This window comes from Ascaphus truei, chromosome 1 (genome assembly GCF_040206685.1).
Source record: "Ascaphus truei isolate aAscTru1 chromosome 1, aAscTru1.hap1, whole genome shotgun sequence".
NCBI lineage: Eukaryota > Metazoa > Chordata > Amphibia > Anura > Ascaphidae > Ascaphus > Ascaphus truei.
In genome coordinates, this window is record NC_134483.1 from 313928068 (window position 1) to 314072246 (window position 144179).

The following is a 144179-nucleotide window of genomic DNA, read 5'->3' on the forward strand; positions in this document are numbered from 1 at the left end:
TTGTACCGCACTGTGGAATATGTTGGCGCTTCACAAATAAACGATGATAATAAATAGGTACAGTTGGAGGGTATGGAACTCCCATTGGTGCTGCAGGTGCAAGCACCGGGACCCCGCAACCGTAAGGGCCCCAATGTTTGCTGCCGAGGAGGGGGGCAGTCACATTTATTTGTTTAGGTTCAGCACTGCCTTCAGGGACCCAGAATATGTAGTCAGTGGGGGAAGGGGGGTGAGGGGTAGGGAGGGAAGAATCCTGCTCAGCTCAAAATAGACTTTCTAGGGAGGTGCTATCAGGGTGAAACTTAGCGTATAGGAGAAGAGAGAAAGAACCCTATGTGATGCACTCAGCCCTACTAATAAAAATAATAAACTTTTATTTATTGAAAAATGCAAACATAACAAATATATTTAAAACCTAAAAAAGTGTACTGTGCAGTTCTAATGTGCATTCACTCTAAATGACCAGATAGTGTCATAACTCGTGTGATGCACAGTAGATGCAAGAGACTGTAGATTCTCACAACATTAGTGTATGAATATAGTGGATGCACACAGTATATGACCCTGTGGGGGAAACAACTGATGTGCACTCTACACAGGTGTTATAATACACAGGCACTGGGAGCATTAGTAATGCATTGGTGGTGCAACCCTGTGTAACAAGGCTGCAATGAGGTGCATAACACTGCTGCATACACAGGGAGCCAAATGCAGACCCAGATAGGGAAAAGACCCCCCTGATGACAAATCAATGGGAGCGCTACTAGGAGGAGGGTGCAGGTAAGTATACCCCGTTATTAGCCTCATGAGAGTACTCCAGACTGATAGCCAGGACTCACACTTTGTCAGCTCCTTCCAGAGGGGGGGGAAGATGTAGTCACAACCCTGCTGTGTATGTATACTATAGAGCTAGCCAGTGCCAGCAGAGACTCTCATATGCCTAATTTCTAGCTAGTGGGATCCACATCTGTGGCCCACATCAAAGTTTAAAGCTAATCTACAGGACGTGAACAAACTCCTATGAGTTTGACTCTGCAACAGTACAGCCGGCGTCGCTATGATACAGAGTCAAACTCAGAGAGTCTCTGCTGGCACTGGCTAGCTCTATAGTATACATACACAGCAGGGTTGTGACTACATCTTCCCCCCCCCTCTGGAAGGAGCTGACAAAGTGTGAGTCCTGGCTATCAGTCTGGAGTACTCTCATGAGGCTAATAACGGGGTATACTTACCTGCACCCTCCTCCTAGTAGCGCTCCCATTGATTTGTCATCAGGGGGGTCTTTTCCCTATCTGGGTCTGCATTTGGCTCCCTGTGTATGCAGCAGTGTTATGCACCTCATTGCAGCCTTGTTACACAGGGTTGCACCACCAATGCATTACTAATGCTCCCAGTGCCTGTGTATTATAACACCTGTGTAGAGTGCACATCAGTTGTTTCCCCCACAGGGTCATATACTGTGTGCATCCACTATATTCATACACTAATGTTGTGAGAATCTACAGTCTCTTGCATCTACTGTGCATCACACGAGTTATGACACTATCTGGTCATTTAGAGTGAATGCACATTAGAACTGCACAGTACACTTTTTTAGGTTTTAAATATATTTGTTATGTTTGCATTTTTCAATAAATAAAAGTTTATTATTTTTATTAGTAGGGCTGAGTGCATCACATAGGGTTCTTTCTCTCTTCTCCTATACACCCAGAATATGTATTGCACCAGGCCCCTCTTTTACTAGCTCCACCTCTGTGTGCAATTACATACATTTGATGTCATTTTTTGTTTTAAGACTAAAGGACCTCAATATGTACGCGTTGGAAGGGAGGGGGGCATATGACAGAAACGTTTAACGATATAAAGAGTTTCTACACGGTACGGGACTTATACAGAAAAGTTATGTTATAGAGAAACATGAATGAGAAAGTCAAACCTTGCTCATGCTTCCTAAAGGAGATCTTACTACTACTACTACTACTACTTGTTTATTACATATTTCTTAACCCTTGGTGCGCTTCTGTGTTTATTTCCTTATAGAGAAACATGTTATAGATAAAGAGGCGTGTTAGAACAAGAGGCCGTGCCCAGGAGGGCGACAGGCTAATAGGAATGGCTGATGATGATTTGTGGAATAGCTTCCCAACATAAAAGTATTTATTAAGCTCACCCTAGACGAAATACTGCTACAAAGTATATTATGCCCAACTTGTAAAGTTGTCTTAACTCTATGCCCAGGACATACTTGAAAATGAGAGGTAACTCTCAATGTATTACTTCCTGGTAAAACATTTTTATAAATAAGTACAAATGAATAAAGTACTTAATTTCTTTAACATGAGCCTGCAAGTAATTTTGTTATCCAGGTGCAGTTCATGATTCAATTTGTTGCATTCTACGACAGGCTCTATTGAGATACCTTTTATCTGTGGGGATAAGTGTTTACCACCATGGACATTTCATATGGCGGCTGAGGGTGGAACCTACTGTATGGCAAGACCCTAGAAAGTTTTTATAACTTTGGAGATAGGTGAAAAACACTGATATAAGAGCCTAGTTTTCAAAATGTATGCATTAATACAGGGGTGTGCAAAGTTTTCCCCTGCCTGCTCTCCTCCCCTTCTCTGCCATGGCAATGCACCATCACCTGACCCCGCTGCGTAAGGGCCGTTCTATAGTGTGTGCGGCCATGCACGCGTGCCAGTGCGAACGCGCGTGCACGTGCCGCACGCTTTTTGTGTGTATGCTGTGAGCGAGTGAGGTACTGTGTGTATGTATGTGTATGTATATGTGTGTGTGTATGTGTGTTATAAATACGTTTTAAATAAATACGTTAAATTATTTATTAATTGTACATACATGTACACACACACATATACACACACACACATACCTACATTTCAGCGGCAGTAGCGGAGCAAATTCATTATTTTCCTCATCTTCCACATACACACTGCCGTGCGCGCGCGGTCCTATTATAGAATGGCTGACTAACCTCAGCCAACTATAAATGCCGCGCGTGCGCATGGCGCAGCAAGCACACGCACTATAGAACAGCCCTAATTTGACGTCGGGTCACCATTGCGACGTGTTGCCAAAGACACCACCAAGTCGTCTGAATCAAGGTAGGTGAAGTTACAGAGGCCTTGCACGGCCCCCCCAGCATTTAATTTAAATGCCTTGGGGGAGAGTGCGGGACCTCTGTAACCACCGCGCCCCCCTCTGGAAAATCTTGTGCGCCCCCCAGTTAGCGCACCCCTGGATTAATACATTGAATGCTGAATTAAAGAAAACATATTTTTAATGTTTAATGTGTGTGTCCCTTTTTTCAGTGCTTCTTTACTGCTGTAGCTTTAAGGGTGGGGAACAGAATGATCTATAGATTATGCAAGTGTGGCATCGAATGCAGGATTTTTGCAGGTTCATACTGTATTCACTTGACTTTATTCTATTTTTTTATGTAAATGTATTTTTGTAGCATTTGGACTGAAATTTGTGTAACGTGAAAAAAAGAACACTAAACCATACAGTAGGTTATAATGATAAATGTACAGGTTATGCTGAAATGAAAGCATACATCATTTGTTTGCGTTTATATTAAGAATATTATTGTGGCTTGGACAACCCTAGCACCAAAAAGTATAAAATGTCTTCAAACCCCCCTTTAGCACTCAATGGGTTAATAGAAACCCCAAATAAGCTCCAGCACACACTGATTGATGGAGATAACGCAAAGAGTGTCGGTATAAGCCACACAAATGTAATGGCAATAAACTAAAACAGTAAGTATCATAAATGAGAATGCTTAATGACTCTGGTTACAGAATATATGGTTCTAACGAAGCACAAAAGTAGGGGGGAAAAAACATGGGAAGGGGAGGAAAAGGAAACAATAAACATATAAAGACAATGGGGGAGGGTAAGAGGGGCAACATTTTGAGGGTAACGACCCTTTCCTCAGGCCCGTTCCCTTGGGTTCAAAGGAACCTCAAGGTACTTCCCTTAACCCTTTGCCCCCCTATGAGACACAAAAATAGCCAACTCAGAATAATAATACAGTCTAATCGTAGATAGCCAACTGCAGTATAAGACAAACTCAAACCGTCCTTTTGCTTTAAGATTCCCAGACTGCTGGCATCTCTCTTTCCTCTCTTTCAATGTGGATATGGATATATGAATTTTTTCTCATTCTAGAGTGCTGTCTATTAGTGTATTTACTCAATGGGTTAATGTTATGTTATGATAGAGAGTCTTGGGAGAGTCAGGTAAACTATTTTTTTAGAAGTGAGGGGCTGGGTATTATATGAGAAGAGATCAGCTTATTTGTTAAAGGTGGAGTTCCACCTACTTTTTTTCCCACATAGGTGAAAAGCAAGGTGTCCTGGAGCTGAACCACGTTAATATCAACTCAAGGGACCCAATGGTTCCCAAGACACTTACCTCCGAAGGGGCCCCCGGTAGCATCCCAACAGAATGAAGGTTTAAATCTCCCACGGGAAGCGGGCCAATAGGATGTCTTGATACCACTTGTCACACATTCCTATTGGCCAGTGTGCTGTGGGTGATTTAGTAACCACCTACAGAGGTAAGTATCTCGAGGTCCAGGGGGCCCGAAGCTGAAATGAACGCGGTTCAGCTCCTGGGTTCCTGCTTCATAACCTTTTTACAGTGACTCTAGGACAAAATGCTCCTTTAAACCTGGAGAAATATTTTATATATACATATGTAGCCCGTTTCCCCTAGGGCTTCCCTAGCCCTTACCATCGGTGCGGGGGCGTGCGGCGGCAGCAGGGAAGGTTGCGGTGGTGCGTGACCGGCGAGCGCATCGCCGGAGGCTCCGGCGGCTCCCCTGGCAGGGCGCTGCCATCTTGCGCATAGTCGCACATGCGCGGTGACGGCTAGAGTTGCGGTGGCCATGTGAGAGCTTGCGCATGCGCAGGACCATAAGGCGCACGAGACGAGAAGAGTCTCCGCGGTAACTACAGCCCCCAGAAGGCATAGCATGGCTGCAGTCACATGTCACGCGAGAGCCAATAGGGCTGCAGTATCCCCTGGTGGAGATTAGATACATTTCGCGCGCTCAGCCCACGCTAGTCAGTCGGTGCTAGGACAAGATAGGGGTAAGAGGTATGTGCAGGGGTCTGTGGCTCCTGCACTAGGCCAGAATCACCCCCTTAGGCCCCAGCTAGGCCCCGACTCCCCTCAGCTTGTGGCTGCTGCAGGGACTGGTCCCTAGGATAGGGACACGGTCCTGTAGCATCTGTATAGTGAGGGACACAGACAGGACACGGCGGTCTCCTGCTCAACGGAGGTCTGGGACCAGACACCATACAAGGACACTACTAAGATGGTACCATCCACGCGTGACCCACCCAACTAGAGGTGGAGGCTTCGCAGGTTGCAGTACTGGATCCGGTGTAATATGTCATGTCATATGTCATGTGTTGTTGTTCATCTGAGGTTGTATTTACCTAATTTTAAGACCTGCTAAGGAACAGATGATTGTTATTATGTCCTGATATGTAAAACCATAGAATTCAATTTATTTATATATATATATATATTCACAAGAGAAAAGGGAAAACACCCTGGCGCATGAATAAGGAATTGATGATTATTCTGAAGCTCTAATGGTATACCAAGTCTCCTAAAGGAATTAGATATGCAGTTGTAAACATATACAATTTATTTAAAATATATACAATAAGTACAATTGAGCAACTCCTAACCAGGAGTTTTATACACAATTCTTCCCATGTCACTCAGAGGTATATAGATATTATCTTTGTGCTGATTGACGTGATCCTCTGTATCCAATCATGAGTAAATGAAAACATTCCCCTAGATTGCACTTTTCCAAAGAATTCCTTTGAAATGTGAACCCATTCGTGTTACGATCTATGCATATTACATATGAAAAATACATTTTGCAATGTGTACACCTGCAGAATAGCATACTATATCGTGCAACTTGCCTAAATTGCTAGTATCATGATTGTTTAACAGATGTACCGTAAATGGTCACATATACTTCTTATATTAAACTTTCATTTGTTTCGAACATGCATTTCAAATGTATCCTTTCTGCATGTGTGATTAAATACATTACATAGCTGGAAAATTATATTTGAGCTAACAATCAATACAATCCAGTGTTGAAATATGACTATTCTCAGGATATTATTTGTTACGCCGGTGCTGTCCGCAGACCAGACCCGTCCCTTCTACTGAGGTGAGGAACGTATATGGGCACGCACCCGCAGCAAAAGGAGCGTGTCCGGAGTGTGGTGTTTTAGGCATTGCCAGGCCAGGTGATGTTAGCTAGCAATACTCGCCAGTGCCGTCGTCGTTGCCGTTAGCCAAGGTCAGGGATTGGAGAATTCCGGAAGGTCGTTGTCCAAGCAGGGGTCGATAGCCAGAGATAGACGTCCGCCAAGCAAAGTCGTAACCTGAGAGAATAAGAGAGAGAATGCCAAAGTAGTAATCCTAGTGGAAACTATGTCGAGCAATGAATGAGTGGCCAGACAGGCAATATAAAGCGTGGCTGACCAGTAGGAAGAGGTGGAAGGCCTGGAGGAGTGCATGGAGCTGTCCTGGATAGGCTGTCAAAAGGAGGATATAGGTGAGCAGTCTTTGAGCCTAATTGAACCTTGTGTGTGTGTTGGGGGCGGAGCCTCACTGCAGGAGCAGTGAATAAATTAAAAGGATCTTGCGCGCGCTCTGTAACAGAGACGGGCGCGCGCCCGTGAACAGCAGCAGCCGTCACAGCTCGAGCCGCTTGTGGCTCGGCAACCGCCCGCTGGGGATGAGGAGGGATTCCCCCAATTACCGAGACCGGAGGGAGCCGACTTCGTGAGCGCCCCGCAGTAGCAGGCGGAACACGAGGTGAGGGGAGGCCACGCCGCGGCTGCCGCGACCCCCGGATCCTCACAGTACCCCCCCCCCCCCTCAGGATCGGCCTCAGGACGATCCTCCCAGGGTTTAGATGGAAATTTCTTTCGGAAACGTTTGAGAAGTCCAGGTGCATGGATATCTTTAAGAGGTACCCATGATCTCTCTTCGGGTCCAAAGCCCTTCCAATGGACCAAGAACTGAACCTTACCTCTTGAGAGGCGGGAATCCAGTATAGCCTGGACCTCGTACTCTTCGTTGCCCTGTATGATCACTGGGTCTGGTTTAACAGTGTGGTCCGGAAAGAGGGAACTGGAGATGAAGGGTTTGAGAAGCGAAGTGTGAAAAACATAAGGGATTATCATGTTTTGAGGTAATTGAAGTCGGAAGGACACCGGGTTTACCTGCTCCATGATAGGAAAAGGACCCAGGAACCTAGGTGCCAATTTGGGGGATGGGGTTTTGAGATGGATATTCTTGGAAGACAACCAAACCTTGTCCCCAGGCTTGTAGTTGGGTGCAGGTCGGCGACGACGGTCAGCCTGGGTTTTAGATGTCAGGGAGGCCTTTTGAAGTGCAGATTGAATTCTGGACCAAGAGTCCTGTAGGAGGGCGATGTGTCCGTCCACGGCTGGTACTCCAGAGGAGATTTTAGAAATAGGTAGGCGAGCCGGATGGAATCCGTAGTTGATAAAGAAGGGAGTCTCACGGGTAGACTTGTTCCTGGAGGAATTAAAGGCATACTCAGCCCAGATAAGTAATTCTGCCCAGTCATCCTGAGAGTTAGAGACGAAGCACCTTAAGTATTTCTCGAGGGATTGATTAACCCTCTCGGTCTGTCCGTGTCAGGGTTCTGCTCGCCACAAACCAGGGTCGGACCGCGAGGCTGAGGTGGGGTTGTAAAAGCACCGACCTGAGACCGCGCAGGCTGATCCGGATTGCGCAGTTCGTTGTCATATATCGCAGGATCAGGATAGGAGAAGACAGCGTCGTCGTTGTACAAGCCAGGGTCAGGACAGGAGACATCAGGATAAACATTGTTCAAGCAATAGTTCGACAACATGTAGTCAGGAGAGCCCCGCTTCAGCTTAGGAGCGCGGGGTTGGCCTCTGCGCGTGCGACGACCATGGCCCATGGTGCTGGTCACAGGAGATGGTAAGCAGACCAGCGTAGCACACCGCCTAGCTGCACGGGTAAACCAGTGCACAGCGCAAGAGTCCTGAGCGGACTGGGGAATCCTCTGTCTCAGCGCAGGAACCAGGACACGGCCTCTCTAGATTAGGGAAAGAGTAGGCCCCAGGAACCAGGAAGCTGAAGATACACAGGGAAACCTCCGCTTCAGTGCAGGAATCCAGGAGACTGAAGAACGCAGGGACGAAACATCCGCTTCAGTGCAGGAATCCAGGAGGCTGAAGGACGCAGGGACAAAACCTTTGCTTCAGCACAGGAGAACAGGAGGCTGAAGGACGCAGGACGGAACCTCCGCTTCAGCACAGAAGAACAAGCGGGAGCTTGAAGGAAGCTGAAGAACGCAGGGCGGAACCTCTGCTTCAGCACAGGAGAACAAGCGGGAGCTTGAAGGAAGCTGAAGGACGCAGGACGGAACCTCCGCTTCAGCACAGGAGAACAAGCAGGAGCTTGTGGCAGAACAGGTTGTGACATCCAGTAAGGACTATGCTCGGCAAGGAGCATTATGGGAAAGCAATACTTAAAGGCCAGCGGGCCAATCCCCGGCGGGGGTGTGAAGGTACTGCTCCAATGAGTGAATGCAAGTATAGGTTGCAGTGATATGCTGCACAGCTGCAGTAGATACCAGAGGGAGTGTGTATTGCTTTGGTGAGTGAATCCAGGCTGCAGCAAACATCAGGAGAGCTGTTCCAGAACTGCACCGGTCTGCAAGGTAAGGCAACCAGTAAACCGCGGAGCGGATTCCTTACAGTCCGTTCGATTGAGGGTGATATCCAGAAGAAAAGGAAGATGAGATGCCCAGTCTCTTGGTGAAATTCCTCCAGAATCTGGAGACGAATTGAGAGCCCCGATCAGATACGATGGATGTGGAAATCCCATGGATTCTGAAAATTTCTTTGGAGAAAATATCAGCTAGGGCGGGTGAGGAGGGTAGTCCTTTAAGAGGGATAAAATGTGCCATCTTGGAAAACCGGTCCACTACTACAAGAATGGTGTTCATGCCATTTGACCTAGGCAACTCCACAATAAAGTCCATCGATATGTGTGACCAGGGATGCTCCGGAATAGGTAAGGGTAAGAGAAGACCCTGAGGTTTCTGACAAGGAATTTTGTTACGTGCACATACCGGGCAGGACCGTGTAAATTCGAGAATGGTTTTGTATTGGGCCACCAGAAAATGCGACGGATGAGATCCAACGTTTTCTTGAATCCTGGATGCCCTGCCGAACGGGCAGCATGTCCCCACTCGAGTATCTCAGGAACGAATTTGGGATCTACGTACAAGGTGTCTTTCGGAACCTCAAGACCGGTTGGAAGATGTTTTTGTGATTTGATGATCTTCTCAAGATTCTTGAACGCCGCAGCTGCTATGATCCTTTGTTTAGGAAGGATAGACTCAGTGGTCTTTTCCGGTCTCTCTTCAGAAGAGTATTGTCTGGAGAGGGCATCCGCCTTGACGTTTTTTGTGCCGGGAATATATGACAGAATAAAATTAAATCTGGAGAAAAATAACGACCAGCGGGCTTGGCGAGGACCTAAACGGCAGGCATACTCGATGTACAACAGGTTTTTATTGTCCGTGAGAATCGTGAATGGCTCTTTTGACCCCTCCAGAAGGTGCCTCCATTCTTGAAGAGCCAGCTTGACAGCCAAAAGTTCCCTATTGCCCATGTCATAATTTCTCTCCGCTGGAGAATTTTTTTTAGAGAAAAACCCACAAGGGTGAAGTTTGTCCTGGGGAGAAAATTTCTGAGACAGAACCGCACCAGCCCTACAGTCAGAAGCATCAACCTCTAGGGTGAATGGAAAATTAGTGTTCAGATGTCGAAGGATGGGAGCAGAGACAAAGGCTTGTTTCAGCGTTTTGAAAGCCGTGGCTGCCTCGGCTGACCAAGTTGAAGGATCTGCAACTTTTTGGGTCAGTGCTGAATAGATTTGAGGGAGTTGGGTTGCGGCCAATCTACGACGGCTTTCAGTTTCTCTGGGTCCATGGCCAAACCTCTTTTGGAGATAATGTACCCAAGAAAGGAAGTGGTAGACTGGTGAAAAAGGTATTTCTCCATTTTAGAAAACAACCGGTTCTCTCGGAGGCACGAAAGCACAAACTTCGTGTGGATGATATGGTCCTGTAAGTTTTGGGAAAAAATAAGGATGTCATCCAGGTAGACAATCACAAAGCGATTAAGGACATCCCGAAAGATGTAATTGATAAAGTCCTGAAAAACTGCTGGTGCATTGCACAAACCGAAGGGCATCACTAGGTATTCGTAGTGCCCGCTACGGGTGTTGAAGGCAGTTTTCCATTCATCGCCTTCTCGGTTACGTATAGGTTGTATGCCCCACGGAGGTCAAGTTTGGTAAAGAGGTTGGCCCCCTGAAGCCTGTCGAAGAGTTCAGAGATGAGTGGGAGTGGATAACGATTTTTCACCGTAATTTGATTCAGACCCCGGTAATCAATACACGGTCTGAGAGTACCATCCTTCTTCTTGACGAAGAAGAATCCGGCCCCCGCGGGAGAGTTGGAACGACGTATAAAGCCCCGCTTTAGATTCTCACGAATATATTCATCCATGGCTTCCGTCTCGGGCAACGAGAGAGGATAAGATTTGGACTTTGGCAAGGTGTATCCAGGTACCAGGTCAATCGGACAGTCGTAGGAACGATGAGGGGGTAAGAGTTCAGATTGCGTCTTGCTAAAAACGTCCAAAAATTCTGCGTAAGGGGAAGGTAACTCCCTCTGAGGATTGGATGTGTTAGCTAGTACATGGGACGGACGTTCCGTAGACGAAGAAGATTCCTCTGACCTTGACCTCCAGTCAATGGGATTAGGGGATATCCAATCGATGCGCGGATTGTGCTTCTGCAACCAGGGTAGGCCAAGCGTGACCGGTGTACCCGGGGCATGAATCACGTCAAAGCCCAGGGTCTCTTTATGAGAGTGAGTAGAAAGGGTTATAGGTCCGGTCTCCAAGGAGATATATGCCGGAGTGAGTGGCCGATTATCAATCCCGACCAAGGCAATGGGGGACTTCTTCTTAGAAAGTGGGATCTGATTTTGTTCAGAAAAGGTCTGATCCATGAAGTTCCCTCCTGCGCCGGAATCGATAAATGCTGCTGTGGAGGTGCGGAAGGTAGGGCCAGAAAGGGAGACGGGAATGGTCAGTTTTTTAGGGAGCTCCCTTCTGGATAGGGGACAAGGAGATTTAGCACCCAAGGAGCGCCCCTTTGTACTCACTGGGTTTGGTCGTTTCCCGGAGATGGTGGACTGTCACGGGTACACTGCTCAGAAGATCCGCAATGATGGCACGACTCTCCGGTTGAGCGAAATTGTCGTAAGGGTGCCCGAGGTTGCTGGACTCCGAGTTGCATCGGCTCTGGGGCTTCCAGCGCAGGCTGCGGGGAGAAGACGGGTCTCGAGGTAGTAGAGAACTTGGAGAAAGGAGCACGGAAAGGCGTAGACCGGGGTTGCTGACGCTGAGCGCGGCGTACCTGAAGACGCTGGTCCATACGAATGGCCAGGGTGATGAGGTCCTCCAGAAGTCCTGGCCTGGGTTGAGAAGCAAGTTCATCCTTCAGGGAGTCCAATAGGCCTTTACAGAAGACGGAAACTAAGGCCTCCTGACCCCAACGAGTCTCAGCTGCTATGGTCCTGAATTCCAAGGCGTATTGGGCCACTGGCCGACGTCCCTGTGTAAGCTGCAGCAGGGAATCAGAAGCAGTCTCTTGTCGTGCGGGGGTGTCGAAAGTCTCGCCTGAAGGCTGCGTAATCTCGGGTAATATCAGGTCGCAGTTCCCAGATCGGGGAAGCCCATGCCAGTGCATTACCTGTGAGCAGACTGTACACATAAGCTACCTTTTTCCGACCAGTAGAATACAGCTGCAGAGCCATCTCGAACTGGATCTCACACTGCTTGAGAAAGCCACGACAAGCGTGTGGATCCCCTGCGTAGGGCTTCGGAGCCGGAATCTTCGGAGCTGAGGATGAAGTGGATGTAGAATCTGACTGCGCCGGCGATGCAGCCGCAGGTGGTGCCTGTAGAGAAAAGTCCTGTACCTGTTGGGAGAGGAGAGCCACTTGATCCGTTAAGGCCTGGATTTGTTGGTACATGGCATCTGTGACAAACGCCCCTCTTTTGTAGCGCTGACGTCTGTCTGGGTTCTTCCCGACACAGTCTTCTAGGGTTAATTATACAACAAACAGGAACATGCAAAGTATTACGTTGCTTAACTCAGGCTTCTGCCTGCTTTATTTTCATCCAAGTAAGGTACTGCAGCTTTAACATGTGTAGGTTAGAGGCACTCAGACATTTTCATTCAGCAGTTCACTTATATCAGTGTCATAGTATTTCCCACACTGCTATTTCAAGTAACAAGAAACCAAATTATATAAACAAAATCCTATCCCTTGCAGGGATCTAACTACACATCATAATCAGCCTCTAACTGCTGCTGGGCCAACTAACCTGGTTCCCCAGCTTAAAACAATGCCCTCTCATTTAGGGTCACTAGATACAGCATAGTCTTTTAGAAACAGCAAAACATATTTGTTTGTCTTATCTGTTCGTGGTGGGAACTCGGTCCCAAGTGTCCAGGCAAATCCTCTGGTACTGTGATACTTGGAGGGGCCGTCCACCCCGAAACTGGATGCAGGGGAGCAGCGACACCCCCAGCCCCCAGGCTCTAAGGAGAGAGACTGAAATGCAAACCTCTCTGCTCTAAATACCTGTGCATGTGATTAGGAGAGCAGGTGAGGGAGAACTAGACCCATTGTAATCTGTGGTCTGGATTTTCCATCCACCAGCCTGAGTTAATGTGAGGCTGTGGAATGGATCATTTTTAACTATTTCTGCACTTTCTGATCTAAAACGGCCTAACATCTTTGGACTATGTCACATATCAACCTCCCCAGCTCACACCTACTGGGGTGAGCGGCCATGGTCCTCACTGGGGTGAGCGTCCTACCTGAAATACTTGAGCTAACTCCTCAGTACAATATTAAACATTCACGACACGAATATTAACTTTTTTTTTTTCCCGCGGCAATTATGGACAATAGTTTTCATCATAAGAGACTATACTTGGCAAACATATTTTGTTGCTCTATATTAGGGAACTATTTTGAAAAATAAATGTCTAGCACATATTCTTATAACCCAGGATATGCTAAATATACTCACAAAACCAGACAGTTTCTATTACCTCCCTGGGTTTTTTTCCTTTTCTACTCTAGAATATGAACCTCATTATATATTTACCAACAAAAAGGGCCATCAACCCTGTATAGTAATTTGTAGTTTAGCTACATTTTCAACACAGAGAACCAATATAACATTGCAATAGTTACAAAATGCTTATTCTAGAGGCCTAATATAGCATAACTACACTAGCTTATTTGCAAAGTTAAGTGTCCGTGACATAGTCCACACGTGTAATAAGAAAAATATCGGTCAGTTCCCCAAACATTTTATTTTTCTCTTTGACTTCCAGTCCATTACATCCTCTGACTTTATTTCAACACCCGCTGTAGCCTGCAAATGACTGGACTATTTCTTCAGCCACTGACGAGACACTCGGACTGGATTCTCCTTGGCTCCACACTGTGGTCCAGAGTGGCGAGATCTGGAACTATTCAGGCGCAGCGTTGACCTTAGTCGCTTTTTCTTGTCAATCTTTCAACCTTCTAGGCTCTTCTTACTGAGATGTCTCCTCTCATCAGATATCTTTGATTTCCCTTTTCATGCCATTACCAGGCCTTTGGGTTTTGGAGACCTAATTGCCTCAATATAAGCGTAGTCCATATTAACAATGTCATCAGGATTTTTCATCAAGTTTGTGTTTTCAGGAACTCCAACTTCATCTTTATAGCAAATCGTAATATTGCAACAGCATTGAAGATACACGTATAGGAACGTACAGCTTGCTTGGTTAGGAGGTAGGATTGATAGCCCGACTGAACCACTTTAGCAGCTTCTCCCATGTCCTGGTAGCGTCTTTGTTGCTGTCCTTCTTTATTTCTTTTTCCACTCAGTGCGGCTGCTAATTCAACTTCTTTGGAGTTGAGTTGCGACTCCATGTCCGTCATCTGTTTCAGAGCAAGGTTTAACTCTGTTTCATTTTCTCTATTCTTGACCTGCAGCTGCAGGTGCTCCTTCCGGGTCTTGTCCAGCTCCAGCTGCAGCCGGGCCCCTTCATTTGCCATGTGGTCCAGCTGCTTGTAGATATCGGCCATCTCGCTTTCATAGCGCAATGTCAGGCAGACCACCTGACGGACGGACACCTCCTCCCTCTTGGTGCACTGTATCTCTCGCTCAGCCATCTGCTTCTGCAGCTCTTCAACCTGACCCTGCCAGACCTCCCTCAGGGTCTTCATCTCTTCCTGGTGCTTGCTCTGGGTTTGCATCAGCGCCTCCATTTTTTTGGAGCTCTGCAGTTTGTGTCGCCTGGATCGTCGCTGATTCTGTATTCTGCAGTGCTTCCTGCATTTCTAACTTTTCCTGGATCAATTGCTTCTCCACTTTTCCTGCTTGGTGAAGCTTCTTATCACCTTCACTGATCTGGTCAGTCAAGTCTGAATTTTTCTGTGTCAGACTTACATTCTCTCTCTTTACAGTCTCTAAATTACTCAGGGTATTCTCATAGGTTTCCTTCAATGTACACAGCTCTGTGCTGCGAGCGTAGACCTCATGGCGTGAGAGTTCCAGCTCTGCTTTAAGCGCGCTAGCCTCTTGCCGAGAAACCCCCAACTCTGTGATGAAGTTTTGCACATCTTTCTGGGACATCTCACAGCATAGTTTCCAGTCAGTTCTTGTTTTCTTTGATTCGCTTGGCTCTCTGCCTATGGTGGTAGCAGTAGCCTTTGTCATCTCTAGGCGTGTCGTCATTCCTGGGACGATTGCGCCAGGCACTATGGGCTGTTGCTCATCTTGGCGCCTTTCTGACGCATGTCCTGACAGCGCAGGTTCAAGTGGCTCGGTCACTTCCCCTGTGACTTGAGGAACAGTTTTCTTTTCCTTCTTCTTTCTTTTTGCTTTATTAGCTCCAGAGATATCAGTGGTACTGGGCACACACTCACTGGTATCAGCTTCCACATCTTGCTTGCACTCACAGGGCGTTGCTTGCTTTTGCTCACAGCAAATCTCACGGTGCTAGGAACTTCGTAGCAAAAGTTAGCAAAAAGCCGCCTGCTATGCTGCTACTACTGGGTTTTAAAACCATTTTTCCTTTCACACGCTTACACGAAAACACTGCCAGTTATACACATAATCTTAAAAATTACTTTACTCTGAATTCCATCTGGTTCTGTTGTTTGCGGGCATATACCAGGGGACCTGAATGTAATTCATTCCCCTGCCTGGTCTTACTATTCTGGTCTGTGCTGAAACAGGGAAATGTCCGCTTCTTAACACTCCTGGAATAATAAGACACACATATACAGTTTTATCACAAAACACAGTGTTTCTGCCATGATTGGGTTGCAGAGCTGACAATTTACAATTCCACAATATGGCGCAGGGGCACCCAGCCGGACCAAATTCCTTTATTAATGGCCTGGGTACCCCTTCACCGTAACATCTACTTATTAGAGTATTGTTATACACTTGTAGTTTAAAGAATAGCGCCTTAATATTATCTATACAGTTGTGTGAAAAAGAAAGTACACCCTCTTTGAATTCTATGGTTTTACATATCAGGACATAATAACAATCATCTGTTCCTTAGGAGGTCTTAAAATTAGTTAAATACAACCTCAGATGAACAACAACACATGACATATTACACCGTGTCATGATTTATTTAACAAAAATAAAGCCAAAATGGAGAAGCCATGTGTGAAAAACCAAGTACACCTTATAATTCAATAGCTTATAGAACAACCTGTAGCAGCAATAACTTGAAGTAATCGTTTTCTGTATGACTTTACCAGTCTCTCACATCGTTGTGGAGGAATTTTGGCCCACTCTTCTTTACAACGTTGCTTCAGTTCATTGAGGTTTGTGGGCATTTGTTTATGCACAGCTCTCTTAAGGTCCAGCCACAGCATTTCAATCGGGTTGAGGTATGGACTTTGACTGGGCCATTGCAACACCTTGATTCTTTTCTTTTTCAGCCATTCTGTTGTAGATTTGCTGGTGTGCTTGGGATCATTGTCCTGTTGCATGACCCAATTTCGGCCAAGCTTTAGCTGTCGGACAGTTGGCCTCACATTTGACTCTAGAATACTTAGGTAGGTATACAGAGGAGTTCATGGCTGACTCAATGACTGCAAGGTTCCCAGGTCCTGTGGCTGCAAAAACAAGCCCAAATCATCACCCCTCCACCACCGTGCTTGACAGTTGGTATGAGGTGTTTGTGCTGATATGCTGTGTTTGGTTTTCACCAAACGTGGCGCTGTGCATTATCACCAAACATCTCCACTTTAGTCTCGTCTGTCCAAAGGACATTGTTCCAGAAGTCTTGTGGTTTGTTCAGATGCAACTTTGCAAACCTAAGCCGTGCTGCCATGTTCTTTTTAGAGAGAAAAGGCTTTCTCCTGGCAACCCTTCCAAACAAACCATACTTTTTCAGTCTTTTTCTAATTGTACTGTCATGAACTTTAACATTTAACATGCTAACTGAGGCCTGTAGAGTCTGAGATGTAACTCTTGGGTATTTTGCAATTTCTCTGAGCATTGCATGGTCTGACCTTGGGGTGAATTTGCTGGGACGTCCACTCCTGGGAAGATTGGCAACTGTCTTGAATGTTTTCCACTTTTGAATAATCGTTCTGACTGTAGAATGGACTTTACATTGTTTGGAAATGGCCTTATAACCCTTCCCAGATTGATGGGCAGAAACAATTGCTTCTCTAAGGTCATTCGCGCCCCCCCCCCCCCGCTGCTCCCAGCATGCTTAGACCCATGATCGGGTGTCCTGCTTCCTGCGGCACATCTCACGGACTGGCAAATACCAGCGTTCCTCAAAGGGGCACGCGTGGACCGCACTCGGCACTAAGTGCCATTCCTACTGGCCCCGCCTCCAGGCTTTGCTCGAGCGGTGTTGTCGACAAGCGGCACCCACACAGTCTCCTCCGTTCCTCTGTCTAATGGGATACACCTGTGCTGCCTCTCTCAGCCAACCACAGCCAAGCATACTCCTGAGTATGTCCCCAGCTCATTGGACTATTTTGCCTTATATGCTCAGCCTGTCCTCTGGCACATTGACTGAGCATAACCCTGTTTATGTGTGCTGTGTTCACTGCAGTCCTGCCTCCTGTCTGAGCCTTGCCTGTCTTGTCCTGTGTTACCTGACCTTGCTTGTTTTTGGATTCCGCACTTCTCCGCTCCTGATCTGACTTACCAATAACGATCCGTACCTCTCCGCTCCTGACCCCGGCTTACCTACGATGATCCGCACCTCTCCAATCCAACTAAAAGTACCTGCAACAATCACTAACTCTCCAATCCAGACCTCGGCAAGTATCACTGACCATCCTGACCTCTCCTACCCCGACTCGGCTACCTCTACCTATCTACACTCCAGACGCGCCCACGCGGCTGTGGGTTGGCGTTTATCAAATCCCCACCTCGGTCTCGCGGTCACACCTAGTTTGTGGTGAGCGCATCGTAATAAGAATAAAGTCCTGGCATAATCATTTCATGAAAAATTATATATATATATATAAAATCACATAAAAAATGTCCACTCTCAGTGGGGAACAATCATAGGTATAGGAGAAGTCCTGGTGCTGCTTTCTTCAGAGATATGCGCAACCTTCTGTAAATCCACTTCAACAAAAATAGAAGAGCACACAGAGACAACTCTCATAGTGTATATGATTTATTCCACAAAAATAGAACAAAAATAAAAGTGATAAACAATTGCACTCACTGCAGTAGACACATAAAACCTGATCAGGTATAGCAAGAACCAACTTGTGGACCTATAGGATCCCACCGTGTGCTTGGACTGCGTGTCTGTGTCCCACTCTGGAGCCTGCGCTCTCTATGCTCCATGCTCCAATCTCCTGCACCTCGGTGCCTCCCCTTAGTGGTGATGCCCCCACCAAGATGGCTGCTGGTAAATTCCACAATCAACACTGATTCACTGGATCACCCTACGTGTTTCGTGAAGATCTCTCACTTCCTCAGGGGCTATGAGTCTGTGCTATGCTGTCACAGTTGATGCGATTGTGCGGAGTGTGGTAAGTTCTAAAACCTTTACCATGACTATATATATATATATATATATATATATATATATATATATATATATGTATATATATATATATATACAAACACAAAAGGAAAAAAGAAAAGTGGCGCCAACCTAAACCCACTATATGTAGAAAAGCAATTAATGATGAAAAAAACCTATACTATACAAAATGGATAAATAAAAACAAGCAATAAATGAATAAAAAATATATATAATAATAAATGATAAAAGTCCAGAAAATATATAAAAATACAAATCTGAAGAATACTCCAAATGCTATCCAAAAGAGTCTCTGCAGCCCGAATGAAGGGAACACCACTTTCTTGAAGATATCTACAAAAACAGAAAAAAACCAGGTGCACTCATAGCGTAAAAAAGTATAACAAATAGTTTATGGAGTAAAAGATATGAAGAACACACTCACAAACATAACGGAATAAAAAACAATTCTGAGTACAACTCAATCACCAGCCAGACGCAGGAACCAGGTATCGGGTGACTTCAGTGAAGTATCCGGTGTGGGTGAACTGCAGCAGCCTCAATAATAGCCTCCGAGTACCGGGGAACATGAGGGACACCGCCTTCCTCCAGATCCAGCGTCACAGCAGTGAGTTCTCAGCTCCAAGTCACGCGAGAACTCGATGTCACAGGATACAAACGGAGACAGTCCCCACAAGTACAGCAAATGACCGGCTGGGATCAGTGTATTCCAAATTAAAAGATATAGTCCCGTATATAGAATAGTGAGTGATATTGAATAAAACTGGACAATATCACGTCCACATGACACTCCCTACGCGTTTCGTCTCAAAAGACTATATATATATATATATGCTACATAAAAAAATGTTTGCCCACTAAGGCCTCGTTCAGGGTGCTGGCTTCGGAGGGAGGGCGTGCTGCCGTGAGAAACAAAGTATTCAATTTGAATACTGGTTTTCAGGGTAGCAACCGCCCTGTCTCCGAAGCCAGGAGTTGAAGCTGACTACAGTTTCAATAAACGAAAATTTAGTTTTTTGGAGCTGCAGCAGCGTCACAGGGACCAAGGCAGCCAATGAAATCATTCTTCAGAATGATTTCATGACTGCAACTTGGATACTTACCCTGCCGTGTGTAACCCCGCCCCCTCCCCAATGCTGAAAAGTCTGCTGGGGGAAAAACACAGATCGCCCAGCAAACTCCCGCACTGCCTGCCTCCCGCCCTCCCTCCGAGTCCTGCAGCTGACACCCTGAACGAGGCCTTACTTCTCAGCTTCACATTGCAAAGCCAGTATAACCAACCTCACACTGATGAGACCCAAAGGGTCGAAATAGCTGTCTGTGAGTTGGTTTACTGGCTATGCACTTTTTTTTAACCAAGACTGTGCTGAAAAGCTAATACGACAGGCAGAAGTTTATAGGGGTCCATATTAAAATGGACTTGGATTAAAGTGACACTGTGTGCTCATTTGCATGTCATTACCCAGAATTCCTGGCTGTAGTGGATGCATTGTAAGCTAAGAGATCAGAGGGAAAGGCAGGTTTGCAGACTTGTTTGTGATAAATGAATGTGCTCAGAAATTGTATTTTTATTAGCTTTACCCACTTATAAAGTATAATGTTAGCAACAACCTTGCTTAATAAACTGCAGAGGGGGAAGAAAAAAATATTTTAAAAATTGGGGACTGTTGGACAGCCCAACACATTGTTTAGTTCACTTACACATTGAGACACAAGTAATTCTTAATAATAGTGCAAAAGGTGCTGCCCTAGTTACCTTGCACAGAGTCTGAGGACTGAGGTGCAGAGGTCGCTGCTGCACTGCCATAAATTGGGAGGAGGGAGATATTCAGGAGGCTCAAGGGAAGGGGGAGTGGCCTGACAGAGGAGGAGGAAGGGAAGTCAATGCCTCTCTTGTGAAGTTTGTTGTTCTTGCTCTGTCAAGCCAAAGGCTCAGGGGAGAAGGGGGAGACCCAGATGAGAGGCTGGCAGGCTGCAGCGTGGTTTGGGTTATGGAGGACTTCAGGACAGTGGCTTATAACATCTTCTCAGTATGGGTCACCCTGATCTTGGTGCTGATCATGTTACCGTCAATGTTTGGGGTTTCTCTGGGGATCTCGGAGGTTTACATGAAGATTTTAGTGAAAATCTTAGAGGTAAGATGCATTTTGTGAGCGCTGTTAGTTAGACTGGGGTTTTTACACGGGGTGTTTTGATTAATTATTAGATCACTGCAATCTGATTTTGCATCTTGCACACCCGGAGAGTAAGTGATTGCTAGACCTTACAGTGCTATACCGCATTGGAAGTGTGCAGTTTTTCTACATTGCACACTCACAAGAAGTAGGTGTCTGGCTTATTTTTTTTAAGTCTGCTTTGATGTGTGGGAAAGGTAACAGGTGTGACAAGTAGTAATGACTTAAGAATGCACATTGCCCTTTGAACTGTAAGCGGGACCAGCCATACATTTTATTCACCTTTGCTGAAAAATAAGTGGCGACTTTTTTGCCCAGACCCCAAATCTTTGAGATGTCTTCCATTTCATTAAAAAAAAAAAACCTATAACCTAATAATTGGGAATAAATAGCTACCTAGTCCAATAACATAGACTTGTCAACGTCTAATTGCTCAACACCTCTTTTAGGTGAACTAAATCTGTTGCATGTTCTGCAACATTACCAACACTGAAGGTATTAGAGTCTGTCTCTGATATGTTTAAATGCATTGTAATAAGCCCATAAAATGCCATCGTACACAATGTGTGTTTGCTTTACAATTTGAAACTGAAATAAAATTAACCATGTGCCAAAATATATGGCTCAAAAGGTTATTTCTGAACTGTGTTGCCACAGTATAATTTTTAAAATACTTTTACAATAACTTATGTACTGGAGGAAATAATTAAACCTTGGATCTCCTCTTCACATTTAATTTTTTTAATGAATAGTGTTCGGTCCTTTTTAGTTTAATGTTAATATAGATATACTGTATTAAGATATGCATTTTTTTTTGTATAGATACCGTATAGACATTTAGCATTGAACTGCTTGTTTAAAAAAAAAAAAAAAAATGAACTTGCAAAAAGTATACATTGGTGTGCAAATCTGGAGCTTGCTGTGCTATACCAAAGTAAAGGCCTGTCCTTTAAAGCAGCAGTCCAAGCTGCCTTTTTTTTTTCCTTCTCTCTTCCCCCCCCCCCCCCTTCAGTATGTGCCTCAATACAATCCACACAATAAGTAATTGGCTAAATTGCCGATCGATGGGCAAAGATTTGGCTCAGGGGTTCACTTAATGGCTGTCGGTGCAGCAGAAGAGGCCCAAGATACAAAGTTCTGTGGGGAAGATCATGTGACCAGGCAGTCACTAGATACAATTAGTGCACTGCTAGAGAGAGGGCAGGGCTCAAAAAGGGGTGTGCCACTGCCTGTTAAAGAAGAGGAAGGGGATGTGACTTTGTAAATGGTTGCAAAAGAAACAAAATTGCTTGTAACATTATAATATATTAAAAATGTCAGTTTAAAAAAAAAAAAATTCTACAAGTATTTTCTCATAGTACAGAACGGATCTATTAAAGAAAACACACGTACAGCAAGGCCCCGCTTCTCGGCGAGATGCTTTTCGGCGGTACCGAGAAGGGGGCCGCCATGTCTGCGCATGCGCAGAACGGGCCAGTCCAGGGTTGCGCATGTGCAGAACGGGTTTTTTTGCCGTTCTGCGCATGCGCACATAACGAAAATCGCCGGTTCTGCTTTCCAGCGATTTTCGCTTTGCGGCGGGTCCTTTAGAACGGAAGCCGCCGCATGCATGACTGGGGCCCTCCTGTAGGATATTGCTTGGTCTGCAGCTTGAAGACCAGTTACATTTGTTGTGCTAATATCTACTTTTTGTCCTCTTGAATGTCTGGCCAATTTGGTGATTACCATAAACGGTAAAGAGGAAAAAAATCAATATGAATCACGCTCTTAAATGTTAAAGGGATATTTAATGAGCAAGGTGAGCAGATAACAGTTGAAACCTGCAGTGTTGTGGCACACACACATCAAAGGTCTCTACAATTTAATGTGCAGCTTGGAAAAGCAACAGCTAAAATGAGAAAATCCTGAACTCGTTCTTTGGTTTAACTTTACAGGGTTGAAATGACTACATTTACGAGCCGTAAAATCTAATGACCAAAATTAGATTCTTGAAAAGAGATACTATTACGGACTACACAAAATACTTAACATTTAACTTCTACATTGCTCAGCTCACATTAACATACAATATAGTGAAAAATGATGAAAGTATTTAAAAGTTAAAACGGAGACAAGTGTGGCATGTAAATGGAGTGGCTATAAAACCTGTATGAGATAAGATATAAATATTATCTCTGTGCTGTGGGAGAGAAGATCCGAGACACGGCGTGCTCTTCAATCAATGATCCTGAATTTTTGGATCTGCTATAACCAGTTATAGGTTATAAATGTTTATTGAACACAGTGTCACAGAGATATAACCTCCGTCTACATCTGATTGCTCTAGCTCATCGTGGTACGCAGCTCTAATATGCTGCTAAATCGCCAGTTGATCGCACGCAACTATGATGGTTTAATCGCATGTGAAACGAAGTGTAAATGTAATAATTTTCAATACTGTTATCACTATATTGTTTTGCTGTGAGCATTTTATTCTAATGTAGAAATTAAATGTTCAGTATTGGCATCCACAAGTGTGTATCTCGTTGAGAATCTATGACTTCAGTCATTAGATTTTCCTGCTCTAAATGTTTAGTGCACAGCGGTAATCAGGGCACTACCACATTACATTCAAAATTATTGATTATTTTTTATTATTGATTACCTTTTTCTAATTTTCACCTCTTGAGCGGTGTTTGTTACCCCTTAGTAAATTTTGAGCATAAATAAGTCTTCTGTGAAGATGCCTTCCAGTGCTCGAACATCTCCTGCAGCCTATTTTATTTATTTTTATTTATAAAATGTTTTACCAGGAAGTACTGTAATACATGGAGTTAACTCTCGTTTTCAAGTATGTCCTGGGCATAGAGTTAAGATGACAAATAATACATGGTTACATAAGTGAACAAGGTATACGTTATATACGACATAGCACGCACAGTTAGAGATAATATATATTATAGATGTATGTAGCAGTTACAGACCAGGTTAAAATGTGAGACCGCTTTAGTTATGAAAGAACTTAGTCTGGTGGTGGCTGTGAGAGTCTCTGGTAGATTGTTCCAGTTTTGGGGTGCACAGGAAGGAGGAGCGACTGGATAATTTGCTGAGCCTTGGACCATGAACAGTCTTTTGGAGTCAGATCTCAGATAAGTGCTGCATGTGGTAGGGGTGAGTAACTTGTTCAGATAGACGGGTAGCTTGCCAAGAAACTATTTGAAGACAAGACAGGAAAGATGAACTTTTGGTCATCACTTGAGTCTAGGCACAATCTAGTTCTTTAAGCATTTTGCAGTGTTGTGTGTTGTAGTTGCATTGGAGAACAACACAGCATATTGAATTGTAGAGAGTATCAAGTTTGCTAAGGTGGATTTGGGATGCTGAGCCGTATACTATGTCTCCATAGTCGATAATTGGCATTAGCATCTGCTGTGCGATACGCTTTCTGACTAGCAGACTTAGGTAGGATTTGTTCCTGTAAAGTATACCTAGTTTTGGCATAGGTTTTGGATGTCAGGGTATCAAAGTGCATCCCGAATGTTAAATGGGAGTCAAACCATATGGCCAAGTATTTGAAACTAGTAACAGGAGTTAGGGTGGTGTTAGCGTTGGTTCTAATCTGGAGCTCAGTCATTGGAAGCTTTAAAAATGTATCTTTGGTCCCAAATACCATTGTTACAGTCTTGTCAGTGTTTAAAAACAGTTTGTTTTGGGAAATCCAATTTTCAAGTCTCAAAGTCAGATTGAAGTATGTGTTCAAGGTCGGAGAGGCTAGGGCTGGGTGCATATAAGGCCGTGCGTATAGTGCCCGCGACGGGTGACGCCGCCCAAAAACAAATACATTGCTGCCGCCGCGTGCGCTTATAGTAAGCCCGATGGAGCGATTGTCGCGGACTTTGGAAGCCGGGAATATTTGATTTTTCAAGGGCTGTCGCCTCGTGACAGCCCCTGAACAAATCAAATGCCTGGTAGCCCACGCCGCCGCCACACAAAGCGAAATATAACGTTCGCTAGCGGTGATGTCGCGGGCACTATACGCGCGGCCTGAGATTGTGTCATCTGAATACATGTGTATTGAAGCTCCCTTACAAGCTGTGGGAAGATCATTGATGAACACTGAAAAGAGTAGGGGCCCTAGAACAGAGCCTTGTGGGACACCACAGGTGATATCCAAGGGGTTGGAGCTAGAGCCTGAGATGGACACATGTTGGGATCTACCTGATAGGTAGGAATGTTACATAGTTACATAGTAGATGAGGTTGAAAAAAGACTTCCGTCCATCAAGTTCAACCTATGCTAAATTTAGACAACAGATACTTTATCCTATATCTATACTTATTGATCCAGAGGAAGGCAAACAAAAAACAACATTAAGGGGAAAAATTAATTCCTTCCTGACTCCAAGAATTGGCAATCGGATTAATCCCTGGATCAACATCCTTCCCATGTATACTTATTTGGTATATCCCTGTATACCTTTCCCATCTAAAAAGATGTCCAACCTTTTTTTTGAACAAATCTATTGTATCTGCCATCACAGTCTCCATGGGTAATGAATTCCACATTTTAACTGCCCTTACTGTAAAGAACTTTTTCCTTTGTTGCTGGTGAAATTTCCTTTCCTCCAACCTTAAGGGATGGCCCGAGTCCTTTGTACTGCCCGTGGGATGAATAGTTCTTTTGAAAGCTCCTTGTATTGTCCCTGAATATATTTGTATATAGTTATCATATCGCCTCTTTTCTAATGTGAATAAATCTAATTTAGCTAGCCTCTCCTCATAAGTTAGAATGTCCATCCCCTTTATTAATTTGGTGGCTCTTCTCTGCACTCTCTCTAGTTCCATAATGTATTTTCTTAGGATTGGTGCCCAAAATTGTACTCCATATTCAAGGTGTGGTCTTACTAATGCTTTGTAAAGGGGTATAATTATGTTTACGTCCCTTCCATCCATTGCCCGTTTGATGCAAGATAAGATCTTGTTTTCCTTTGCAGCTACTGCATGACATTGGGCACTATTGCTAAGCCTGCTGTCTACAAGCACTCCTAAATCCTTCTCCATCAACGATTCCCCCAATATATCTCCATTTAATTTGTAAGTCGCCTTTTTATTCTTGTATCCCAAATGCATAACCTTACATTTATCTGTATTAAACCTCATCTGCCATTTACCTGCCCACGTTTCCAGTCTCTCCAAGTCCTTCTGAAGAAAAATTACATCCTGCTCTGATTCTATTACCTTACACAATTTAGTATCATCAGCAAAGATGGAGACTTTGCTCTCGATCCCAAGGTCATTAATAAACAAGTTAAAAAGCAGGGGTCCCAGTACCGATCCCTGAGGTACTCCACTCACGACTTTAGCCCAACCTGAAAAAGTTCCATTTATGACAACCCTTTGTTGTCTGTCATTTAACCAGTTTTCAATCCAGGTGCAACTTTCTTTATTTTGTACACCAACCTCTTGTGTGAAACCGTATCAAAAGCCTTTGCAAAATCTAAGTAGACCACATCAACAGCATTACCCTGGTCTAGATTCCTACTTACCTCCTCAAAGAAACAAATAAGGTTAGTTTGGCAAGATCTATCCTTCATAAATCCATGCTGACTATTACTAATAATTTTATTTTCCATTAGGGATTCCTGAATATTATCCCGTATTAAACCTTCAAGTAGTTTCCCTACTATTGAAGTCAGGCTTACAGGTCTGTAATTTCCCGGTTGTGATCTAGCTCCCTTTTTAAATATAGGCACCACATCCTGCTTTACGCCAATCTTGTGGTACTGAGCCTGTGGAAATGGAGTCCTTGAATATTAAATATAATGGTTTTGCTATTACTAAGCTTAACTCCTTGAACTCTTGGATGTATGCCATCGGGGCCAGGTGCCTTATTAACTTTAATTTTTTCAAGTCGCTTATGAACTTCTTCCTCAGTTAACCAATTGTTCATTAATATGGAGGTTGTGGCTTCCTCCTGCCGAACTACTATTGAACTTGATTCTTCCCTGGTAAACACAGAGGCAAAGAATTTGTTTAATACCTCAGCTTTTTCCTTTCTCCAATATCTGCCTACCCATCTCACACTGAAAGGGTCCTATATTTTCAGTTTAAAATATGTTTCCCTATTCCAGAGCACTTGAGTTTAAGCAAGATAACATGATTCACAGTATCAAAAGCCTTTGCAAAATCTAGGAATATTGCACCAGTGAGTTGTTCCATTCCACACTGGATTTCATTGCAAACTTTTAGCAGGGTAGTTACCGTGGAGTGTTTGGGGCGGAATCCAGATTGAAATTGGCTAGGGAAATTTGTCTTTGTATAGTAATTGCTTAATTGGGAGTGAACACATTTTTTCCATTACTTAGAATTGAGAGAAGAGATATTTGCCTGTAATTTGAGACTGTGGGGCTTATGCAGAGAGGATAGAGGAGGAAAATAGCGCCATCTTTTGGCGAAAATATGCACCAGAGAAGCTTGTCCTGCAGAGAACATGGAGAGATTCATAAAATTCGCCACAGCAGGTTTCTTTACTTTAAAAATTGCCAAACACGTGGCGAGATTGGTAAATTCGCCATGTTAAAATAGGGTGGTATGCAGGTAGCATAGATGCACTGCAACTCGCCATTCTGCCCTATATTATAGCGAGTTCAATGTAGCCAGAAAAACTTGGCAATTTTGAATCTCATCAGAAAAAAGAGGTAACGCAGCTTTCAGCATACGACCATAACTTACTTCAATTCTGTGGCTATTTTCCTGCCGTTTTCACATTAAATAACGTTCCTCTCTGCATAAGCCCCTGTGTTTTTGTCCCCACTTTTGAAGATTGGGACAATTCTGGCAGTTTTCCAGGTCTTGGGATATGGCCTGCAGACAGGATAGAGTTGACTATGGAAGCAATTGGTTTAGCAATGGCTCGGGCACCAAGTCTTAGGAACTTAGATTGCAGTAAGTCAGGCCCACATTGGCTTTTTAGTTTGAGGAGCGCTTGTGTCATCTCCTCTTCGTATACTGGGACAAATTTAAAATTGTGGCCAGTGTTGGGAGAGAGTGGGGCTATAGGGGTACTCTCAGAATGAGGTTCATGTTTGTGGGTTGGATTGCGTTTTGTTAATTTAGTAGCACTTCCCACAAAGTAATCATTGAATGCATTTGCAATGTCAGTGGGATTTGTCAGAGAAATGCCCTCCTTAGTGATATTACTTGTTGTTGTTTGCTGGAATATGGGAATATATTGTTGATAACTTTCCAGAAGTTAGCTGGGATTGATGTATTCTGGTGAAGATTGTCAGGGTAATATTGTGCTTTTGCATGTCTTCTTTGCCTTGTGCATATATTCCGCAGGCATCTGTCGTGATTAAGATCCTTGGTAGTGCCAGTTACTTTGTAGCTTTTCCACAAGGCATCCCTGAGCTGGTAGAGTGCTATAAGGTCAGTTGTAACCCACGGTAGGTGGGCCCCCCGTACCCCTATTCTGCGTAGTGGAGCATGGGTATCACAGAATTTTTTTTTTTTTTTTTAAACTCAGATTGGAAATAATGAAGCTCAGAATCTGGGTCGGGAATTAAGTCGATTCTGTACCAAGGGCAGTTGGTAAGGTCAGCCAGAAACTGTTGTGGGATAAAGTTTCTAAATGTTCTAGTGAGGAGAACTTTAGAACTTGATTCGGGTGGTTTAATTTTCCATACACAGTACACTATTGCATGTTCACTGAAAAATGTCAGGAAGGATGCCAGAGGATTGGATTCTGCTGGGATTTGAGGAGAGAATCCAGTCTAGCAAGGAATGGTTGTGAGATTTCAGGTTTGTCTGTGTGGGTTGGGAAATGAGTTGTTGGGTTAAGTGACGTGAGTTGTGTCTGGATTTTGTGGTTTTTAGGGTTGAGCCAATTGTAGTTTAAATCCCCAAGAACTAGCAGCTCACTCATCTCATTCAGAGAGGAAATGGAACCAAGAAACTGGGTGATATCAGTCAGGGATTGTAGGGTGTGGTAGATGCCAACAACCAAGATAGGCTTAGGCTGAGTCCATGCTCCCTGCTTGCTCGCTGAGGCTCAGGGAAAGCGGGTGCTTTCCCTGGCCTTGCGGTTGCTTACCGCACGCGCCGTCAGCGGGCCTGCTGGGGGCGGGCGCGTCACTGGCCGGGGGCGGGCCAGTGACGTCACGGAGCTGGTTCGCCCTCATTGGGTGAACCGCTCACGTGACCGGCCTGTCTCGCCGGCAAGCGGGGGAATTTTAAATTCCCCTAAGACCTGCGCTTCCGCAAGCGCGCGGAAGCGCAGATGAGCCCCTACTAAAGCCGCTCTAATTGCGGCTGTAGGGGCTCAGTGCTGAGCGGGAGCGCGCCTCAGCGCGCTTCTGCCAGCAAGCAACTAACATGGCCGAGGCCTTAGAAAAGTGGAGGCAGATTTTGCTAACTAGGATTTCAAAAAAAGGGGGGGGGCAATTTAAGGGGGTATATTGTAAGGTGCAATATAAAATAACAGCCCCCCTCCTCTCCCTCCCCCCCCCTCCTCTCCCTCCCCCCCCTCCTCTCCCTCCCCTTATCTTTCCTAGAAATGGAGTTGACTTGAATAAGGTGTATTCCAGACCTGATTAGTAAATAAATATGACTCCATAGTCTTTGTAAATGAGCCGCTGTCACCCTGCATAGGTGACGACAACTGAATGCTGACCTGCATTATGAGTAAGAAACCATGTTATTTGTGCTGCTGTTACATCCAGGTTAGACTGACCTCTTGTAGAGATGGCCCACATGACCTGTACGAGAGCCCAAGTGTAAACAAGAGACTAGCTAGACCAATTGACCATGAAATACATTTTAAAATGAATCTATAACGGTTTATGGTTAAATCTGCTTTTGGTATAATGCCAACATTAAGGATACAATTGGCAGTCACTTAAACACTCATCTATTTTTATCAGTCCGTTTCGAAACCTCATCCTCACCACCGTGCATTGCAGAACAGATGGGTAACTCGCTTGCTTGTGGCTTATGGTTTGCTTGTCACTTTATCTCATATGCTGTAGGACAGTGGTTTCCAACCCTTCTCTTTTTTTATTTATTTATTTTTGTTAAGGAACCCGAAGTGAAATTCTGAAGAACACCCAACAACCCTCTCTATTTGCATTTGAGATCAGATGCATTGTAAAATTCTTCTGTATTTGATACAATTTTCAAATGACCAGAAAAGTGCAGGGAACCCTTTAGGGACGCCCAAGGAACTCGATGGTTCCTTGGAACGCTGGTTACAAAAACGCTGCAGTAGGATATAATACCTTACTGCATGCTGACTCGGCAGAAGGGATACACACTTTGTGTGTGTGTGTGTGTGTGTGTGTGTGTGTATACACATAAAATATATATTTTTTTTCTTTAGGTTTTTGAATTTGTGTTTTTGAAACAGATTTTGCCTTTCTGAAAGCAGCAGTTCAAACAATATCCTACAGTACATGGTGTGTGTGTGTTTTTTTTTTTTAATCAGTTCTGTACTTGTAGCATTTAAAAAAAAAAAAAAAAAAGACGTTTCTAATGTAGGTAGCATTTTCAAAGCGACAGCCCCTTCCCCTTCTGATAGGCGCTGGCCCCACCCTCTCTCTAGCAGTGCACCAATTGTATCTAGTAACTGCCCAGTCACATAATATTGCTGGACTACATTGCCCAAAATGCTGTGCAAGAACTGAATTAAATAATCCGAGTGATCGATTACAGGAGAACGGTTCCATCTGCAACTTAGCTAATCAATTGTCAGTGTGCAGATTGTATTGATGCACATATTGAATGGGGGAATTTTGAATAAGCTTGAATAACTCCCAGAATGGTGCAGGCTCCTGCAGGTTTTTGGGGTGTACGGGCGTTATCCTGCAACAAAAGCAGCACCCTTGTATTTAATTACCTTGTTATAAGCCGCTCAGAATAAAACCCTTCAGGGTCCATGTAGGTTGCTGAGCTTGTTTGGAAAATTAGGTTACACCTGGGAGCGAGAATTTAAATTGATCTAAGGCGACGTCCATGGTGTGCGAAACCGCACGGAAGCGTCCGTGCGGGGCGCAATCAGATTGCCTTAAGGCATTGATCGCGCCCATAGACTGCATGGGCGGAGATAGGAGGGGGCGCGCGTTGCGCACGAAATCGGTTACAACTGATTTCTTGGTGCGGCATGCAGGTCACATGAGCGGTTCGCCCAATGAGGGCGAACCAGCTCTGTGACGCCCCCCACGGCTCGTCTACCATGGACAGGGAAAGCACTCGCTTCACGCGGGTGACCTCACAGCCTCCGCGCGGGCGAATGCTCCATGGCCCGGGCCTATGAAATAAACATGAGATTTGCTTGAACTGATTGTGTGTGTTTTTTTATTTTTTTTTATTTTTTATAATTTATTATTTTATAAGTTCTTTCTCAAATGTACAAAATTAGATTTTGTGTTGGCGGATTCTGTTTATTGCACTGCGATGCAGATTTGGCACTAATATGACTTTAATTTCTGTTGCTGCAACAAATTAAAACTACAAAAAAGGCTCCAGCACACACTGATTAATAGAGAAAACGAAAGTCATGGAATATGCCAAAAATGTAATAGCGGTAATAATAGAACAATAGGTATCACACAAATATGGAAATGCTACATGACTATAAATGCAGAATATATGGATCTTAAAAAGCACAAGAGTAGGGGGGAGAGTAACACAGGGAAGGGGAGTGGGGAAAAAAACACTAAAGCAAAAACTGCAAACAAATAAACATAGAAAAAGATAATGGGGGAGGGTAAGAGGGGCAACGTTTCGGGGTGATGGCCTGTTCCCTTGGGTCCAATGGAACCACAAGGTACTTCCCTTAACCCTAACCCCCCCTACAAGACACAAAGTAGCCAAATAAGAATTGGCTCAGAATCAAGTCCTGATCAAAAGTCCACAGTATATGCAAGTGTATTAAACTCAAACCGTCCTTTAAGTGGGATTATCAGGCTTCTGTCCTCTCTCTTTCAAATTCAAAGGTGGCTGTTCAAGCTGTCGTTTTTAGAAATACATTTTTTTCCCCCCATTCAATAAAGTATGTGCATCAATACAATCTGCACACTGACCAGTGATTTAGCTAAATTGCCGATCGATCCTTTCTCCTGTGATCGATCAGCAAAGATTAGTCTTGGGGGTTCATTAAATTGCAGTTCGTGCTGCAGAACAGTGCATCTTGGGTAAAGTTCTGTGGGGGAGATCATGTGACCAGGCAATCACTAGATGCAATTGGTGCACTGCTAGAGAGCGAGCAGGACTCAAGAGCCAGAGCCTGTATAAGAAAAGGAAGGGGATGTGACTTTGTAAATGGTTGCTATAGAAACAAAAATGCTTGTTACATTAGAATACATTACAAATGTTGTTTTTGAGAAAATACTTTTAGCTTTTTTTTTTTTTTTTTTTTTTTTTTTTAGTACAGAACTGATATGTTTAAAAAAAACACACGAAGGATATTGCTTGAACGGCTGCTTTAATATGTTGTACACATTAACACAGCAAAAGCATTAAAATATAGCCTAGTACAGGGGCGCACAAAATCTTTATGCTGCGCCCCCCCCACCCCCGCCTGCTCTGCCGGTCGCCGCCCCCCCTTCCTTACCTCGCGCGGCGTCAAATTACGTGACCCCCGCGTCATTTGACGCCACGTCACTGTGGCAACCGTGACGTCAGGTGACCCGGCGAAGTCAAATGAAGTTGCCATGGTCACGCGTCCAGAAGCCGGCTGAACCTCGGTAAGTAGAGGTTGCAGAGGCCTCGTCCGGTTCCCCGACATTTAATTGAAATGCCTTGGGGAAGAGTGTAGAGATGGAGGGGGGGTGGCCCGGTAATAAAGGGGTTACACCCCAGCTGGCCACCCCCACCATCGTATGGGAGGCGAGGGGTTAGCTGTTATGTATGTTTGGTGTTTTTATTCCCCTGCCTCAGTGCAAAACGTGTTTCCCCTGGTTACATGTATTTCTCCCCTTACAGTGTATGCACCAACCACATACACTGGGATCAGGTCGGCAGGGAAAGGGTGAACTGTATTTACATGTTTATGGCCCTTTGTTCCCCATCCCGCCTTTTTTAATCCCCGTTTGCAGCCCGTCCCATAGGCCGCCGTTGGAGCTCCATGCAAGTCTATGGAGATTTCAAGGGTTTTGGCCTGATATCAAAGAAGATGAGCAAATGGCGCCCGAGAGGATAAGCGGAATTTCTCAATTGAAGTGAATGGCGTAATGTCTTTCAATGGGGATTCCTCGAGTTCGCTCTCCAAGAACGAGTTGGCTGCCGCCAAACCGCAATCTCCGAAAGCGGATACAATTTCAATAAAGAGCTTTTGATCGCTAAATTGGCGTGGGAACTTGGTCACAGCCAAGAACATTCATATTAAAATTGTAACTCTGGTCCTAGGGCAGATAGCGGTCTAATTCTTTTTGCCCCTAGCTCAGGGGGACCCCCTTACTTGACCCCAACAGGGTCCGACGGGCAATGGCCACAGGAACGGGACGCGGCCGCCACGAGGGTCGCCCCATTGACCGCAATGGCAGAGAAAAGTTGTGTGGCTTTAAAACACCAAGTCCGAAAGTGCAAAAACGTAAAACCCATATCTTCGGTTCTGTAAGGACTAGAGGGCTGGGATTTGGCCACCGTGTAGTCACTGCTCTGGCGTGATTGCATGGCAATTTCCAGCCCTCTATGATCAACCAAACAGAATATGGGTAACTGGTTAAAGTGTGGTTCTGCCATTGACATCAATGGCGGAGAAATGCAATTTCTAAAACATGTCAATTTTAAAATGTAATATTGTATCTCCGGTTTGGCGGGTCGCAGCGAGCTGAAACTTGGCCACCATGTACAGACCCCTCCGGCATGAGGGTCTGGCAAGTTTTAACCCGCTCGGCCCAACTGAATGGAATATTTTGATATATATAAAATATTGTAAATGTACTGTATTTTATGCCTAGTAGCCCGCGAAAGCTGCTGACCCACACGGTATGTTAATGGGCAGGGGGAACAGTGTGTCTACACAAAGGCCACTGATCAAAGGCTCCTTTCCCCCTCCCTCCCCCCCTGGTTTGTATATACAGGGTGGAGAGAACGCAGGACATGGCCTCTCATATGAAGTGCCATAATTTACACCTTTAGTCAGGCTTCCCCGGCCCAGATCCCCTTCTGGCAGACTTGGAGACGCCAACTCTTTTGAGTGGGGTTAGGAAAAGGGGAGCCTGACTAAGGGATTGTGCGCATGTGCCAGCTACCTGGGGGCAGGTACCAAAGTACTTCCCACGTTAGCTGGCAAAAGGTAATTGGGTACAGATAATTGTGAACCAATATCTGAGACCCAATGTTAGGGATAGAGCCCAAATCCTATATAACCAATTGTCAGCTCTATGCCCAGAGTTAGTTCGTGTTCTTCGTTATTACATCTGAATGATACCTGATGCCTGATGAATTGCTAATCTGAATCCTGATTACTTCATTGCCCCATTCCCACGTAAGTGTATATATTCTGTGTTATTTGTTCAATATTGTGTGTTCACCTTCCCTGAAGGAATAAACTTTCTTTATCATATCACAGTCGCATTCAATTCAACCCAGTTATTTTGGTGTATATTATAACCCTGTAAGCTATCGTGACAAAGAGCGCGGGACCTCTGCAACTTCCCGTTCCCCCCTCCCCCCCCCCCCCCCCCCCCCAGTTTGCGCACCGCTGGCCTAGTACACCCCATATCAAACTTCTAGCCTTAGATGCGTTTTGTATCTGTAGGGCTTACCAATGTAAACCTTCTATTCTGTTGGAAATGTGTCATCCTGATCATGATTGCATCACTAATACAAATGAATTGCAGACTTCCCTGTACCATTACGGGAAGGGCACATGACAGTAGTTCAAGGGCCACTGCGCTCCCCTCTTTGTTGGGTTGGTTGGACATGTAAATATGATGGATTTAAGTATCATAGTTGCTAAACTGTGCAAAGCCATGTGACTTTTATGAGCGTAAAATTATTTCTAATCTAGCACCGCTTCGTAAAGGTGGCCCTTAGTGTGCTGGGGGCGATGGATTGTTCTGTGTAGAGCAGGGTGTTTGTGGGGTAATGGCTGGGGTTGGTCATTTAACACTACGTAGTGCTTCTTGCAGCATCACAAATTTCGACCATGGGTCCCAGCAACCCCAGAGTTGTTAAAATCAGTGCTGCTATGTTGATTTGGTGCCAAATTCCGTTTTATATCCCATACATTATTTACTTGGTTATTAAGCAAATAAAAATAATTCAGCAATACTTAAATGAACACCCTGTTCAATAATTGAGGAAACAGTGGAATACCCATCAATCTATTTCGTGTATACTTTTTACATTTTGTATGTACTGTATTATAGCTTAAGTGGAAAGCAGAGAAACAACAGTATTATAAAGGAAATTAAATAAGTTTACACCACTTGACTTGCTGCACATTAGACCTCCAAATTTGTTGCTCTAATATCTGTGTATTTATGTTTTTGTTTTTTTCTTTGTAAATAGTGGGCCACCTTACGGATACAGAGAGGATTTCAAGATCAGAAGAAGCTTCAACTAACCATATCCAATGGTAAGGAATATATTACACCAGCTGCAGTTTGGGGTGTGTGACTGAAAAATCAGCAACATCCACATAATCCAGTCAGACGGACATGGTCTTGGAGAAAGCTCGCATAAAGCGGTTTTCTGCATATTTTAGCTGATCAATTGAAATGTGCAGTACCGGCTAACCTGGACTTATAGCAGTGGCATATTTGAGGAATTAAGCAGTGCTATTTCATAACACACCTGGTTTATTCACGTAAGTGGGCTGTATGGTGTCTTCCAATAGCACTGTTTGCCAAATATGGACCTAAATCTATCAAATCTTCTTAATAGATTTCATAAATCTTCCATATGAAAAGACAGACCAATATTTCACATGGAATAAGTCGCAGCCATTTTTCTTCTGTCACTCACCACAAAAAAAAACATGTGAGCAGATCTTTCTGGAGCCGTGTAGTATACAAAGGATACGGGTCAGTGTTAAGTGTTATACAAAGGTGACCATACGTCCCAGTTTGGCGGGACAGTCCCGTTTTTTTTCAGTGCTGTTGCGGGTCCGTACCGGAAATGTCCCTGGTTTTCTCAATGGTCCCGTTTTTTAGCCTGTGCGGCGGCGAGGAGGAGGATGCGGCAGCCCGGCCGGTGAGTATTTTCTGCCGCCGGGCTGCAGGGGATTGGATGGAGGATGCGGGGGCGGGGCTTTGAATGCCAGGCCGCGGGGGATTGGCTGAAGGTAGGAAGATGCCGGGGGGCGTGGCTTTGTAAAAAAAAAAAAAAAAAAGGCGCAGGGGTGACCGCCTGGCTGCCCGCTCTCCCTCCCCCGGCACTCCAGCCCTTCCCCGGCTCTCCCTCCCCCGGCACTCCAGCCCTTCCCCGGCTCTCCCTCCCCCGGCATTCCAGCCCTTCCCCGGCAATCCGGCCCTCCTCCCGGTCCCCGGCTCTCCCTCCCTCCGGTCCCGGCACTCCGGCTCTCCCCTTGGTCCCCGGCTCTCCCCACCGTCCCCGGCTCTCCTCTGGACCGGCACCCCAGCCGCTCGCTAGGAGTGCTGCTAGTGAGCGCGTGCCACAGCTTGCCGTCTCCTATCTGAACCCGCCTCCGCAGTCACCTCCGCCGAACCCCAGACCCCTGAGGTAGGCATATGGGGGGAGACATGGGAGATGCAGTGGGGCCCGGGGGGAGACATGGGAGATGCAAGGGAGGTGCAGTGGGGGGAGAAATGGGAGATGTGGGGGGGGAGGGGAGAAATGGGAGATGGGGAGAAATGGGAGATGCGGGGGGGTGGGGGGGGAGGGGGAGAGATGAGGGGGAGAGATGCGGGGGGGGAGAGGGGGAGAGATGCGGGGGGGGAGAGGGGGAGAGATGCGGGGGGGGGAGAGGGGGAGAGATGCGGGGGGGGAGAGGGGGGGGGAGAGGGGGAGAGATGCGGGGGGGGAGGGGGAGAGATGCGGGGGGGGGAGGGGGAGAGATGCGGGGGGGAGAGGGGGAGAGATGCGGGGGGGGGGGAGAAATGGGAGATGCGGGGAGGGGGAGAAATGGGAGATGCGGGGAGGGGGAGAAATGGGAGATGCGGGGAGGGGGAGAAATGGGAGATGGGGGGAGGGGGAGAAATGGGAGATGGGGGGGAGGGGGAGAAATGGGTGGGGAGGGGGAGAAATGGGTGATGCGGGGGAGGGGGAGAAACGGGTGATGCGGGGGAGAAACGGGAGATGCGGGGGAGAAACGGGAGATGCGGGGGAGAAACGGGAGATGCGGGGGAGATGCGGGGGAGAAATGGGAGGTGCGGGGGAGAAATGGGAGGTGCGGGGGAGAAATGGGAGGTGCGGGGGAGGGGGAGAAACGGGAGATGCGGGGGAGAAACGGGAGATGCGGGGGAGATGCGGGGGAGAAACGGGAGATGCGGGGGAGAAACGGGAGATGCGGGGGAGATGCGGGGGAGATGCGGGGGAGAAACGGGAGATGCGGGGGAGAAACGGGAGATGCGGGGGAGAAACGAGAAACGGGAGATGCGGGGGAGAAACGGGAGATGCGGGGGAGATGCGGGGGAGAAACGGGAGGTGCGGGGGAGAAATGGGAGGTGCGGGGGAGGGGGAGAAACGGGAGATGCGGGGGAGAAACGGGAGATGCGGGGGAGATGCGGGGGAGAAACGGGAGATGCGGGGGAGAAACGGGAGATGCGGGGGAGATGCGGGGGAGAAACGGGAGATGCGGGGGAGAAACGGGAGATGCGGGGGAGAAACGGGAGATGCGGGGGAGAAACTGAGATGCGGGGGAGAAACGGAGATGCGGGGGAGAAACGGGAGATGCGGGAGATGCGGGGGAGAAGCGGGGGAGGTGCGGGGGAGAAACGGGAGGTGCGGGGGAGAAACGGGAGGTGCGGGGGAGAAACGGGAGGTGCGGGGGAGATGCGGGGGAGATGCGGGGGAGAAATGGGAGATGCGGGGGATGGGGAGAAACGGGAGATGTGGGGGGAGAGATGGAGATGCATATGGGTATATGATGATGATGATTTTACCTGTGCGGCCCAATTTTTTAAAATATGTATCGGGAAGGCGGGCGTCTTTATAATATGTATTGGCGGGGGCAGGTATTTTTATTATGTATTGCGAGGTGGGAGATGCAGGGGGGGGGGGGGAGAAACGGGAGATGCGGGGGGGGAGTGATGGGAGATGCAGGGGGGGAGTGATGGGAGATGCAGGGGGGGCGAGATGGGAGATGCAGGGGGGGAGAGATGGTAGATGGAGAGGGGAGAGATGGGAGATGCAGGGGGGGAGAGATGGGAGATGCAGGGGGGGGAGAGATGGGAGGCAGGGGGGAGACATGGGAGATGCAGGGGGTGGGTATATGATGATGATAATGATTTTACCTGTGCGGCCCAATTTTTTAAAATATGTATCGGGGAGGCGGGCGTCTTTATAATATGTATTGGTGGGGGCAGGTATTTTTATTATGTATTGCGGGGTGGGGTTTTTTGGTATGCATTTTTTGGGGGGAGTGAGTGGGGTAATAGACGGAAGGTAGGGGCGAGGTGAGAGGTGAGTGAGTGAGGAAAAGAGGGAGTAAGGCTGCGCTTATAGTGCGCGCAACAACGACGCGATGGATGACGTCACCCGCCACAGTCGCCACCCACGAAAGTTATATTTCGCTTTGCAGCGACATCGCAAGTGACCTGGCCATTGATTGGTTCAGAGGCTGTCACATGTGTATCCACCCCTGAAGAAGTCCGAATACCCGGATGAAACGCGTAGGGTTATTTGCAATTGCGCAGTGATTAGTGAGCTGTGTGGAGCCTCTTGCCGTTTTCTGTGAACCAGCTGTTCTCCCGCTGTAAAGACCTTAGCGCTGATGCTGACTCCGTAGCCTGCCACCTCCCTTACCATTGGAGGAGAGCTGAGGAAGTCCTGTGACGTCAGACGCTGTTCGGATGCGGATGAGACTGATCCTACCCAGAGAATTCGTGTGTAGCTGTATTTGCTGTATTATTGGCGTCGCTCCTAACCCTGAGTTGGTTACACTGCCTTTTATGATCGTGGAGCATGTGAGTGTACTGGAGCTCACTGCTCTAAGGATTTGTTTGTTTATTAAACTCTATTGTACCATGATTTTTTCTCTTTTAATACATGTTGATCTGATTCCTGTGAACTACCATTTACCCACGAGAGGAGTTCTTGCGCTCTGTGTACTTCTCCTGAAAATCTGGTCACCCTACATACAAATAAAGTATTTTTTTTTTAAATCCTGTGATTGCCTCTCGAATTCAGCATTAATGGTAGGGTGACCAGGTGTCCCGGTTTAGCTGGGACAGTCCCGTTTTTTTTAACCTCTGTCTCGGCTTTTTAGTCTCTGTCCCGATTTTTTAGTCTGCCCGGCTGCCCTGCATACTGTAAAATGTTCCGGTTTTTTTGTGGCTGTTCCGCTTTTGACCATCAGAGCAGGGGGGGGGGGGGGCAGCAGAGAGCAGGCAATGCATGGAGGAGAGCAGGGGCCGGGTCTGAACTGCGGAGCCCCAGCAGTGAGACCCGGAAGTGTCAGTGAGAACTTCCGGTGTCTGCTGCCAGGGCTCAAGATGGCTTCCCCCACCCATGCAGGTATGGTCCAGAATGGGACACACTCACTCACACAATGGGGGGGGGGGCAGAGAGGCACAGGCACAGCATGAGGAGAGGCAGAGAGAGAGACACACAGGCACAGCATGAGGAGAGGCAGAGAGAGAGACACACAGGCACAGCATGAGAATAGGCAGAGAGAGAGAGACGCACAGCATGAGGAGAGGCAGAGAGAGAGAGACACACAGGCACAGCATGAGGAGAGGCAGAGAGAGAGAGAGACACACAGGCACAGCATGAGGATAGCAGAAAGAGAGAGACACACACACAGGCACAGCATGAGGAGAGGCAGAGAGAGAGACACACACAGGCACAGCATGGGGAGAGACACAGAGAGACACGCACAGGCACAGCATGGGAGAGGCAGAGAGAGAGACACACACACAGGCACAGCATGAGGAGAGCAGAGAGAGAGAGACACACACACAGGCACAGCATGAGGAGAGGCACAGGCACAGGATGGGAGGAAGACAGTGTGGGGAGAGAGGCACAGCATGTGAGGGGCACAGCATGGGAAGAGGGGCACAGAGTGTGGGGGGGAGGGAGAGAGACACAAAGAATGGCGGGAGAGAGACAGAGAATGGAGGGGAAAGAGACAGAAAATGGAGGAGAGACAGAAAGGGGGGGGGGGAGAGAGACAGAATGGAGGGGAGAGAGAGACACAGAATGGGGGTGGGGGAGAGGACAAACAGAATGGAGGGGAGAGAGAGACGAGAATAGGGGGTGGTGGGAGAGAGGCAGAGAATGGGGGGGGAGGAGCATGGAGGGTAGAGAGAGAGAATGGGGGGGGGGGGGAGGTGTGAGAGAGAGAATGGGGGTTTCACAGAATTGGGGAAGACAGAGAATGGAGGGGAGAGACAGAATGGAGGGGAGAGACAGAGAATGAGGGAGGGGAGAGAGACAGAGAATGGGGGAGAGAGAGACAGAAAATGGAGGAGACACAGAATGGGGGAGAGGAGAGGGAGGGAGAGAATGGGGGGGAGAGGGAGAGAATGGGGGGAGAGGGAGAGAATGGGGGGAGAGGGAGAGAATGGGGGGAGAGGGAGAGAATGGGGGGAGAGGGAGAGAATGGGGGGAGAGGGAGAGAATGGGGGGAGAGAGCGAGAGAATGGGGGGAGAGAGCGAGAGAATGGGGGGGGGGGGAGAGAATGGGGGGGGGGAGACACAGAGAATGGGGGAAGACACACAGAGAATGGGGGGGGGGGGAGAGAGAATGGGGGAGAGAGGAGAATGGGGGGGGGAGACACAGAGAATGGGGAAGACACAGAGAATGGGGGGATTGAGACAGAGAATGGGGGGAGACACAGAGAATGGGGGAAGACACAGAGAATGGGGGGATTGACACAGAGAATGGAGGGGAGAGAGAATGGGGGGGAGACACAGAGAATGGGGATTGAGACAGAGAATGGGGGATTGAGACAGAGAATGGAGGGGAGATAGACAGAGAGAATAGGGGGGAGACAGAATGGGGGGGAGAGAGACAGAAAATTGAGGAGAGACACAGAATGAGAGGGGGGAGAGGAGAGGAGAGGGGGGGGAGAGGGGAGGGGGGGGGGAAGAGGGAGAGAATTGGGAGAGATTGGGAGAGGGAGGAGAATTGGGAGAGAGGGAGAGAATTGGGAGAGAGAGAGAGGGATAGAATGTGGGGAGAGGGGGGGGGAGAGAGGGGGGGGGGAAGAGAGAGGGGGGGGGAAGAGAGAGGGGGGGGAAGAGAGAGGGGGGGGGAAGAGAGAATGGGGGGGGGAATGGGGGGGGGAGAGAGAATGGGGGGAGGGGGGAGAGAGAATGGGGGGGAGGGGGGAGAGAGAATGGGGGGGAGAGAGACAGGGAAGGGTGGAATGAGAATGTAGGGGTGGGGAGAACGAGAATAGAGGGATATGGGGGGAGGGAGAGAGAAAGGGGTGTGTGTGAAAGAAGGGCGGGACAGAGCGGGGTAGAGAGACAAAGGAGAAGGGGCGCAGTTGGTGATATTATTTGTTTCTATAAACAATTTTTTTTATGGTGTCCCGGTTTTTACTTTTGTAAATCTGGTCACCCTAATTAATGGACATGTCTGTCTTGGAACTGTTATGTTTGGTAGTCGCTTCAAACAATGGAATCTGTAGGAAACAATCACTTTATTTTCTAATAATTTTACACTTGCAGCCAAAGGAAAGGAAAATAAGTCTGCAACGAGTGCTAAGGCTAATGGAAAATTCTGAGGAATGTCTTCATGTAGCCCATTTAAACTGTTCCCTGCTTACTACTTGCGTTGGCTTCAATTGAAAAATGTTTGCAATTACGCAGCACTCTCTTTCTTTCTTCATTAACTGCAGGAGTAATTTTTAGGAGATTAATAATAATAATAAATTATTATCATTAATATTCTTCATGATGCAATCACATTTAAATGTTTGGTTATATTGTTGACTGTTGTAGAAATTGCCTTTGCTATGGCAATTAGTGGCTATGTTCTTGACTACATTTCGGAATTGATGCTATGTATTCCTTACAGCCCGCCAAAAAAAAAAAAAAAGTTACATGTTTTAGTAATTGGTAAACAGAAATATTTCTTATGACATTAGTCACTCTGATTCAGAGACCTTCTGTGTAGCTCTTTGAACAGTGGGTAGTCTGCTGCTTTTGCAGCTGAAGGAGTTTGGGTATGTTGATGAAGCAAAATGCTGTAGGAGTAATCCTGCACTTTCTTAGAAAATGAGTTTTCACTGATGGCTCGTGTCACCTCCAGCTCTTTTCCTGGTCGCTTTCACAATACCTTCATGCACTGTGTGTTTACAGATGGTGACAGCTTCCTCTTTGCAAATCAGCAGTGTTTCAGTTGGATAAGTGACCCTTTGTCATGCTGCCTCTTGTGAAAGCTCTAGAATCCAGGCACCATTGTATAAACTAAGTACACTGAGGGCATTTGCTTGAATTCTTCTTGTCTATAAATAAAGCGTCAACATATACAGAATCAAGTTTGGTCCAGCCTCACAGCTGGTAGTGTTTGGGTGGAGGGAGTCATTGGTGGTTTCGGGATTCCTGAAAACTTTGCTTCTTTTTAAAAAAAAAATTTTTTTTTTTTTTTTTATAGGTCTGGGGGCGACTCTGGGAAACTAACTTAATTTTTGTTCAGTAGGCGAGAGTGAGAGGCGGTAACAAGGGAGGAGAGGTGAATGTCATGGGCAGACTAGAGTGCGGGTTTAGGGTAGTATTTGGAGAAGAGAGCTGAGATGGAAGGGTTGGGGGGCAGTGTCTTTGAGGGATTTGTATGTCGGAGCTAGAGTTTTAAATGTATTTTTGCAGGATATGAGAAGATGGTGCAGGTATCTGTATCATGGAACAGCAGACTAAGAATGGTGAGTGAGGTTGACGGGTGGACTTCGACTCCAATAACCCTGTACACATGGTTTTCTTTGGTAGTTTCACAAATTGTGTGTGTGTGGTGTGTGTGTGTGTGTGTGTGTGTGTGTGTGTGTGTGTGTGTGTGTGTGTGTAATCTATCCTTCATATTTAAGGGTTTTGTGACAAAGGCAAAGTGGAGATCAGTAACGTGCCATTTTGCAGCCTTTGGCGTGTTTTTTTTTTTTTTTTTAATTCAATGGTACTGAAGGTTGGATTGATGCTTTTGACATGTTGAGTCTAAATATTATCACGCTTTAGCTAAAGTAGTTAAAACATCTGTATTTGGGGTGGGGGGGAGGAGAATCTATCCCTCAAAGGTAGGTAGCATGAGGTCTCCGGAGCTGATCCATGTTAATTTCAAATCTTGGGACCCTTGCTCACCGAGCTACTTGCCTCTAAAGATGCTGCCGGTATCTGTTTAGTTAAAAGGTCCTACGTCTCATGGGCCAAGGGATGACATAGCTGCTTCCTATTGGCCTACAGGACCTTTTAAACCCCATATCTTGTGCCCAGCCAGGGCTGCTAACGGCAGCCACTTTAGAGGTATGGATCTTGGGAAGTAGTGGGTTCCCGGGTCTGAAATCGACACTGTTCAGCTCTGGAGACTCCCTGCTTCATATCTAGTACCACAAAATCCAAAGAGGCACTGGTGCTGTAATAAAGAAAATGTGGGAAGCTGGTCTGTTTCTCCTTCCCTGAGCAACAAATTACAGGTGTAGGAATAGATGCCTCTTGTGTCTTGAGCAGGGGGACACACACATTCAGCGCTCTTTGGGGGGAAAACAGCCCACATAATATACGGTCAGTAGTGTGAGAGGTTGTATGGACTGTTGAATATTTAGAAGTTTTTATATATAAAGTATGGGAAAAGAAATTTAAATATATTTATTGTTCATGCACATTAAAAATATTGGACCTGGATCTCAAGCGGTTTAATAATTACCCACGTTTATCACTGATTGGAAGCTATAGACAAGCTATAATGCTCAGCAGAGAGCTGTATAAAGGGGGCTGTTGGAAGACATTATTCTGGTTTGTAGACCGATTTTGAGAATTCTTGAACTGTAACAACCAAAAAGCTCTAGTTGGATAATAATCTAATCGTAATGGCTAGAAACATACTCTGACCTCTGATAGTTAGTTAAACATTGATTCCAGTATATGCAATTGTAGCGCACTTTCCCCCACCCCTTTGGGAGATATGGCGGCTACCGTGTATGTGGTGCGTTACCTGCGGCTCACAGGAGGCCTGGGCCTCCGTTGCTGGGAGCCTGGGGTGAGTCTGATCCGTCTGGTGACAGCGCCACCTGCACGGGATCCTACTATGTGGGATAACCCTGTGACAGAACCCAATACAGTACACACACACTAATGAGGATAACCGTTTACTGTGAGCATAATATAAGGAACAATACTACCATGTCCCCACCAACTAGGCCTCGCAGGGCCGTAACCCCGCAGTGTCCTCAACCAATGTCCACACCTGATACATATGTCCACACAGTACTGAGGTGCTCCTGGGCACCTAAGCTCCCTGGTGTCCACAGGAATGAGCCCACCCAAATGTGTGTGACCGCGCTGCCCACAAGAACAGATGATGTTATCGTTGGTGCACTTGTAGTACCTGCCCAGGTGCGCCTACACCCGAGTATGGCCGGAAGATAGATAGAAATAGATCCGTTGATCCAGCGATGATGTCAGCGAAGTCTCTACGTGGGATGGTTCCACCATGAAGAATCGCTCTCTTGCTTGCGCAATGAAGGGGTTAAACACCAGTACCATGTTTATTTTGGGTAGCGGGGGTTGGTGAAGCTGGTATTTTGTCCTTGATGGTTGTTTAGGCCTCGTGGGGGGTTTGCGGGTGTAGTTAACCCCTTCATAACCGTAGCGGTTAATACAGCTAAGGTAATGAAGGGGTTAACCCCTCCCGCTACCCACCCGGTAGGCATAAACACCCATCCTTGGGGCTACTACCCCCTTCACCCACCCCCGCTACTTACAATAAACACAAATACACACAGCTGCCCCACTACCCACCTCTTGGCCCCAATAAACATGACAATATCTAATAAACGCCAATACACAAGCCACCCCCCCCCTGTGCCCCCACATAAAACCATGATTTATTTTTTTACACACCGGATTAATACCACAGGACAGCGGTGGTCCCGAAGGGTGTCCGCATGCCCCACAGTGCACACTGGGGGGTACCCACGGGTGTCTGGGGGCCCTTGGGTAGCCCCTGCTAGGCCCCTGCCAGGCCTCCAGGTGGTTTCCATGGGGGTCTGGGGGCCCTCGGGTGGTTCCCATGGGGGTCTGTGGGTCCTCGGGTGGTCCCCGTTAGCGTCCTCGGGTGGTCCCAGTGGGTCCTCCCTGGCCTGTGGTACCATTCTTGTATTAAAAAAAAACATGGCCTACATTTCAATAAATAAACCTTCTCACTCCCCCCCCCCCCAACAAACACAGTAATGGGCAAAATAACTATTATCCAGATATGGATAATAGATTATTTGCCCATTATTAAACACATTAGCCATGCAGCATAAATAAAGTAATTAAAAAACGTTCTGCTTATCCCTGCCAATGTGAAGGGCGTCCTCGTTGGCTTACTGCAGGTTCATGTCCTCCATTGCTAGACAGACTACATTCTAATGGCCCCTAGCCCCTTAATCACCTTAGCGGTTAATAACCGCCATAGTAATTTAAGGGGTTAACCGACCCTGCCCCGCTACCCACCCGGGAGGTCTAACCACCCACCCCGGACCAACTATTCCTTTCCTGTATCCACGGAGTGGCATAGTGGTACATCATACCCATATAATATGGGCATGATAAACCACTATACCACTCAATGGGCACCTAATCAAATTACATGAAGGCCAAAAATAAACAATAATCAAACATACGCAAGCAGCTAATCAACCCCATTCAATAAATCAAAACACTAGCCAACAAATGAAATAAATACAAGCACTAGCCAACCAATTACATAAAAACACTAACCAACAAAACAATTAATTATAACCAGTAGCCAACAACGACCTCCCGTGGGTTCCACCCAAGGACCCCCAGACACCCGTGGGTACCCCCCGGGGTGCACTGGGGCCTGCGGACACCCATCAGGGCCACCAGGGGACCCCTGCTAGCCTGTGGTATTAATCCTGTGTGGTTTAAAACCACATTTTTTTTTTTTAATGTGGGAGCACGGGGTGGGTGGGTTGTGTATTGTTTTATTAAATATTGTAATGTTTATTGGGGGCTTAGGAGGTGGATAGTAGGGCTGTTGTGTGTATTTTATTGCGGGGGTGGGTGAAGGGGGTAGCAGCCCCAAGGATGGGTGTTTAGGAATAACGGGGGAGTAGCGGGAGGGGTTAACCCCTTCATTACCCTTAGCGGTTAATACCGCTTCGGTAAAGTCCACCCGCAAGCCCTAAACAACCACCAGGGGCCAAATACCACCTTCAACCACCTCCCGCTACCCACAAGCATGGCACTGGTGTTTAACCCCTTCATTGCCATGACGGTTAGCCGCTAAGGTAATGAAGTTGCTTGTAAAATGCATTTTTCATGCATCGGATTCATGCCGGGTGTCTCTGGTGCTAATATTAACGGTTATTAGCTCCGGAGACCCCCGGCATCAATCTGAGTCTAAGTCCCGTCTCGCCGCTCATCGCAGCTTCTCACCACCCTCACGCCAACTTTTCCTGGCGTTTGGATATGGGGAGAAAATTGCTATTCTAGAGCCGCGATAGGCTTCGATAACCTATTCGCGGCTACTAGAATTGCACGAGTTTATGAACATTGCGAAAAGCGGCGATAAGTGGCTTATAGTAGTGATCCCTACACATAGTAGTATCTAACGAGGGTTACTTGCTTAACCTCCATTTCTAAATAACCCTCTGCCCCATCTCCAGGCAACTATTGTAATGGCGCATAATTTCTGCAGCTTGTTCTGGGGTATATTTCCCTTCCTCCCACCAGTGTGCTACTCTGTCGTCCCGTGCAAACACAAATCGAGTTTTACCCAAGTGAGGCACGTACCCCTGAAACATGGGATCCCACCATTGGTACACATCATTAGCCTCGGAAGAAACAGACAGGTTTTTATATACATTTCCAACATTACACTTGGTGTGCCACAGGCATGGTAGGTGATCTGTAACCGAGGGGACAGGGGGCGATACTTGTTACTTAGGGCAGGAGTCTCTGGGCAGGTGGCGGGCAGTGGGGGATTGGGCTGGCACATTTTTGTCCAGGACTGGCTTAGTATCAGCCACCTCCATACCTGGAGAAAAAAGTGTCCTGAACCCCATCCTGGTCAGCAGAAAAATAGTATAATTCAAGTGGATCACACTCCGCTACATAGCGTGACCAGCTTGCATGAATAAAAGCGGCTTTGGACATTACAGTCCCCGGTCCGGTCTTTCAGGCCCCGAGGCTCGGGGTCCACAGCCTCGGTACTGGCCTTAACCAGCAATTGATCTCACTCCCGGCACGGCAACAGCACAGGTTGGACTGCGGAAGTACTCACCAGAGGAGGAGTGTCACTCGGAAGATTCCGTTGAACGATGCCGTCAGCGGGAATAACCCCCACCGGCAGCGCCGGATGAGTTGGAGAAGCAGCAACAGAAGTAGTACCGGCCGCTACTACTGCACCGACACACTTTATTCGAGCAAATACCCAGTATGTACCTGGCAGATACCTGGAATGCGCCGCTCCTCACCTCTGACAAGCCCCGTTGCGTTTGCCTTCCCAGCCTGGGTTCATGCCTGGCTGACGGGCGGCTGATCTGTTAAATGATAATGATTAGGATTTAATAGGCTGCAATGCTTCGCGTGTCTACCAGATGGCATAAATTCATGAATTGTAATGCAGTATATATATATATGCTGTGCAGTATTGCAGCCAGCAGGAATAAAATGCTTCAATCCCTGCTTGGAAAATACCTCAATGCACTCGGGCAGAAAACAGTCACAAACCTCAATACACCCGGGTATACCCGAATTCGTGGGACTAGCCGAGCTCGAATAAAGTGTGTCGCCAGTGTATGATCAGGGATGCCTCTGCATCGGTCTGTGGGACTGAAGCACGCTCACGGCCCGCTCAAGTCATAGATATTCCTCCACATGCTCTTCAGCGGTGGCCACGTAGGCTTCCGCGCGGACTTGGGCCTGGTGCCGCTGTAGGAAGCGGTAGGTTTCTCATGTCCAGCCACCCATGCCGGATCTATATCCTGGATCACCACTGCCGGGTAGTTATCTGGCGCCGGATCTGTGGAGACTATCGTTACATCGGGAGCGATGGAGGCACCGTCCGGTACCTTGATAATGGACGCACCCTCGCCGACCGTCCGCCTGGATGCTGGGATCACGTCGGGGTTACCTCACACTGGAAATCGGTCACGGGATGCAGAGGGGAGAGTGGCTCTTCCACGTGGGCACAGCTGGGCAACGACTCCAGGGTGAAAGAGAAGGACTCGGGACCTCTCATGCTGGCCAGCGTGGAAACAGGCAAGTCCTCCCTTGGTTTTCGTGGCTCCGCTGGGCTGAAAACACCGCTCTCTTGGAAGTGGTGCTAGTGAAAAAGGTGGGTATAAGCAGCACACCACTGCTAATAATAATAAAAATTGAAGAGTATTACCTTTTTGGTGCTCACCTTCTGCTGATCCCAGAAGTGGTGAGCACCCAGGAACTCTGCTCCTGAGGGCTGGGGTTGTAGTACTCCCGACAAAGTACAATGCTGGGAACGTTGTGGCCAGGGTGGAAGAGGTCAGACAAGATAGTTAGGTAGTTCCTATCTGCGTCTGCAGATGTATTCTCCGCTGGCAACTGGAGTTTACGAATCAGAGTGACCAGACTCCGCACCTCCGCTGGGGATAAGGCCGATATAGGTCGGTTATGGGCCCGCAGCCAAGGTTGCAGGTAGGCTACATCACACTATTGGCGACGGGCGTCATCTCCTATCTCGCCTCCCAGACAACTGCAAATAAGGCAGACGTAATGCAGGAACTTCTCTTCCCTGTCCCACATCATTAGTATGCCTTCGGGCAACGCACATCTTTGGTGGGGGAGCTTATCCATGATGGTAGAAGCGAGGACAGTTTGGATTTAAGTCTCTGTGCTGGTCAACACGTGCTTCTGAGCTTTGGCAGGCTTCACATGCAGCCACACCCCACACTGAGCCGTTGGTCCTTAGACTCCTTCCTCTGGTGAAATCAGGAGTTCCAATTGACATAGCAGGGGCACGGCTAGGGATTTTGGTGCCAATCCCAGATATTCTGCAAACTATGAACTTGCATTTTGCAACTCACCACGCCGTCCCTCTGGTGTTAGGCGGGAACCGCGATTAGACTCGAGTATCCTCCACAGGGACCCTGAACTCTGCTCCTCAGTGCCTGCAATGAGCTCCATCTTGGGGGTGCTATTTTTCAAGAGGCCACAGTGGCTGGCATACTCCACAGGCACTATATTCCTCCCCAACTGCAAGCAGTCCCCATGTGGGGATGCGGTCTTTCAAGTCATATCCTCGGTTGAGCATCCTATCCCACTTGCGGATCTAGCACAGATTTGAGCACACGCTGCAGTCCTATCGCGGGGTACTGTCTTTCAAGTCATATCCCTCTGGGGCATGTGCTGCAGCGTGCCCTCGGCTGATACCTTGATGGTCATTCACATCTCAGACCTGGAACGTGTAACAAATAAAGGTACCAGAGAGTCCAAAGTGGGGGTGCTGTCTTGCAAGTCATATCTCCGGTAGACATACTTATCTGTGACACCTGGCACGATATGGTGTTTCAAGCACCTCTCCGTCGTTCGAAAGTGAAGGGAGCTGGCACTGATACGGTGTGTTTCAAGCACCTCTCAGATCTTGCATTAAGTGTCCCAGACAAGGTAAACAGATGGCCTTGATACAATGTGGGTCAGACACCTCATGCGGAAGCAGTGGTGTTTGCATAGTGAACGGATACCATCCTGGGGTATCACGGTAGCAAACAGCTGCGAATAATGGCCTGGATACGTTGAATGGCCCCCATTCACTTCTCCTGCAACATATATTTCCATCCAAATTAAGCTGCCCCTGTTGCTCATCTCAGCAGCACCTCCAAATGTAGAACCTGTTCTCTTCCCCCCCCCCCACTCCCCATCCATTCCACGGGAGATCTGGGTGTTTCTCTGGTGTTGTGAGCTCACCTGTGTGGTACAGACGGCCTGAGGACCTCTGCTGGTGTCGTGTGGGAGAAGCAACAGGGCAGTCTTTTCCTCCTAGGTTGCAGCGCTTTCATCCAGGATGGTCCCCATAGGCAACTCTCCTCCAAAGACTACACATCATTGTTGGTATAACTGAGTCTTTATTCTGTGCACAGCATGGCATCCTCCACAATCCCTGGAGCAGATACCCAGGGCTTGAGGCCCCAAGCATCCTTCCTAAACTTCCTCACCCCCTGATGGGATGAGGGGAACACTCCCACTCTGAGGGAGGGAAGACACACCAACCACACTCAATTTGGTGGAGTGTGTGCTTTTATACCCGGGGGGAAGGGCTTGTAACGCTGCCCCATAACAGGGCAGGTCCAGGTACTGACGGGAATCACACCATATACATGTGACCCAGTCAGTACCCTCCTCAGGTATGACACTCCAACTGATGGTTTGGCAACATAGTACCCATCCAGGCTGCAATTGCAGGCTAGGCCCTCCACAGGAGTTTAACCCCAACACTGCCTGTTCATATCAGGACTTTGTGTTGAGCCAGTGGAAGGCTATAGCCAGGGCACTAGGCTACACTTGGTTTGCATAACAAAAATTCAGTATGGCTCCTGCTTTTATTTTGAACAAATTGAAGATCTAATGTTTTGCACCAAAGATCTTGTACAGTCTTTCGGGCAGGAACTTATTGTGTGTAAATTGCTGACAAGTGTCTTTTCATAACCAAATCATTATTTGAAAAATAGTCTATTTTTTAAATTATTTTTTAAAGCATAAATTGCAAAATGAGGTTAAAATTAATACCGGTACGCAAGGTCAAGATTCTGCCAGGAGTCACTTCTAGGTTAAGTATTGAGACATTTCATGCAATGTTTACATTTTAGGTAATGCACACACCACACCACTGCACTGTTCAAAAGTAAGTTCTATGACTTTCGTGATAAACCCTCACACGTACTGTAATACATGATTTCCTAGCAAGTGTAGAGAGACTCAATTGTAATGTTACATTTGAGAGATATATTGTCTTTATGTAAAAAAAAAAAAAAAAAATACTTCACATGGCTGCTAAACATTATTATAGCAAGTGTGTGGTTGGCCTGCACTGTCCCACACCGGGATCGTGTGTGTGTTGGGAGATTGTGGGAGACGGAGCAAATAAATACACAGGACCAAGCATATTTTTTTTTTTTTGCCCGAGGGTGGGAATGACAAATGACGACAAACTGTTTTGCACCGAAAAATGATGACATCAAAACAAAATTAAGGGGACTTATTGTGAGATGCATTTTATTCCCCACATATTTTCCTTTCCCTAATTTTGATTTTGATTTTTGACTTTAATCTGATTTGAGCCCTTTTTTGGATTTAATTATTTTGATCTGTCATTGGATGTTTGTTCTTCTGGTGGCTTCAGTGGCAAGTCCTGGTGACCATTGTAATAAATCTATGGAGGTTGAGTGAAGATATTTGGTGAGTGATTTCCTCTAGCTGCCAGGGGAATAGTCCCTCCAGCACACAGGGGACTCTGGATGCTTAGGGACTTGCGCAGGGTGTGGTTGTAGGGGACTTCATCATTAAGCGGGTAGAGAGGGCATTCGGTTGCGATGACTGCATGAACCAAACAGTCTTGTCTCTTGTGTGCTCGAGTTTGGCACATTGCGGTTTGGGTAGATTGTTGGGTGGGGCTGGAACTGATAAGGCGGTTTTGGCATACATCGGTACCAATAACAAAGTTTTTTTTTTTTTTTTTTTTTAAAGAAAAATGGAATGTCCAAAAAAATTATTTTGGGGATCTAGGATACACTCTTAAAGATGCAGACCAAGCAATATCCTAAGTGTGGTGTAGTGTGTTTTTTTTTGTTTGTTTGTTTGTTTGTTTTTGTTTCCAGATTGTACTATAAGAAAATACTTGTAGCATTTAAAAAAATAAATACATAAATAATAATTAAAAAAAAAAGAAATGTGTGTATATATATATGTGTGTGTGTGTGTGTTATATATATATATATATATATATATATATATATATATATATATATATATATATATATATATATATATATATATATATATATATATATATATATATATATATATATATATATATATATATAATTTGTAAAAAGCCTTTTTCTTTCTATAGCAACCATTTACAAAGTCATAGCCCCTTCCTCTTTAGAAACAAGCTCTGACACACCTCTTTTGAGCCCTGCCCACTCTCTAGCAGTGCACCAATTGTATCTAGTGACGCCTGATCACATGATCTTCCCCACAGAACTTTGCATCTTTGGTCCTCTTCTGCTGCACTGACAGCCATTTAGCGAAACCCAGAGCTGAATCTTTGTCGATCGATTGGCTAATTACTTATTGTGTGGATTATATTGATGCACATATAAAAAGGGAAAGAAAATTAAATAATAAAAAAAAAAAACCTGCTGCTTTAAGGCAAGGATCTCCATAGTGGTAGTTTCAGAAATCCTACCAGTGCCATGTGCTACCCCAGGGAGGCAGTTGGAGCCTAGTGAGGGTAATGCATGGCTAATTTAGTAGTGTACTGTAGGAAGGAGGTTGTGTGGTGGTGGTTTTTTTTTTTTTTTTAGCATTGGGATTCCTTCTCTGAGATGTGCTATTTTTAGTAGAGCTGGATGGCACCTCGACGGAGTGATCTTTTGTGCTAGGAGGGAGTACGTTTAAAAATTTCCATCTAACTTTTTAAGGGGGACAAACAAAAAAGGTAATGGACTAGACTGAATAGGTGGAAATGGATATGGGTCATGGGGGTGGAGAGGGGGGAAGGGGGAGTTTAGTAAGCATGGAGGCACCCATCTTAAATACTGAGAATATTGGTCTATTTCTAAAGACCATAAAAGAAATGGGAGTAGTGAGCAGGTAAGGTTGCTACCATGTGAAAAGAAAAAATGTGCACCAAGTGTATTTATTGCTAATCATTCCCTGATGAGGTAGGTTTACCCCTACGAAACGCGTTGGATGTTTGCTTTTGAGTATTATACCATTGTTACAATATTGCTCTTTTCTCCACAGTGGCATATTGGTAGCAGTGTGTTTTATATGCTTGCAGCGTTTAAAGGGCTTTCTTAAGATGCCTGCCGCCTCGCGCTTTCTGGCGCTTGAAGGGGGCATCACTTGATATTACCCTCTGCTTCACAGCTGAACTACGCTGCCAGCCACTAAGGGAGTGATATTTGCTCCATTCATGCGGAGGTAATTCCTTGATCGGGACTCTTTCAAGCCTAACCGGCATTTCCGATGAGCAATACCTTACAGCCCCGGTATGTTGAGCTGCTCCTTAGCCTCACGATTACCATTGTGTATCGGCACATTAGTAGCGTGCTCACCCGTGACTGCATTAGGTCCCTTGCCATACAAACGCTATTCACTCCATGGCTGGCCAGAGACTTTTTCTGTGATCTCCTCTTTCCTCCGGCTGGAGTCTAGACGCTACCGATTGATGTTTTGATTTGGAGAGAAGAACTTAATGTACACCAGGTTCAGTAGCTGACGACGGTCTTCATCACTGCAAGTTCCTGTCTTTGGTACCATGCTGGTTATTGTATGATTTATCTTAAGAGATTAAAAAAAGATATATATTTTTTTATCTTGTACGTGCAATACTTATCCTTACTGTGTGTGTGTGTGTGTCCCAAATAATTTAGGAAACAGAGAGGCATATTACTGGACTTGGTAGTGTCAAACGATGTAGACGTAATAATAAATATTCAAGTTGGGGAACATTTGGAAAATGTAATCATAACATGGTCTCATTTGAATAAATTATCAACCACACATTATATAAGTTATGGTGGGTTAAAAAAGTGACAAACCCATCACATACAGCAAATAAACCATTTTATATGGGCTCAACAAAGACTTTTTGTTTCCTTAATTTTAGACTGGAAGATTTTAGTAATCTACAGGAATAAATTGGAATCCTATTCTTGCCGACCAAAATACAGAAGTAAAATGGGTTGTCTCAAAAACATTTGTTGGATAAGTACACTTAGATGAGGTTGAAAAAAGACCTGTCCATGTGCAACCTGTGCTAAATGTTTAGATGACGGGTACAGTACTTATCCTATATTTGTAGTTACATTATTTTGATCCAGAGGAAGGCAAAAAAAAAAAACCACAAAAACATTGAAACGGCATCCACTGCGGTCTCCATAAACTCCAAAAAAAGTTTGCACACCCCTGTTTTAGATACTACTTTTCTAATGTAAACACGTCTAATTTAGCTAGCCTTTCCTCATAAATCAGATTATCAATCCCCTTTATTAATTTGTTGGCTCGTCTCTGCACTTTTTGTAGTTTCATAATGTTTTTTTTTTTTTTTAAATATGGTGTGATGCCCAAAATGCTTTATACAGTGGAATAATCATGCTTCCCTTCCATACCCTGTTTTTAATGCAAGGTAAGATCTTATTTGCCTTTGCAGCGACTGCCTGACATTGAACACTATTGCTAAACCTGCTGTCTGCAATCACTCCTGAATCCATTCTCCATTAATGATTCACCTAATTTTGCCCCATTTCATTTGTAAGAAGCCTGTTTGTTCCGGTTTCCCAAATGCATAACCGTACATTTATCTGTATTAAACCTCACCTGCCATTTACCTGCCTAAGTTTCCTGTCAATCCAAGTCCTTCTGGCGAGAAATTACAGCCTGAGCTGATTTTACTCCTTTACATAATTGTTGTCATCAGCAAAGATGGAGACTTGTTTTTCTATGCCAATCTCAAGGGCATTAATAATGAAGTTATAAACAACAGTGCTTCACCGTTTAGAACCTCAAGATTATGTGCTATGCCATATTTGTTTCAGCTTTTGGAAGCTATAGCCTAGTTTGTTTAAAAAAATAAAAATAAAAAAAGTATTTAAATATGTGGATAAGGACTGAAGAAGGGACCTTTCAATCGGGTGATCCCTGTGCCAGCTTTTTTTGTGGCCTTCTGCAAGTCCGTTGTACCTCCTGCCTCAGGCAACAACAATTTATATTGTAAGCTCTTTGGGGCAGAAAATATTACTATATTGCTCCATTAATAAAAATCTCTCTCCTCCCCTTTCTAAAGAAAGTGACGAGGGGGGAAGGCATAGTGTTAAAAAATAAAGACGCTGGCAGATTTTCTGCATCATTTACTCTATCGATTACGTGATTGGGAACCACTCTGCTAAGTCATAAACTGGCCATGTGATAACACCTCTGTGCTTCGTCTGAAGAACATGATCACATATGAGCTTATATCTCTGACGAGATCAGGTATACCCAGGGCCATCTTAACGTATGGGCACGCTTGGCAGTTGCCCGGGGCCCCACAGCATAGGGGGGGGCCCCACGCGCCCGGCCCATGCGTGCCCACCAATGCTCTGCCCCCGCTCGGCACCCCGGCACGCTCTTAGGGTTGCCAGGTGTCCAGTATTTGGTTCCCCTGTGAGAGATAATAACGGACATGGGATAGAGCAGGGCTGCTGCTAGGGGGCTGGGCAGCTTCTGATTGGCTGAATTACACAACAGCAACCAATCGGGAGGTGACAGGAGCCTGGGGGGTGGGGCCAAAGAGCGGAGGAAAAGCATGCAGCAGAGAGGTGTGTGTGTGTGTGTGTGTGTACACAGACAGTACATACAGTACTGGCAACTTTGAGCAATTAAACAATCACCCTTACTTTTCTTTTACTATACTAACAGTCTTCCCATTTTCAAGATGTATTAAAAATAACCGCCATTGTAAATTCTCAGAAAAGCTCCATAACTCAGCTCCCATCACAGCAGCATTGCAATCTCTGCAGCACTCTCTTACAGATCATCCCCAAGAAGGCAGAGCAGGTTACTTATTCAATGGCATGATTCAATATGCAATTTAAAGCTGGATTTTGAAGTCTAAATTTGAAAGCTATTGTACTGATAATGACAGGGGGGGGGGGGGGGTGAGAGGATGAAGGGATGGGGGGTAACAGAGGATGAAGGGATGGGGTGAGAGGACAAAGGGGGGTAGGAGGGTGAGAGGACAAGGGGCGGTGGGAGGGTGAGAGGACAAGGGGGGAGAGAGGATGAGGAGGGGGTGCAACAATCTTGGAATTTGTGGGAGGAGCAGTAAGATCAATATTGCTCGCCGTTGCTCGTATGACTGCAGGTCAGTTATTTATAAATTATCTAACCATTACGTAATTTGTTCTAAATTTTCACTCCAAGCGTGCACCAATTTGCACTATTTCATATTCTATTTCCTAAAACAATCCTCGGAAGGGTGCTCCCTCCCAAGACTCCTCCCCAGATTTTTTACGAAATAGGATATAAATTGGTGCAAATTGGTGAATACTTGGAGTGAGATTTAGAACAAATGATAAGTCAGGTCATTTATAAATAACATTCTTCCCCACCAACGATTCTCGAGGGCGTCGCACCTTTCACCATTGTGTCCAGTATTTTTGGACGAGCCACCTGGCAACCCTACTCGCTCTTCCCCCGCCCGGCACCCCGGCTCCGCTCGCTCTCCCCCCGCCCGGCACCCCGGCTCCGCTCGCTCTCCGCCCGCCCGGCACCCCGGCTCCACTCGCTCTCCCCCCGCCCGGCTCTCCGGCTCGCGTCACAACCGCTTGCAGCCTAGCAGTGCAGCACTTCCGGTGCCTGCGGCTGCTAGTGAGCGCGTGGGAGCGACAGTGTAGGCAGGGCCCCGTGCACTGCTTTGCCCGGGGGCCCCTAATGTTGTTAAGATGGCCCTGGGTAAACCCTAGTAGACTGTTGCATTAAGACTAATAATAACCTGGACAGAAGCCAGTGCAGCGCTCTCTCTCAGCAACATCATCTTGAGGGGGCATAGTACGCTATGACTTTTAATAAGGCTGTGTTGATTTTCTTACTTTGTTTAGGATGCTGTTTTTACTTTTAATTTATGCCATGCGTTCAGGAGATGGAAGTGTTTTGAAATATTACATGTCCGGGAGGTTAACCTGAAATCTCTTCACCCAGAACCCAGTGCATTCTAGTGGTTACCATGGTAATCTCAGATGTTCGAAATTAAGAAAATAAATGTTTATTCTAGCAGGACATACTTTGAGAACAAGATATGACCTTTTGTTAAACTCATTGGCTTCTAAGAGGATTGCAGCTGTAACACCTTTTATACCGGCGGGTACTGCCAGCTGTCATTTCTGGGATGTCGAAACCGAAGTGAATGATGTGGTGTGTGTGTTTTTTTTTTAATTTTTTTTTTTTTAATGTTTCTCTGGAAATCTGTGAAACACCTGTTGAGGGTGGGACATGAAACAAATCCCTTCCTTACTTTACAAGTAGGCACATTTGACAATTAACCCCATTTGTAATTAAAGGAGCAATCCAAACTTTTTTTTTTTTAATATAGATTTGAAGCAGGGGTTCTCTTCAGCTGAACCCCATTTATTTCTGCTCCAGGGATCCCCAGCTTCCAGAGATTCTTAAATGCTGAAGGGGGTGCCGGTATCTCCTGCAGTTTTCCACTTCCTCGTCATGTGGGCCAATAGGAAGCCGAAACTGAGGTCGCAGCTTCCTATTGGCCCGGGAGCTTTGAAAAGCAGCCGCTGGCTGGGGCCACGGTGCCTTCGCCCGTGCACAGGCTGGTCAGTGAGTGGACGCTTACCTGACCCGTGGGGGGCGTCACTGAGCTGGTTCTCCCTCATTGGGCAAACCGCTCACGTGACAGGCCTGTTGCGTCAAGGACTCAGTTTGAACTGATTTCTTGCGCAACGCGCGCCCCTCCCGCTTCTGTGCACACGTGCCCGCACGCCGCATGGACGCGAACACTGCCTTAAGGCAGTCTGTTCGCTCAGCAGGCGGACGCGTCCGCACGGTCTGCTTTTCCCATGGCCCCAGCCAAACCGTGAACCCTGGAGCGGATACCGGCACCAACAGCGGTAAGTATCTTCGGAAGCAGGGGGTCCCAAGAGCTGAAATTAATGGGGTTTAGCCCCAGAGACCCCCTGCTTCAATCCTGCATGGGGGGGGGGGGGGGGGGAAATGAATAGAATCCATCTTGGATTGCCTCTATAAAATCGGAGAAACCATTTCTGCCTTAGAAAATGATTTAGAAATGCTTATACTAATATGAATGTAGTTCTTAATTTTAAAACGTATTCCCAACATCCCTAACAATTACAATCATTAGTTCACATTGTTTTAACTTTGGAGTGCACCTTGATGCATGCACTGTAGCATTTCAAAACAAAATGCACTTGCTTTTGTGAGCTTGAAAGTGGATTTATGTTTTTTGCCTTTTTCATTTTGGTGACTAAGCTATATGTAGGTGTAACCAATTATTAGTTTTTCATTTTTTTTTTTCATAGTTTAATTTTCAGTACAGGAAGAACCAGTTTTAAAAACTTGCTTTGGCCCATGTCCTTGTTTGACATACATGCAAGAGCATGCGTTACTGTTTTTTTTTTTTAAGCTCCAATATTAAAGGTGTGGTCTCACTAATGCTTTATAAAGGGGCATAATAATGTTTACTTCCCTTCCATCCATTGCCTGTTTCATGTAAGATCTTATTTGCCTTTGCAGCTAGTGACTGATTTATTGAGTACTATTGCGTAGCCTGCTGTCTACAAGCACTCCTAAATCCTTCATCAAGAATTGACCTACTTTTGCCCCATTTAATTTCTAAGTCTCCCGTTTGTTTTTGTTTCCCAAATGCATTATCTTGCATGTGTCTATATTAAACCTCATCTGCTATTTACCTGCCCAAGTTCCAGTCTATCCAAGTCCTTATGGAGAGAAATTACATCCTGCTCTGATTTTACTACTTTTCACAATTTAGTGTCATCAGCAAAGATGGAGACTTTGCTCTCTATGCCAACCTCAAAGTCATTAATAAACAAGTTAAAAAGCAGGGATCCCAATACTGATCCCTGAGGTACTCCACTCATGACCTTAACCCAACCTGAAAAAGTTCCATTTATGACAACCCTCTGTCTGTCCTTCAACCAGTTTTCAATCCCAGGTGCATATATTTTTACTGAGTCCAATTTTCTTTATTGTATACACTAACCTCTTCTGGCACTGTATCAAAAGCCTTTGCAAAATCCTAAGTAGACAACATAAACTGCATTACCCTGGTCTAAATTTCTACTTCTCTTCTCAAAGAAACTAATGAGGTTAGTTTGGCAAACCTAACTGGATTTCCATAAGAACTATCTTGAGTTGACATTTAAGACGGCGGCTCTAGCTGTGAACTAAACCAGCTGCTAAAGATGCAGGAAAATAGCGATCAGTGTGGACTGCTGCTTTAAATATAACCGTTTTTAATTATCTATGGTAAAATGTGGCCAAATTAATTAACATAGTATATGTAGCATTGCTCCCTTCTCCTCCACCCCCCCCCCCCTCTGGGAGATGTTACGGCTGCTATATGTGCTGTGGCGTACCTTTAGGGTCCAGGAGAGTGGAGATGTCCGTGTTGGTATGGGCACCAGGACAGGCTTTTGTGGTTTGTGATGTTCAGCTCGGGGTGTCAGCGCCTCCAGCTTCAGGGAGCTCCAGGATGCCCAGAGATAGATTTCCCTGAACCCCAAAGCACAGTACTTCCATACCCCTGCCCAATACACTACAATCTCAGACAGGAGTATGTAAAACGGAAGGGATACTTTATTGATGCAGTCACTGCAGTAGTTCTTTACAGCAGTGCAGATGGATGTTAGAGGATCCCAGGCCTCTGGGTGGTGCATGGCCCTCTGGTAGTCTTGAGGCCTCTGTTGTAATTTAGGTGTTCCCCCAGCCCCCTAGAGGCTGGTGGGCACGTTCATCCCTGATGGGAGAGACTCACAGCCCTTCCTCCAGACCAGAATTGACTAACAGTTTGGCACTTCCTCTCTGAGATCGGGAAGGGGAGGGCCTAGTGTCTGCACCACTATTGGCTGTACACAAACACCAGGTCACCTCCTCTCCTGTAACTCAGAGTAGCACGAGGGTGGTCAATTGCCCCTAGGATAGCTTGTCACAGCCTGCAGCGCTATCAGGACTTGTGACAAGGGGCAGAGAGGCAATCTGGACCAGCCATGTTGCATATAATGTATAAAAGTTGACTAGATTAGAGGGCACATGGGACTGGTTATGTAAAATTGCTAATCATAAAATGAATAAACATTGACCTTTTTTGACAAAGCTACAGATTTGCAAGTATTGGAATTTACCCTCTACCAAATTCAGCTCTTTACCAGGTCAGAGTCCAAGAAAATCTGTATATTTTATGGTTGTATAATATTTGAAAGTAGAGATAATAGCATCATGCTTGGTTGTGGCCAGTCTAGTGATAAGTAGCATTCTTAAACCTGATGTTCTAGTTAATTGTTAACGTGTATGAATAAGGGCCAGTGCAATCTCTGCAGATATATAAATACATTTCTGACCAGATTAATTGAAAACTTTAATGGACTGTTGACAAACTAATGGTGTGCCTGAGCAATTGGATCATATAACGAAGAGTTACTTAGGAAGAAGGTAAGTGACTGACATCCAGTGACGGCTCTCTTCCCCCATATATCCTACACATGAAAATGTTGAGCATTATTTTGTATTTTCTGGTCACAATTTGAGGCTTTAGTTTCTCTCTCTAGTTTTTCAATGGCTATTTAAAAAAAAGTCTTATCAAAAGTAATTCAATTTTAGTGTATTAAAAAGAATGACAAATCAATTAGCCTCAATGATTTTTCTCCACACATCTCTTTAAAAAACAAAAGCATTATTGAATAAACTCGAGGCACATGTGATTAGAAAAAGTGTTACAGTGCTGTAAAGGAAGGAAATTTTAGCTACTAAATGTGGGTGGAATTTATAATTGTGGAGCATGGGTAGGAATAATGTAGATTGCTGGAGTTGATGCTGCAGGAATGTGTCTTGTCAACCATTACTTTTTTACTTTTGGCATCTGAAATTTCCATCACAGCCATTCCCTTTTCACTCAATGCATTATTATTATTATTATTATTATTATTATAATTTGAGACATAACCATGCAGAACTCACTGAATAACTTTTTTCTTGGCATGTGATTTTGTTGGATGTCGTCCTCTAGTCCAGCGGTGCGCAAAGTGGGGGGCGCGACCCCCAGGGGGGCGGGAGATTGTGCTGGGGGGGCGCGGGCAGTTGCAGAGGCCCCGCGCTCGTCCCCCAGGCATTTAAATTAAATGCCGGGGGATCGCGTGAGGCCCCTGCAACTGTTTACTTACCGTGATTCAGCAGTCTGTGTTGCGTCGCCATGGCAACGAGGCGTCAATTGACGCCGCGGCACCATGTGACCTGACATCACACGCCCCCGCAGCGTCATCTGACACGGATGAAGGTAGGCGGGGGGGGCGCGAGTGCTGGGGGGAGAGAGACAGGGGGCGCAGCACAAAAAGTTTGCGCTCCCCTGCTCTAGCCTATAGCACCTGTTGCAGCCCCTACAAATATTTCTCTTTGTGTCCTAACAAAAGCAACATTTACTATTTTGAAAACAGAATGGGGCAGCCAAGTTATCCTTCACGGTTCTAATTGACATCTGTATAGTTCTACCCTCTGGCGCCGCAGTCCTGTTTTCCAAAGACTGGCCTTTCACCTCTGCTTTGTGCATCAGTACACACCATTTAGAAGTTCTGATGTATTGTGCCAAAGCGAGTTATGGTTTGAAGTGGTACAATGAGCTGTGTTTATCAGGTGGCTGCAACCAGGATTGTTCAAGTTCAGCCAGTAGATTTTCACAGGCATACATTTGTAGGGTTCAGTGCAGCATAGAAGTACTGTATGTGTTTTCTTTGTGGGGGGAAAAAAAAAAACCAGACGGGAGCAGGTGGGTGGAGGGAGAACATTTTGAAAACTAGGGGAGCCTATAAACTTGTTGGATTTCGACCTTCCCTTGCTCCACACAAATCTTATCTGCCTCCCTGAGTCTGATTCAGTGTTTAATGGAGCAATGTCCTGCATAGCCCTCTAGCACTGAAGGCAGTCTGCCAGAGATATGTTGGACTGCGATCGAGTAGGCCGACTGCCTCTGCCATCACGTGAGATTCCTGAACTGTGTCCTTCAATTTGACATTTTTTTTTTTTTTCTTTTTCCAAGAGCAGCTTCACTACAGCTGAAACCTAAAGTGTCCTTACAGGGTCCCTTCAAATTCTATGTAGTGTTTAATTGAATCCCAATGTGAATTTTTAAACTTTGTGTGTGACACCAATTTATGTAGCATTTGGTAAGTAAAATAATATCCAGTTGGAAATTCTAAGCATAGCATTGCAAGAACATTGGGATTCCAACTAAATTTATTCTTTCAGACTACTGCCTGCAATATGGTCCACTTGGTAGTTCTTCTACTGGTGCATTATTTATTTATTTACATACAGGACCTAACCATTTTGGTTGCTGCCTAAAATCATGGCACTTTCAATTGTTTTAAATGCGAGTAGATCTGTTATGCTTTATGCTTCATCTTCTTAATTTCAAATTGAATTAAGCCAGAACATAATCTCCTGCTTTAGATTGGTATTACACTGCATTTGTGTGGTATGTTTAAAGGTTTCAGTTGTATTTCTATCTCCTCTCAGGAGCATTACCATTCTTTGTGGATTTTATTGCCTTTGCCACTGTTTGAAGGATGCATGATGCATCATTGTGGTTTCATCTCACTTCCTACTGGATTGTCACCTGTGTTCTTGTCCAATTTCATGTAGACGTCCTCATCTCTCTTTTTATGATATGTGCACCGTCTTTTTTTTAATTTTTATTTTATTCATCTTGCGCGCACACACAACCCCTGCAGGCTCAGAACTCAAACCCACCATACTGTATACTGTCTATTTGTGTTAAAAGGAGTTCTACATATTGTTGGCGATACAAGATTGATGTATTGCACCATAAAAATAACTCCCCCTTTTTTTTGGCGATTAACTCACATTTTTAGGTTATCGAAATCTGATGAATCCGGCCCATGGTGAGTTAGCTCTGCTCCACACGGTCTAGTGGACATTCTCATTATCCTTTATTTTGCACCATGCTATTTATCTCTGGATTGAGAGCAACCTAAGTCGTCTTTTCTCTAGTATATGTTTGTGCAGATTACACTCTTTTCTGCACCCTTCCTTCCCCCTCCCTTTCCATTAAATTAGGCTAAAGCAAGAGTTCTGTACTATGTAGTAGACATCAGAGTTCTGGTGTTATGGCTTCCTCTCCAAAAGATTGTAATAGTCCGCTCTCGTAGTGCACCGTGAAATGCCACAAAGTGGAAATGCTGTGTGTTAGTTCACATGAGATAAACCTAATGCATATAACAGCGCGTTAATCCTAACGGAAGATAATTAATCATATAGTGAAATAACTATATAAATAAACAGGAGTGGTACAGACCGATGGTGAGAAAAAAGGTTTACAGTAGACACGGGTTATTACTATAGCGAGCTTGCTCCGTTCTGACAGGCTCTATGACCTAGGTCAGTTTTTTCAAACACACAGAACCCCAGCAAGCTCTTTTTGGGAACCCCTGAGCCCCCCAAAAATATATATGTATATGTGTCAAAAAGGAGAGCTTTTGAGTGTGGCAAATATATACAACAAGCGACAGAGAAGCCCAATGCTACATCCAATATGACAAAAATACACAGTAAAATACTTATATATTCTCTTAAAAAAGGGTCATTTTAGTTTAACCCTTTGGCCAAAGCATTGTAAGCCTGTGAGCCACGACAAGGCAGACCCAGTTCGAAGGTCCTAACACTACCAGATAAAATACTAATATACCTCTATTAGGATTCAAATTTTTCAACCAGGGTTCCTAGAGACCCTTGGGTTCCCCGGGCCTCCCTAAAGGCTTCCATGCTATTTTCTCGCCATTTGAAAATTGTACTAATTACAATTGATCAGACGTGCTATTAGAGATGCTGTTAGCATTGTAAGCTTGCAGACCACGTCAAGGGACGAAGGAGTGGCTCAGTGAGTAAAGACACTGTCGGCTCCTGTGACCTTGGGCAAGTCACGTTATCTCCCTGTGCTTCAGGCACCAAAAAATAGATTGTAAGCTCCACGGGGCAGGGACCTGTGCCTGCAAAATATCTCTGTAAAGCGCTATGTAAAAACTAGCAGCGCTATACAGGAACATGCTTAAAAAAAAGGGGGGGGGGGATTTGTGCAATTCCTATACACTGTGAATGTTCTCGTTGCCTCTCTGGTAGCGGAAGAGGTCTTAATAGACTGTCCATTCACTTAGACATGGACACATCATTCTATTAAGACTTCTTCTATCAGAGAGGTAAAGGGAACGTTCACAGAGCTAGTGTTGAGTCTTTAAAAAAGAGGGGTTACATTTTTGGCGTGATTTGTAAGCTTAAAAATGCTTTGGCCAAAGTATTTAACCAAGTGACTCACTTATGAGAGAAACGGATAAGTATTTAACTATGATTTATCATGCTGGATGCAGCACTGGAGCTTTCTGTCTTTTGTTGCATACATTGTCACAAACCCAGTAGCACTCCTTTTTGACGTAAATATGTAGGGTGTGGTGGGTCTTGGTTTTGAATTTACGTGTGTGTGTGTGTGTGTGTGTGTGTGTGTGTGTGTGTGTGTTTTGCAGAGGCAATCTGCATCGAATCAATTGGTGATCAGTCGTGTCAACTGTTGAGGGATGTGCAGTCTTCGATCACATATTTTTTTTGTTAGCTAGGATGTAGTTTAATTCTTGATTCTACCAATCTAGTTTAAATTCTACCAATCTGTTTCCACATACATTGTTGTTGCCATAACCCTACTTACCAAGTGAAGCTTAGTCTTTTTGTTTGGAACTTTGTTTCATTGATCTCCCATAACGTTCTTGAGGTGACGGTTTCTTTTGTCAAACTGGTTTCTTTTCATGGTACAGTATTCCACTTCTGTGTGACTTTGTTGGGGCATACACTTGTATTATTTGAAGCCTGCACCTGTCAGCTGACAATTCTTCCTGCTCTTTCCGATGTGCTTTTGTACTCTTTCTCCATCTCTTGTTCACTTAAGCCTATGCCACCGATTCTTCCATCTTCTGTACATTCGTAATGTGTCTGCTTTTGAGCTCAATGAGGCCTTCATCATTTCTTCATTAAGGCCAACAATATCCCGTTTTACGCTTTTCAAGTTCATCTTGCAGTGCTGCTTCTTTGGAGAGAGTCTGACAGTTGTGGGTAGGCAGCTTTAAGTTTGAATTACTGCATTTGTTTAACCTTCAGGGATTTTTAGCACCCTCTGCATTCATGTCTTCCTGAACGCTGTCAAGCCCAGGGACAATCCAGCCTCTGGAGAAGGAGGGCCATTGCTTTTTGGTGTACTACATATTTTGGGGGTTGAGGCATTGGTTGTAATGCCGGTCCCATTTGCATGTTGACGAGTACCTTGCCAACTTTAACTGGGTATATTGTTCAAGCTTTCATAGTATGGTTGAACCATCCAGCACAAGGGCCACCATAGATCTTTTTGAGCCCCTGTTGCCGCCTCTCTACCACTTTTGATGCAGTGAGATGTGTTTTGGGATTAGGATGTATGTATGTATGTATGTATGTATGTATGTATGTATGTATGTATGTATGTGAATATAATGCTGTCTCTATTCCACCAAGGTATAATCCAGAGAGATGAGTCGCCGATGGAGACAGGGATTGTAGGATTGAGGCAAAGCAGAAGCCAGTGTTTGCAACGTGGAGATTTTGAGTTGTCCGATGCCTTCTATTTCTCCAAGAAGGGGTTTGAAGCCATTGTAGAAGACGAGGTCACTCAGCGGTTTTCCTCCGAAGAGCTCATATCATGGAATCTTCTCACCAGGACTAACTACAACTTCCAGTATGTCAGTCTGCGCGTCACACTCATCTGGGTGCTGGGCGTGTTTGTGCGATACTGCATTCTTCTCCCTTTGCGGTGAGTATGTTTATGTGGAATCATAAATGGGGTTTGTGGCGCCAAGTAGTCAGAATGTTTCATTCTGCTTTGCCCTAATGAGCTATAATAAGTGGCTGTGGGAAGTATAGAACTTTTCACACCTCAATATAGCCTGCTTTCATAGTGTTTTTTTATTTTTATTTACTGTAGCAAATTTTTTTATTTTTTTTGGTATGGGATCAAAACACTGGGCTGTTTAGAAATAAAAATGTGACTTTATTTTGAATGAATCTGGATAAAACCTTTGCTAAACCTCCCCAATTATGAATGATGTTTTTATTCCCTGTTGCTATGCTTCAGTTTCTCTAGTAAATAACCAGTGGTTGACAAATCACCAAAAAATCTACTCGCCACACAAAAAAATCTACTCGCCACCTAGTACCAAACTTGTGTGCTGCTTGGGCCAATATTTACTCGCCCGGGGGTTAAATCCACTCGCCCGGGGCGAGCAAATGTATAGGTTTGTCGAACACTGTAAATAACAATTTGTAGCAATGGTATGTTGCATTAATCCATTTGCTTGCTAAATGTCCAACTATATTTGTGCAAAATTCCTAAAACTGAAGTTTTAAGATCCGTAACATGTCTGTGAACAGTAAATAATTTCATTTTCTACTGACCACCCTGCATCTGGCTGATTTTTGTATTTCAGTGTCTCCTTGGCGACAATTGGGATCAGCTGGCTGGTTATAGGAGCCACACTTGTTGGGCAGCTGCCAAACAGCAGGTAAACAATTCTTCCCACGCAGCAATCCCAGTGAGCAGCAATATATTAAAAAAAACAAACAAGTGTAAGAGCAAAGAGTTAAGCCGCGCTTATAGTGACGGCGACGCGACGTCGCCCGAAAACAAATACATTGCCGCGGCCGCGTGCGCTTATAGTGCGTGCGACGTCGACAAAGCGACAGAGCGACGTCGCAAAAACCTGCAGCCAGCAAAATTTGATTTTTTCAAGGGCTGTCGTGTCACGTGAGGGGTGAGGGCCCTTGAACAAATCAAATAGCCGGAATCCCGCGACCCGGCCGCCCGGCGAAACATAACTTGCGACGGGTGACGTCACCCGCCGCGTCGCGGCACCATAGGCACGGCCTTCGTTGAAATGAATACGTATGATGAAAAATAAGGGTTCCCTGATCACTTTTATGACTGAAGCTCATTCATTCACTGAAATAACTGTTGCCTAGTACAGTATATCCTGACTCTATGGCATTGAATCCTTTCTGCACTGATGGTGGTTTAAGTAATTCCATTGAAGAGGTTCATTGTCACCACTAACAAAATATTCACACTTTTTACGGGTTTTTATTATTGGGCCAGTCCTGCTGAAAATATGCACCTAATTCTCACATCCGTGATATTCATTGTAAAATGGAAACCCTTTGTTGAAAGACCGATTTTTATTTGTGTGGCTGTATTCATTTAGTCTGACATCTACAGTACCTTCTTCTGCAAGATCATGTGTGTTTATGTAAATACAGCCACATCATGTACATTTTGAAGCCAATTTGTAGCTCCCCCTTATTCATTTTTAGAAAAAAAAAAAAAAGTACCTTTTATATTGGTATGCCACACATCCTTCCAGTTTGTTTAAAATCCATGTGTCTCTTCGGTGTGCTAAGGAAACCTTTCAGAAGAAAAGAAAAAAAGAAAACACCCGGTATGATTTTCATTAAAATTCACAGCCTATAGTAAACGTAATAAAACCTTAAAATAATATCTCTACTGCATTAGTTTCTCAGCAGTGAAGGGTAAAAATATGTTAGTGTTGTGTATTCACAGCTATACATTGAGCATAGGATTTTTCAGGCATAAGTGGGGTGACCAGATTTTGAAAATGAAAAACCGGGACACATAAAAAAAAATATTAATAAAACAAATGACATTACTAAAAAAATGAATATTATGATATTTATCCAATAGTGTCACCACTGATGCTGTATTCATTCTACCTCTTCCCATTCTCTCTGCCTTCTTCCCCATTCCCTCTATCCCTCCCATGCCCCATTTTCTCTCACCCCCCCCCATTTTCTCTCACCCCCACGTCTCTTCCTTCTTTCCCCCCAGTTTCTCTCCCTTCCCCCATTATCTCTCCCTTCCGGCCCCCATTCTCTCTCCTTCACTTCCATCCCCCATTCTCTCTCTCCCTTCCCACCCCCCATTCTTTCCTTTTCCTACCCCTTCCCACCCAATCTCTTCCTTCCCTCCCCCCATTCACTCCCTTCCCTCCCTCCCCCACCCCCCCATTTTCTTTCTCTCTCTCTCTCTCTCTCGTCCATTTTCTCTCTCTCTCTCTCTCTCTCTCTCTCTCTCTCTCTCTCTCTCTCTCTCGTCCATTCTCTCTCTCTCTCTCTCTCTCGTCCATTCTCTCTCTCTCTCTCTCTCTCTCTCTCTCTCTCTCGTCCATTCTCTCTCTCTCTCTCTCTCTCTCTCTCTCTCTCTCTCGTCCATTCTCTCTCTCGTCCATTTTCTCTCTCACTCTCTCTCTCTCTCTCTCTCTCTCTCTCTCTCTCTCTCTCTCTCTCTCTCTCCCTCTCCCTCGTCCATTTTCTCTCTCTCCCTCTCCCTCTCCCTCTCCCTCGTCCATTCTCTCTCTCCCTCTCCCTCTCCCTCGTCCATTCTCTCTCTCCCTCTCCCTCTCTCTCTCCCTCTCCCTCGTCCATTCTCTCTCTCTGCTCTCCTCCCTGCATTCTTGCTCTCTGCTGCCCCCGTTGCTCTGATGGTCAAAACCGGGACAGCCACAAAAAAACGGGACATTTTACAGAAAGTCGGGCAGCCGGGACAGACATTAAAAAAACTGGACTGTCCCGGCTAAACCAGGACATCTGGTCTCCCTAGGCATAAGTCTCTGCCCTGTAAAACTTGTGTTTTAAGAGTCTGCTTCATGCACCATTTCAGTTTCCTCTAGAAGATTTGATGCCTGATAGAAAGTGAGGTAAATACATCCCCCCCCGCCCCACAAAGGGAGGCTCATAGGATTCAAATAAAGTTCACCTGCTTCAAGGGCAGATCTGTGGTTTTCAAATTTCTCTCTTGAAAACCCCCAGCCAGGGCTTGTTTGCTCCGTAAACAAACAAGCAATACATTCTTGGTACGTAATCTCTGTGAATTCTCATATTTGTCAATGCATTGGTTATTCCTTAAATCTTGTGTGGCTGGGGTTCCCAGAGGAGAGGGTTGACAATCACTGCACTAGATCGCTTCTGCTATTACTGTTTGGAATCCCTACAGTACAGAGAGAAGCACAGCACCCATGTGCTACGGCTTTTCTGCAATTCAATTGGGTAGTGATCATGTGGTCATAAGTCACTGCAATGAATAGAATGGAAATGGGAGAGGGGCCCTTTCCTTTTTTTTCCTTTTCTCAGCATAAAATGCTTCCACTGCAGCTAGGGATTCTGGGTAATTGTCACGGTAACTTATGACAAGGTTATAATATACACACAAAATATCTCTGGGTTGAATTGAACACGACTTAGATATGATAAATTAAAGTTTATTCCTTAAAGAAGGTGAACACACAAGATATACAAATAACAGGCAAAATATACACTTACTTAGGGTTGGAATGGGGATGGTGAAATAATCAGGAAACAGGATTAGCAATTCACCAGGCATCAAATAGTTGGTAAACTTGAAGTCACGAAAACACGAACACGAACCACTGAGGATAGGCTGGACACTGGTTTATATGCAATCTCCAGTCTATACCTTATTATTGAGTGTAGGCCATTGGAGAACAATTACCTGCACCCAATCTCTCCTTGCCACCTCACCTGAGGGGTACCTTAACACCCGCCCACTGGGTGGATATTATTCTAATCAGGGCTTAATTTCTCAGTCCCCCTCCCACAAGCCTGGCGTCTTCAAGTCTAGTTTGGCCAGAATACCCTTTGTCCAAGGTGTGAATTACCACACTTAATCTCAAGTACCCATGTCCTGCCTTCTGTTGTGCTTGCATACACAAGCAGGGTGGGGGAGTCTTTGATCAGGAGTTTATGATTGACCATTTGTCGGCTATCCGGATCATTAACATAGCATATGGGCTCTGAGTTTTCATACCAGACCCAAAATACAATTCATAGTTTAATACCTTCACATATTAATTATAATCCGTTCTGCTGGGCCCAGCGGGCTGATACTTGCCAATCCCTCATGCCGGAGGGTACTCACCATAGTGGCCAAGTTTCAGCTCTCTGCGACCCCCAGAACTGGAGATAAACAAATGCAGTTTAAAACACTTTTTCATTTAATACAGGATTCCCCGCTTTAAAATGAATCTCCTGCCTTTCACTCTGTTCCCATTGAAATCAACGGGCTCCGCAGCCATAGGCTTTTAATGGAGCAACTCCACCATTGTAGGCTATGGTGAAAACCACCAATCTTTACAGTTGCCCACACTCCGTCTGGTTGGTCGGAGAGGGTTGGAAGTGGCCATGCATTCATGCCGGAACCGTGGCTACATGCGACCCAAATCCCAGCCCTCTGGTCCTCCCAGAACCGGAGATATGGACTTACACTTTTTACAGTTTCGGACTTAGCCGCTTTAACGCCACGCGGCTCTCTCCCATTGGAATCAATGGCCGGCGCCCCCACAGGAAATGCATGGGCGAGTGCCGCCATTAGATTCAATGGGACCTCTGCTCCGCCATTAGAGTCAATGGCGCGACCCTCTTGTTGCGCTCGACCCTTTACGGGATTCTCGGACCCGGTGGTGGTCGAGTGTGGGAGGGCTAGGAGCTAGGGGCAAAAAGAATTTTATTTGTAGGTGCCCTAGAACCTAAGGTTTCCACGCCAATTGTGGTTGAACTTGAACTCAGTGATAAAGCTCTTTTCAAAGACTTTGTATCCGCTGTTGCTGTCTACGGTTTGGATGGCTGCCAACCTGTTCCTGGAGGTCGGCGTCGAGGAATCCCCATTGAAGTCAATGGCCCCATTGACTTACAATGGGAAACCGCCGCTCCTCCTCTCGGACGCCACCTGCTGGTCTTCACTGGAAACAGGTCCAAAACCGCCAGATCTGCCATTGGAATGCATGGAGCTGCAATGGCGACCTATGGAAGGCTGCAAAATGGAGCCTGAAAAGGTGGGAAAAGGGAACAAAGGGCTATAACCACTGAATTAACATTAACCCCTTCCCTCACGCATCAACCCCAGTGTATGTGTTGGTGCAAACACTGGGATGAGAACAATACATTTTTACAGGGGAATATACATTTGGATTCTGAAGCAGGGTAAAAACACATTACTGGACCGCAGTCCAGTTAACCCCTTGCTTCCCAAGTGAGAGCAGGGGGTGTTCAAATGGGGTGTAACCCCTTTAATACCGGGCCAAACCCCCTCTCCCATGACAGTAATGACATGCAAATGAGCAGTGTCCCTTTTTTACTTCATGTTTATTTTAACATGGACCCCTATAAGCCTATGTCTGCCGCATTACTCAGGTTTTCAGCACAGCCTGGGCTAAAGACGTGCATAGCCAGTAACCCTACTCACAAACAGCTTTTTCAATATTTTGGGTCTCATCAATGTGAGCCGGGTTGTACTGTCTTTGCAATATGAAGCCGAGAGGTTTCAACCACACATTTTAAATACGTTTTGGTGGGTAAAAAAGTGATATGGTCTTTGTAATTTGCAGGTACTATTCTTCTGCATGGACTATCTGTAGTATTGTAATGGCTACAGTGTCTTAGAGAATTGCAGACACTTTGCAAACTATAACGCTGCTACATAGCTTACATTGTTTGTTTTTTCTCCCAGGATAAAAAGCTGGCTCAGTGAACTGGTGCACCTGGTATGCTGCCGGATCTGTGCAAGAGCGCTCTCCAGTGCAATTCAGTATCACAACAAGTGAGTGAACACAATAGATGGTTCACCTCCTGTAGCTCATGAGTTAATTCATCAGGGGCTTATTGACTAACTCAGCGGTGCACAAATTGGGGGGCGTGAGATTTGTTTTTTTTGGGGTGGGGGGGCGTGAGCGTTTGCAGAGGTCACGCACTCTTCCCCAAGGCATTTAAATTAAATGCCGGGGGACCGCGCAAGGCCTCTGCAACCTCAGCTTGCCGGCATCAGGACGCATGACCATGACAACCCGGCGTCATGTGACATAACGGTTGCCTTGGTAACGTGACGTCAAATGACACCGCGTGTCACATGACCCCGCCGGGCGAGGTAAGGAGGGGGTGCGCATAACAGAGGAGAGCAGCTGGAGGTCGGGGGGCACAGCAAAAAAAGTTTGCTCGTCCCTAGAGTAACTGACCTTTAAATTTTTTCATCGGACCAAAAACATATTGCATGCTAAATAGTTTTTCGTTTTTTTTATCTTCCGTATGTAGTGGCATCTTTCTGACTTATTTTTTTTCCCCTTGTCAAATATGCAATAGTTTCTTCTTTCTATTGCCCCCTGCCCTACAGACTATTAACTTCCACTAGTGTTGTCATAATGGTTTTAAGGCATTGCAACAACAGATATAAAGGACAAACTCCTATTCGTCACATGATTTTTCTAATACTTCTAAAACAACATACTGTAGGTCTGACAACCGATTACAAAACCGTTCTACTTCTGTGAAACATTTATTAGGTTTTTTTTTTTCCTCCCCTCTCTCCCCTCCACTGTTGGGCTGCGTCCCTACTGGCGCTGAACACGCGGTGCTTGCCGCTTTTAATGACATAAATGTATATGTGCAAGTCCCTGCTCACGCGGTGCGCGCGCCCGAGCACGTTCGCTCAAGTTTGGCGCTTGAGTAAACAAATTTTTGTTTTTACTTTCAGGCGCGCTCAACTTGCCCGCAACACCCCCCGCGCACGCTTGCGAAATAGCCTGGACACCTGGCTCTCATGGTTGGAGAGCTGGTGACGTCACCACTCTCAAGCATGAGCGCAGCCTAGCTAGATTGTACTTTATATTGCACACTGATTTTTCTTCACAGAGAAAACAGGCCTAAAAAAGGTGGAATTTGCGTTGCCAACCACACCTCTCCAATAGACATCATTATCCTGGCTAATGACGGTTGCTATGCCATGGTAAGAGCAGTGCTGCATGTCATCATTCTCTGTCTTGTGTCTTTAGCAGTGCTTTGCAACTTAAGCAAGACCGTCGCCCATTAAGAGGAAAGAAAACGATACCTTTCGTAGGGCACATTATAGGTTAAAAACTCTGCTTCCTCAAACATGCCAATAGAGTAACCTACTGTATGGGAGTCCTTTATAAATGTAATATTTTGCGAGGTGGATATTCCACTTCTTACGCTTGTAAGAATAATTTACTTTTATCAATTGTAAAAATAAAAAAATGTTTTTTTTTTTTTTTTTTTTTTTTTAACCCTAAAATGATTATGTAATGCTGAAGAGGTCTAATGCATTTCACTTTAATTAGCAGCAGGAAATGTATTATTTTTGCACTACACTTTAAAATAAATAAAACACTTTGGGGTTGGTGCCATGTGTACTGTATGATTGCCCATTTTTTTTCTATTTATTTGAATTGTAGTGCCAAACAGCACCACCTACAGGACAAATACAGAACTGCGGGTACATTTATTCAAATAAAGATATGCATACATCTGTACTTTTTTGACCTTTTTTTGATTTATAGTGCATATCAGTGGTGAGCAACTGCAACTAAATCAATATGAGCAGACAGCCAAAGTATCTTTTGGGGGTTAGATTTGTCCCATGGGCTGCAAGTTGAAAAGCATTGCTGTAATGCCTTGTACACAGACTTTCAAGCCGACATATCCCAACAAATGCTAATCTATTTAAGTGACGACTATTTGCAACCTTTTCCTTTATTTTGTGACACCCTGTTCTGCGTTGCATAGTAATGGGCGTCTCACCGCCACTCCTCCTGTGGTTTGCAGGTTGGTCAGATTCATGGGGGACTGATGGGAGTTATCCAGAGAGCTATGGGGAGAGCTTGTCCGCACGTGTGGTTTGAACGCTCTGAGATGAAAGATCGCCACCTTGTGACGAAAAGGTAGATTTACAGACTTCTTTTCCGTGGTTCTGTTTTATACTGTATGGGCCAATCCTGCAGCACATCCTACATTTCTTCAACAGCCATTTCATAAATGCACAACATATTGTAATAACAGTGTGAGATCGAGAGCCTTATTTGTGTGCAGCAATGCAAAGCAAGAAATGGGTTTGTGTTGGCATTACAAAAATAAATACATTAATACATATTTAGGGAGATATGCATCAGTCACCTTGCTACAAAACCAGGGCAAATGTGAAGCAAACAACCACACCAGATTTATTAAAGAAAAGCAATCCAATTGAAATCCAATGGGATGTTTTGCTTTGATAAATATAGTGCAGCTTTGTCTTCACACTTGCTCTGATTGTGCAGCGTGGTAACTTTTGAGACAAGAATGGCTATGTATCAAAGGGATATTGTTTCGAGTTTGATTGAAATTAACAGGAATGTTTGATTATTAAAAAGTACCTTAATGTCTAACTGCAGCCAGATGCTCAATAGCACAACATTGCAAACAGTCTGCTCCCCCCTCACAACATTTACTCCCCAAATAAACTGTTCTGTCGATGGATAAATTGCAGGCTTTGCTTACACACTCCCATTGGGAGGTTTGGAAGGGTCTGGCACATGCCCAAATAATTTCCCAACCACAAATGAAAGGGACTTTAATTTGAAATATGAAATGTATCAAAGTGGTGCTTGAATGGGGATGCTGAATAAACATGGATCATGCCTTCGCGTAGGAGTTTCTTTAATGGTTCCCCCCTCCCCCCTCCCCCCCTGTTTCCACTGCTGGTGATCACTTGTGTTACTATTATGCATGCACCTGAATTCTTGTTCCCCATCCCCCCACCCCCACTTTTTTTTCTTTCTGAATCCCTATAAAATTAAGTTAAAGAAAAAAGGTACCCGTGCTTCTCAAGTAGATGTTTTGATTTTGTTTCCCTTTTCTACTTGCTGTGTTTTTTTAAAAATTAATTCTAGCTTGAGCTAGGTGTGATTACTCTTTCTGTATGTTTTTCTTTTAAACTTGCACACCTGGCTCCTGGAGACCATCTAACATAGTGTAGTGCTACTCTATACTTTTGTAATGAATACAAGTATTGTGTTTTCTATTAACGCATCTTCTCTTTATTTTTAATACCAGGCTGACCGAGCACGTTTCAGATAAAACCAAACTGCCAATTTTGATTTTTCCTGAAGGTAAGTACAGTAGGAATACTTTGATGCTTTTGCAATTACAATTGTCCTTTTTTTTTTTTTAACTTGGAGCTGTACATGCAGATGTAGCAGGCGGAGCTGCACATGCAGATGTAGCAGGCGGAGCTGCACATGCAGATGTAGCAGGCGGAGCTGCACATGCAGATGTAGCAGGCGGAGCTGCACATGCAGATGAAGCAGGCGGAGCTGCACATGCAGATGTAGCCGGCGGAGCTGCACATGCAGATGCAGCCGGCGGAGCTGCACATGCAGATGTAGCAGGCGGAGCTGCACATGCAGATGTAGCAGGCGGAGCTGCACATGCAGATGTAGCAGGCGGAGCTGCACATGCAGATGTAGCAGGCGGAGCTGCACATGCAGATGTAGCAGGCGGAGCTGCACATGCAGATGTAGCAGGCGGAGCTGCACATGCAGATGAAGCAGGCGGAGCTGCACATGCAGATGTAGCAGGCGGAGCTGCACATGCAGATGTAGCAGGCGGAGCTGCACATGCAGATGTAGCAGGCGGAGCTGCACATGCAGATGTAGCAGGCGGAGCTGCACATGCAGATGTAGCAGGCGGAGCTGCACATGCAGATGTAGCAGGCGGAGCTGCACATGCAGATGTAGCAGGCGGAGCTGCACATGCAGATGTAGCAGGCGGAGCTGCACATGCAGATGTAGCAGGCGGAGCTGCACATGCAGATGTAGCAGGCGGAGCTGCACATGCAGATGTAGCAGGCGGAGCTGCACATGCAGATGTAGCAGGCGGAGCTGCACATGCAGATGTAGCAGGCGGAGCTGCACATGCAGATGTAGCAGGCGGAGCTGCACATGCAGATGTACAGTAGAGGCAACATTTATTCTAACATTTGCTGTAAACTAGCCGGGTTACATTCTGGATATGTGCTGGGTATGTTCTGGGCTAGTTTGAGGCACATTTAAGGCATTTCTGCATTGACTAACGACCCATAGGATTAACACAGCAGGGATCCCTGGCAGTCCAATTCAGTTTGAATGGGACTGCCAGGGACCCCCGCTGTTAATCTGATAGGCCATTAATCAATGCAGAAATGCTGGGGCTAGTTTAAGGAAAGTTTAAGGCATGTATTCAGAATGTACCTGGGTGTTTCCTGGGTATTTTGGGGAATTGCCACTGGTTTTTGTTAGAATAAGAGTTGCCTCTACTGTAGCAGGCGGAGCTGCACATGCAGATGTAGCAGGCGCAGCTGCACATGCAGATGTTGCAGGCGCAGCTGCACATGCAGATGTAGCAGGCGGAGCTGCACATGCAGATGTAGCAGGCGGAGCTGCACTTGCAGATGTAGCAGGCTTCACTATTCCCTCAGATACGATACTGACACTGAGGGTGATTGTGGAATCTGGTAGCTCATACACAATGAGAATGAAGTTCACTGCCCAAGGTTACACTAATCTAGTCATGATCATTTCGAGACACAGTGTGGTTGTGTTATATTTGTACTGTATTGAGGTGGATTGATGGCCTCTCTGTGTATTACTGATCAATAGTAGAATGAACGCTTTTTAGATTAGAGTATGATTTTGAGGCATAGAGGTTAGGTCTTCGATAAAAAAGTACATATATTTCCAAGTTCATTTCATGTCCTATCTCTGAGTGAATGGCTTTGTGAAGATGAAATCTACATTAATCTCTCTTCACAAACAGGTTTTGATCTCAGCACCTTGGTGATTAGAGGCGGCAGAATATACAAAGCCAAACCCTTGTGTGAAACCCATTTTCTAACACCACAGGTTCTGCTATAAATGCGATGCAGAACCTCTCCGCACCAGGTGCTAGGTTCAATACATGGTTTGGTTGCAAAGCAGAAACACTTTGGGAGCAAACCCTGTCTTGGGCATTCAGTAGCCTAGATCAATAATCCCTTATGGTGATGTATTAAACTCTAAAACTAGTTCTAGACTTGTCAAAGGAAAAATTCCCATTAAAAGCAATTCATTTTTTTAATTACTTTTGTAAAACACAAACTGCACCTGATTTTTGTTTTTCAGCCAGTAGATTTGTATACCCTGTTTGTGTTATCTTAAGCAAATTTTTGTCTCCTTTTTGCCTTGAAATAGAGGTATCCTCAGCTAAATCTTGATTTATTATTTTTATTTATTTATTTATTTTAAAGGAAGGAAATACATTTTTTCCCCCTATGTCCTTAAAGTGTTTTGGTATTAAAGAATTTTGAGTAACTTTTTTTTTTTATCACATCCGGTTGTGCCATTGAAGAGCTTGTTCAGATAAGTTCTAAGGTCCTTTAAAACGGGAAACGTTTGAACAAACCTGTGAGTTTACTATTGAAATATTTGAAGGGGTAATTCATGTTCATATTGTGTGTTGGCTTAAAAAAATAAAAATGTAATAAAAAAATGATGTGCAAAGAAGCCATTCAGAGTGGCACAAATCTCCTGCATGATCTTCGCAGGCACCTGTATCAACAACACATCAGTAATGATGTTCAAAAAGGGAAGCTTTGAAATGGGAGGGACCATATACCCGGTGGCAATAAAGGTAACGCAATAAACCTTCGTTTTGACAGTACAGCAGTGTTTTTAGTGCTGAAAACGGCACTGTGTGTGTAATTTGACTCCTGTGATTACAGAAATGAATATACGGGCAGGGGGTGGGAAGGGCTCACAAGGCCGTGGACACTGGGGATCCCAGGTAGAAACTCTAGTTGTGGGCCCCGGGAAATCCATCACCGGCCTTGCCCAGTCCACACAGGCTGACATCTTCTCTGCTTGTGCAGTCCTGCGACAGGGAGGACAGTGCCCTCTCCCCCTCCCCCCCCTCCCCCCCCCAAAAATGTTTTCACTTTTATTGGCATGCCTGATAAAGATGTAGTGTATATAGATCTTTCACACATACTGAAGCCTGGCATAGTTTTTTTTACACTTCTCGCTCTTTTTTAAAGTAGATGGCATATGAACGTGTTTAGCTATTAAATGATCTCTTCTATTCTGTAATTACAATGGCAACATTGTACAGCCCCCAACTGCATGTGGTATTTGTGCCTCCATCTGCAGTACGATCCTCAGTTTGGTGATGCGTTCTGGAACAGCAGTAAAAACAACATGGTGAGCTACCTTCTGAGAATGATGACCAGCTGGGCTCTCAAGTGCAATGTGTGGTACCTGCCTCCAATGACTAGACAGGTATTGTGCATACACTTATTTGTTCAAAAGCAACGTCTGTAGGGTTAAAACCATGTAAAACAAATATTTTGTTGATCTACAGATTTTGTATTTGCGAAATCTGTTGTGTACTTTAGAGTACTTTTTATTTTTTATTTTTGCCTCTTTCCAAGTGAAACAACCTCTTTGGTCTGCAACTATTTCTCAGGTGATCTACAATGGATATGGATACGACTGCTCTGCAGAGTATTCTAATAGATTATCTGTTGGTGAATGAGCTGTCTGTTCTTCTAGGTGGGGGAAAATGCTGTTGACTTTGCCAACAGAGTCAAATCTGCCATAGCCAAACAAGGAGGACTGGTTGAACTTTCTTGGTAAGAAGGATACTTCCACCTTATCCAACTAGAGTGGCTTAGTCAATGTCTGCAATTGCATACACAATGCAAAATATTGGGTGGGGGTGGGGGGGTTTAGGCTGATAAGTGTCTTCCATTAATAATTTTGAACGGAGTTGAAGTAAATAAAACATGCATCAATATAACCATCTGGTCACCATTAAATCGTGATAAAACTGGTCCATGAATCACATGTAGAATATATAATGAAATATACATACACGTACATAGTCGGTCTTCACTGATCTGTTTCAACAGAAATTATATAAATGTGCAGAGCAGATAAAGGTTTTCCTTTTCTTACTCTTAACTTTTCTGTTACAGGGACGGGGGACTGAAAAGAGACAAAGTCAAAGACTCCTTCAAAGAAGAGCAGCAGAAGAATTACAGCAAAATAATTGGGGATAATAGAGAATTCCAGGCGATGCCTAATTGATCACTTTTCTTTCTTTTGCAATGAATCTCCCACTCAGGAGTTTTTTCTCTTTCTCCCCCAGTACCTACATTTGCACTTATGGAATCGGAGGGGTGAAACCCAATGATTTCATAGCCACGTATAGATCAGTTTTTTGTTTGTTATATTTCCCACACGAGGAGCGCAAGACACATTAGAACTCTTAATCAACATTTTAGGCCTTCTTGTTATGATATGGTAGGACTGGCTTTATTTGCACCCGGTGTGCTTAATAGAAGGGGTGTAATTCATTGGATTTCAAAGGACAAGGCTAAACCCTTTAGACTACCAGGAATCTTGACCAAACCCTGCCAACTAACTGTTAAGTTGGAACCTGAGCTCTACCTGGAAACAGTAGAGCGTTTTGTGATAAAATGTATTCTTCAATCTCCCAATGAATTGTAAATGAATAGAACACGCAGAAAAGTTTTTAGCCTGTAACCAGTCTGAAGCCGATCAGTGTTCTGTCAGAGCGCCGTGCATTGGAAACCTGTTATCTTCGGATACCTTTTTCCACCCTATAACTGGTCTAAAATGAACGCAAACGTACCACTTCTCTGTTGTAAGGCTACCTGTAATTCTGTATAACCAAAATATCTTGACTGTCTATTGATATGGATATATATCCATAGCTCTCATTCACGTGTCCCACATGCCTGCCCTGCGGTTGAGACTGGGTGTAAAACTTTTGTGATACAGAATGTGTGTTCATTACTGTCAAAAGTACCGAATCATTGGCAGAATCGTACTACTCCCTTTCCCCCCCCCCCCCTATTTTTTGCGTGACTAAACTACTTTGCTGTTAACTGTAAAAACATGGTAGCATGCTTATAAATTCCATCCTGTTACTGTAATAATTAACATTACAGTAAATGTTCCCAAGAACCACTGGCCTGTATTTATTAAGGTGATGCTATGCCGCAAGACACCTTCCAGCACTGGAAGACACGACTTGGCCTACCTTCCTGCACTGATGATGGCGTGGAATAGTACCACGTATGGATCAGTATGTTTTTCATCAAGCTACCCCTTGGAAGTTTGATGTACCTGTCTCATTTATGTGAATGCTGTATGACCATGTAGACAGCTGTATCTTCAGTGAGTATAATGCAATACAGTGCAATAGAGATCCTTAAAACATTTTTTTTTTAACGTGCCTAAAATGTATTAATCTGTAGGTTTTTGAGGCTGCTCGACAATGCAATAAAGAAGAGTGTAATATAAGGTTCTCCTGGGTTTTCAGAAGTGAACAAGATTTTAAACTTCAATTTTTACCACGTGTGTTTTAAAGATGTCCAACATGATTTAGTATGGAATGGATTAACACAATTATTTCATACGAATGCCATTTGTGCTATGCAAAAAAACATTGAGACATTCACATTACTTGCAGGCTCTATCCACTGATTTATTTTTTATTTTTTAAGCAACTCGCTGACTACTCCACTGGCCGAATACTAAGCAGCTCTTTCCTGTACTACTGCTTTCAGTTAGGAACTAGAACCTCTGTGCACGAACATACTGTAAGTAGCTTATTAGTTATTGAATTATAAAGTAATGCATGTTTACTGTAGCCTTTTATTAAAGAAAGTACATCACTAGTTATGTCATTTCAAGCCATGAGAAAGCAAACCGGTCATGCAGTTCCTTCAGTGGGACTTTGGTCCCTGCATGGGCCAAAGTTTTTAGTTCTACAAAAGAACTTTCTGTGCAAATATATAATGGCGGAACACTAATTAATTTTGTGTGCGTGCGCATCTGGGACATCATTGTTTGTTTTATCTTGACATAGCATGTTTTGAGTGGAGATTAAATTCTCTGGGGAGCACTTGTTCTCTGCTTTATAACATTTGTCACATTGTTTGCAGTTTACAGTCGCCTATTATCAAGAAATCAAATGGAACATTTAGCAACTTGGAACCTGTAATGTAAGCATTGCACAGAATGAAATTATTTTTAAGTTGCTTCTAAAACTGATTTCTCATTACCTGTACCATAAAATCATCTCCAGCATTTGTTTGTTTAAAGTCTTTATACTGTACATTAAGCTATGCACACACGACTAGTCTGTTTTTTTCCCCTCACTATTTTTGTAATGTCTTAAATGTGTACAAATTTGAATATAAAAGATTACATACAAAATGCACTAAAATATTTTTTTATTTCTTTTTAAAGCTGCAGTTCAGTCTTTTTTTTTTTTTTTTTATTTATTTTTTTACTTTAATAGTTTCATGTGGACAATCTCTAATTACCTAAAAAAACTGCATGGCTGCCGGTCTATTCGTTCTCCGTCTATTGATCAGCAAGTTTGGCGACATCTTTAAATATGGGGAATGTAAATCGTTGCTATAGGAACAAGCATGCTTGTTAAAATAGAATACAAGAAAATTGGTCTTTCAAAGTTGTTTTTTAAAAAAAAAGAAAATGCTAAAAGTATTTTTTCTTACTACAGAACTGATTTATTAAAAAAAAAACACACATGCAGGATATTGCCTGAACTGCAGCTTTAATTTCTTTTAAGTTGTCAACTAAATTGGTAACATCACATATGCTTTTGTTAAAGCTATTAAATATCCCAGGTTACTGAAAATAGTGCCTGTTTGCATAGTTCTGTCCAACAGCATGTATATGTTGGAAATAACCGTAAACAGCATGAATAGATTTAGTAAAATCACAAATGGTTTTTCTTCAAATTATCATAAATAACATTTTTAATAAGATGCCACTCTTTCTCAACTACTTTTTTTTTGGTTGCATAAACCTGTCCCAGTTGAGATTTCAAGAAAACTGGTAGTTTACCATTACCACATTGCTATCACTAAATATCAAGGGAAGAATCACATGGTGGTCACAAAGCACACCTACTGTAAGTTATGGTGAGTCAATCTGTGGCAAAACAACTATAATAGCCTCCCCCACCCATTGTGCTTCTGGACACCAAGACGTAACTTAGTGCAATCAAAGACACATGCAGCTAAGGACATTTCTACAGTAGATTATTGTTGGCTAAAATGCAACAACCAGGATTTGCAGACAATACTGACCTAACTTGCACGTTATGATCAAGTTCAAAGCTGCCTTTTCTGCCCCTGCAGTATGTACAGTATGGATACCACTACATTTGGGGGAGAGAAAGGGTGGAACTTCTTTTGTAGGCCTTATCTTAATTACTGTAGACAAAGAGTACGCTCCCCCCCCCCCCCGCACCCATGATTACTGAGGCCAGAGACATGGCTGCAGTTTAGTGCAAACAAAGACGTGGGTAAAGCAAAACCTGGGATTTGTACAGTACATTTTTGCTGGCTAAAATATAACAACGCAATACTGACCTAACTCCCACGATATGATCATTGTCGAAATACGCCGGTTGTCTCACGCTCCTCCTAACCACACATTACCCTGTGCATTGTGTCCATAGCCCTAATAGTGTGCTTCCCCCCCCCCCCCCCCCCCAAAAAAAAATCATGCTTCTGAGAACCCAGATGTGGCTGCAGCTTAATTGGCCTTGTCTTAACCCAGGGGTGCGCAAAGTGGGGAGGGGGGGGGTGCAAATTTTTTTGAGGGGGTGAAGGGGGCTTGTCTGTTACCAAGGACCCGCGCTACCCTGAAAGCATTTGGAATAAATGCCGGGGATTGCGTGAGGCCTCTAACGTTTACTTACCTTCCTTCTGCAGCGACGCGTCTCCAGGCAAACCGGCGTCAAATTATGCCGCGTTGCCTTGTGATGCCCACGTTACCATGGCAACATGTCACATGACTCCGCGACGTAATTTGTCGCCGGAGAGGAGACTGGGGCTCATGTAGGTAACTTTGCACAGTAATGGTTAAGACAGGGGTGCACAAAGTAAAACCTGGGGACACATTGTATGCAACGATCAAATGCACTGATTTAGTTGCAATAGTTTCATACGGGACTGCTTTTGTTGGCCTTGTCGTAAGCACTTTTTTTTTCTTGCCTACAGTAATTGTTATCACCTGCCCCCTGCCCATCATGCTACTGAGGGCAGAGACGGGGTGCAGCTTAATGCAAACAAACACCAACGTGTTTCGGGGGACTTAGCAAGCAGAACTCTGACCTGAAGATTAGCTTGTGTGATTGCTGCTTCTACATTCAACATGAATCGATCATGTGAACGCCCCTGCCCGTGTGTCTGTGTCTGAGCTGGGCGTGTCGTATGAAACAAAAGGTTGCCTGCTATACACTGATTGCAAGCATTGTTAAAAGTGCAAACGATTATCGCACTGATCTACCAGACTTTTAACAAAAGGGCAAATTTTATGAAGACGTTCACACCCCATCAGTGGTTGCTGCTTGTGAGCTGTTTCTGGAAGAGTAAAAAAATAAATGTGAAAACATTGTTTAGTGTGAAATATAGTACATCCCGATTCTTTCAATAACCCCCAGTAACACATTATTTAATTCATGTTATTATTGCACGTTTCCACAGATAGACACTCCTTCCAATACTTCATGATCCCCCGGGTTCACATACATTTGCAGATGTTTCAGCGAATGCGGCACCAATTTTATGGGGTTCATTTTGGGGGATCTGCAAATATAGAGACAAATATAGTACAGTTATTGCCAATAATGAAAACGAACAGTACAGCACAGTTAATAGTAGACTACTGCTCAAAACCGTTACAGTGCCTACTCTGGAGGTGTTTTGACCCAGTTAATGCCACTAACCTTAATAAATGTAGCAGATGCATTGTGTTTTGGGTCGTTGTCTTGGAAGAACCGGCGACCTGATGGTAAGAAATCTGAAATGTATGATGCTGCTGCCTGTGCTATAATGACCTGGAAATAAACTTGACCAGGGGAAACTGCAAAACTATGTTTCACACAGCAGGGGATAGCTGAGTTGATTTTAATAATAACTTTATTTCGTATAGCACTTTTCTTCCAATGGGACTCAAAGCACTTCACAATTACAATGTAGTGCATGGTATGCAGCATTGTACATAGAATTTATAGAGACACAGTCCCTACCCCATACAGTTTACAATCTATGTTTTTGGTGCCTGGAGACATGGACATAACGTTGTCACAAGGAACGGATACCAGAATTCAAACTCTGTCATTGCTTCACACTTAGAGGATGATTCACAAAGCAATAATACAATCAATGCTTTTGCATCCAAATTCACTAAGAAATGAAGGCCATTTTTTAAGGCCGATTTAAAAAAAAAATGCACTTGTGCAACCTGTTTTTTGTATTGGTGCTATTGTGGTATACATTCTATAGCGCCTGTAAGAGCTGCAGGGAGACTCTGTGTCTCCATGCACGGCTCTTACAGGCGATTGTGCAGTAAAAATATAGATTTTAATAATAGTGTACATGAGCAGTGTACCGGCACCCTATAACAGGGCATGTATCTGAGGAAGTAAGGGGTCCCAGAGGCTGAAACCAATGCGGTTCAGCTCAGGAGACCCATGCTCACGCACTATTAAATAAAATTTACATTAAAGCAGCTTCATTACCTTAGCGGATAGCTGCTATGGCAATGAAGGGATTAAGGCACAATAGCAGGTTTATTGGGGACAATTGCTCCCATTGACTGCTATAGTGGCTTATCATGCCCATATATGGGTATGATGTACCACTATGCCAATCAATGGGTAGAGGGTGGGTATAGTGGGTCTGGGGTGGGTGGTTACGCCTCCCGGGTGGGTTAACCCCTTAAGTACTATAGCGGTTAGAGCTAAGCCAGCCCGGGATCGTCCTGCCGGGAAAGTCCATCGGCATTGCCGTGCTCACTCCCTTTTTTGTGCTGAACGGTAAAGTCATAATCTTGGAGGGTCAGACTCCACTGCAGCAGCATGGCGTTGTCCCCTGACACCCGCTGTAACCAGCTCAGGGGCTTGTTGTCAGTAATGACCGTAAACGGGCGGCCATACACATATGGTTGAAGCTTCCTGAGGGCCCATACTATAGCCAGGCACGCCTCAACCGTAGCATAAGCAGCTTCCCGATCTAATAACTTGCGGCTCAGGTACACGATGGGTTGTTCAACCCCATCGGCACCCACCTGACAACACTGCACCAATGCCAAAGTTAGAGGCATCAGTTTGAATCAGGAACCGCTTATCATAGTCAGGAGCTGCTAGGATCGGAGCGCTAGTCAGGGCAGCCTTGAGAGCTGAGAAGGCACCCTCCCACTCCGGTGACCATGTTACCGTGTGAGGGAGCCTCTTTTTAGTCAGGTCAGTTAAGGGTTTGGCCACAGCACTAATGGGGTACAAATTTGCGGTAATACCCAGCGGTCCCCAAAAAGGCTAGCACCTGCTTCGTTCTGGGAACTGGCCACCCCACAATGGATTCCACCTTGGCGGGCTCAGGTTTGAGATGCCCCCGCCTACCTGTGCCCGAGATATACGACCTCTGCCATCCCTATCTGGCACTTAGCTGGCTTTAACGTTATCCCGGCCTCCTGGATGCGGGCTAGGATTGCCGCTACATGAGTAAGATGGTCAGCCCAGGAACTTCTAAAAGCAAAAACTCCCAGAATCACTTCAAGGAAACACTGATGCTCCAAATTGTGTGCCAGTAATACCAATCATCCAGAATAAACAGATAGTATGTATATGAATAAAGCCGACTTCTGCTCAGAGTCCCATTGAGTAGTACATCAAATAAGTATATAATCACCCCACTTGATCGAGTGTTGTAGCTTCACACGGGTAGGGGCTGTATCGTGGTAAGGAGGCACTGTGGTAGCAATACCGCCGCGTCCCCTGAGAAGGAACAAAGCGGCTAAGTATGCCGCCACCCTCCGCCACTGCCTCTCTACTCCCGGCGCCACACCAGAACAAGAACCCCACTGCGGAGGTAAATATGGGGGATAAATAGAAGAGGAAAAAGCACTCACTTTCTTGACACGAAGAGTCTCTGATCCGCGCTCCGCGTTCGGCGTCCACCATCAGCCGATGACGTCAGGATACTCTGAACCGGAAGTGACGTATAGCGTGCTCCAAGCCGGGGGAATCAAGCAAAAATAGAACAGGTAGGCGGTGCACTGCTGCCGTCAGGGTTAAAGGGAAACGAAGTCCACACGCAAAGTAAATAAATAAAAGGGTTTATTAGAGTGCATATACACTAAAAAAGTGCTACAGAGCGAACTCTGACGCGTTTCGTCCCTGCCTGGGACTTTGTCAAAGAGTATCAGGTACTATACATGATGATGCTATATATAGTGAAACCTTACTGCCCATTGGTCTAGTTTAATTGGGTGAGCAAATGTTAACACAGGTGATGCTTAAATCAATAATGATTCACCAGGGAACACCTATCCCTTAATAATCAACAGGATTCACATACACAACATCATCATGAACAAGCAGATGTATGAACAAGATACTATAAGACACAAATAGCAATGAAAAACAATATTTGTATACATAAAACAAACAATGTATATATCACAAGTACCAGTAACTAAGTAGCACAAACCAGCAACATACATATATATATATATATAGAGTGAGAGAGCCTTATGAAGCTTTTATGTAACCAAATAAGGACATTTATTATCTTTGATCATGTTTTAACATTCATGGTAGAAAATAGTTTATCTAAATCAATCTTTATGATATATATTTCATTCAGAGGATCCACTGTCAAATGTAAAAGGATTCATGTATATAATGAACATATATATTTAATGTAATTATAATAGCACCTAAGTCAACAAAATATGTCACAATGTTAATAGGAATCTATATAGACTAAAAAGAATAAATTTCAAATGTGACAAATAAAGAAATATATAATTATTATTAATCTAATAAATATAAATTATATCAAGTGAAAACCACATTCTATAGTAGATATCATAAAATAGAAAAACTAGTGTTCAAACTAAAAAGTGTTTTAAATCCCAATCGGTATTAATCCCCATTGGATGTAATGTGTTCATAACATGAATCCAATACATTTCTCTTGTGTTAAGTTTATTTAACCTATCTCCACCTCTAGGGTGGATCTTAACATGTTCCAATGCTGAAAATGAAAAATTAGAGATGTTACCCATTTTACACAATGAAAAATGCCTTGAAACAGGATGCAACATATCTTTTTTCAAAATGTGTCTGATGTGTTCTTGTATCCTTATTCTTACAGGTCTAATTGTACGTCCAATGTATGACATATTACAACCACATTGTAAGCGATAAATCACATGACTTGTATGACAATTCATAAAACTATTGATTCGATGGTTACCCTCACATGTTTCAATATTTTTTATAGATCTTGTATACTTGCAAATAGAACATCGCCCGCAAGGAAAAAAGCCTTTTGGAATATTTCCTAATGGTTGGCTAGTGGACTGTGAGTTAAATAAACTAGGCGACAAATGGTTACCTATTGTTTTAGTTTTTTTATAAATAAATCTAGGACCACTTTGTACTAGGGAAGCAATGTCATTGTCTAAGGTAAGTACATTCCAATGTTTTCTAAAAATTTCTTTTATTGCATTTGATTGTTTACTATACAGTATACTGAAATAAAGGATGGACAGATCCCATTATCCTCATAAGTATTCTGTTTCTTTTTATTACCTCTATTAGTTTTTATAATCTCATCCCTATCTAGGGAATCGGCATATTTAAATGCTTTAATAATGTCTTCATCTTTATAACCTCTCTCTCTGAAGTTAGCTGTCATTTCAATTGACCTACTCAAAAAGATCTCATTCGAGGAACATATCCTCTTCAACCGGATAAACTGCGCCTTAGGTATACTTCTAATGAGTGCTGGCGGATGACAACTCTTCGCACATAATAGTGCATTTTTGGAATGGGGTTTGCGGAAAATATCCGTCTGTATTTCTTTATCAACCTTTATTGAAAGTGTTATGTCTAAATAATCTATGTGGTGAATATTCTGTGTATATGTGAAATGTAAATTATAATCATTATTGTTAAGTGTATTAATAAAAGTGCTCAGTGATTCCAAATCCCCGTCCCACACCAAAATCAAATCATCTATAAAGCGCCGATAAAATATAATGTGATTACGGAATAAATTAGAATCGTGAAAAATGTGACGTGTCTCCCAAAAGCCCATAAACAGATTCGCATAAGATGGCGCAAAAGAAGAACCCATAGCAGTGCCTAATATTTGAAGAAAATAACGTGAATCAAACATAAAATAGTTGTGTGAGTAAAAAAGTGACTGATTCCAATAAAAAAGTGCTTAGTGTAACGGATAAATCAGATAAATTAAAAAAGTGTTGAAGTGCTTGAATGCCCTGTTTGTGTGTAATAATAGAATACAGGGAGGTCACGTCTAAGGTGACCCACCTGTATCCCCGTTGCCACTGAAGACCCCTAATGGATCCAATCAGGTCTGACGTGTCTTTTATATAGGATGGTAATTGATATACCAACGGTTGAAGGAAGCCGTCCACATACCGTGACAACCCATCTCCCAAAGATCCAATACTCGCCACAATGGGTCGACCAGGAGGGTCGACCAGCGACTTATGGATCTTTGGGAGATGACGAAATATGGGTGTCACGGGATGTGGACAGGTCAAGAACCCCACTTCTTTGTGATTGATAACTTCTAGAATCTTACCCATTTTCAATAATTCCATATATTCTTTTTGATATTCCTCAATTGGATTTGATTTTAACGGTTGATACAGGGAAGAATCATTAAGTTGTCTATATGCCTCTTTCTTATAGTAATCTGATGATAACACGACTAGGGCACCTCCCTTATCGGCCTTCTTAAATATCAATCTCTCATCTTGCTTCATAACCTTTAATTGTTCAATTTCTGAGATAGTGAGGTTATTGTTCTTAACATTAGAAAAAGAAAAACCTCTATTGAGTAAACGAATATCACGTTCTACCAGTTTCTCAAAGGCCGTAATATACGGTCCCCTTTGAGAACTGGGGCAAAAAATGGATTTTTTCTTTAATCCTGATTTTTGATTGCCAAAAAATGATTGTGCATATAAGTTTTGTTCTTCACCTTGTTGTATTAACAACTCATTCATGTCTGATATAACACATTGATCTCTGAAATCAAATATTGCAACATTGTCATTAGAAATGGATTCATTATCCTGAACATATATAGGGTCATTTGATGATACATGTGAGGTCTTTGACGCAAACATTTTTTTGAGGGATAACTTACGGGTAAACTTCTGTAAGTCTATCACTGTCTCAAAAATCTGAAAATTACCAGTAGGGGCAAAACCTAACCCACGATTAAGCGAGGATAGCTGATAAACAGATAATTCAATACCAGACAGGTTAACCACATTATCTATAGACTTATTCCTGTATATTTCTTCCTTTTCGTTCTGCCTCTTATTTCCCCGTTTTCTCTTTGATCTTCGTGTGGTTTTGAGTTTTTTGAACCATTATTGGGCACTGATTTAGAATCAGATTTGAGGGGTCTTGAGAACATTAGGGCAGTAGATGCATGCGGTTACCTGTCCCTCTATCATGGTATTTATTAAAAGGTCTAGACTTAGACCCTTCACGCTGTGGCGGTTTTTGCCAACAGTAGACATGGCCCCTGATATAATCTGCCTTGTCTCTCTCAAACTTGATCTGTTTTTTATCACTAATACCATTTTCAGCTGTTTCCAGATTCTCTAATAGAGTAACATTGTTTCTGATAAACTGATCCCTTGTCTCATAGGGTTTCAATTTATTCTGAAAGGATGTAATCTCAACATTCAGCAATTCTTTCTCGTGTATTTTTTGTTGTATAATCAACTCCATTAATCTTATTGAGCACTGAGCTAAGATCTTTATCCAATCTTGCTCAAATTGTCGATTAACAAATCCAAATGTAGGTACTTTTTTAACCCGTAGACCTCTGGGGATTCTGTTGGTATTTATGTAATTTTCTAACGTGGTGATATCCCACCAGAGTCTTATGTCCTGTATAAGTAACTTCTCCAATCTCACAAAGTGATTCGTCAGATTTGATGGTTCATCACAGATTAACTCCTTATCTTCTCCAAACACATGCGAGGCTTTTTTAGCCCGTTTACTGTTATTAACAGCTCCATATGTATATGTCCGTTGTTTAACAGGATTTATAGAAATGTCCTCTTCATCCATAGTAAAGAAGAGCGTTTAGCTCAAAAAATCAGTAAATAGTCCAAAACCTACCATGTAGGTGCAAGATAACACTAAAAAATATTCAAAGGATGTTGCACGTATATGCACTGAAAATGTATGATATAAAGATGTCCTTATAAACAACCTATTTGCGTGTCCTTAATCCTGATGGAAAAACTTGGTCACTTAAGTAGAATATAAACTGTGAAAACCAAGATCTTGATTGTAGAACTGCATTTCAATGAGCCACCAGTAATAAATTGAACAAGCAAAAACTCCCAGAATCACTTCAAGGAAACACTGATGCTCCAAATTGTGTGCCAGTAATACCAATCATCCAGAATAAACAGATAGTATGTATATGAATAAAGCCGACTTCCGCTCAGAGTCCCATTGAGTAGTACATCAAATAAGTATATAATCACCCCACTTGATCGAGTGTTGTAGCTTCACACGGGTAGGGGCTGTATCGTGGTAAGGAGGCACTTTGGTAGCAATACCGCCGCGTCCCCTGAGAAGGAACAAAGCGGCTAAGTATGCCGCCACCCTCCGCCACTGCCTCTCTACTCCCGGCGCCACACCAGAACAAGAACCCCACTGCGGAGGTAAATACGGGGGATAAATAGAAGAGGAAAAAGCACTCACTTTCTTGACACGAAGAGTCTCTGATCCGTGCTCCGCGTTCGGCGTCCACCATCAGCCGATGACGTCAGGATACTCTTAACCGGAAGTGACGTATAGCGTGCTCCAAGCCGGGGGAATCAAGCAAAAATAGAACAGGTAGGCGGTGCACTGCTGCCGTCAGGGTTAAAGGGAAACGAAGTCCACACGCAAAGTAAATAAATAAAAGGGTTGTTTATTAGAGTGCATATACACTAAAAAAGTGCTACAGAGCGAACTCTGACGCGTTTCGTCCCTGCCTGGGACTTTGTCAAAGAGTATCAGGTACTATACATATACCTTTGGTATATCAATTACCATCCTATATAAAAGACACGTCAGACCTGATTGGATCCATTAGGGGTCTTCAGTGGCAACGGGGATACAGGTGGGTCACCTTAGACGTGACCTCCCTGTATTCTATTATTACACACGAACAGGGCATTCAAGCACTTCAACACTTTTTGAATTTATCTGATTTATCCGTTACACTAAGCACTTTTTTATTGGAATCAGTCACTTTTTTACTCACACATAACTATTTTATGTTTGATTCACGTTATTTTCTTCAAATATTAGGCACTGCTATGGGTTCTTCTTTTGCGCCATCTTATGCGAATCTGTTTATGGGCTTTTGGGAGGCACGTCACATTTTTCACGATTCTTATTTATTCCGTAATCACATTATATTTTATCGGCGCTTTATAGATGATTTGATTTTGGTGTGGGACGGGGATTTGGAATCACTGAGCACTTTTTATTAATACACTTAACAATAATGATTATAATTTACATTTCACATATACACAGAATATTCACCACATAGATTATTTAGACATAACACTTTCAATAAATGTTGATAAAGAAATAGACGGATATTTTCCGCAAACCCCATTCCAAAAATGCACTATTATGTGCGACGAGTTATCATTCGCCAGCACTCATTAGAAGTATACCTAAGGCACAGTTTATCCGGTTGAAGAGGATATGTTCCTCGAATGAGATCTTTTTGAGTAGGTCAATTGAAATGACAGCTAACTTCAAAGAGAGAGGTTATAAAGATGAAGACATTATTAAAGCATTTAAATATGCCGATTCCCTAGATAGGGATGAGATTATAAAAACTAATAGAGGTAATAAAAAGAAACAGAATACTTATGAGGATAATAGGATCTGTCCATCCTTTATTTCAGTATATAGTAAACAATCAAATGCAATAAAAGAAATTTTTAGAAAACATTGGAATGTACTTACCTTAGACAATGACATTGCTTCCCTAGTACAAAGTGGTCCTAGATTTATTTATAAAAAAACTAAAACAATAGGTAACCATTTGTCACCTAGTTTATTTAACTCACAGTCCACTAGCCAACCATTAGGAAATATTCCAAAAGGCTTTTTTCCTTGCGGGCGATGTTCTATTTGCAAGTATACAAGATCTATAAAAAATATTGAAACATGTGAGGGTAACCATCGAATCAATAGTTTTATGAATTGTCATACAAGTCATGTGATTTATCGCTTACAATGTGGTTGTAATATGTCATACATTGGACGTACAATTAGACCTGTAAGAATAAGGATACAAGAACACATCAGACACATTTTGAAAAAAGATATGTTGCATCCTGTTTCAAGGCATTTTTCATTGTGTAAAATGGGTAACATCTCTAATTTTTCATTTTCAGCATTGGAACATGTTAAGATCCACCCTAGAGGTGGAGATAGGTTAAATAAACTTAACACAAGAGAACTGTATTGGATTCATGTTATGAACACATTACATCCAATGGGGATTAATACCGATTGGGATTTAAAACACTTTTTAGTTTGAACACTAGTTTTTCTATTTTATGATATCTACTATAGAATGTGGTTTTCACTTGATATAATTAATATTTATTAGATTAATAATAATTATATATTTCTTTATTTGTCACATTTGAAATTTATTCTTTTTAGTCTATATAGATTCCTATTAACATTGTGACATATTTTGTTGACTTAGGTGCTATTATAATTACATTAAATATATATGTTCATTATATACATGAATCCTTTTACATTTGACAGTGGATCCTCTGAATGAAATATATATCATAAAGATTGATTTAGATAGACTATTTTCTACCATGAATGTTAAAACATGATCAAAGATAATAAATGTCCTTATTTGGTTACATAAAAGCTTCATAAGGCTCTCTCTCTCTCTCTCTCTCTCTCTCTCTCTCTCTCTCTCTCTCTCTCTCTCTCTCTCTCTCTCTCTCTCTCTCTCTCTCTCTCTCTCTCTCTCTCTCTCTCTCTATATATATATATATATATGTATGTTGCTGGTTTGTGCTACTTAGTTACTGGTACTTGTGATATATACATTATGTTTGTTTTATGTATACAAATATTGTTTTTCATTGCTATTTGTGTCTTATAGTATCTTGTTCATACATCTGCTTGTTCATGATGATGTTGTGTATGTGAATCCTGTTGATTATTAAGGGATAGGTGTTCCCTGGTGAATCATTATTGATTTAAGCATCACCTGTGTTAACATTTGCTCACCCAATTAAACTAGACCAATGGGCAGTACGGTTTCACTATATATAGCATCATCATGTATAGTACCTGATACTCTTTGACAAAGTCCCAGGCAGGGACGAAACGCGTCAGAGTTCGCTCTGTAGCACTTTTTTAGTGTATATGCACTCTAATAAACAACCCTTTTATTTATTTACTTTGCGTGTGGACTTCGTTTCCCTTTAACCCTGACGGCAGCAGTGCACCGCCTACCTGTTCTATTTTTGCAGGAACTTCTAAAGACTGCCAGGTAATCTAAGTACGCCCTAGCATACCCCTGCATTCCGTCTAGCAGGCGGTTGACCAGACGCTGGAAAGTAGCCGGTGCATTCTTCATCCCAAATGGCATGACGGAAAATTCATATAAGCCACTTGGGGTGATGAAGGCAGACTTCTCCCGCGTCTCCTGGGTCAATGGGATCTGCCAGTACCCCTGGCTCAGATCCTTGGTGGTCAGATATCTTGCCCCAGCGAGCTCGTCTAACAGCTCATCCATCCGTGGCATTTGATATGCATCCGACACTGTCTGGGAATTTAACTGTCGGTAGTTATGCAGAACTGGGTGGCTCCAAACTTTTTGGGAACAAGGACCACTGGCGAGGCCCAGGGACTCTGTGACCTGGAGATCACTCCCTTCTCCAACATCTCCTCAATCTCCTTCTCCATGCTTCGTTTTACCTCCACAGACACTTGGTAGGCGGAATTCCGAAGGGGCCTCTGATCACCAGTGTGGACCAGATGATCAGTGAGGTGATTCCGTCCCGGCTTGTCCGTGAACAGACTCCCATACCTTCCTAACAACTCTCGCGCCTGCTTCTTTTGGGAAGCCGCGAGCTGGGACCCTATCACCACGTCCTCCACAGAGCCTCCCTGCCTAGCCTCCCCTAAGAGATCGGGCAGAGCTCTGCTTGTAGCATCTCCCGATGGTGGGCTACACACCGCCATCACCACCGGTCCACTTGCATGATATTCTTTTAACATGTTGATGTGGTAGCTCGGATTTCTACCTAAGGGCTGGGACCCGCTGCGCCCGGCGGCGCGGGCGGCCACGTGAGCGCTACTCACCATGTGATTTTGCCCTCCCGAGCCGGTCCCAGTCCCCCCTCGCTGCTGGCTCGCTACACGCTGTGACGCGTCAGCCGCCAGGGGATACAAGAAAATTGTAATCCCAAGCGGCGACGCGTCACGTGGTGTGGCTGTGAGCCAATGAGGGGAGGCTTCGGGGAGCGGGGAGGAGAGGGAAAGCGGCTGCAGCACTAAGGGAGCCCCCCTGCTCCCTCCCACAGACTCATAGTCTGCAGTGTAAGCAGATGCACGGGAGGGGGGGAGGCTTCGGGGAGCAGGGAGGCTGCGGGGAGCGGGACACATGTATTTACTACTGGCTGTCCTCACACTCATTTACATGCAGGGCCTTGGGGACGGGGCCCGGCTTCAGGGCAAACTGAGGGGGGAGAGGGGGGGCGGTGGACGGGACGAGACTTTACAGCACCCGATTAAACTGAAGATTTGTCAATGTTTTATTCCACTCCAGCACACGGACACACGTCATGGCCGCGCCCCCCCTCGTCATGGCCCCGCCCATCCGACCCATTTGGTCACGCCCTCCCGCTCTGAAAAAAGTTTCCTGCAGACCGCAGATCGCGGTGCAGTGCGTTGCACGCACAGCCGGCAAGCAAGACAGCCGTGCGGACGCGTGCAACGGGGCCTTAGCCTAACTCCTGATCTAGCGCTACCACATAATTTGACTCGTTCACCCGCCAAATTACCGGATACGGGCCGCACCAGGCAGCTAGGAGTTTATTCTGGCGAGTTGGCTTCAGAACAAGCACCTGCTGCCTTGGGAATGTCACGATGGACACAACTATTATCAACACATTTATATTTTGGGTTTAGATTGAGCATACAAGTTGCGCAAAATAAATTGTCAATTATTTCCTTGATAGTCAGACACACGACAACCTTAGAATACACTTGATAAAAACACTTACTGAACAGAGAACGGGATAGAATGTCCAGAAATAAAACACAGCCCCGGAATATTGTCTCTTTAACATGCAGTCCTGTTACGAGGGGCATGCGCTGTAAATTCAATATCTCCGTGAAAATGGCAAAGTTCGTTCTGGTCCGTTGGGGTTCGTTAGATAACCCCCAGCACTAACAAAATCCTGAAGCAGAGTTCTGTACTTGGTTCCGATGGAAAGATTTCGTTGCGTTCTGAATTCGCCCGTGCTGCTCTTATCCGCTATTAGAAGCGTGATGGAAGTCCGCTCACATGGTTAAATAAAAAACGAAAGACAATGGGGATAGCTTGGGCAGCATTTATATAGGGTTTGAAAGCCTATCTCCAACATACCTACCCAATCCCCCTCGTGGGAATTTTCTCATTCCCCAATCCCCAACTTGCCCACAGTTTGCAGAGTGGGCACTCTAGGGATTGCCTGCTAACACAGCGCCTGTGCAACATTGCTACCTAGCCTGCTTAGCATATGTGTACTCCCCTTTCTACCTGGCGACTCCCTGGCTGGGGAGGGGGACTCAGGGTGTGAGCTAGCCCAGATGGCTAACAGGATTTTCTATTTAGCAACCATCCTGGCTAATTCACACATCCTGACTCTGGGGCTTTCATGTGCAATACTTCCCTAGACTCACCGGCATTGGCCCAGTAGGAGGTCTATGAAGCTTGCATAGGAAAGTGACCCAGCTCATAGGTGTCAAAACAGTTGGTGGCTAGTTGACTATCAAAGGCAGATAGAAAAAATGCCTCCTGCCTTCCTTTTAAATCTGCAACTAAAATCCACTTTACTAAAAATATGTGTTCCCCATATCCCACATTTATAATTTTGATATGTGAGTGCTTGGAATGTTACACAGGGGCTGCACACCAAATGTCAGGGAGCTGGCCCATTTCCTTCCCGAGTTATGGAACTGGCAATGCTAGGCTATGGGGTTCTCACGTAAATTGACTTGCAGTTACGGGGTTCTCACGTCAATTGACCGGGTTCCCACGCCAATTGAACAGCCGCCATTCAAGTTACGCTGACTAACCGGGAGGGAAATACATTGTATCCGTGTACCACTTGAGATTGGAAACCGCAGCCCTTTGATTCAATTGACTCTGCGGTTACGGCTTCCAGTCTCAGTAATGGATACCTATCCTTGGCAATGGAACAAAGAGACCGTGCCACACGTATCCAATTAACTCATGGATTAGCACTCACAGCGGCATCTTGTGTCCAAATTCAAGAATGTCAGTTTACCATTGCATACACTATTGCAAGCACATATAATCCTGCAAAATGGGGACAACAAGGGACAGAGGGAAAAATAATGCATGTATAGAGCATGGAAAATTAACCCCTTTATCCCCAAGGCGAAATAGGGGTAACCAGCAGAGCACACTGCCTTTATTAATGCGCTGGCCACCCACAATTTCGTTACAGGGATGAACTCTCTACTATGGGCATTTCTATCACACCAGCGCTTCTGCCTGGTCTGAGCTCCCTTGAGGTTAGCCTGCGCTAAGCCCATCAGATCTGCCAACTGATCTCTGAGATCCACCACATACTGGAGCACCGTTGCATCCGTTGTGGGGTCTCCCCCTCCCACCCCTCCCGGAACAGGTCAAGCGGTCCACGGACCCGGCGCCCATATAGAAGCTATATAGAAGGGTGAGAAACCCACACCTGGCGATCCATCTTTTAGAATTGTGCTCCAGCCGGGACATGAACTCGAGGTGCGTGTCTTTGGACCCCTTGTTCAGGGCTCTGAACTGGGTCCGGTAGGTCAGGTGGGGATATAGGAAAACCACCGCGCTACAGCTGCGAGGGCGGGTCTTGTAAGCAGAGTAGTTTGTGGATAGCCTGGGTCAGGGCAGGAGAGTGTCGGATCGTAGAGGTACTTGCTGGAATCAGGGTCGGAGAGGTCAAGAGTAGTCGAAGTCCAATGCCAGGGTCGAGGAGAGGAGAAGGTAGAAGTCCAATGGGCGAGCCGAGGTTCGAGGGTGCCAGAAGTCAGGAGTCTAGGTACAAAGCTAGGGTCTGGTAATGGAAGACAAGAACAGACTGCGAGGTAGCTTCTAGTAAGCATGACCAAAGACTGACTGTGCAGCAATCAGCCTAGGGCTGTTTGCACTAAATACTGATTAGAGCCAATGGGAAACTTCCAGCAGTGAGGTCAGATGTAAGTAGAGTGCTGGTAGGCTGAAGCTGGGTGTAGGGCAGGTGTGGGAGGCTGTAGGTTCTTAGGAGCAGCAGGAATGGCCACGCGCGCAACACCTGACGGGGGCGGGACAGCGGTGCAGTGCTGTGGAGGCAGTTGAGGGACGTTGGTGCACACGACGGTCTGACCCGGCGATGCGCACGTCCTGGAGATGGTGCGCGTGCAGCCGGTCAGAAGGAGGAGGCGATGCGGGACCGGGGTTCACGCGCCTCAGCGGCGGAAGGTGCGGGCGGTGGAGAGCAGGAACGCCGCGGGAGGTAGGAGACACGGCCCCCTTACAGTACCCCCTCCCCCCTTCAGGGTCGACCTCCGGACGATCCATACAAGGCTTTAGAGGAAACGTAAGATGAAATGCTCGGGTCAGCCTGGGAGCATGTACCTGGTCCTGCGGAATCCAGGCTCTATCTTAGGGGTCAAAACCCCTCCAATGTACCGAATATTGGAGTCCTCCTCTTGAGATACGAGAGTCCAAGATGGACTGCACCTCGAACTCCTCTTGTCCGTTTACCAGTCATGGACGAGGTGTGTCGGGTCTGTGGATTAGATATGAATGGCTTCAATAGAGAGCATTGAAAGTGGAGGGGATCCTCATAGTTGTGGGCAATTTCAGTTGGTAGGTAACCGGATTAATTCTCTCCAATATTAGGAATGGACCGATATATCTGGGTGCCAGTTTCGGGGATGTGACCTTTAAGCAGATGTTTTTGTGGATAACCATACCTTCTGACCCGAGGCATAGTTGGGTGGTCTCTGACGGTGGAGACCAGCCTGTCTCTTCTGCATCGCAGTGGCCTGTCTGAGATTATCCTGAATTCTAGTCCAGGAAGCCTGAAGGTCCTGAATCCTCTCCTCCACGGCCGGAACTCATGTACTAGGACCAGACTTGGGAAGGGTAGAGGTGTGGAAGCCATAATAAGAAAAAAATGGAGACTGTAGAGTGGACTCGTTCCTGAGGTTATTATGTGCAAACTCTGCCCATGGGAGTAGATCGAGCCAATTGTCTTGAGAGTTGGATATGAAGCAGCGAAGGAACTGCTCTAGAGACTAGTTGGTCCGTTCAGTTTATCCATTAGTCTGCGGGTGGTATACAGAAGAGAAGTGAAGTGCCACGTTGAGTCTCTTACAGAAGGCCCTCCAGAATCTCGACACGAACTGCGAGCCTCGGTCAGAAACTATGGTTTGGGGTGACCCATGGAGCCTGAAAACCTCCCTCACAAATACCTCGGCTAGTTTAGGGGTACTGGGTAAGCCTTTGAGCGGGATAAAGTGCGCTTGTTTGGTAAAGCGGTCGACCACTACTAGTATCGTGTCCATTCCCTTAGATTTGGGGAGGTCGACAATAAAGTTCATCGAGAGGTGTTCCCATGGATCAGGAATGGGGAAGGGTTACAGGAGTCCTGGAGACTTATTCTGTGGGGTCTTGTTTTGTGAGCAGGTGGGACATGCTGAGACGTGATGCTGAATGTCCTTGCGCATGCCTGGCCACCAGAAGGTTCGTTGTAAGAGATCTATAGTCCTTTTGATCCCTGGATGACCTGCCGTCTTGGCTGCATGCCCCCATTGCATTACCTTCTGGTGAAAGGTAGCGTGTGTGAACAGTCACCCGACTGGCACCCTGAGACCCTGAGGAATCTGATCTTGAACCTTTGTGATTTCAGCCAGTGCGTCGAAGGTATTGGCCGAAAGGACACATTTAGGGGGAAGAATAGTCTCTTGGTGGTCCTCGGTCTTATCCTCCACTGTGAATTGACAAGAAAGTGCATCCGCTTTCACATTTTTTGAGCCTGGGAGATATGAAATAAGGAAGTTGAACTGGGTAAAGAAGAGGGACCAACATGCCTGCCGGGCACTCAAGCGACGAGCAGTCTCAATATACAACAGGTTTTTATGATCCGTATGGATGGTGACTGGGTACTCAGCACCTTCCAGTAGGGGACGCCACTCCTCCAAGGCCATTTTGATCGCGAGGAGCTCACGGTTAACCACATCATAATTCCGTTCTGCCGTGGAGAATTTTCTAGAAAAAAATGCACAGGTATGCAATCTGGCCTGTGGGTTCTTCCTTTGGGATAAGCTCGCCCCTGCTCCTATGTCCAAAGCATCCACCTCGAGAGTGAAAGGCTGTCCTGGATCCGGATGCACCAAGATGGGTGCTGTGACGAAAGCTTTCTTGAGGACCTCAAATGCCATGATAGCCTCGGGGGCCCATAGTGCTGGGTTGGCGCTCTTCTGGGTGAGGGCTGTGATGGGTTAGACTACGGCAGAATTTTTTAAAATGAACCTGCGGTAATAATTGGCCAAGCCTAAGAATCTCTGTACCGCTTTCAGGGAGAGGGTCCGGGGCCAATCTATGACTGCTTTCACCTTAGTAGGGTTCATAGCAAGTCCTGTATCCGAGATGATATATACCAAGAACGAAGTGGATGACTGGTGAAACTGGCATTTTTCAAGTTTTGCAAACAGACGGTTCTCCCGCAACCTCTGAAGTACTTGTTTAACGTGCCTAGTGTGTTCCAGGGCATTCTTGGAAAATATAAGAATATCTCCAGGTAGACCACCACGTGCTGATCCAGAAGGTCTCTGAAGACATCGTTAACGAAATCCTGAAAGACTGCGGATGTGTTGCAGAGACCGAAGGGCATCACCATGTACTCATAGTGCCCATCCCGCGTGTTGAAGGCCGTCTTCCACTCATCTCCCTGATGGATATGGACCAAGTTGTAGGCCCCAGGAGGTCTAGTTTGGAGAAGATAGTGGCGCCTTGTAACCTGTCAAAGTTCAGCGGAAGAAGACTTGCGAATAAAGCCTCTCTGGAGATTCTCCTGTATGTATTATTTCATGGCCTTGGTTTGGGGGGGGGGGGGAGGAGGGGGGACAGTGGGTAGGAACAACCTCTGGGGGGAATAGTGCCTGGGAGAAGATCTATAGGACAATCATATGTGTGATGGGGTGGTAATTCCTCGGCTTGAGTCTTGTCAAAGATGTCTCTGAACTCACAGTAGACATCCGGAAGTAGAGAAGTTACTAGGTTCCGGACGCACGGCCCCTACTAGAGTTTTGGGGAAATCTAGACAAGCCTCTTGACACGACTTCCCCAAGTGATGAGCTGTGACTGGAGCCAGTGAATCTGGGGGTTGTGGAGCTGGAGCCAGGGAAGACCCAGTATCACATCTACCGCCGGTGTGTGAATGACGTCCAGCTGTATGCGTTCAGAATGGTCACCGGTCATTTTGAGATGGAGAGGAACGGTCTGCAGTTATATGAAAGCGGGCTGTAAAGGCCTACTGTCAATGGCCACGAGGCCCACGGGCCGATCGTTGGCTATCAGCGGGATCCAGTGCCTCTCTGCAAAACCCTGATCGACAAAGATTCCGCCGGAACCAGAGTCTAGGAATGCCTGTGTGGCTGCGTCCCCAAAGTCTCCCGATAATGTGACCGGAAGAAGTACCTTGGACGGCAGTTTGGGAGAGGAAGGAGAGGTTACCATACCCAGTGTAGTTCTCCCAGTACTCACTGGGGGCTGGCGTTTCCCAACTTAGATGGGCAGGCGATTACCAGGTGTCCACTATTTCCGTAGTAGAGGCACAGACCTGTGCGACGTCAGTGTAGTCTCTTTGCCGGAGACAGGTGAGTTCCACCCAGCTGCATGGGCTTCTCTGTGGATACGGAGGCAGAATCCCCGGGAGCTGTATGTGGGACGGAGATGGGTTGTATACCTCTTTGGCGCTTTCCCTTCTCCGCTCTTCACTCCTGGAGCCGCTGGTCCATATGAATGCAGATCGTGATGAGCTCCTCTAATGCAGTGGGACGTTCCTGAGCGGCCAATTCGTCCTTGAGGGAGTCAGTTAAGCCCTGCCAGAACACTGCAGCGAGCGCTTCGTCGTTCCACTTCGTCTCTGCCGCAATGGTGCAGTATTCAAGCACGTAGCGGGCCACCGTACGATTTCCCTGTACAATGTTGAAGAGAGAAGATGCGGCAGTTACCCTCCTAACTGGTGTATCGAATACTCTATGGAATTCTGCGCAGAATAAGTCCAGGTTGGAGGTCAGTTCCGGACGTTGCTCCCATATTGGTGTAGCCCAGGCCAAGGCGTCAGTCAGTAACGAGATGATGTACACGACCTTGGAACGGGGAGAAGGGAAACGAGAGGGTAGAAGTTCAAACTGAATGGCACACTGCCTCAGGAAGCCACAACAGGCTGAAGGGTCCCCTGCGTAGCGATTAGGAGTGGGTAGGCGAGGTTCAGAAGATGCCGTTTGGAGTACCGATAGGGAGAAAGCAGGAGCAGGAGGAGCGGCAGTGGTGGCAGGAGAGGAGAGAAGAGATTTAAGTTGGTCGGAGATGGTGCCTAGGGAGTGTTGGAGCAATTCCATTAGCTGATTAGATAGAAGCCTCTACTTCTTTGAACAAGTCATCATCTTCATGTAAGCGTCAACCCACCTCAGTGGAGTCCAGGTCTGTTGGGCTGAACATAATGTCACGGGTGCTCACCAGAAACTGGACTGGACCGCGAGGCCGATGTGGGGATATAGGAAAACCACCGCCCTACAGCCGCGAGGGCGGGTCCGGTAAGCAGAGTAGTTAGTGGATAGCCTGGTTCAGGGCAGGAGAGTGTAGGATCGTAGAGGTACTTGCCGGAATCAGGGTTGGAGAGGTCAAAAACTGTCGAAGTCCAATGCCATGGTCGAGGAAAGGAGAAGGTAGAAGTCCGATGGGCGAGCCGAGGTTCGAGGGTGCCAGAAGTCAGGAGTCCGGGTACAAAGCTAGGGTCTTGTACTAGAAGACAAGAACAGACTGCGAGGTAGCTTATAGTAAGCACGTGACTATGCTCAGCAATCAGCCTAGGGCTGGTTGCACTATATACTGATGAGAGCCAATGGGAAACTTCCAGCAGTGAGGTCAGATGTAAGTAGAGCACTGGTAGGCTGAGGCTAGGTGTAGGGCAGGTGTTGGAGGCTCTAGGTACTTAGGAGCAGCTGGAATGGCCATGTGCGGGACAGTGGTGCAGCAGTGTGGAGGCAGTTGAGGGACATTGGCGCGTGCGGGGGTCTGCCCCGGCGGCGCGCACGTCCTGCAGGTGGTGCGCGTGCAGCCGGTCGGAAGGAGGCGATGCGGGACCGGGTTTCGTTCGCCTCGGCGGTGGAAGGTGTGGGCGGTGGAGAGCAGGGACGGGACACCGCGGGAGGTAGTAGACGCGGTGCCCTTACACAACCTTTGCAAATTACCTGTAGTCCTAATTCTTATGCGATTGAGTCAACGACGGCAGTGGCTCCAAACAACATCCGCACCAGCCCACCAGGACTCAGCTTTTTCACTTCATCCCACAAAATTGCTGCATGCTGAGATCCTCTTATCAGCATATTGTTACATTTGGCACAGAGTGACAGTGGGATGGATGGTGTTGAGATATCCGCCGTCAGATTTCTGTCAATGAAACTAAACCCAACATGCCCATATCAGTTTATCAGCCTTACGCCACACCTGTGCAAGGTAGGAAAGAAGGAGAGGGGAGACAGCAGAACTTAAGTATATAAGAGATGTGACCTGCTGCATTTGCTACTGTGCATGGAGTGTGAGGCAAGAGTCAAGAGGGCAATAGTGTAGATAGAGCGAGAGAGACAGTGAGACTATTTAGTGGTGTGACTATTTAATTAGTGAGTGATATACAGTGAGGCCTCTATCAAGAAAGTGGTCTGCACTGACGCATTAAAAGAAAATTATATTTTGTTTCTGTCTGAAACACAACCTATTAATAATACTGTAAAATTTGGTGCATAATGCGCGTGTATTTTGTGCTAAAAAAAACTTACACCCCCCTCTCGAGAGGGAGTGGCTCAGTGACCTTGGGCAAGTAACTTTATCTCCCTGTGCTTCAGGCACCAAAAACATTGGGACCTGTGCCTGCAAAATGTCTCTGTAAAGTGCTACGTAAAATTAGCAGCGCTATACAAGAACATGCTATTATTATTATTTATGGGGCTGGAGAAAATGAATGCAGAAAACATCAAGAAAAGTAACACAAGTTGCACATTTATTAATATATAAACCTGTGCCAATATTCAAGTGTAACTCCACCCTATCTCCTACTCGCGCTGCAAGAACCTGACGAGGCATCAGCTGATGCGAAACACGTTCGAAGCCCAGACGTGTACTATTTTTGATCCCTGACGGCTGCCATAGTTTCACTGATCAACTGTGGATCCAGCCCCACAGACCGGACGCGGAAGCAGGGACCCACAGTACCACAGAGATCGTAGTTACTGCTGTCACCGGAGGAGTCAAGCTTCACATGTAAGTTCATTGTTGCTCTTGCATTTTATTTCCAAATCACTTTTTTGACTGTGTTGTCTCATCCTACTTGGGGAGCAAGACAGAGTGGACTACACTCTCCCCACTACGGGGCTCCATATCCAACAAAGAGAAGTATCTTCTTACCAGAGGAGAGGAATATTCCATTTGAAAGACACCAATTCATAGATACACTCACACATGGCGGTGTGACTTATTTATGTATCACACACTATAGCAGCACTTACCATTTACCCAGCCGCGCTGTTTTATTTTTTATTTTTACCATCAAATTGCATTGCTTTTGATGATGTATAAATGTTATATTATTTTATGTCTGTCATTAGTATCTGACGGATTTATTTGTTGCATTTTATATCCTCTATGATTTGCGCTCCCCGTACTCTACTCCGACCACTCCACAAGAATCTTCGGAGGATCCTCCTTTGGGTTGAGCTGCAGAACATTGCTAGCCAGTATTGTATCATTTGATTTACATATGCGTACCAGTTGCCTATTTTATTATCATCGTTGGACCACCAAGGGAGCGCCCCAGATATCTTCCACTAGAGTGATATTGTGTAAGTGAGTGAATGGGAGTATTAAGTGTTAATGTAAAACTGGGTGTGTGCCCTATTTATAGTCTCAGCATTAAGTGAATCTAGAGGTTTTAGAGAATTTACCGAAATTAGGGGTCAGTGCAATGCTCACTGACTTAATACTTGGTAAATCACTTGCAAACTCTGATGAGGCCGCAAATGTTTCACTGGACAAAATGGACAATTTCACGTGGTTGGCAATCTCTATTTATGAATAAAATTGTTAAGTGCTTTTAATTGCCTGACTTATGGTTCAGTTTTTCTTTTGCAATAATCTTTGTTTCCTTGGATTTGACCTCCCTGCAAAATGTGTCTATACGTGACCAAATTGGATTTGTCATATGTATTTGCTTTTGTTTTGACAAAGTGAACATAATAAATAAAACAGAATGTGACCTCAAAAAGAGGAATAGAGACTCCAAAGATTGTTCACTGTCTCCATCGTTTTATTAAATTTCCGCTGTCTTTTTTTTCTGCTCCTGCTGGGTAAAATCTATACAAATAGAATATAGGCACACTCAGTAAATAATAATGAAAAAGTAAATTAATTTCCATGGCAAGGCTGTTGCATGTAAGACATCATCTTGACTTGACTGATTCGTCTGAGCTGGTCTCTTAGCTATTACAGTCTTTCAAAAATAATAGATTTGGCTTTTAGGCATTGCAATATTGTAATATACCTTACTGTGTACAAAATCTCTGCTTAAGCCTTTATCTAGACAACATAAAGTAATTATATTTATAAGCATGGCCACTGGATATGCATATCTATATAAACTTGTGTACATATAGAAAGATAACTGTGTAGGTAGTCCCATATAGGCCCCGATATATTAAATTCTGGTAAAAGGGTGTTCAAATAGCAACTGGCAAAAAAAAACCCTGCGTCTTTTTACCGCAATTTTAAGATTGTAGACATGGTATATGATTTCTATCATAGGCTCTATAATATCTATTATTACAGAACCCTATGATAGAACCGCTTTGGTGCCTGTGGTTACAAAGGTATACCGCAGGCACCAAAGTGGTTAATACAATAGAAAAAATGACACTACCTACCCCTGTTGGCTACCTTAGTGGCTAGTAAAGCATTGCCATGCAATGCCTTACTAACCGCTAAGGTAACCAAGGGTGTTGAGTGCCAATATTTTACTAGCCAGTAAGGCAGCCAATGGGGGTAAGTAGTGGCTATACTTGTTTCTTGTTCCTTAGGCTGCCATTCCCAGTTAGGGACAGATTTCGCTCCAATAGTGGGAATGATTTGTTGGTTATTTCACATATACAGTACACTGGTATTATCACAGAGGTTATTTGTTATAGGTAGAGCACTTTTTTGTATGCTTAATAAGTAGTCTTGTTCAGGTAGTGGCAAAAGCCTAATTAGCCATATTTGTCCATTAGTATAGAAGGTGGGGTGGGTAAAGGGGGTAGTTGCCCCAGGTAGTGGGGCTAGGTTGCCCGGTTGGTGGTGGTACAGTAGTTGTTAATTCCTTGGTTAGCTTAGCGCTTAGTAAAGTATTGCATGTCGATGATTTACTAGCCACTAAGGTAGCCAACGGTAGTATGAAGTGTAGTTAAATGCTTATTGTCACGGGAGACCAGTACGTTTAACACCTTCTACCACCAGGAATCACTATCACCAGACAAGACACAATAATTGAATACAGCTGAGTTTTTTCTGGCGAACCAGCAAACACACAATATACATAATATACATTCACCGTCTGGGGGGAAGTCTCTAGCCTTGACTAGGTGCAGGACCTGCTTCAGTAGGCTTATCCTGTCCGCTTCTTGTACCAGGCTTCTCAGTGCTTCTCTCAGTGCTACAGTATCTGGCACAAAGCACTCTTGAATCTCCCGCTCAGCTGTGTCTCTGATCAGTTCCACACACTGTCTCCGCTGGTTGGGCTTCTCCGGCACTCCTCTGCTGAGCGCAGTGCTTGTGTATGCTCTTTTACACAAAGCACTTTCGAAAAGCGTGCCAGCGTGTCTACGATCGCCTCCATACTTCGTCTGCGCCTCCAGCGCTTGTCCTTAGCCTGGCCGGGCTTCTCCGGCACCGCAATGCCGTGTGCTTTGCTATACCGAGCAAAGCACTTTTGAAAAGCCTGCCACGCGCCTCATTGGATCAAGCCTAGGAGTGTCTGGTTCCCTACACTGGTTGTGCTCCTTACCTAGCCCCCACTTGCTATCTTCAACATTGAGCAAGGAGCGGTGGCCAATCACAGCACAGATTGTGAACAGGCAGTCAATTACAGATGAGGACTCAATGGGAACTCGTCCGGCTGCACCAATGGGAGGAGGGGCCAGCTTAGGTGCCCAGGACTACCCCTGGATGATGTAGCGGCTGGGAGGTAGCAGATTTGAAAGCTGCCTATGGGAATTGTGCTGCAGGACTCAGTCCTAGCAACAGCTTCCCCCAAATCGCCCACTGGGAAGGCCCCTCAGGTCTTGGGGGAACAAAGTTTCTCCCCGCTAAGAGCTCTTTTCCGGACCGGATAGCCAGCCCTTTCCTGCCCACCATTTGTCCTCAGCCTTTTGCTATGAACCGGCATTTCCTTGCAAACAGCACAGGTCATTTAATTACTGTAGTGAAAAAGTGCGCAACAACAATATATAAATAACGTGATAAGTGTGATCAATTAAATAGGTGACCTTGTGTATAATTTGAAAAGTATGGAGCGTCTGCAGCTGTGACACCAGGGATGGCTCTGGTCCCCCCTATATGCACACAAAAAAACAAGAAACACAGCGCACAACGCTCATAGTGCATTAAATGATATCTTTAGTAACCAAAATAAGGAGGTAAGTATTGTGCGTACATGAAATAAAATTTAAACAAGCATTTCAGGGTTATTGTTACCCAAGCACCAACGGACGCCCGTGATAGTCTCGTGGCTCTCTCCTTCTCACTCCAACAACCTCGGTGTAGGGCCTGGAAAATCTCAACTCCAAACGCTGGTATTTCAGCCTCTCGCCTTAGGGTAAGGCTAGTGCAGCTTCAGCAGTCCAGAAAAGACCTCCGCTTGTATGCGTTATGCCCGTCACTGCATGGATCTCGTTTGTAACGGAGCAGCGGAGTACACGCTGTTTAGCGTCCTGGTCGAGCGCTTCCGGGTCTGTGACGTCACAAAACCGCGAGACTTCGTCGCAAGTCTACAAGACACCGGACCGGTTCTCTGGGAGTGCTGGGATATACAGGGTTCGCAATGTTCTTAGTCCAACGCGTTTCGAAACCACATGGGTCTCTTCATCAGGGAATAAAGACTAATCAGTCTATTGACATTTAAATACCCCTCATGCGTGACTAATTGGTCCCTCCATTAAGGGTTTTAACCAATCGCAAAGCAACGGGGAGGAGTCAAAGAGCTCCATGGTAACAGAGAATGCATCCTAACAAAAAAACTAAAATCAACTTTATTTATACATATTTTGACAAACAATTAAAAAACGGTGACTCTAAAATAAAGAAAAAAGAATTAGTACACAATACTATTGGCAGATGTATTTGAACATATTTAGTAATTTAAAAAACAAACAAAAATGTATTTGAAGATGAAGCACGAGCTAAAAAACCAATGAATAGCTTAAAACCATAAATTAAGGTTAATAGAAATTTAAAAGGTTAAGATATTTATTTAAAAAAGTATGCCAGCTCAGAATATAAATGTTATTTGTAAATACATAACCTAGCTACATCACCAGTGTGAGGTGGTCAGTAGAGGGACCATATATCTATATCCTCATTGAGGCCTCCCGGATATAGTGTGCCCAATTTATATATCCAGAAGGTCTCTTGAAAGGATAAATCTTTTACCCTATCCCCACCCCTTCTGCTCCTAGGGACATGTTTGATACCCTTAAAGCGCAGGGACTGCTGAAGCTGCACTAGCCTTACCCTAAGGCGAGAGGCTGAAATACCAGCGTTTGGAGTTGAGATTTTCCAGGCCCTACACCGAGGTTGTTGGAGTGAGAAGGAGAGAGCCACGAGACTATCACGGGCGTCCGTTGGTGCTTGGGTAGCAATAACCCTGAAATGCTTGTTTAAATTTTATTTCATGTACGCACAATACTTACCTCCTTATTTTGGTTACTAAAGATATCATTTAATGCACTATGAGCGTTGTGCGCTGTGTTTCTTGTTTTTTTGTGTGCATATAGGGGGGACCAGAGCCATCCCTGGTGTCACAGCTGCAGACGCTCCATACTTTTCAAATTATACACAAGGTCACCTATTTAATTGATCACACTTATCACGTTATTTATATATTGTTGTTGCGCACTTTTCTTTTGTTCACTTTTTTCACTACTCTATTGCTCTTGGTGCTGCACACATTCATTTCTACCTGTCACCCCTCCTCCAATATGGTGTGGAGTCTGGTAAACTGCAGACAGAAACGTGATGTTAATTTTGACCTATTATTCTCTGATAATCATGTAGTGGTCCCTGAGAGTGAGGATACGAGGGGTTCAGTTGAGAAGCATTTTAAAGTTTTAGAACAATTACTCTTAACCGAAAATAAATTGTATCTTGAAAAAAGAACAATTCAAAAATATGTAGAATGTGATAGGGCCCCTAGGGGCCTACGTATTAAAAAATTACCTACTTTCGGTAAAGATAATGTACATTTCATGAAGGAGTGGAACAGGATTTTGGATGACTGTTCCATGGCCCTCATGAAACTTATTGTCTATGAAAGAACCAAGTCATTAAAAATTATTAACAAAGAGGTAACAGATGTTGTTAAATTACTTGAGCCACTTGTAATAGAACATGATTGCTCAGAATTGGAGCATGACCTCCGCATGAAGCTCGAGCATGCGGAGGGGGAAATTTTGAAGAAGCACGAGAAATTTTACAGGGATAAGTCTGATTATGACAATAACAGACAGAGAAATTGGGCAAAAGATGTAGAGAGGGGTAGACCCTCCAAAACTCAATCTCAAAATAGAGAAGGCAGGGATTCTTCCTATTCACAAAATAGAGTAAATAACACACATAGATATCCAAACCCCAATTTCCACCCTGCAAATAGAGGATGGGAGAATCAATATTATGGGGAGAGAAGAGGTCCCCCTAGATTTGATGAACATTTCCCTCCTCCTAGACATGAAGGGCACTTTAGAAATCCCAATTACAAAGGGAGGAATTATATCCCCAATTTTAGATATGGCCAGAAAGAATTTGATACACATAGGGATAACAGGCCCTATACACCTATTGCGAAAACCCAATCACCAGCCCAGCATTCCCCGTCTTCTTTTTTGGATTCAGTCAGAAAAAGACACTTAGATCCACAAAGGAAGGGGGAATGTGTGGAAACCTCCCAAAAATCTCGGTTAGGGGAGAAAAAGAAAAGAACCCTACCAGAAGAGGAATTAGAGGAGGGGCCAGAATTAAAGAAAAGAGGCTACGAGAAAGATGTGTGACATCTCCCTCTCGTGGAATTTTTAATTTATCCTCAGTTATTTTAACCACTGATCAAAAGAAGGTTCTAGACAGGGGTTTGACCTTTTCACGCTCATGCCTACCAAACTCATTTCAATTATACACTGACCTCCAAAAATTTATGCGAAACCTCACATTAAAAAGGCACTTTATTAAATTAGATATGGAAGGTAATGAAGTTCCAAATAAAATAGGAGTGTCTATTGTTCCACCTGAGGTTGTTATAGGTGAAAATATAGAACCCATTCAAAGTTTGAGGCACACGCACTTTAAGGGGAAATCAAAATTTTACCCCTCCCACTCTAAAGGTCATCATGTTGAGACTTTTTTCAACATGGTTAATAATGACTTCACTCTATTGAGTAATACTATGAAGTCGAGTGACATAAAACATAATCTCACTAAAAAAGAAAGGCTAGCATTAAAATTCTTGAAGGAGAATAATAACCTGATAATTAGACAGGCGGATAAGGGAGGTGGTGTTGTTCTACAGAACCGAAAGGACTATGAAGGAGAAGCTTTGCGACTCCTGAATGACACCACTTCATACTCTAGGCTTAAAAAAGATCCAACATTGGATTTTCTAAATTTACTTAGATCTCTATTGGATCAAGCATTAAACTCTGGTGTTATCACCAAGACTGAGTATGAATTTTTGTTCACCAGTTCCCCCAAAATCCCGATATTTTATCACCTTCCAAAAACCCACAAATCACTAACCAACCCCCCAGGCAGACCGATAATTTCGGGAATAAATAGTCTAACAGCTAACTTGTCCCAGTATGTTGACCACTTTTTGCAACCCTATGTCGAAAAACTCCCCTCCCACCTAAGGGACTCCACTTCATTGCTCAATTTGTTACAAAATCTAAAGTGGAAGGATTCGTATAGGTGGTTAACATGTGACGTGCAGGCCCTATATACTAATATACCACATCAACAGGGCCTAGCATCTGTAAAAAAATTTCTATCTAGCGATGCCGAATTACATGATTTGAACAAAAACTTTATTCTGGATTCCATCCATTTTATTCTGAAACATAATTATTTTATGTTTCTGGAGGAATTTTTCCTGCAGGTTTGTGGAACTGCTATGGGCACTAGATTTGCCCCCAGTTTCGCAAACCTGTATATGGGAGAATGGGAGCATAACTGCATCCTTAATAACAATCCCTTTGGAGGAAATATTATCATTTGGCGTCGCTTTATAGATGACATTATATGTCTGTGGGATGGGGACCAATATTCTGTAAGTCTTTTTTTGAAGTACATAAATAATAACAATAGAAACTTGACATTTACCCATGTGGAAAGTGTCAAGGAAATTAACTTCTTGGATTTGAACTTGAGGGTGTCTGATGAGGGAAACCTTATAAGCAAAACTCACTTCAAGGAAGTGGATTCAAATAACCTCCTGATGGCCTCAAGTAACCATAAAAAATCTTGGATTCAGAACATACCTGGGGGCCAATTTTACAGGTTGAGAAAAAACTGTAGTTTGGACACAGACTTTGAAAAACAGGCGGGTGATTTAACCTCAAAATTCCTAGAAAGGGGTTATCCCCTCAAAAAACTTACTGATGATCTTGATAGGGTGAGAAAAATAGATAGAAAACAAATGCTAGTCCCAGAAACCAAACATCAAAAGAAACAATTTGCAAGTGAGGAAAAATGTAATGTTGCCTTTATTACAAACTTTAATTCTATGACTTCATATATAGAGAAGATTGTAAAGAAGCACTGGTCAATCCTGTCAAACGACCCAATTTTGGGGACACACATTTCTAAGTTCCCAAGGTTCATATATAGAAGAGCAAAAAATCTAAAGAATGCTCTGTCCCCTAGTGACATAAATATTAAAACTGTACCTGTGGGAGAAAAAACATGGTTAAATATTAAAAAACCCTGTGGAAACTTCAAATGTGGAAAATGTTCAGTGTGCAAACACTTACACTCTAATAGTAAAACTTTTGTTTGTCCTAAAACTGAGGAAACTTATGAAATATCAGATTTTATCAATTGTAATTCGGATCACATTGTATACTTAATTGAATGCCCGTGTGGCTTGTTCTATGTAGGGCGCACCAAGCGCCAATTAAAAATACGTATACAAGAACATATACGAAACATAAAGAATGGTCTGTTAACCCATAGCCTCTCCAAGCACTATGCCCTACATCATAATAAAGACCCCATGTCCCTGCGCTTTAAGGGTATCAAACATGTCCCTAGGAGCAGAAGGGGTGGGGATAGGGTAAAAGATTTATCCTTTCAAGAGACCTTCTGGATATATAAATTGGGCACACTATATCCGGGAGGCCTCAATGAGGATATAGATATATGGTCCCTCTACTGACCACCTCACACTGGTGATGTAGCTAGGTTATGTATTTACAAATAACATTTATATTCTGAGCTGGCATACTTTTTTAAATAAATATCTTAACCTTTTAAATTTCTATTAACCTTAATTTATGGTTTTAAGCTATTCATTGATTTTTTAGCTCGTGCTTCATCTTCAAATACATTTTTGTTTGTTTTTTAAATTACTAAATATGTTCAAATACATCTGCCAATAGTATTGTGTACTAATTCTTTTTTCTTTATTTTAGAGTCACCGTTTTTTAATTGTTTGTCAAAATATGTATAAATAAAGTTGATTTTAGTTTTTTTGTTAGGATGCATTCTCTGTTACCATGGAGCTCTTTGACTCCTCCCCGTTGCTTTGCGATTGGTTAAAACCCTTAATGGAGGGACCAATTAGTCACGCATGAGGGGTATTTAAATGTCAATAGACTGATTAGTCTTTATTCCCTGATGAAGAGACCCATGTGGTTTCGAAACGCGTTGGACTAAGAACATTGCGAACCCTGTATATCCCAGCACTCCCAGAGAACCGGTCCGGTGTCTTGTAGACTTGCGACGAAGTCTCGCGGTTTTGTGACGTCACAGACCCGGAAGCGCTCGACCAGGACGCTAAACAGCGTGTACTCCGCTGCTCCGTTACAAACGAGATCCATGCAGTGACGGGCATAACGCATACAAGCGGAGGTCTTTTCTGGACTGCTGAAGCTGCACTAGCCTTACCCTAAGGCGAGAGGCTGAAATACCAGCGTTTGGAGTTGAGATTTTCCAGGCCCTACACCGAGGTTGTTGGAGTGAGAAGGAGAGAGCCACGAGACTATCACGGGCGTCCGTTGGTGCTTGGGTAACAATAACCCTGAAATGCTTGTTTAAATTTTATTTCATGTACGCACAATACTTACCTCCTTATTTTGGTTACTAAAGATATCATTTAATGCACTATGAGCGTTGTGCGCTGTGTTTCTTGTTTTTTTCATTTAATTACTGTGTCTGCCTGCAAGGAAGTCACTACACATAGCTTTTACACATGCTGGCTGCCTTTTCTAACTGCATGAGAGAACAAGCTACCTTTAAACATGGGGAATACATTTTACTGTACAGGGAATAAAGTGTTTTTATGCATGTGTACAGTTACCATATTCCCTGACCCCCCTTTATACAGTTTTCCCCTTCCAGACATCAGTGATTAGCTCTTTTTTACACAAAGAAAAAACATATACATTGGCCAAAAAAAGCCTCACAGAGGTGACCATTACACACTGTATTGGGGTAGTCAGCCAGGCTTCACCTTTATTACATCAGGCTGGCTACTCCTACCATGACACTTATATTAACCCCTTTGTAGCTGTTTCTGGTCAGCTAATCATGGAAACTCATGACTAGTTTACCACTAGGGCTACTAAGTGGTTAATATTCATTGTGCTTTATTAGTAGTAATACTGTATTTTATCAGCTCTTTTCTACTGGTTTAGTGTCTATAGAGGTGTGAAACGCGCAGGAGACTTTGGAGTTGTATTTCTTCTGATCTTTCTAATTTTTACCATATAATTCAATAAAATATTTGATATCTTTTCGAACACCGGGTTACCGAGCCACTATTGCTACAAGCAGTTGTTCCGCTTCTTCCAGCTTTTTTTTTATATATAGGAAAGACAGGGTTAAGCCAGGCTGGAGTAAGTGATAAAACCATGTGCGTTATTTTGGACAGAACGTGATGTATGGCCGATAATACCTCCAAATCCGGTGTTAGTTCTATTTTTCATCTGGTCCTATAAAAAGTGCGGAATTTTTGGTGGTGCAACATTGATGTATGGAACTATAAAAATAACACACTTTTTTTTTGCAATAATAGCGCATTTTTAGGTTACCACAGTTTGATGTATCCGGCCCATATAGTGAAATAATGGTCTTTCAAAATATTTAGAAATACTAAGGCTTGTGTAAGTCTTCTTTTTTTCTAAAGGCATCAATCCCCTAGCTTCAATATAGTGAACATATTACTCACATTACATCAATTTGGTTCTATGTGAATGGGCACCGTCAGTGTGTTGCAGGCTCCTCTGCCACTGAATGGTTTCAAACAGAAGTGCCTTCACTCCATTAGGGAATGTAATCAAGGGGGGAATACTATATTGTTTCGAAGTGGCCATTCATGATATAAACAGGGATTTCCATCCCAAAATGTCTGGAATGTCCGCTTCGAACAATATAGAATCAACCCCATAGTACTTTAGTACAAAGGCAATTAAAGAAGTTGCTCCTGCTCCATAGTTTTAAGGATTCAGTTCTGTGTAAGACCAAACTGAACTAATGACAGTTATTATATTAATTAACAACATGTTTGTGACTGACACCTTTGTAAAAAAAAAAAAAAAAAAATCAGTTATAATGTTTTACAGTGTTTCGCTTCTCACCCCACGTTTATTCGCAGCCGTTTTATTTGACAACACTAGAAATAGGAAAAAGACAAGGGAGAGATCCGGAATGTTTACAAATACAAATGTAGAAAAGATGAACTTGAAAAAAATGGATTACACAGAGTTAGCAGATGCTATTAGTCCTGCTAGCACATTGCTGTGGGGCATACACTGAACAAGCTCCTCACCCCTACCACATGCAGCACTTATCATCTGAGATCAGACTCCAAAAGACTGTTCATGGTCCCAAGGTTCAGTAAGGTATCCGGCCGCTCCTCCTCCTCTTACCGTGCACCCCAAAACTGGAACAATCTACCGGAGACTCACAGCCAACCCCAGTCTAAGCTCTTTCAAAACTAAAGCTGTCTCACATTTTAATCTGATCTGTAACTGTTACATACGCCTACAGTATAATATATATTACGTTTAAATGTGCATGCAATGTCTTGTATACTGTATAATGTTTACCCTGTTCACTTATGTAACTATATATTTGTAACCATGTATTATTTGTCAACAAAACTCTATGCCCAGGACATGCTTGAAAATGAGAGGTAACCCTTAATGTATTACTTACTGGTAAAACATTTTATAAATAAATAATGCACAACGGGCCAGTGGGACAAACTTGAGAAGATGGCAGGCTTAAGGTGCAATTTTGCCGACATGTGCACCCAAACATGTACTTGTTTTTTTAGTCACGCCTATTTTATTTTTTTACATTGAAATCACATTTATTTTATTATGAAAAACAGGTGAAGGGCGTTGCACAGCTCAAAATATGATGGGCTGGAAACCCGAGTGTCACAAAAATATTTATTCAACATGTTAAAACAGAGAACCACAATACAGATCCCTCTAACACGTATCGCTCTATGTCAGCGCTTTGTCAGAGAGTAGCAAGCAGGTATACAAATGAAGGTTTAAATACACTTAGGGGCCTATGGTAGTAGCTTCGAAATGTGACTTAAAAGAGGCTCAAGTACTGTACATTTCGAATCGAATTTGCATGTTTTGTTAATCTGTAAATCCTTTTCGTATGTCCAAACGATGCTTTTTTTTTATTTATTTTTTTTAGTGTAGGGTTTTTTTTATTTTTTTTTAGAAGTGTTATCATTCTGGCAGAACAAATCTGGGCGGAATAACCAAAATTTTTTTGCAATCTCGCTGTATTTAGTAGCTCCGAAAACGGCAAAAGGCTAAATCACTTCTAAATAAGAGAAAGAGAAAGTAATTGCGATTTCCCTTCAAAGCCTGAAATAGGGCTTAAATAGGTACCCGAGGTATGTTCCTTTTTTATCACAGCCATCTCTTCCTAGATTATTTGGAGGGAGGTTTGAGGGGACATATATACAACTGGAGATACTATAAAGTTAGGAAGTGTAAGGAATCGGGGAACACGTCCCCTGCGGCGTGTTCCCTTCTTACCTGCCACTGCTGCACCTTCCGCTCCAGTCTCTAGCCATGCGCGCACACCCGCTCTGTTAACAGAGCGCACGCACACTCGCAGCTCTTCAAGGCGTACCATGGAGCATAGCTCCGCCCCAGGATGCACCGCGCCTCCTTCGCGCGTGACACGTGACATTGTGCTCCGCTCTCCAGTTTTGTGGTAAGTTCCTACTAGTCTCCTGCAGCCTATCCCTGCCTCCGCAGAGGCCGCACCTCCGCTCCGCCCCCAGCCTCATTGGTTCCTGTTTACATAAAAGACTTTCACTTTCACCTTGCTGAGCATAAACCTGTGTAGCCTTGTGTTCCTGCGTTTGCTGTGCCTTGCCTTGTGCCTTGTTGCTGTCTCTCTGTTGCTTTCTTGTGTACCGACCCGGCTTGATTATAGGACCCCCTCTGGATAAAGACCCCGGCTTGACTATTGGACCTGCTCTGGATATCGACCCCGGCTTGCCTCTGACTACCCGCACCTCTCCATCCCTGATCACGGCTTACGGACACTCTACCAATCTTCTGGCTCCAACCCCCGACCGCGGCACAACGGACTCCGACCATCCCACTGGCTCTGCCCCCGGACTCCAGCAAGTATCTCAACCAACCCGATCTCTCCAATACAGACCATGGCTACGCTAACAACCCACTCTCCAGGCGTACCCCCGCTGCTGTGGGCGCTCTGTTTCATACTTTTTCACCTCAGTACTGGGGTCCCGCCTTGTTCGTGGTGAGCGCAAGCGTTACAGGAAGTCATCCTCGTCTACTACCACGCAAAAGCCCTATTTCAGGCTGTGGAGGGAGCTAACACCACCTTCAGGTCATTTTGCTACTACAAATCGGGTGGTCTTTCACTTTTTTTTAATACATGCGTGTAACGGGAGTAATCCCTGTTCAAGTAATGTGCCTTTAATCTGGCAGTGTGGTGGTTAACTGCTGGTAGTCAATTAATAAACACCACCTGCCTGATTGCTTACAAAAGCCTGTCTGTTGAGACAGGAAGGGACTCCTTAGCTTTGACTGAGAGCTGATCTTTGGAGAGACAGAGGAGTGTTCTTGAGACTCCCAGGAGAGTCTGACCAAGAGAACACACATCTCTGGAGCTGACCGGTCTTGAGCTCTGCCCAGCATAGCTGATTGCAAGACACCAAATAAGACTTCTAAAACTGGATGCTGATATTTTCTGTGCACGCACAGGTGCGGTTCCAGGAGAGCAGAGAAGCTTACTCTACAGCAAGAAACAGATAAGAATTTCATAATTAAGAGACTGCTTATATCTGCTTATTTCATGTTATATGTTTTGGGGCTGTGAGACATGCTTGACTTATGGAGTTGTGAATTAATTGCATGGTATTTTCACTAGAGATACTCCCAAGTGAATAGAAGCTTTGTTCCCCCCCTGTGTTTGGATGATTTCCTGATGAAAAGGAAAAGGCACAATAAAGCCTATTATAATTTCACCTTATAAAGTCTCCAATTGTGTACCTCTGTGAACGTCCGTCTACAATGCGTTTTAGAGAACGCGATTTGCAATAGAGAATACAGTTTTTTCACACATTTCATACCGCGACTTCTGAACATGCCAAAATGTGCTGTTTGACAATGACTACTGTAACAGGATCCATAGCACATCATCATAGGGCCAATGATGATTGTGAACACCTGAACTGCACCTGGCAGTCGATAGTATCTGGTGACGTCAGGAGTTAACAAAGAAAACAGCCTTACGATGCTGAACTTTAACAACTGATTAAACCAAAAACACATATACACAAATAACCAATATAAACAACAAGACAAGCACATTAAACATCAATCCTGACTAGTCTGGATCTACAGTATATATCCATACAACTATTCCCAATGTTATAAGGAGACATATTTTATTATAGTTATAGTTTATTATAGTTATAGGAACAAAATAATATTAATAAAGGTATTACGATAACATTTGTTTTAGAAATTCATCAAATACATATGATTTAACTATATATATTTCTAATACATATTTTACATATATGATACATATACAATCACCTCATTTCAATGTATTAAACATATCCGTTCAATTTGGGACCACGCGGTCCCTTGCATCTGTAAAACTTTTGCCACCCTTAGACCTGTGTGTGATCAGCTGTATAAACTGCCATGCAGTTTCCTGAACCATCATGCACATCATATGTACTGAGAGCCCAGAGTTAACTGGGAGTTGGCCCTCATGGCTCTCAACTCCCAAGTAAATAGTGTTCAGTGATTTGAGGGCTAAAACCAACTATTGCGCTATTGCGTGGATTCTTTAGTTGGGCTATTTAGGATTCTGCCCAGTAGCAGACACAAAATTGAATGGCCATTTATCAGTGGTCGAAGTGGCTAAAGTAGTTGGGGTACTGACACAGAACCATTCTTTGTGAAACATTTCTATTTAGCTATTTACACTATATTTTATGAAGTACTAGCTGATATACCCGGCGTTGCCCAGGATGTAAATCCGTAATAGGTAGTATTATTTATAAATAGGGAAACAATAGGATGACTATTTAGTGGAAAGGTTGTATAATAATGTTGAAAAAAACATGGAAGAAAATCTAATATGATGTTATTTAGGTAGAGAGGGATAATAAAATAAATCCATTTTTTATTTTAATACAAAGTGTATAATAAAAACAAAGTGGTACTATGGACCTATAAAAAAAATAAAAAAAAGGATGAGGTACTCGGTACTCCTTGTACCATCACACTTTGACCACTGTAATTTATACTAAGTAAAGTAGTAATGTAGCAATACACATATTTAATAAACCTCATAGCAATGGAAAGGGTAGATTCTATAATTACTGTTATAGCAATTATAATGGCTAAAGGGCAATCCAAAAACTGAAATATATTTTTCTTATAGATCCTACTAATATTGAGTTTGCATTGAAGTGCTTGGATCTCATCAGTTGCTGCTTCTTGTGACATTGCTATTTGCTCAGAAAAACAGGTACAGTACCTGTCAATTAGATACACATTTTAAAAAGAACAGATTTTCACAAGGATCTGATGCTTGTTCAAACATAATTTGTATTCTGGCCAATGCATGACATTATTTAGAGGATAAATGCACCCCAAAGCTTTGATTTTGCAGGTTTTGAGTGTCCTCAAACGTACAGATAATCTCCATAACAAATTGGATATTGTGACTGGCATTTCCTAGGGACAGCATTTGTGTATTCTGTTAACTTTTAATCCTAGCCTCAGACAATAATATGGACCCCAGAGTGTTAATGTTTTCAATACTGGAGGAAATGCATTATATAGGCCCTTCTACCAGTGATGAGATTAAAAGGTTTAGATGGAACATAAACCAAGTGTGACACTTGTGTAAAGAGGCCTATGTAGTTTAATTTGTTCCCGTTTGATCCACCTCACGTAGTGGTTCCACTTAATTACTCCACAAAGCCTTTCCATCCAAGAATTGTCCTCTTCAAATAAAGCCCCTAATGATCACGGCCCTCTACAGCAACAGCAGCCAATTGAGGCCACGAGATTGTGTTCTGAGAATGAAATATCAATGAGCATATTGAGAGCCGTGTCAGAAGAGCTAATTTCATCCTTGCCATCCTCAACACAAAGTGTGAAGAAGAGAGATACAGGACTGGCATTGAATGAAATGTTAACCGTTAAGCTGCCATGGCAATGTGTTTTAACATTTGTAGACATTTTAAAAAATGTTCTTTCCTTGCAAACAATAAAGCAAGAGTGGAAATGTAAAGCACGGGCAGTAGTGATTCTGGACCATATTTTTCATCATCCTGGAAGCAGCTTGCCCATTGCTCTGGATTCCCAGCCTACAGACGAGCCAACAAGTATTCTAAAACTTGCCTTAAACTAGCCAGGTACATGCTGTGTACATGCTGGGTACATTTCAGTGACATTTCTGCAGAGGCTAATGGCCCATCAGATTAACACAGTAGGGGTTCCTGCAGAAATGTGTGAAATGTTGCAGCATGTACCCAGCATGTGCCTGGATGTTTTTGGAGATTGCCCCAGGTTTGTTTTAGAATAATCGTCGGCACTACAGTATATACAGTATATCAAAGCATTTGCTCTTCCCTCATGCTGCCTTGATTTGTAACCACCTTTCTCCTCTCTCCCTCCTTTTCCGGCACTCTACTCTCCTAGGTATGGATCTGTAGTTATTCTACCCTACATATACAGTACTCTATGGAAGGCCAAAGTTTTCCTAATTTTAGTTTGTTTTATATAACCTCTACATTTGTCTTTCCTATGTACAAATGTGACAATATTTATTCAAAACATCGGAAGCTTGATTACACATGTTTCACCTGAAGATACCTCTAGTATCCTCAAAGAAAAAAAAAAGGTAAAGCTACAGTATGAATATGATTTTGAATGTATCACAAGCTATGATAAGTCCTTAGTTTTCCACCAGTCTGGAACTTCATTAGACCTTCATAGCAGTATATACAGATGTAGACAATCTTATTACAGCATATTGGCGCACTGCAGCAGGACATACACAATGTGTTAGTGGGAGAAGCAGCCATTGTTTTGAATCATGCGTGCGGGAGAAGGGGGTGGGGCTATAATGCCATTTTACCTATGGGAGTTGCAATAACATTGGCTACATATGTATATACTTAAAATGTTAATACATGTAACAATTAGGTTCATGGAAAAAAAACATAATAGTTATGCATATTGTTAATATGCAGTAATACACAGGGGTAATATAGATTTATACCCCCATTTTCAATATGATTAGGAGTGGGGCAATGCTCCAACTTCCTTTGGTTATAAATTTTCCTGCAGTGATATTACAGATGCAGATCTCTGTTTTATTTAGATACCTGTCTTACAAAGAGTTTTGAATAGGAGATTAAACTGGATATATTTAAGAAACAATACTGTAAGTTGCAAATCTTTATAAATTCGTCAAAATATTTTGTTTAATGGGCGAATCTAGAATTAACACACATGATAAACAGGCATCTATCCCTCTTTCACTATATGTCACAAATATGGCCAAACACCACAATGCAGTAAAAGCTATTCTTATTTCATTAATAGGTGGATTTTACTTTTGTTTGTGCAAGTTTGTGTTTGCTGCACTTACTGTATCATAATTCCCAGTAGTCTCTTTTGTAAAGTGCTGAGTGCACTGTTGGTAGTGTTTATATATATATATATATATATATATATATATATATATATATATATATATATTGTGACATAGTCCAAAGATGTTAGGCAGCTTTCTGCCCCATTTTAGGTCAGAAAGTGCAGGAATAGTTAAAAATGATCCGTTCCACAGCTTCCCATTAACTCAGGCAGCTGGATGGAAAATCCAGACCACAGATTACAATGGCTCTAGTTCTCCCTCACCTGCTCTTCTAATCACATGCACAGGTATTTAGAGCAGAGAGGTTTTGCATTTCACTCTCTCTCCTTAGAGCCTGGAAGCTGGGGGTATCGCTGCTCCCCGGTATCCAGTTTCGGGGTGGACGGCCCCTCCAAGTATCACAGTACCAGAGGATTTGACTGGACACTTGGGACCATGTTCCCACCACGAACAGGTAAGACAAAACAAATGGTTATTGCTGTTGCTAAAAGACTGTGCTGTATCTATTGACCCTAAATGAGAGAGCATTGTTTTAAGCTGGGGAACCAGGTTAGTTGGCCAGCAGCTGTTAGAGAGACTGATTCTGATGTGTAGTTAGATCCCTGACAGGGATAGGATTTTGTTTATATGATTTTGGTTTTATTTCTTAAAAATAACAGTGTGGGAAATACTGTAACACTGAAATAAGTGAACTGCTGAATGAAAGTATCTGAGTACCTCTAATCTACACTTGTTAAAGCTGCAGTACCTTACTTGGGTGAAAATAAAGCAGGCAGAAGCCTGAGTTAAGCAGCATAATACTTTGCATGATCCTGTTTTTTGTATAAATAACCCTAGAAGACTGTGTCGGGAAGAACCCAGACAGACGTCAGCGCTACAAAAGAGGGGCGTTTGTCACAATATATATATATATATATATATATATATATATATATATATATATATATATATATATACATACATATAGGGGGGGAATAATTCTTGAACATATGCAATAATATATACACATTTAGTCACACTTCGTAATATCTACTGTGATGCAATCACTGTCTCTAGGTGCTGGAATAGGGCAGCTATGGGACTTTCCAGCGTACAGAGAGTTAATCTCCCTAGAGAAGCCAGCAGCAGCTGCAAACTAATTGAGCAGGCTGAACTCCTGATTGCACATGGAGTTTTAAAAGTCAGGAAGTGACTACATACTGAGAGAGACTGCAGTTCCCATAGAAGGGGGACATAGAAGAGTTCTCCCCAGCTGTGGAAGCTGGCACAGTCCCGTAGGCTCGCTGGGAGGTGGTCGCGGAGCCTGCTGGGACTACCTGGGTTGTTAATCCCAGGAAGAGGAAGGAAGGATGTGAGACTGTGCTGAAGCTGGAATGTCTTTTCCTTAACATTGGACTTACAGAGGAGAGATTCTCTGAGATCTCGTGGGGTTGAGCTCCCTTGGGAATGAAGGATGTGAGACCGTGCTGAAGCAGGATATCTACACCATAACCTTGGAATAACAGAGAAACACTATATTGCTGTGTGGAGAGACTGTATATGTTTAGCTATACTAGTACCTGTTTTGGGGTGATAACCATCGTAGCTGTCCATCCAGTTAGTAAGGGCTGAAGCTGCATGTATAATTAGACTCCTAAGAGGAGTAGGCGTTTATTTTATGATTTGTTTTACCTTAAAGGGACGGTGGGCCTGCTAGTGTATTATTTAACCCTGTAAATAAACCCAATATAGAGAAATACTATGTTTCCTGCATTAAACTGGGACTAAAAGAGACTGCAACATGGTGTGGGCAACACACTACCTATGTTATTATAATTTTTTTATAATAATTATTCCATTCTAATTATAAAACATTTATACATTTGTTTTTCTTAGCATTATTGTGATAATCTATCAAATTTACCATTTGGTCTATGAAAAAAGTGCAGGAACTGCATTCCACCATGTTACCCCTGGAAAAATATTTAATAAATAAAAGTGTGTGTGTGTATGTATGTATGTATGTATGTGTATATATATATATATATATATATATATATATATATATATATATATATATATATATATATATGTATATATATATATATATATATATATATATATATATATATATATATATATTATATATATATATATATATGCAAATACAACTGTATGCTCATCTGCATGTCTTTTGCAGGTCTGCAACCCCACCTTTCCCCATTATCACCCAGCATACAGCACTTCCACTGCAGCAAGGGATTCTGGGAAATGACATGCAAATGAGCACACAGTGTCACTTTTTGCCTCAATAACCATTTTAACATGGTTCCCTATAGGCTTAAGCTTGCTGCATGGTCACAGCTTTGAGCACAGCCAGGGTTAAGGTGCATACCCAGAAAACCACACACAGACAGCTGTTTTGACCTTGATGGGTCTCATCAGTGTGGGGTTGATTTTAACTGGGTATGCAAAAGAGGCTATGGGATAGGCTATACCATAATACTGAGTTAAGTTATGGTGAGTAAAAAAAGTGACAAAAACCCTCCACAGGAAAGCAAATATGCAAATACAACTGTATGCTCATATTTGCTTTCCTGTGGAGGGTTTTTGTCACTTTTTTTACTCACCATAACTTAACTCAGTATTATGGTATATATATATATTTATATATATAGGCAATACGATACCGCAAGTAGATGAATATCAGAGGCAGCACTCCAGATGGTTATCAAAAATAATGTATTTATTCAACAAGACATCATACCAACGTTTCGGTCCGCAAACGGGACCTTGACACCTTGACAAAGGTCCCGTTTGCGGACCAAAACGTTGGAATGGATTTGCTTTTTTAGTCATTTAGACGGAGTGCCTAGGGTTCTTTATTCTTTTATATATATATATATATATATATATATATATATATATATATATATATATATATATATATATATATATATATATCTATATATATCTATATATATCTCAAATAAAAATATCACTTATGAGCACATTCACATGTCTTAGACAGGTCTCCAACACTGCTTTTCACCATTATCACCTACTGTAGAATACAGTGCTTCCACTGAAGCAAGGGATTCTGGGAAATGACATGCAAATGAGCACACAGTGTCACCTTTTGCCTCATCTATCTATCTATCTATATACATATGTTATCCTTATCCTGTTTTAATACACCGTGAATGGTGCAGCCTTTCTTGTTTTCCACTAGATGGCGCTATCTCACTCCAGACCGTATTGAGTAAACCCAGTTGCTCATAGATATTGACGATATTTCTTCTTGAAACTTGTTAACCTTTGCTATGCCAGTATAACTAGCAATGTCAACGTGACCTACTTGTCTAGATGCTGCATTCACCTAATGAAGAAAAAGAGACACCAGGTTTACAGTATATTGACACTTTATAGGTGCTCCAACTCTTATTGGCACAGCACATATTAATATTTTTTGCTTGTTTTCCCTTTTAATTTTTAAGTATATTAAAAAAAATAATACTTGAAAATAATGTTTTTGTTTGGTTGCTAGCAATTAATTATGAATTTGTTTTATATTATGCCACTACTTAAATATCGTGGTTATCCAATTACACTTGGAAGTTAGTTATTTCAAGAAATATTCATTAGGACTGAAACCGATATAATGTGGGGAACTGATTTCAATTACCTGTATTCTTTGCAAGAAAGTGGATTAACTCTTAATACAATTATAAAAGTGAACCTTCTTCATAATATTATTGGTGAATCAATGGAAAGTCATTTATGCTCCGAAACACTGAAATTATTTGTATCCATTCTTGTACATACAGTAATAGATAGAGTTTGATATTTATAATCAAATACTGGACAGACTTCATGTTTAGGAGAGTGACATTCCTTAGTATATTGTCATATTTGCCAAGCGTGTTTAAGAATCGCTGTACAGGCAGTCCTCGTTTTACAGCGCTTCATTTTACAACGAATGGCTTATCCAACGCTATGCAATGCATACCTATGTTCATTTTTACAACGCCAAAACGGCGTATCCAACGCTCTTATGACGCTTTGCAAAGTTGTTTATGTGTATATAATATATATATTATAGTATATTATACTATATAATATATTATATTTTTATATTAATTATATATTATGTAATATTATATATATATATATAATACAGTATATGCACTATATAATTTATGTGTATGCTGCATATCTTATTGCTTGAGTAAAATATTTTGTGTATTTTAGCATTAAAAATGCCTTCAGGAACGGAACCTTTCATTTAAACAGTGTTCCTATGGGAAAACGTGCCATTTTGAGTAACGCATTGTGTCGGATAACCTGTGTAGGACTGCCTGTAAATGTAATGCCAGTACAAGATATTCATGGTAGGAACTTGTGAACTAAGAGTTGTTTGGTTCTTAGGCTGTGATTATACCCAAATATGCTTGCGACCTCATGTGTAGCGACACCGTGCAGCGCCAAAACAAGTTGTATAAATCAGATGAAACTGCTCATACCGCTGGCGACAGTCGCGGCTGGGGAAGAGACTGAGAATTTTTTTTTTTTTTGCGACGGCCGTGTCACGTGAGCGGTGTAAAGGGAGAAAGGGGGTGGCCCGGGATTAAATGGGTTACACCCCATTTGGCCATCCCCTGACCTCACCCGGGAGTCGAAGGGTTAACTGGGCTAAGACCCAGAGCATTGATTTAACCCCTGTAATGACATGTACATGTGTATTCCCCTGTTCCCCTGTCCCATTGTAATGTCTGGTTTAATCAGTGTCTGCATCACACACACACTGGAATCCATCCGGGAGCACAAGGGTTAATAGTCCTTTAATGATTATAGCTCTTTGTGAAGTTTTCCCGCCTTTTCAGGCACCATTTTGCAGGTCCCCACTGGCCGCCATTAGGGCTCCATGCATTCTAATGGGGAATCTTGTTGTTTTAGTCCTGTTTCATGTAAAGACCAGCAGGTGGCGTCCGAGAGGGAGAGCGGCGGTTTCCCATTGAAAGTCAATGGGCCCATCGACTTCAATGGAGGTTCCTCGAGGTAGCTTTCGAAGAACAAGTTGGCTGCCGTCCAGACCGCAAACCGCAAAGCGGATACATTTTCAATAGGAGAGCTTTGATCACTTACAAGTCAAGGTCAACGTCAAGTGGCGTGCGAATAAACAGTTCTAGGGCCCCTAGGAATAAAATTCTTTTTGCCCCTAGTTCCTAGGCTTCCCCCCACTCGACCACAACCGGGTCCCCAAATTCTGGACCCCTGATAAGGGTCGAACCGAGAAGAACGGGTCGCGCCATAGGCTTTGCCGGCGGCGGCAGAAACGGCTCAGAAATAGGACTAAGTATGAAATGCTGTATTTTGGTACTCCATATCTCCGGTTCCGGAGGGCCCAGCGGATCAAGGTTTGGGGTGTCTGCAGTTACTGCTCCGGCATCACTGCAGAACCATCCTTGACCCTCCTGGACCAATCCGACGGAGTATGGACCCCCTTGAAAGTTCGGGACTTTTCCCATAGACTTTAATGGCGGAGAAACCCCATTGACCTCAATGGCGGCTATTTACCATTGAAAGTCTATGGCGGAGAAGCCCTTTGTTTTCAATGGGGATTTAGTGAAAAGCTGAGATTTCTTTTTTAGCGGAGATTTTTGTATTAAAATGAAAAATGATTTAATGTGCATTTGTGTAACTCCGGTTCCATAGGTAGTAGCAAGTCGCTTTTTGGACCATATGATGTCCCAGTTCCGGCCATGAGAACTGGGAAGTTTGGTTCTGCTAGACCCAACAGAACCGGATATTTTAATACGTTTATGTTTTATGTTTAATACTGTGTCCCAAGGTATGGACAAAGACTCAGAGGAATTCCTTTGCATACCAGGATAGCAGATGGGCCCGGAGGCGCCCCAATGTCTAGGACTTAAGTATTGTTCAAAGGGTCTTATCACCCTCCCTGATGATTTAAGGGCGGAGGAGGCTCAAACCAGAGCAGTCTCCAAGTGTCCCATTTATCACCTTCCAACAAAGGTTATACTGCCAGAGATCCAGATGGGTAGACTGGCTGGCATTCCATTTGTATGTGGGGGGCTACAGAAATGAGACCCCAGAGTTCTACTGCACCTGTGCCAGCTAGCAGGGGGGCAGGTACTGAAATGTGTTCCCCCATCAAAGATTGGCTGGAGATAATGGAAAACCAATCACAGGTACTTAAGGTTAAGGTTAGAGGGACAAAAGGTTTATCAATTGCTGTTCCCCATATATCCTTGGTCTTCGTTCACTGTGGTAATCGTCTTCATTCGTTCTTCGTTTGCTGATATGGTTACCTGATATCACCTGAATGATTACCTGATTGCTGAAGAGAAATGCTACATCTAACTTCTCATTCCCCAACCGCTAAGTAAGTGTACTTCTTGTCTGTTACTGTATTATTCGTGTGTTCACCTATCCGAAGGAATAAACTCACTTTATTATATCTTAAGCCTCGTTCAGTTCAGACCCAGTTATTTTTGTGTAATATTAATAGACCTGTGTAGGCTATCGTCACAGGCGTATTAATAAAACTGGTGGCAGAGGTGGGATTGAACTGGACCTAGATTACAGTATTCTGCGGGGTACTGTGATCTAGTGGGGACTCGATGGTAATTGCGAGTTCCTGGGTCTAAAGATTTTGAACACACGTTAGGGCAACAAGTAACGCAAGTTGTCACACCACCTCACCTGCTGTGACCCAGAACCATGAGTGAAGCGGAGAGTGTCTATTACCTGAAAACTAGAAGTCAACTAAAGGACAAGTGCCGTGAATATGGACTGGAATATGTGGACCAGGATGTCGAGGAAATGGTTGCCGCAATCACAGCTCATGAAGCCGAGCTTGCAGCGTCTCGGGGTACGGCTCAGCTTGCTCTTGTACAGCCGCCCGGAAATCAGGGACTGAACCCAGTGCCGGAGCGGCAGGATCCCGGGGAGGGGACAAGTGCACCTCCCGGGCCAAGTGCAACAAGAGGGGCACCAATGGCTACGGCCACCAGCCCGTTTACCTCTGAAATGTTGGCACTGATCACCAAGTGGGGAGACCGAGGGACAGCGGAGGAGCGGCTAAAGTTTATCTCAATGGCAGTGAACCCGCTTACAGCCCCCCGGTCCAAACCCGCAAAGATGAACTCCAACTGGACAAGCACAGTCTCACCAGGTACGTGGAAGGCACTGATCAGATCGACATGTTTTTAAGGAACTTCGAGACGCAGTGCCGGCGGTACAAGGTGCTCCCCGAGCATAGGGTTTCACGCTTGGACCCGCTACTCTCCGGCTTGGCTAAGCAGACTTTGATGGCGCTTACAGAGGAGTATGCTGATGTGACTATGACCACCTGAAAGAACTTTTGCTATTTCAGCACGGTTTTACCCCTGAAGCTTACCGGGGTAAGTTCCGGCTGGAGGAGAGGCACCCTCAGGAGACCTATGTCACTTATGTGACCCGCATGGCTTTGTACGGGTTACACTGGGTGGAGGGTTCTGAGGCCAGGACTTACCAACGCCTGCTAGACCTCATCTTTCAGGAGCAGCTCATGCAGCAGTGCCCGCCGGCGGTGAGGGTTTTTGTGTATGATAAAAAGCCCAAGACCTACACCGAGGCGGCGAGGATGGCAGATGACAATGTGGTCAGCCGTTCCCAGATGATCACCAAGGCACCCGCCAAAGCGGCGATCGTGCCGGTACCGGCCAAGAAAGCTGTGAGTACCCCCCAGTGGACCCAAAAGCCGCCTGCGGGCAGCGGGACACCAAAGGCGGGAGAGCTTCGGCATGAGCGCCGGTGCTACAATTGCAATAGCACTGGTCACCTCAGACCAGATTGCCCGGAACCCCTGCATTCCAACGGACCCTATCGAGGGCAACGCACCCCAGCTGCGAAGCCGGTAGCCCACGTGCGGGTGGCTTCCACCAATGAACCAGGACCGGTCATGGAAACATCTCCCAGCGAGACGTCCCATGTCACCCCTGTCCCGGTTTCATCGGTGCCTAGAGCCAGGAGCGGAGGACATCTCAGCGCAGACCTGCAGCAGACGGACGGCCGGAGCAAACATCTTACCCCGGTCACAGTCGGTGACCGGCAAGCAGTCGGCTTGCTTGATTCAGGAGCCGCAGTGACCCTGGTCCGACCTGATATGGTCCGGCCAGAGGAATTGCTGCCAGGCCCTGGGATGCAGATCACTGTGGCCGACGGAGAGCCACGTTTCTTGCAGGTGGCCCGCATCTTTTTGGATTGGGGGGTGGGCAAGGGTGTGCGGGAGGTGGGGGTTTTACCCGGTTTGGATGCTGAAATTCTTTTGGGCAACGATCTGGGACCGATGACCTGCACCTACGGCCGTGTGCCCCAGCCCGCTGCAGTGGTGGCGGTTACCCGGAGCCAGACCACGGCAATGCCGGCGGCGGCCGCTCCAGTCCCCCAGCCTTTGGGACCAACGTTAGCGGAGGGCACAGAGGAGCCCGGGGAGGTAAGCCAGGATCAGTTGCAACCACAGGCTGACTTACTGTTTCCCCTTACCTTGTCCCCTTCCCCTGACAATGACATGACTGGGGGGTGGCCAGACTTAGGAGCCCAGTTTAGGGAGGCAGTGAAGGCAGACCCTACCCTGGCCGGCGTGAAACTTCGGGCGTCCGAATCTCAGGCAGGGGAGGGCACTGAACGCTGCCTATAGCATAAGGGACTCCTATACAGAGAAGAAGGGAACCCGGGGATAGAGGAGGGATTGACCGGTAAGCGACAGCTAGTACTGCCCCAGGGGTACCGACAGCAATTGTTACGGGTAGCTCACTCTATTCCGTTAACGGGACATCAGGGGGTCACTAGGACGCGAGCCCGGTTATTGCAGCGTTACTACTGGCCGGGGGCATCCCGAGATGCGAGCAATTTCTGCCGCTCTTGTGATGCCTGCCAGCGAGTGGGTAAGGCGGGCGACCGTGTGAAGGCACCCCTGAGACCCCTACCGATAATAGGGGAACCCTTCCAGAAGGTAGCGATGGACCTGATAGGACCCCTTATGATTCCTAGCAGGTCAGGGAAGCACTACATCCTCACGGTGGTGGACTTTGCCACCCGGTACCCTGAGGCAGTAGCGCTTGGCACCATAAGTGCCAAGACAGTGGCAGCAGCTTTGCTGAACATTTTTGCTAGGGTAGGTTTCCCTAGTGAGATCCTAACCGATCAGGGGTCGTAGTTCATGAGTGAACTGTTACATTGTCTCTGGGATGCCTGCGGTGTACAGCACCGGCGCACTACTCCTTACCATCCCCAGACAAACGGATTATGTGAGAGGTTTAACGGGACCCTGAAGCAGATGCTTCGGACCTTTATAGAGGCGGAGGGGAAAGACTGGGAGATTCACCTGCAGCACTTGCTGTTTGCCTACCGAGAGGTACCGCAAGAATCTACAGGCTTCTCCCCCTTCGAGCTACTATATGGCCGCAGGGTACGTGGACCTCTGGACCTATTCCGTGAGGGATGGGAAGGGGAGACTACCGCTACTGATGCTTAAGTGATCCAGTATGTGGTAGATCTCAGAGACCGGTTAGAGATGCTCATGGGGGTGGCCCAGGACCACCTCAGGGATGCTCAGACCAAGCAAAAGCAATGGTATGACCAGCAGGCCCGTAGCAGAGAATTCATCCCAAGACAGCAGGTACTTGTTCTCAAACCCACTCGGGAGAACAAGCTGATGGCTGCCTGGTCAGGACCGTACTCGGTTATCCGAAAGGTGAATGAGTGCAACTATGTTGTACAGGTAGCGCCTGAGAGGCACAAGACATACCGCATCAACATGTTGAAAGAGTACAGAACACAGAGTAGGAGAGCAGTGCTGGCCATTTGTAGCCCACTGCTGGAGGATCCGGTGAGCAATGCTCTGCCTGATCTCCTAGGGGGGCAAGGCAAGGAAACAGTGTAGAGCAGGTAGAGATAGGGGCACAGTTGAGTGCTAGGCAGAAGGGAGAAGCCAGGGACATGCTAGCTCAGTATAGCGCCCTCTTCACTGACATGCCAGGGACCACACATCTCACCAAACACCCAGTACACACAGGGGACCTGCAGCCTCTGCATAAGCACGCTTATAGAGTGTCAGCAGAGGTCAAGACCAGTATGGAGAGAGAGATTGAGGAGATGCTGACCCTAGGGGTAATTACTCCGTCCCAGAGCCCTTGGGCAAGTCCAGTAGTCCTAGTTCCTAAAAAGGACAAGACCACCAGGTTTGGTGTGGACTACCGGTTGCTCAATGCTGGGACGGTGTCAGATGCTTACCCCATGCCCCGCATGGATGAGTTACTAAATGAACTCGCGGGGGCAAAGTATCTGACCACCATGGATTTGAGCAAAGGCTATTGGCAAATCCCACTGACCCTGGAGGCTAGGGAGAAGTCAGCATTCATCACTCCAAGTGGCCTCTATGAGTTCTTAGTGATGCCATTTGGGATGAGGAATGCCCCGGCTACCTTTCAACGCCTGGTCAATAGGTTACTGGAAGGGATGCAGAGCTATGCCAGGGCTTACTTAGATGACATTGCTGTCTTTAGCAATTCCTGGGAATCCCACATAGGACATGTAGCTGCAGTGCTGGATAGGATCAGGGAGGCTGGGCTTACCTTAAAACCCACTAAGTGTATGGTAGGGATGGCAGAAGTCCTGTACTTAGGGCACAGGGTGGGTGGAGGGCATCTCAAGCCAGAGCCAGCTAAGGTAGAAGCCATAGTTGAGTGGCCTGTTCCAAAAACCAAGAAACAGGTCATGGCATTTTTGGGCACCGCAGGGTACTATAGGAAATTTGTCCCACAGTACAGCGCCCTGGCCAAACCCCTGACTGATCTGACCAAGAAGCAACTGCCTGTGCTTATTACCTGGTCTCCTGCCTGTGAAACTGCTTTCCAGGCCCTGAAAACTGCGCTTGCTGGAGCCCCTATACTGGCTGCTCCAGACTATACCAAGCATTTTCTTATACAAACTAATGCCTCAGACTTTGGTGTGGGGGCTGTGTTGAGCCAGGTGGGGGACAACGGCCAAGAGCACCCTGTGATGTATCTAAGTCGCAAACTGCTCCCCAGGGAAGTGGCATATGCCACCATTGAGAAGGAGTGTTTGGCCATTGTGTGGGCACTCAAAAAGCTCCAGCCCTATGTCTATGGGAGGGCTTTCACGGTCATCACAGACCACAACCCCCTGAGTTGGCTACAGAGGTTATCAGGGGAAAATGCCAAACTGCTGAGATGGAGCTTGGCTTTGCAAGAATTTGAATTTACCATTCAACACAAGAAGGGCAGTGAAAACAGCAATGCTGATGGACTTTCACGCCAGGACTATCCCTCTGAGACTGAGTTCATTAATGGTGCCAGCAGTGCCCCACTCCCCGTTAGGGCCAGTTGGCCACAGGTCACCCATTAAGAAGGGGAGGTATAGAGGGAAAAAGAGGGTGGCCCGGGATTAAATGGGTTACACCCCATTTGGCCATACCCTGACCTCACCCAGGAGTCAAAGGGTTAACTGGGCTAAGACCCAGAGGAGTGATTTAAGCCCTGTAATGACATGTATATGTGTATTCCCCTGTTCCCCTGTCCCATTGTAATGTCTGGTTTAATCAGTGTCTGCATCACACACACACTGGAATCCATCCGCGAGCACAAGGGTTAATAGTCCTTTAATGATTATAGCTCTTTGTGAAGTGTTCCCGCCTTTTCAGGCACCATTTTGCATTTTGCAAGTCGCTTTTTGGACCATATGGTGTCCCAGTTCCGGCCATGAGAACTGGGAAGTTTGGTTCTGCTAGACCCAACAGAACCGGATATTTTAATACGTTTATGTTTTATGTTTAATACTGTGTCCCAAGGTATGGACAAAGACTCAGAGGAATTCCTTTGCATACCAGGATAGCAGATGGGCCCGGAGGCGCCCCAATGTCTAGGACTTAAGTATTGTTCAAAGGGTCTTATCACCCTCCCTGATGATTTAAGGGCGGAGGAGGCTCAAACCAGAGCAGTCTCCAAGTGTCCCATTTATCACCTTCCAACAAAGGTTATACTGCCAGAGATCCAGATGGGTAGACTGGCTGGCATTCCATTTGTATGTGGGGGGCTACAGAAATGAGACCCCAGAGTTCTACTGCACCTGTGCCAGCTAGCAGGGGGGCAGGTACTGAAATGTGTTCCCCCATCAAAGATTGGCTGGAGATAATGGAAAACCAATCACAGGTACTTAAGGTTAAGGTTAGAGGGACAAAAGGTTTATCAATTGCTGTTCCCCATATATCCTTGGTCTTCGTTCACTGTGGTAATCGTCTTCATTCGTTCTTCGTTTGCTGATATGGTTACCTGATATCACCTGAATGATTACCTGATTGCTGAAGAGAAATGCTACATCTAACTTCTCATTCCCCAACCCCTAAGTAAGTGTACTTCTTGTCTGTTACTGTATTATTCGTGTGTTCACCTATCCGAAGGAATAAACTCACTTTATTATATCTTAAGCCTCGTTCAGTTCAGACCCAGTTATTTTTGTGTAATATTAATAGACCTGTGTAGGCTATCGTCACAAGCGGTTCAGCCAATGAGGGTGAACCGCTCACGGCCACTCGTCCAGGCCTCCCCTGCCCTGTCTCCCCGGTATAATCAAGATGCTGCTCGGCGGCAGTGCAGTGTGACGTCACAGAATAGCGCTGCCGCCTTGCAGCACTTGGTATAATCAAGGCCTTATGCTAATAGTTCTCATACCTGGAGATCTACAGTACGTGGAAGACCATAGAATGTCACATTTTCTGTCTTTTATTAAGCAGAAATACAGATGATATGCTGTAAATGTTGGCTTGGCAGCAATATTGGAATTCAGGTCTCCAATACCTAGGGCATGTTAGAATGTCCCATTGCATTTTTTTCCCCTTTGCTACCCTGCTCCTTAATCCAGAAGTTTTGCTTGCCATCTCACTTCTCACTACAACCTCTATGCTGCTATCATTCAGTGGTTCAGATTTTTTTTTATTCCAATGACATGTTTAAGCGGTCTGATCTGGTTAATTGATTCCTTTTTTCCCCCACATCTAACAAGTATTTTTCCTTTATTTTTTAAAGTAACCCTCCTTCCCACCTCTCCTAACTTTATTGAGAATTATTTGATAAGGACAGGGTAAAGAAAACACTTGATTGATGAACACTTCCCAATTTTGAGGCTTCTAAGAAATTCGTAGTGACCCACTGTAGATCTAACAGTGGCAGCAGATGCAATGCAGAAAAGCCAAGGTGCTGGGGGCTGCCATGATGGAATCTCCCACAGCCTTATTTTTCCAGGCAACGTTTTGTGTGGTCATGGCTACATCTGTACATGGGATTGCACCTTTAAGTTTTTATTTGTGGTCAGAAGTTGGGATCCCATCCAGTGAAAGCATCTTAGTTGACGGCAACCCCCGACTTTTGAGTGAATATCTTCTTGCTTTGTCCATAAAGGAGCCTTGCAGCTATAATTGAGAGATTTAAAAAATTGACACCTGAGTAAGGTTTGGTAGTTTGGCAGTGGTCTTGTCAAAACAATTACAGGAAGTGATTGTGGCAATAATAGCCACATTGTCAGATAGAGAAGTTCCTCTTTTGATTTCCAGATTCTGGCTCTGACAGAATAGGACCTCAAAAAATGTCCAAATACGATGAAAGATGGTATTGGTCTGGGAGTCTGGAACAGCTCGACACTTTCATTATATATCTTAATAATAACAATGGAAATCTCCTATTCACGTGTCATTATGACACACAACATATAGATTTCTTTGATCTAAATATTAATATTATTGACAATACTATTCACACCAAAACTTATTTTAAATCTGTGCAGGCGAATAATTATCTGATGGCGGATAGCCATTATAATCCTCAGTGGATAAACATACCGAAGGGGCAGTTCGTTCTACTGAAGCGCTCTGACAATAAGACATTTGCGGTTCAGTCCAACGAACTGAAAGACAAATTCATTCATAGAAAATATTCTGCGAGTCAACTAGAAAACACCTTGGTACACGTTGAACAGTTAGATAGACGAACTTTACTAGAATATAATAATAATAACAATCCGCGGAGTCTAAAAAACGAATTTAATTTATTACACAATACAATCAAATCAGTGTCTCTTCTGCTAACACCTCCTCCTCCTCTCTCAATGTCTCTGTGGGGGTACCCCAGGGCTATGTCCTGGGACCTCTTTGTAAGGAATCGGGGAACACATCACAGAGCGCGTGTGCATGTGCAGCTCTTCTAATGTGCCACGGAGCTTAGCTCCACCCCCTCAGATGCATCACGCTTCTCTCATGCGCGGCGCACGCACATGACATTGTGCATGTGCATTGTGCTCCCCAGCTGCGTGTCAAGATTGTCTATGCCTACTTGTCTCCTACAGCCTATCCTGGTCTCCACAGAGGCCGTGCCTCCGCTTCGCCTCCTTGAATGATTGGATACCCTGTTAGATACCCTGCTCTCACTTCATAGCTTTGCTGAGCATAACTAGTTGTAGCCTTGTGCTTCCACATCTGTTGTGCCTTGCTCGTTGACTTGTGCTTCTCTACAGTTAACCCTTCGTGTACGAACCGAGCTTGTATTTGGATTCTCCTGTGGATACAGACCCCGGCTTACCCTTGACTCTGCTGACTTCTCCAACCCCGACCACGACTACACGGACTTCCACTATTCTGACCTCTTTAACCTCAGACCACGGCTATACAGACTTTGACCATTCTAATCTCTCCAACCCAAGACCTTGGCAAGTATCTGGACTAACCCATTCTCTCTAACCCAGGCCCGGCTACATTGACAATCCGCCTGCCAAACACGCTTCCGCTACTCTGGGTGCGTGGTTCAATACTTCCCCACCTCAGTACCGGGGTCCTGTCTTGCTCGTGGGCAGCGCAAGCGTTACACTCTTCTCTTTTCTCTGTTCACACTCTCTCTAGGTGACCTAATCACATCTCTTGGGTTTAAATATCACCTCTATGCTGATGACACACAAATCTACTTTTCAACCCCCGACAATACTTCCCCACCTCAGTACCGGGGTCCTGTCTTGCTCGTGGGCAGCGCAAGCGTTACACTCTTCTCTTTTCTCTGTTCACACTCTCTCTAGGTGACCTAATCACATCTCTTGGGTTTAAATATCACCTCTATGCTGATGACACACAAATCTACTTTTCAACCCCCGACCTTACACCTGCTGTACAAACCAAAGTTTCTGAATGTCTCTCTGCGATATCATCCTGGGTGGCCCTCCGCTGCCTTAAACTTAACATGGCAAAAACACAGCTCCTCATACTTCCTCCCAAACCTGGCCCTACTACCTCCTTCCACATTCCTGTTGGAAGTATGATCATTCACCCAGTAGCCCAAGCACGCTGCTTAGGGGTCACACTCTACTCCTCTTTCACATTCTCCTCTCACATTTAAAACGTTTCTAAAACCTGTCGCTTTTACCTCCGCAATATTACAAAGATACATCCTTTCCTCTGTTTCTCGACTGCTAACTCTGACTCAGGTCCTCATTTTCTCCCGTCTTGATTACTGTAACCTCCTGCTGTCTGGCCTTCCTGTCTCTCATCTGTCTCCCCTACAATCTATCCTAAACGCTGCTGCCAGAATCACTCTACTCTTTCCTAAATCTGTCTCAGCATCTCCCCTCATGAAATCCCTCTCCTGGCTTCTGATCAAATCCCGCACCTCGCACTCAATTCTCCTCCTCACTTTTAAAGCTTTACACTCTTCTGCCCCTCGTTACATCTCAGCCCTAATTTTTCACTATGCACCATCCCGACTCTTGCGTTCTTCTCAAGGATTTCTTCTTTCTACCCCCTTTGTATCTAAAGCCCTCTCCCACCTTAAACCTTTTTCACATTCTGCCCCACACCTCTGGAATGCCCTTCCCCTCAATACCCGACTAGCACCCTCTCTATCCACCTTTAAGACCCAACTTAAGACACACTTGCTTAAAGAAGCATATAAGTAGCACATGGCTAATACTATACGCAAAGCTTGGTACCCTGCAGATGCGCTTACTAGAATTCCCTCCTACTGTCTCTGTACATTCTTCCTTCCTATCAATTAGATTGTAAGCTCCTTGGAGCAGGGACTCCTCTTCCTAAATGTTACAATACTTTTATGTCTGAAGCACTTATTCCCGTGACCTGTTATTTATATTAGTTATTAATATGATTGTCTCGTATTACTACTCTGAAGTGCTATGTACATTAATTGCGCTATATAAAAAAGTATAGTAAAGATTCAGTCTTGCACACCATAAGTAATACAATAACAGCAAAATACTTGCGTTTTGGTACCGATGCACCTTGGTTCAGGGGAAAACCTGTCTAGAGAATTCCTAAGTATAAGCAAAGGAAGGGAAATCCAGGGCACTTCGGATTTTGAAAATAAATTTATGTCTAATTTATGTCTAATATTACCTCTAAAACCTATTGGACAAAGTAATTTATAAATTGTCACTCTGCATTTGTGATTTACATTTTGCAATGCTCCTGTGGCTTGCAATATGTGGGGAGAACTGGAAAAACTTTTCAAAGAAGACAAAGGACTCGGGGCCATCCCTTAAGGTTGGAGGAAAGGAGATTTCACCTGCAACAAAGGAAAGGGTTCTTTACAGTAAGGGCAGTTAAAATGTGGAATTCATTACCCATGGAGACTGTGGTGGCAGATACAATAGATTTGTTTAAAAAATGGTTGGACATCTTTTTAGATGGGAAAGGTATACAGGGATATAGCAAATAAGTATACATGGGAAGGATGTTGATCCAGGGATTAATCCGATTGTCAATTCTTGGAGTCAGGAAGGAATTAATTTTTCCCCTTAATGGGGTTTTTTGTTTGCCTTCCTCTGGATCAATAAGTAAGTATAGATATAGGATAAAGTATCTGTTGTCTAAATTTAGCATAGTTTGAACATGATGGACCTATGTCTTTTTTCAACCTCATCTACTATGTAACTATGTAACTATATGTAAGAGTTTATGGACACGTATTCAATATCCAATTCAATATCCGAAAAGGGTCTTACTTATCGCCCAAAATGCCTACTGCTATTCAGTAAGCGGTGATAAGTGGGTGATAAAGACTGAATCGCTCCAAAAAAATTGGTCATAAAAAAAATGCTTTCGGCATGTTCAGAAACTCACGCAATTCTAGTAGCAGTGATTAGGCTATGAATGCCTATCACTGCTCTAGAATGGTGATTTTATCACAAAATCCTCACACCAGAAAAGTTGGTATAAAGGTGTTGGAAACCTGCAGAGAAGAGGCGAGATGGGACTTAGAAAAAAAATATATTTTTTCCTGCATAGGATTGATGCCGGGAATCTGTGGAGCTGATATACATTAATATTAGCACCAGAGACCCCTGGCATGAACCCTATGCAATAAAAATGCATCAAAAACTTCATTACCATAGCGGATAGTCTCAGGGATACCCTACTTCCCGAGATACAGGCCCCGTTATGGGGTGCCAGTATCTCCTATGCATTTAGATGTCCACGTCACATGACCATGGGAATAAAATGCATAGTAGATACCGGCCCCGTTATGGGGTGCCAGTATCTCGGGAAGTAGGGGGTCCACGAGGCTGAAACCAATGCAGTTCAGCTCAGGAGACCTAAACTCATCTAAACTATTATCAAAATTAAAATTTATACACATGCATTTCAGGCGAGATTTGTACAGGGAGAGACGGCTCTCTCAGAGCAGCTCTCTCTGCAGCAGATACAACTCGCCGGGTAAGGCCTTTTCAGAGGGTCGTTTATCAGATCACTTGCTAATCGCCCGTTTTGTGAATTTTGCTATGACAGGTAATGAAGGCTTTCTGAATACCGTGATACCAACGCTCATAAAAACGATGATTTAAATGGCCCAGTGATTTTTTTAATGAACCTTTAGTGCATGAGGCCCATAGTGTTTCACACCATTTCTTGGCACACCTTAACCAGAATCCAGCATGTCTGGCGTGTCAGACAATAGAGATTGCCTCATCGAACTGGAAAGGAGGTAATTAACTCAATCAGATCAGAAGCCTACAGGATCTATGAGTTGAAAACTTTCTCTCCTAGTGGATTAAATATATTCAGTTGGGAGTGTTTCTTGAGAACTGACTACCCAAATTGTGTATGTTTTTCTCTCTCCACTATCCCATCTGAGAAATAGAGGGCATATCTCTCTGGTAAGGTCCAAGCTTAGTTTCTTTTAATGACCAGTTTTCTCCTATATTATCTGAATAGCTAACTGTCTTGAGTGATAAAAAGTGATAACAAATATATTCTATATTCTATCATTCAACTATCATTGAAGGTTTCCCTTTACAGTTATTATATGTGCAACCCCTGTCATTTATAGGTTTATACTATTTTGGATCATAAGGTAATATAATAAGGTAATATAATCATAATGATATAGTTCATTGTTTAATCATATATGTACTGCTGTTTTTTATTTTGTCAAGTATATTGTCATTTTCATTCTCCTGTCGGTTTTTTGTAGTATTGCTTTTGTTATTGTCTCGCCGGCTGAAATTTGTGTTTGTGTTGATTGGCCGAATTTGAACCAATCACAGCCATTGTATGGGTATAAGTATTAGGACCTATCTAACACTGTATATACCCCTGAGGAAGTGACACACACGAAACGCATAGGGTCAGAGGTTAAGGCTAATCGCAAGAGACACGTGTGCAGTCTTCTAGGCACAGTGATAAATTTCCAAGCAGCATCATGTGGCACTTTCCCCCGGCGTCTGCTCCTGTACCAGAACTCGGTTTAAGGAGCACTCCTACTGCCGTCCCCCTGTAATGGAGGAGACAGTAGCAGCATTTGCCACAGTTGGATGTGCCTTCATTACTCCTTGTTGTGAATAGGATTCTGGTTTTTACCACCAGATCAGCAGCACCACACTACTCTATTTGTAGAACTTTATTGTCTTTTATTTTTATTTTTAATAAATTATCTTAACTGTTTTTCAGCTTTTTATTTGTTTTTTATTCTTTTTCTAGTGTGGTTTTGTAGTGTAATGTCTGTTTGTCACGTTTTGGTGTGTTAGTATTGTATTGTTTGTTCCTTTGTTTTGTTTGTCCTTTTGTAGCAGTATACATGTCATGGTAACTTATGACAAGATATAATAAACACCAAATAACTGGGTTGAACTGAACGAGGCTTAGATATAATAAAGTATATTTATTCCTTAGATAGGTGAACACAATAAGATGGTACAATTAACAAACAAGAAGGTAACACTTACTTATGGGGTTGGAATGAAGAAGTAATCAAATAGCAATTCTCCAGCGATCAGGCATCAATCAGTTGATATAAAGAAGACCACGAGTGTAGGCTGACATCAGTTTTTATATCTTTTCAGCCCTATCCATACTATTGAGTGCAGGTTATTGGAGAACAATTAACTGCACCCAATCTTTAACGTGGGAACATTGTTAACCCATACCACCCAGCTAGATGACACATGCGTACTGGGACCCTGGGGATCTCATTTCTATAGCCCCACACCCAAGTAAGGGGCATCAGTGAGTCGACCAGATGGGGTATCTGGTCAGGATACTCTTTGTTTGTAAGTGTCAGTTATGGCACTTACAAACCACTCAAGCTCTGCACTTCTCCGCCCTAATGTATACACTTGGGGAAGATGAGTCTTTGATCATGGGATCTGTTTCCTGACAATACGTTGTCCCTCTGATCATTTGCATTCCACAGATGGCAGGAATCTTCGCGGGCTTTTATCCTCGTCTTGAAATCCAGTATACTTTTTAATATAAAGACATATTAAAATAACCGGTTCTCTTGGGCCCAATGGGTCGAAACTACCCAGTCTTTCATGCCGGAAGTGGCTCACCATTGTGGCCAAGTTTCAGCCCGCTGCGACCCTCAGAACCAGAGATACGCAAATACAGTTAAAACATTTATTTTCTTAATCACAGGATTTTCTGCTTTTTTTCTGCTCTGTCGCCATAGACTTTTAATGGAGCAGCTCCGCCGTTGAAGTCAATGGGGATTTCTCCGCCATAGCCTTTCAATGGGGAACCGCCACCATTGATGTCTATGGGGAAAATCACTGATCTTTGTCGCCCACACTCCGTCTGGTTGGTCGGAGAGGGTTGGAAATGGTCATGCATTCATGCCGGAACCGTGGCTTCATGCGACCCAAATCCCAGCCCTCTGGTCCTTCCAGAACCGGAGATATGGGCTTACCTTTTTCAGGGTTTCGGACTTAGCCGTTTTCTCTCGCTGCTCATCTCTCCGCCATTGAAGTCAATGGCGCGGCCCGTTTGGCTAGCGCGACCCTTTCCGGGCATCCTGGATTCTTGGACCCGGTGTTGGTCAAGTGTGGGGAGGCCTAGGGGCAAAAAGAATTTTATTCCTGGGTGCCCTAGAACCTAAGATTCCCACGCCACTTGTCGTTGAACTTGGACTAATAGTGATCAAACTCTTTTTCAGACAAAGTATCCTCTGTTGCGGTTTTGCGGTTTGGATGGCTGCCAACTCGTTCCTGGAAGACGGCGTCGAGGAATCCCCATTGAAGTCAATGTGCCCATTGACTTACAATGGGAAACCGCCGCTCCTCCTCTCGGACGCCACCTGCTGGTCTTCGAGGGAAACAGGTCCAAAACCGCTAGATCCGCCATTGAAATGAATGGAGCTCCAATGGCGACCTATGGGACTCTGCAAAATGGTGCCTGAAAAGGCGGGAACATGGAACAAAGGGCTATAATCACTTCCTAACTATTAACCCTTGCCCTCCCGGATGGATCCCAGTGTGTGTGTGGTGCAGACACTTACATGGTGATAATACATTGTAACAGAGGAACACACATTTTCATGTTGCAGCAAGGTAAAAACCACAATCTTGGACCGCAGTCCAGTTAACCCCTTGCCTCCCTGGTGAGGTCAGGGGGTGGCCATATGGGGTGAAACCCCTTTAATACCGGGCCAATACCCCTCTCCCTCTACAATACACTATGATTTTTTTTTTGTGTTTAATCCCGCATGTCCTGAGACACTTCATGTGGATCCATCAAGCTGATCCGGGTGTGCCAGATTGGACTTCTTAACAAGGGTGCCAATACCATCTATCATCATATTTGGACATTTATTGGACATTTTTTGAGGTGCCGGTTCGTATTTGTTACATGTTGTTGTGTTCTGATCTTGTTTGGCCAGTTTGACATCAGGCAGCCCTGCTCATATGTATGAGTTTTTCTTACACTCTTGATTTTTTTTTAATGACTTGAGGTCACATCACATTGTTTTATAGTGAAAGCGCTTCCAGCACCTCCTTTTTTGTTCTGACAGAATAGGGTCATAAACAAGTGGATTGGAAACTCACTGTCTAAATAGGGAAAAAATAAATAAAATATTTGAACATTAATAATTTTTTTCTCATGTTATACCCTCATTTCTTATTCCTCTCGTTCTTTTGAGTCATGAGACACCTATGGAATATCCCTGTCAGGAATGTTGTGGCAACTTTTAGACCTTTTCAAACTTTCTCTCTGCTTGTGTCGCTGCACACAGCATGAAAATGATATTTCTCTTCTAATTGCATTCACTGCCATTGTTTCCCTTGGGTAGATACTCATTTGTATGTTTCCCTATTTACATACTCTAACGAGATAGGCTATAATTGGTCTTTATTGATTTTGTTTTCATTGAGCTACAATAGAGTAAGAACTTTGTAAGCCAGGAGAGTTGATTGATCTGTGGCAGGATTCAAGACTATTCAGTTGTAGAAATAATTAATTATGTTCTTATTTACTAATAATGCACAGATTATTCTGAGCATGGCATAGTCATCTTCCATCTAATTTGGAAGATGTAAATTTTAATGCATTACAACACACTTTCCCAGCACGCTCAAACCCCAACACCCACCACATATATATATATATATATATATATATATATATATATATATATATATATATATATATATATATATATTATAACAAGATACAAACAGCGCAAATCTCAACAATATGTTAATGCAGTAAAGATAAAAACCACACTTTAGCCAAATCAGTCAATTTAAGAGAGGTATTAACCCTCCGTTGGGATCAAGCTCCGTTGGGATCAATCTCTAGGCGTGCCTCTCACTGCACCTACAACGGTACCCTACAACGCTTGCCCTACGCGTTTCTCCAGTACGGCTTAGTCAGGGGCTGCTCCTATCCCTGTTTCGCCTTTTATTCCCTACCCACTCTCTTTGCGAGATCTATCTGCCAGGTACAATCTGTGTAACAGATATACCGTGATTGCTGTTGATACTTCATGTGAACAACGATCCCAAAGAACCTGAGACCAGATACAGAAAAGGACAAGCTTCAGGAGCTGAGTTCCTGAGTCCCTAAGTGGATTAAAGGCTGTTATTTGCTCCACTAGTGTAAGTGCATATCTTACCATTATATTATCTGGATTTTTAGATATAATGCCCTATGATGTTCCTTTCTTTTTCTCTTTCTCTGCATATTTGCGCCTAGGTCATTCTTTCATATATATATATATATGTAGCCTGGAGCTCCCGTGGCTCGTGGAGACCCCCCTCCCTTGGAGCCGCGCGGTCGCGGGTGCCGCCAGGGCCAGCGTCGGACCCGACGGCTGCTTCCAAGGGTGGGGGCCGGAGCAGGGAGCAGCGTGTCTTCCCCTGCATGCGGCCGGTTGCCGGGGACGTGATCGGGCCGTTGCTAAGGCCACGGTCGCGTCGCTAGGGTCCCGGCGGCTCGTGGAGCAGGGCGCCGCCATGGAGAAGTGCGTTGCGCATGTGCAGGAGCAGAGTAGGGAAAAAGTGGTGCAGCCCCAGATAGCTTGCGCAGGTGCAGGACAGCCGATAGAAAGCCCGCGAAGCCCTAGCCTACCAGGGAAGGCTCTAGGCAGGGACTACGAGTCCCAGGAGCCTCTGCGCACCCCATGTGATGCCAGGGAGCCAATAGGGCTTAGGATCTTCAGGCAGGCAAGTAGATACATTTTCGCGGGCTTGGAGCCCGCTAGTCAGTTGGAGCTGGGGAGCTGTGAGGGAAGGAAGGGTGCAGGGAGTGAGTGCAGCTCCTGCACCCAGATAGGTACCCACATCCCAGGTAGGCCCCAACTCCCCACCAGGTTAGTGGGTAATTGAATAGGGATGGCCCGAGATAGGGACACTGCC

General features: G+C 44.4%; 1 protein-coding gene across 2 annotated transcripts; it reads left to right on the forward strand.

The window, feature by feature from the left end:
* The first annotated feature begins 20139 nt into the window (after positions 1-20139).
* GPAT3 (glycerol-3-phosphate acyltransferase 3) lies at positions 20140-80786 on the forward strand. Of its 2 annotated transcripts, XM_075605696.1 has the most exons (12): positions 20140-20408; positions 34940-35006; positions 65264-65558; positions 66232-66306; positions 71337-71426; positions 72512-72605; positions 73442-73557; positions 74708-74763; positions 77214-77299; positions 77815-77943; positions 78217-78296; positions 78642-80786. In XM_075605696.1, the coding sequence occupies exons 1-12, from the start codon at positions 20265-20267 to the stop codon at positions 78751-78753; spliced, it is 1344 nt and encodes a 447-aa protein (XP_075461811.1). In that variant the 5' UTR covers positions 20140-20264; the 3' UTR covers positions 78754-80786. The 2 variants fall into 2 exon arrangements, with proteins under 2 accessions (XP_075461811.1, XP_075461818.1); XM_075605703.1 differs by lacking the exon at positions 34940-35006 and having other exon boundaries at positions 20144-20408.
* Positions 80787-144179: the final 63393 nt, after the last annotated feature.

Bases quoted from the DNA above. Each gene is read 5' to 3' on its own strand.
- GPAT3 (XM_075605696.1), top strand. From the start codon at position 20,265: ATGGAGGACTTCAGGACAGTGGCTTATAACATCTTCTCAGTATGGGTC. The intron at 20,409-34,939 runs GTAAGATGCATT...CTTTGTAAATAG, and splicing joins TTTTAGTGAAAATCTTAGAG to TGGGCCACCTTACGGATACA. The intron at 74,764-77,213 runs GTAAGTACAGTA...TGATCTTCGCAG, and splicing joins AATTTTGATTTTTCCTGAAG to GCACCTGTATCAACAACACA.